General features: G+C 39.6%; 1 protein-coding gene across 2 annotated transcripts; it reads left to right on the plus strand.

The window, feature by feature from the left end:
* The first annotated feature begins 17,693 nt into the window (after positions 1-17,693).
* MEGF9 (multiple EGF like domains 9) lies at positions 17,694-104,264 on the plus strand. Of its 2 annotated transcripts, XR_010841880.1 has the most exons (7): positions 17,694-18,436; positions 60,697-60,898; positions 87,315-87,451; positions 96,505-96,648; positions 97,196-97,465; positions 99,535-100,121; positions 101,999-104,264. XR_010841880.1 is itself a non-coding variant. In XM_059071268.2 (6 exons), the coding sequence occupies exons 1-6, from the start codon at positions 17,872-17,874 to the stop codon at positions 99,984-99,986; spliced, it is 1,770 nt and encodes a 589-aa protein (XP_058927251.1). In that variant the 5' UTR covers positions 17,694-17,871; the 3' UTR covers positions 99,987-104,264. The 2 variants fall into 2 exon arrangements, 1 of the variants encoding a protein (XP_058927251.1); XM_059071268.2 differs by having other exon boundaries at positions 99,535-104,264.
* Positions 104,265-105,263: the final 999 nt, after the last annotated feature.

The raw sequence follows: 105,263 nt of genomic DNA on the forward strand, positions 1-105,263 counted from the left end.
TTCTGAATCTTGGGTAGCAAACGATCATTTTTCTGTCCCAAGCACCTAGTGCAGAATTGAGCAATTAGCAGTCATTAAAGTGATGTTTTACTTTTTGAAGAAAGGGAATAATAATTTTATATTGAATAACACTTAAAAGTTAGAAAGCATTTTCACAGGGATTATTTTATTTACCTTATCTAAGCACACAAATACCCATGAAAAAGAAGATGGGCTTTATTTCAGTTTTATTTAAATCTTTCTTGAGCTCTTCAGGTTTTCAGGTTTTCATCTATAGGCCTCCAGTCAGCTCTCTGTATCCGAGGATGGGAAACTTGTAGATTCTGAGAGCTAACTGTTTATCAAGGACAAGTCTTAGAGATGGTAAAAAGTAAATTGGGATTGGGATTGGCTGTTTTTCTTCATCCTTGGAGAAAATCCTAGTCATGGGGCCCAGTTCACACGGGGCAATGTCTCCCTGAATTCAGCCATTAACAAGAGGAAACTAGAACAGTAGACAGGTGGCCTTTCAAGGGCCTTTCAAAGGCACAGTGAGGAGGTTTAGAAAAAAGAAACAAAAAAAAGATAGACTTGTACAGTTTGCGTTTCTAATATTTTAATTGGACATTCCTTCACATATATTTTTCCATGTCTCGACTAGATTTATCTTTATCATTTTTAAGCTTCTCATAGTATTCCTTCAAGTGAATGGGCCAGAGTTTGTTCATGCGCCTGTCATTTGGTGCCTGGGTAGTTCTAACTTTCTGCTATTATATATATACTATCAACCTTTATTAAAACAAGATTTTAAATCAATCTTTGTAAGTATGCCCTTGGAATAAATTCCTGGAAGCAGACTCAGGAGGCAAAAGATAGGAATAGGGCTTCTTGGCTTTTCCTGAAGGTTAGATCATCCCGAAGGAAGATAAAACCAATGCGTGGAGGGCTTCCCTGGTGGCGCAGTGGTTGAGAATCCGCCTGCCGATGCAGGGGACACAGGTTCGTGCCCCGGTCCGGGAAGATCCCACATGCTGCGGAGCGGCTGGGCCCGTGAGCCGTGGCCGCTGGGCCTGCGCGTCCGGAGCCTGCGCCCCGCAATGGGAGAGGCCACAACAGTGAGAGGCCCGCGTACCACAAAAAAAAAAAAAAAAACCAATGCGTGGAGATTGCCCACATGTTCTTTCCAGTCTGAAATGGGGAAAAAAAAATGCAGAAGCAGTGCCAATGAGGTGACAGGGCAATTTGCTGAGCCAGGCAGAATTTTCTGGAAGGGGCTGGATTTCTCTTTTCTGTGGGAACATCCTCGACTGATATCCCGGTCCTTAGACCCTCAGTCTATCCAGGGCCACTCCACCTCCTCAACTACCTCTGCTGGAATTGTACCTTGGCAGTTAGCACAGAGCTGGGCGCTCTCTAGAATTTCCCGTGAATTCCCAAGAGAGAGTCAAATGCCTGTTTTGGGTGGGAGTCAATGTTTTACCAGCACAAGGCAACATGGTGGAGGGAGGACAGCACCCACCCTGGAGTCAGGAGCCCAAGCTCCAGGCAGGGCCTTGCCATCAACCTGTTGACTCAGCAAGCGCTCCCTCCCACCCCAACCTTGGAGTGCTGATGACTGAAATTACACAATTTCAGATGCATTTCTCTGGATCAGGACTTTGACTCTTGATAAAACACAGGAGAGGGCACAGTGCCATTTATACCCCAGGGTGAATGACTGTATCATCTCTGGCTCTGAGAACAGGCCTGATGGGGGAAGGAGGTGAAGAGTCCCAGTGCAGACCCTGAAAGCAAGAGAAAGGGCCGCAGGAAGCAGGAGAAGCTCAGAGTCCCAGCCTTTCACAAAATCTCTTAAAACCTAGGCTTCCTTCTCTACTGCCTCTGACCTGTGGGACTCCCCCAGGAGTGCAGTGCCCCCAGGGGAGTTGCAGACAAGGCCCCTCACGGTTGTTGGGCTTCAACAGAACCCCGGGAGAGATGTTTCCTGTTGGACTTGAGACTAGAACCACCGGTCCCAGTGGAGTTTTCCAGTGACCCCATCTCAGCCACATTGCGTGTGAGCACCTGGCCTTCACAGTTATCCTCACAATGATGCTGTGATTCCTGCTCTGTGGAGGCTCTGCTACTCTGGCAGTAGACTTGGCACCATGATTTAATCTTTAGCCAAGCCCAGTGCAATACGCTGTGGCTCAGACCACGATCACCTCTCAGATTTTCTCTCTTCCCTCGCTTCCCATCATTCACGATGTTCTATCCTGGCTTTTCTCTTCCTCAAATACACTAAGCTTGTTCCTGCCCCCAGAGACTTTGCATGCCGTGTTCCCCCTCGTTAGATCATCCCATGCTCACCTCCTTGTCCTCATTCAACCTTCAGTTCAGTGGGCACCTTTCCCAAGAGGTCATGCTGCCCCTTGGGTCCTTTTACTATCCCATTATCAGCCTATGTTTTCTTCATAGCACTGTCATTTCCTCAAATTATTTTAGTCATTTATTTAGCCACATACTGTCTGACTCCATAACTAGAACATCAGCTCCACAAGGGCAGGGTCAAAGGCTATTCTGTTCTCTGCTGAGAGCTGGCAAATACAGGGGAATCCGTCCAAGAATCCCAGGCAGAGCTGCCTCTGCTCTTTTTCATTCGGTTTTTCTCATTCTTCTCCTGAGTGGGATAAACCAGGGCAGAGAGCCCTGGCTGGACAGCATGCAGATCAGGGTTCCTGCCTAACTTGGTAGTTTCACTTATGGGGTGACTTGGGCCACCTCCTCTACCCAAGTCTGAAGAAGCAGCAGACTGGACCCATTGGGCAGAAGCTCATAGAGACAGACTTGAGGTGTGGATATAAATAGTACTTTTGAACAGAGCTGCCGGAGCCCAAAAGATCATGCTGCTTCTTACCTCAGCTAGCTTTACACCTGCTCCATCCCTCCGCGGCCCATTCCCGACCCTCTGTGTCCATGGGGCCTGCCTGCCTGCCAAGCTGCAAGCTCTCTGAGCTCACAGGTACTTAGAACTGGCCTCAGCACAGATGCTGGGGACTTTGCATTGCTGAGGGAACTAGATCAGATGATCTCTGTGAGCCATTTCATCTCCAGTTTCAGGGCCTTGGCAGAGAGGAGTTTCTGTGGCCTGCAGGGCCTTTGGGGAGTGACAGACTGGATTAAGATGCTAATTTTGTGCCAGGGTTAAAGTTCGGTGACCCACAGCGCCAGTGCACTGGTGAGTAACCACATCTGTCCCACCTGCTCTTTGCTTTGCACTGAAAAGCTGATCGACTGAATCCGGAGTGCAGCACCTCGAAAAAATATGAGTTCCAGACCTGGTTCTGTTGCCAAGTTACTGTGTGAGTTTGACTAAGTTCTCTCCCTCTCTGAGCCTTGGTGTGTATTTCTGGAAAAACGAGAATATTTGGATTAGACCTAGATGCGTTCTAAGGTCCTCTCTTGGAATCCTAACATTCCAGGAGGCTACCCAGCGAACCTCAGACCTGTGGCCAGGGCTCGTGCCAGGCTCCAATTCTTCAGCAGGACATCTTTCTTAGTGGGCAGCCTGGCAAGGAACCAAGACCCCCGACATCCGTCATCAGAAGCTCAAGTCTTCTCCGAGAGTCTGTGTTTAGTCACAGCGTTGGCTGGGCAGATGACATCGGCATGCAAGCTTCTCAGCGGACAGAGCCCGGGATGTCCATCAGGAAAGAGATGAGCTGAATCTGGTCCAGATTCACCCTGGAGGCTGTCCCACCAGCGTCCCTGACTGGGGTGCTCATCCAAGGAGCAGGAGAGGGAATTTAAAAAAAACTATTTTAAATTGATGTATAATTGATTTACAATGTTGTACTAATTTCTGCTATACAGCCAAAGTTATACAAATATATGTATATATATATATGTATAACTGAGTCAGTTATACATATATATATATATATATATATATATACATTCTTTTTTATAGTATTTTCTGTTATGGTTTATCCCAGGAGATTGGATATAGTCCCCTGTGCTATACAGTAGGACCTTGTTGTTTATCCATTCTAAATGTAATAGTTTGCAGATGCAAACCCCAAACTCCCAGTCCATCCCTCCCTTTCTCCCCCTCCCCCTTGGCAACCACAAGTCTGTTCTCTTTGCCTGTGAGTTTGTTTCTGTTTTTTAGAGAGGTTCATTTGTACCCTTTTTTTAGATTCCACTTATAGGTGATATCATATGGTATTTGTCTTTCTCTTTCTGACTCACCTCACTTAGTATGATCATCTCTAGTTGCATCCATGTTGCTACAGATGACATTATTTTGTTCTTTTTTATGGCTGAGTAGCATTCCATTGTATATATGCGCCACATCTTCTTTATCCATTCGTCTGTCCGTGGACATTTAGGTTGTCTCCATGTCTTGGCTATTGTGAATAGTGCTGCTATGAACATAGGGGTGCATGTATGTTTTTGAATTATAGTCTTGTCCAGGTATATGCCCAGGAGTGGGTTAGCTAGATCATATGGTAGGTCTGTTTTTAGTTTTCTGAGGAACCTCCGTACTGTTTTCCATAGTGGCTGCACCAACTTACATTTCTACCAACAGTGTAGGAGGTTCCCTTTTCTCCACACCAGGAGAGGGACTTTGTGCCTCTGTCACTGACAGTGTAGGGACTCCTTGGGTGGCCTTTATCCCAAGACCTCCCTGGGTGTGGCAGCCTCCCTGTGTTCTTGCACCTGAAGTGGAAAGGGGATGTTGTGAAAAGGAGACTTTTCATGATGCCCTGTGGTGATTTCATGATGTTTTATAGTTTCATTCTGCTTTCCTGAAATTCATCTGAATTAATCTTAGGCACAACCACTTTGGAAGAACAGGAAAGCCTAGTACTGGGTTCCTGGGACCATTCTCTGTCCTGAGCCAGCTCTTTCTTTCACCCTGTAGGGTTCTTATAAGCGTGAGAGGCTCAGAAAACCCAGTCGTTGAGTAAACATTTCCCAAGTATCTTCTCTGAGCTAACTCCAGGCTGGGAATTGGGGATTAAAAATGAACCATTACCTTTTTTTTTTTTTTTTTTTTTTTTTTTTTTTTTTTTTGTGGTATGCGGGCCTCTCACTGTTGTGGCCTCTCCCGTTGCGGGGCACAGGCTCCGGACGCGCAGGCCCAGCGGCCATGGCTCACGGGCCCAGCAGCTCCGCGGCATGTGGGATCTTCCCGGACCGGGGCGCGAACCCGTATCCCCTGCATCGGCAGGCGGATTCTCAACCACTGCGCCACCAGGGAAGCCCACCATTACCTTTTTAATGCTCTGTGTAATACACATACCTATGCAAACACAGGGGTTAGATTCTCAGAGGAAAAGACCTTTTTTTAAAAAAAATTTTTATTTATTAATTTATTTTTGGCTGTGTTCGGTCTTCGTTTCTGCGCGAGGGCTTTCTCTAGTTGCGGCCAGCGGGGCCCACTCTTCATCGCGGTGCGTGGGCCTCTCACTGTCGTGGCCTCTCGTTGCGGAGCACAGGCTCCAGACGCGCAGGCTCAGTAGTTGTGGCGCACGGGCTTAGTTGCTCTGTGACATGTGGGATCTTCCCAGACCAGGGCTCGAACCCATGTCTCCTGCATTGGAAGGCAGATTCTCAACCACTGCGCCATCAGGGAAGCCCAAGACTTTTCATAGTACATAAATCTTTCAGATCACCACTAAAGGAACTGATACACTGGTTTTATGAGACTATACCTCTCCTGTTTACAAAATAAATGAATCCTAAAATTTTAAAAATGAATCAGACATAGTCCATGCTCTCAGGGAGTTTGGATAAGTACTTTCACCCCACTGAGCCCCAGTCCTGCAAAACGGAGTGAATGTTCCCTGTCCAGGGTTCTTAGACTTCACAACAATTTGAATTTCAGATAAACAATGAATAATATTTTAGTATAGTTATGTCCCGTACAATATTTGTGATATACTTATGGTAAAAAAATTCTTCATGGTTTATCTGAAATTCATATTTGACTGGCATCTTGTATTTTATCTTGCAACCCTACCCCTGTCCAAACTGGTTCACGAATTTTATGAGGTACAAAAGGAATAATATGTGAATGAATAATGTATGAATGTACTTTACAGTTTACAAAATTCTACGTCAGCAAGACAGCATTGCATTGCATTGCTTTGATGGAAAAGGTTCTCTTGCAGGCCTGTGAATCTGTTGTCACTATGGAGATCCCAAGACATGAGGAGAAAGATCCCATGCTGCATGCAGATGAACACTTTTTACTCCAGGGCAGTGGACCCAAACCAGTCACACAGATGGAGCCTGGAGTAGCACATGCAAAAAAGCCCCGAGGGTTTGGTTTGCAGAAAACTCAAAACAAGACCCCCTAGGATGTAAAAGCATCTTCTGGCTGCATTCTCAGAAATATACTCTCTAAAATGCTGTCTGTGCTTCTCAGACCCACCCCTGGAAGATTAAAAAGGATAGGAATGGGCTGGATTTGGGCTAGGCGGGCTGCTGGAAACCAGCATCCTGGCAGGGACAGGAGGGATGAGAGGGGTTTAACTCAGAGATCTGTGGACTCAGGAGACATATGTCATAGGCTTCTCATCTAGCATGGGTCCTGCTTTCTGGAAGGTGCCACTCCCATCTGAGGTGTCATTTTTGCTTTGGTAAAGGGCTCCAAGCAGACATTCCTTCTTTGCCTAGTCAAGAAGCAGGGCACCAATAGCAATAGCAATTGTTCAGAATGTGAAGACTGGACAGGCCCTTGGAATCCCCACTCCTTCCTTCTGTCTTCCAGACGGGGAAACTGAAGACCAGGCTGAAAAGTGACTCACTTGAAACCATGTAATAAGTCAGGGGCAGAACTGGGGCTGAAACCCACACCTACTGCTTCCCAGCTCAGGGCAGGGTTCACTTCAGCCCATCCTCTCCTAAGGTCCCCTCTCTTTGGGCAGCCCCCCAGGCAGCCACAGTCCCCCAAGGCCAATAATCCAGAGACACTGGTGAGAAACCTTGGTCTCTCACACTGTTTAATCACAGTGGTGATGATCCGCTGGGGGACAGTACTTACTAGTTTGCAAAATACTTTCAGGTCATTTATCTCCCCTTCCAGCCACTTCTGCCTTCCTACGCCCTATACTTTCTGCACTTGTCAACCCCCTTAACATGCAGTGCTCTCCCAGGGTTAGAGGCAGTTTTTGTGGTGGAGGGAGCCTGACCTCTGGAGCCAAACTGCATGAGACTGAAGCCTGGTATGAGATGGTGTGGCCTTGGGCAAGTGACAGAACAGGGGTTAAGTGTGCCTCAGTCTCCTCATTCATGAAGTGGACATGATTATAATCGTATCTACCACACAGAGTTCTTATGTGAGGATTAAATAAGTTAACTTACACCTATTTTTTATAAGGGCTTTTTTTTTTTTTTTTTTGCTGTGTCACTTGGCTTGTGGGATCTTAGTTCCCTGACCAGGGATTGAACCCGGGCCCTCGGCAGTGAGAGTGTACAGTCCTAACAACTGGACCACCAGGGAATTCCCTTAACTTGCACTTACAACAGTTCCTAGCACATCGTTAGGGCTTTACAGATATCACCTACCATTACTATTATTGTTGTTTTTGTTGTTGCAATTTCAGAGCTCTGTTCCATGACCCCAGAGCCCTTCTCCTCCTCATTTCTGTTCTTCCTTCAAGACTGATCTCAAATTCCTCTCGCCTAGGAAGACCTCTTTGATCCTTTTCCCTTAGCAGAGTTAGATGTTCTCTAACATCTACTAAACTTATTTAAATGCAGGTATTTGCCTATTTTCCGGTCTCCCTCCCTGACTAAGCTATGGGCTTCGCCCCTATTTTTGTCCACAATACCAAGCATAGGGTCACGCAGATCTACGTGCTTCACTGATGATTGTGCAATGAGTGATCCTATTGATTTCCCCATCTAGGAATCATTCTTGTTTCCTTTCTTTCCCCCACCTCACACCCAACCCAATAGCAAGTCTTGACACCCCACATCTAAAATTGATCCTGAATCTCCTCTAGGCCCATGCAGGCCACCACCTTCTCACACCTGGACCACTCAGCCTTCTCACCGTGCTCCCGTCCTAGCCACCCTCTTGGATCAGAGGATCCACCTGCATCGCCTCCTGAAAATTCTCCCTGGACTTCAACCTGCTCTTAGAAGAAAATCCAACCTACTTACATGGCTACAGAGCTCTGCATTTCCAGCTCCCACCTTATTTCGTACCGCTTAATACGCTCTCCCTCAATATGCTTTGTCTGTTCTGGCCTCCTTTCAGACCCTTTCCCACCTCATGGCCTTGCACTTGCTGTTTCTCTTGTGGTTTTTGCAGAACCAGCTTCTTTTGATTTTGGATTGAATGCTACATCCTCAGAGATGCTTTCCTTGACCACCCTAAGGGAATGTTTCCCAGTTTCTCTGTGTCACAGCACCCTTTTATCTCCCTTGTAGTATTTATCATAAGCTGTAAATACCTTGCTTATTTACCTGTTTATATGTTAATTGGTTATCTCACTTGATATATTGTAAGCACCCTGAGTGCAAGGTACTCTCCCTTTTTTTGTGTTGCTCACTAGGGTATCTCTCGATCAGTGTTTAATACATTTCTGCTGATGAATGAATGAATAAATGAATGAATGGATTGAATCCTCCTAGCAGCACAATGAACAGACCAGGCATTATATGCTCACTTTACAGATGTCAAAACTGAAGCTTAGAGAGATGGATTCTTGCCCTAGTCACATAGACTGGAAGTAGCGTAGTCAGGCCCTAGATTATGAACTCTTCCCACTAGACTATTTCACCTTGAGGGGAGATAGACTCTGGGTTGGGAACTCAGCTTGGCTGATTCATAGACTGATTCCACAACATGAGACCAGATGGCAGAGATTCCCAAGTTCCTGTCTCTAAAGAGGTGCCTGTATGTGGCTAAGGATTACAATCAATTCCGAATTCCAGGCTGTATTGAGGCATCACACACACCTAATAAACACCCAATGTTCACAAGAAAAGTTCAGTGACTGCTTGAGGAAGAAAATCAAACCCACAGGCCTGAGAGCTGGCCTGATCTCCCAGGGTCCTCTTCAGAGCTGTTCTAACTTAGGCCTGATGGAATGGGAAAGATGTTGTTTCTAGTTCCTTTAGTTTCACGTGGCCTAATTTGGCAGATTTTTGCCATTCTTGAGGTCTCAAATGCTGCCTGAGATCAGACCTTGATTATTGTTATTATTTAAAATACTGCCTTGGCCATTGGTAAAGAGCTGACAGCAGGGTACCATTTCTTTGATTCCAGGAGGAAAGTTCCTGGTGAGGGAGCCTGGTGACATAAAAAGCCCTGGACCAGAAGCCAGAAGGGCAGTGATGTGGATGGGCAGGGCCTGGACTTCCCAGCCAGCAGACACTTTGTCCCTCGCTGGCCCTCAGCTGCCACCTTTGTGAGGAAAGATTTGGGTCTGTTGGTGGCCTGAGAGGCAGAGGGTTTGGATCTGACCCCGGCTCTGTCATTAATGTGCAGCATGGCATCTGGTCAAGGCCTTTTCCTTCTCTGGGTCTTGGTTTATCACTGGTCCAAGGACAGGTCTGGAGGGGCTAATTCCTGAGTCCTCTTCCAGCTCTGATATTTGCTCTTTCTGTGGCTTTTTCAGGAACCATTTTCTCCCCTCTAGGACTGGGTTTCCTTATCTTCCAGCCCTCAGAAGTCAGCATGAAATCAACATGGCTACCTTAAAATAATTCAACAGGGCTCCCCTGGTGGCGCAGTGGTTGAGAGTCCGCCTGCCGATGCAGGGGACGCGGGTTCGTGCCCCGGTCCGGGAGGATCCCACGTGCCGCGGAGCGGCTGGGCCCGTGAGCCATGGCCGCTGAGCCTGCGCGTCCGGAGCCTGTGCTCCGCAACGGGAGAGGCCACAACAGTGAGAGGCCCGCGTATCGCAAAAAAAAAAAAATAATTCAACAAAGAGCACCTTAGTCCCAAAGGCCTGGGTTTCTCAGGGACACCCGGGGAGTCAGGTGAGCACTCCTGCCACTCTCCTAGCCCTAGATACTAGGTACACATTCCAATGACAGGTACTCACTCCAGTGAAGGAGGCTCTTCAAGAGGGCCGAGGTCATGGGGAGTATGAATACTGGGCATTGACCTCCAAGGTCATTGTATTCTCCTGGCCTTTACCTACTATGTGAAAAGACAAGGTTTAGGAAAATCAGATACGTTCCAATGTCTTCTGAGTGTTTACTGTGGGGCAGGCTTTAGCTCAACCCTTTGTATACATTGCTTTGTTTGACCTCGACCTTTGAGATAGATATTAGGATCCTCATTCTACAGAGGAGGATGTTGAAACACGGAGCTAAAGTGACTTGTCCAAAGTTATACAGCTAGAAAGACCAGGACTGAGCCGAGCAGTCTTTTTTTTTTTTTTTTTTTTTAGATTTTATTTATTTATTTATTTATGGCTGTGTTGGGTCTTCCGTTGCTGTGCGTGGGCTTTCTCTTGTTGCAGCGAGTAGGGGCTCCTCTTTGTTGCGGTGCGAGGGCTTCTCATTGCGGGGGCTTCTCCTGTTGTGGAGCATAGGCTCTAGGCGTGCAGGTTTCAGTAGTTGTGGCACGTGGGCTTCAGTAGTTGTGGCTCGTGAGCTCTAGAGCGCAGCCTCAGTAGTTGTGGTGCACGGGCTTAGTTGCTCCTCGAGCCAGGCACTCTTTACTGCTGCACTAGTGTCTCTCCTAATAACAATAGCAATAAAAATTAAAGTGGAGGAAGTTCACTAAGCAGTTGTGGAAATCACTCTGGACTTGAGGACTAAAAACATGGCTATGAATCCTAGTTCTTCCATTTATTAGTTTGGTGACCTTGGGCAAGTCATTTGAACTCTTTAAGCAATAGTTTACTGACCCATAAAGCAGGGATAATCACTCCTACCTCACAGTATAAGATTAAAAGGGATAATGTGCATGAAGTGTTTTACATGGATGTCTGGCATATAATAAGTGCTCAGTAAATGTTAGTCACTATTACTATTATTACACTACTACTAATATTACTATTACTACTACTACTACTAATACCACCACGACCTTCTCTCCAGAGTGGTTGCAAAGCTCAAACAAGACAATGATTGGGAAAGCTTTGTGTGTTCTGCACCTGTCAGTAATCCCCTGTATTATAATTATAGCAACCTAAGGGAAAGAGTTATCTGTGAAGCTCTGACCCCATTCCTCCTCTAGATGGTTCAAATTCTTTGCTCTGCAGCCAGTGCTGATGACGAGTGAGGGTCTGATTTGGTGCCCGCTGTGAATGACGTCCTTCAGTGGATCTCCAAGAACTGCAGCAAACACTTTTCTGAACTTATTTTAGCATCAGAAGGACTTTGAAGCAGGATTTCAACATTTAGCTTCCTTGGGGAAGGCACTTTGCAGTTAATGTGAGTTTACAACTTAAAACTTTCTCTTCCTCATCATCTTGAGAAGAGATACCACGAAGGCAGATCCAGGATGTGGTTGGCAGATGTATCTCCAGATCCAAATGAGTTCTATTGTGGGTTATTTCTGATTATTTAAGTAATATGTGGTTACTGCAAAAAAAAAAAAAATTGAAAAATGTGAAAAGGTATGAAGGAGAAAAGAATGTAAATACCCATAATACAATCATTCAGAGACAGAGATTGTTAATGTTTTGGTATATTCCCTTTTAGTCTTTTATTTTATGTATATATAAAATGTTATATTCATATTACTATATAGTTAATACTATATATAATTAATAATATATTCATATTATATATAATTAATAATATATTCATATATTTATACTATGTAAAACAATATATGAATATATATTTGCATATTATTTTACATAATTGAGATCATAGTACAAATAACCATGTAACCTATTGTTTAATAAAACTATTTTTTATTGCAGTTTTTGTATCACAGCAAAATTGAGAAGGTATAGAGATTTCCCATCTATCCCCTGCCCCACACATGCATAACCTCCCTCACTATTAAGAGAGAGCGGTACACTTGTTAAACTTAATGAACCTACATTGACACATCATATTCACTCAGTCCATTATGGTTTGCTCTTGGTGTTGTACATTCTATGGGTTTGGAGAAATATACAACGACATGTATACATCATTATAATATCATTCAGAGTAGTTTTGTTTGCCCTAAAAATCCTCCTCCCCCCACCGCACCCTGGCAACCACTGAACTTTTAAATGTCTCCATAGTTTTGCCTTTTCCAGGATGTCATGTAGCTGGAGTCATACAGTATATGGACTTTTCAAATCGGCTTCTTTCACTCTGTAATACTCATTTAAGTTTCCTCCATGTCCTTTCATGGCTTGATAGCTCATTTCTTTTTAGTGCCGAATAATCTTCCATTGTCTGGATGTACCACAGTTTATCCATTCACCTGTCTTACTGAGAGACATCTTGGCTGCTTCCAAGTTTGGGCAGTTATGAATAAAGCTGCTGTAAACATCCTCCTACAGGTTTTGGTATGAACATAAGTGTTCAACTCCGTTGGGTAAATAGCAAAGAAAACAACTGCTGGATCATATGGTTAGAGTATGTTCAGTTTTGTAAGAAACCACCAAACTGTCTTCCAAAGTGGCTGTACCATTTTGCATTCCCGCCAACAGTGAGTGAGAATACTTCCTGCTCCACATCCTCTCCTGTATTTAGTGTTGTCAGAGGGTTGGATTTTGGCTATCCTCAGAGGTGTATAACCTATTTTTTCCACAATTTTATATTGCAAGCATTTCCTTCATGAATATCATTTTTTATAGATGTATAGTGTTCCAACATAGGGAGGGCATAACAGCACAAAGTATTTAACCTCTTCCTTACTGTTATCTGTTTATTTTTTTATGTTTTGGCCGAGCCACTTGGCTTGTGGGATCTTAGTTCCCAGATCAGGAATTGAACCCCGGGCCCTTGGCAGTGAGAGCGTGGAGTCCTAATCACTGGACCGCCAGGGAATTCCCTGTTATCTGTTTAGATTTTTCTAATTTTCATTATTATCCATAACACTCCAATGAACATTTTCATACATAAAGCTTTATTTACATCTAATTGTTTATTTCTCTTGAATGGATTCTTAAAAGTGGAAATAACGAGTCAGAGTACAAACAATATTAAGGCTTCCTGGAAAGGCTGTATCATTTTACATTCTCATCAATTATGTGAGGCATTCCCTTGCCAGCAACAAGTATTACCAGTTTTAAAAAATTCTTGCCAAATCAATAGGCTAAAAAAAATGGTAACTTATTGTCTCAGTTTGCAAATCTTTGATGACTTAAGTTGAATACACAGTGCTTTATGTGTCTTAGCCATTTGTATTTCTCTTTCTGTGACTCTGCTGAGCAGACTTCGCTAATAGTGGCCCCAATAACTAAAGTTGTCTGCAGATTATGCCAAACCTTGCATCTGGCCACATCTTATAGGAGCCCAGGCTCTGGCAGGATTAGAAATAGTCCATGACACAGACGTAGAGAATGGACTTGAGGACGTGGGGAGGGGAAGGGTAAGCTGGGACGAAGTGAGAGAGTAGCACTGACATATATACACTACCAAATGTAAAATAGCTAGCTAGTGGGAAGCAGCTGCATTGCATGGGGAGATCAGCTCAGTGCTTTGTGACCAGTGAGAGGGGTGGGATAGGGAGGGTGGGAGGGAGATGCAAGAGGGAGGGGATACAGGGATATATGTATACGTATAGCTGATTCACTTTGTTATACAGCAGAAACTAACACAACATTGTAAAGCAATTATACTCCAATGAAGATGTTACAAAAAAAAAAAAGAAACAGTCCATGTCAGTATTGCTGTTTCAATGAAACCAGAAAGGGGAAAGTATCTGTGTTTTATTGAAATCTGGAGATGAAGTTATTTTGCTGATTATATTATTATGCCTTCTTCCCTTACTCTCAAAGCTTCTCTTTTCTTAAATGCTGCTCTAGCAGGAGGGTTAAATTTGGTGTATACCTGTTCTTTCTTTGTGTTCATTGAGCTCCTACTATGTGCAAGGCATAGTAGCCATGTAAACGGCCTGCGGAGTCTGGAGAAGAGCCTGGATTTTGGAGCTGGGCAGATGTTGGGCGAGTCCCTTAACCTCTCAGAGGCTCCGTTTCTCCTTCTTTCAAGTACAGATGATAGTTAGTCCTCCCTTTGGGGAATAAATGGGTTACGAATGCAGAACTCCTGGAATGGTGTCTGCCACATCATAAGGCCTTGTTTAGGTCAACACACAATTCACTTCTCTGTATTTGCTACTGTGCTAGGTGCCGAAGATACAGAGAGGAATCAGCCCTCTCTGCCCCCTGCTGTTCTGCACCTCCTCACCACCCCCCATTAAGTCCAGAGGCCCTGGATGCCATGGATGGGTTGACAGCTCTCTTTAGAGCCCTGGGCCTTAGCTGCAATTCTGGAGCCACAGGAAAAGTACCAAACGACATTCTGTTACACAGAGAGTCATAGCTCTAATTTTTATTTTCTCTTTTCTTAAAACTATTTCATAAGCATTTTCCCTTTAGAGCAGAGTTGTTAAGGGTGCCAGTTAGAGCCAGCCAGCTTCAGTTTGATTTCTGGCTCTATCATTTACTAAGTGACCTTGGGCAAGTTGCTTAACCTCCCTGTGGCCTAGTTTCCTTAGCTGTAAAATAGGGATAATAATAGTACCTACTTCCTGGGGTTGTTCTGAGGATTAAACAAAAGAATTAATGTGTAGCTCTTAGTATAATGTCTAGCATGCAGTAAGAGCTCAATGGTGGATTATTAATATTCACTATAATGTCTTCATAGCCACCCTTACAATGACTTTATATGATTAAATTGAAGAGATTTAATAACAACTTTCTCTGATTTGGATATTTGGAGCATTTCCAATTTTTAAACACAAAAATAAAATATTATTCCTAAGAAACAAACAAAAACATTATCTTGCATTTTAGAGATAAAGGCAGAACAGGAAATTTAAGGATTAAATGTTGAGGGGATCAACGTTGATACACTTAAATCACCTTTCCAAAAAATTCAACATTTTCTATACTTATTACAGGGTAATTAACTCGTTTTAGAACCCATGGTGGGGGTGATCCCTGTCTGAGGCAGGGAGCTGGCCTGGATTACTTTGGCAAGACCTTCTAGTCTTTTCTCTGTGATTCTCCAGGCCAAGAAGCTGCATCAGTTTTTCTCTCCTAGTGCCATTGAATCTCTGATATAGCACAGCTTAGGGCCAACCCAGCATTTTTCAGCTATCACTTGGGATATCTGGTAGGGTGACTGTCAGGCCATGTCACCTGATGGGGAAGTTGTTTCTGGTTGTGGTCCTTAGGCCAACAAGACTCAAAGTTAGCACTGGTATAAATGAAACGAGCCTCCACAGATCGGACAACTTCTGTGTGCCAGGCTCTGTAAAAACATTCTCTTCAGGCCTCAGCTCAACTAAGTGAGACAGAATTCAATGGTCCCATTTTATAGATGAGGAAACTGAGGCTCAGAGCGGTGAAAGGTTTCTTTCAAGGTTGCACAGCTGGCAGAATCATGATCCAGATCTGTCTGACGCTAAAGATACAAGCTCTTCCCAGGGCACAACAGGATCTCTTTTCAATTTAATTCAATTTAACCAGCATGGGTCAATGCTCACACATATTACCCCTTGCTAAGCACTGAGAACAGAGAGAACAGCCTAATGGGAGAGACAGACACAGAAATCACAAGTTCTAGTATTCCCGCTGATGCAAGCCTGTGAGAAGTAATAAAATCACGTGGGCAGTTCTATTTATCCTGTTGTATGTATTTCTGAAAGCCATCCTTAATCCTTTTAGGAAGAGGCAGGGGAGGGATAGATTGATAGATCAGGGCTATAATCAATGAACAAACAAACGGCAGTGGGAAAATGGGGAGGGGGAGATTAATTCCCACTCAGAGATCCAGAAGAGTCTCTTAGAGGATATGGTATTTGGGTTGGGGTTTGACGGGCTAGAAAGATTCAGCAAAAGAATATGGGAAAGAGGCATGACCTGTCCCCTCCCTTCCCCAAGAGAAGTAAAAACAGAATCTTGATTTGTGCTTCCTAAATATTGGTCTGAAACCAGAATCTTGAATTCTGAATGGTTCTGAAACCAGAACCCATACACAGCCCTCCCAGTTTGCCCCCTCCCCCTTACATATATAGATGGACCTACCAAGACACACTCATAGGTACTCACAAATGCAAAAACACACAGAAAACACCCATCAGTACACATGCAGATACTTAAAACATACAATATGCAAAAATAGATACTAGCTCCCATACTCATAAGCTCATACAAATACACATAATACTCATACAAACAGACACACAAACATGTTTATGTTTTCATTACACAAGCACAAAACTATCCTCTCCCCACCCACTCCTCAAGCAGGTAAAGAAATGCATTTTTAATTCACATATACACGGGTTCGCATGCAAATCTCATCGCCCCGTTCTTGTTGGAGGCCGGTGACTAATGGGAAGCCATACACAAAGCAAGCATCACGCAGGGGAGGCCAGGAATGGGTTGGCGGTGGGGCTGGGATTAAGCCCTGTCAGATGACAAACGCGCCCTGCCCGGCTGCCACTAGAAGCTGCTGAGCCGAGGCTGCAGCTCCTGAGCGAGCTCTGAATCCTGGGCGATGGTGCGAGGCTGCGCACCGGAATTCCAGCTTTACACAGGGTTGAGTGTCACCCAGGGTCAAGCTCTGCTATCAGACCCACCCCAAGAGGCAGGCGACTTTAGGTACATGCAGGGCTGCGGCACGGGTCTTGTCCTAACAGTACACTTAGTAAGCATAAATTAGGGTTTATTGTGGGCCAGGCACTGCGTTAAGCCCTTTCAATTCATTACTTAATTCTCACATCAGCTCTGTAAGAGGCGGATGGGGGCGTTGTGGGTGTTAGCTCTCTATCCACCCCTTTTTAGAGGTGAGAACACTGCGTTCAGGCCACAAAACCACTCAGCAGGAAACTTGGAGCTGAGGTTCAACCCCATCCGATCCCACTCTCCCCGGCGTTTTAGGGTAAAGTGTGCATGTGAGCCTGTCTCCCCCACGCAGAAAGCTTGCCCCTCCGGCTCCTGATGGGTCTCTTAGAACCCCCGTCCTGCCAGGCACAGCGCCTGGCCCACTGCAGGTGCCTGATGACGGCGTGGGTCTTGGTTCGGTGAGGTCCTCAACAAGGACCTCAGTTTCCCCATCTCTGAAATGGGAATGCAGCGCAGACCTCGCAGGGCCGAGGACAGGTGCTCTCAGGCAGCAGAGGGAATGCTGGGGTCCACATCCTCGCTGCAGCCGCCCTCACCCATCGCTGGGGTTCCAGCTCCGTCTCCACCCGAGCCCGGGCGCGCCTCCGGCGCCCCATTGTTCAAGAGGGCGGGGAAGCTCCCGAGAGCGGACTCCGCGCTCCGGGTCGCGCTCGTCGCCCAGTGGAGCAGACGACTTGGCCCGGCTTCTGCCGCGCGGGGCGCGTCCTTTGTCTGCTCCGTGGCGCCCGGTGCCCTAGGCCCGCGCCCCACTCCTTGGGCAGACAAAGCCGGGGCTGCCGCTAGCCCGACCGGCTGGTGCTGTGCTCGCACCACCCTCCTCCCGCCTTAGCACCGCCCCCTCTCCTTGACGTCCTCTGATTGGCCCGCGGGGCCACAAAGAGGCCGGGAAGCGGGTGGGTCACGTGAGTTAGCGTGGCCTCCCATTGGTCGGGTTAGGCTGCCAATCGGGGAGGGCGGGCTGTCCTCGCACGGCCCGGTCTCTCCCTCCGAGCTGGGGCCCGCCCGCGGGGCCGGCCGCCTGTCAGAGGGAGGTGGCGATGGTGCGCCCAGTGGCGGTGGCGGCTGCGGCGGCTTCCCTGGTCCGAGTGCAGGGAGGAGAAGATGACTGACCGACCGACTGACTGAATGAATGAATGGCGAAGCCGAGCGCGCCATGAGGAGCCTGCCGAGCCTGGGCGGCCTCGCCCTGTTGTGCGCCGCCGCCGCCGCCGCCGCCGCCGCCTCAGCAACCTCAGCGGGGAATGTCACCGGTGGCGGCGGGGCCGTGGGGCAGGTGGACGCGTCGCCGGGCCCTGGGCTGGAGGGCGAGCCCAGTCACCCTTTCTCTACGGCCATGGCTCCCACGGCCCAGGCCCCGAGGACCGGACCCCCGCGCGCTACCGTCCACCGACCCCTGGCTGCGTCCTCTTCAGCCCAGCCCCTGGCGACCACCCCTTCTCGGGCCAGGGCCGGACCCTCTCCGACCACCTTTCGGGCGCCGCTCGGCCCCTCACCGATCACACCTCCTGCGGTGGAACGTACTTGGACCACCGCTCGGGCGACGACCAGACCCGCGCCGACCACCCTCTCGACGACCACTGGCCCGGCGCCGACCACTCCCCCGATCCCGACCTCCATTCTCCCCGGCGGCGGCAACAGCAGCAGCGTCCCGCCCACCCCACCTGCCACCGAGGCCCCCTCGCCGCCTCCCCCAGGTGAGTCTCAGCGCTTCCTCGCCCACCGGACCCTCCCAACGGCTGCCAGTGCCTTTCCCCAGCCTTGGCCTCTAGCGTTGGGCTCTTGGCTGGAATGGATCATTTCTTGCCCCAAAGGTTCCCCAGATTTCGACTTTCAAGGGGAGGTCCAAGCTCCAGCTAACCTGCCCCGCAGCCCCCAATCTGGAAAGTCTTTTGTCCCCCCCTTGGGCTGTGCTTCCTCGGGAGGGGGGCGGCTGCTGCGTGGAAAGGCATCGCACCTCCTTCCAAACAGGGCTCTCTGGCCTTTGTCAGACAGGCTGAATGGGCGCAAACTTTTGCGTTCGGTTCGCTCACCTTGCCTCTCCGTCTGGGTGATTTGGGGAAGTTTGAAAGCCAGCCCAGTACCTCCTGAAACCAACTGGTCAAAAACTGAGTCTAAGGGATTCCTCCTACAGCTCCACTTTCCTTGTTCATTTCTCCTTGTTTATATAAATATCAGATGTACATGTGACAGGTGGAAAAGATATTGAGAGGATTTTGTTTACAAACAGTAGTACAGACCACTTGAGGCCAAAAAAAAGACATTGTAATCCATGTTTTCCCTGCAAATAAATAGATTCAGTAGGTCATTTGGGGCAGGTGTGTATCTAGGTTGAGCACATTTATAAATTAGGTTAAATCCCTTCTTTGCACCATTTTTTTTTCTCTTCCTCAATTACAAGGTCAATAGGTTTGGACAAATAGACATTTTAAGCAGGGATGCCGGGTTTTTTTCCCCCTTAAGGGGAATGTTCAGTTTTGCTGATGCTGATAAAAGCCAATTTCTGTCTGAGTCCCCGTAGAAAATAAAGCTCTTCTTCCTGCTGATTGAAGTCTTCAAGCAAACTTAGAGACAACTTCTGTTCTTTCCCCCTTGAGATCTAAAGTGGGCCTGGAACTAAACAAATAAAACCTACCTTGTCAAGATGTTAGTCAAGAGTTTCTGAATTCCTTTGCTTTGAGTTGGGGTTTGATTTGTCCAAACCATTTTGTCTAGCTGTATTTATATTAATGGATCTCTGACCTAATTCTTAGACTCAGTGATTTACTGTGGAGTCAGGTATGGACTTTGGACCATAACTGAATTTGTAGAGAGTTTTCCCACATGATTATGAGCCTTAATACAGTCACATCTTGGATTAGAGCTTGGCATTGACATAGGAAGGAATGCAGATTATTCACCCATAAAAAGCCACGTTTGTATTTCTTCCAGCTTCAAGGGCTGTACTAACTAGCTGGATTTTGACTGTAACCTTTTTTGGCCTTCCTATAGAGAGACTGATATATTACTGAGAGGCAGGAAGCGTAGAGGTTGAGAGTATGGACTCTGGAGTCCATTCTTAGGTTTGAATCCTAGTTCTGCCCTTTATTAACTGTGTAATCTTGGGCAGGTCACTTAACCTCTCTTCATCTGAGAAATGAAGATAATAATAGTACTTAGCTCATAGGATTGTTGTGAAAATGAAATAACTTAGTACATTAATAAAGCTTAGAACAACCGTTCCCTGTGCAGAGTAAATAAGCACTGTGGGTGTGTGTGTTAGCTATCCTTATGACTAGGTCTTCTTTTTTTTTTTTTTTTTTGGTGGGATAGAAAGCATTTGAGAAACCTAGTAGAGACTTGTGATTTTTATTTGTTTTAGTAAAATATAATAGAAAAGGATGAATTAGATTTTCCAAAGTTCGAAGCACACCATGTGTTTATGTAGGAAGATTGCTTATTTTGAATGGTTAGTATATAATGTCTGTGTAATTGATGTTATTTTACCTTAATAATTTTTGTATTGTAATTTTTAAATCACATAGGTAACTTTTCCCTTTTTAAGTTGCTTTTTCATTGTGATAAAATATACATAACATAAAATTTACCATTTTAACCATTTTTAAGTGTACAGTTTAGTGGTATTAAGTACATTCACATTGTACAGCCATCACTACCATCCATCTTCAGGACTTTTTTATCTTCCCCAACTTAAACTCTGTATTCATTAAACAATAACTTCCCAACCCTATGGCCCTAATTCCTGGCAACAACCATTCTACTTCCTGTCTGGGTGAATTTGCCTACACTCCAGGTTCCTCATACGGGGGGGACTCATACAGCATTTGTCCGCAAAGGTAACCTTGCAAAAATTACAAAGAACCAGAAGTCCACAAAGGAAAGAGTGAGAGTCACCCCTTTACTGCCTTCCCAGCTCCAGTCAGTTCCTAAAGGTCACTACTGTTAGCAGTTTGAGCTTTTCTCAGACATTTTTCTAGGCATATATGAACATAAACACAGGGTTTTTAAAAACAGGTTTTAAAAACTCAAAATGAAATAATATATTAATTATATATGTTACATATATTATTAATATATGTAACATATAATATATTAATTATATATGGTTATAGCAAGTCGTAGAGTTTTGCGACTTGCTGTATCCACTTAACTATGTATCATGGACTGGTTTTTTCATGTCAGTACCTAAGGTCTACCTTATTTTTTTCAGCAGTTGCATTTTTCGTTGTAAATATATACCATAACTTATTTAACCAGTCCCTTGTTTGTGGACACTTAGATTGCTTCTGGGCTTCACTTTAAAAAGTACAGGGAAGCATGTGTTCTTGTTCAGTCCATCACGTATATATTATATTCTCTAATACTTTGGCTGGAGTTTTGTAGACTCCAAATCAATTTCAAGAGAAGTAAAGCTGGATTGAGTAATATTTGCCATCTGAGCTGTTCAAGGCTTTTAGTAACTTCCATGGACTACCATATATCTATGCCTATGGTGGTCTTTGAGCAACAGAAGTTTTAGAAGGATGTCCAATTTTTGTAGCTCTCCTGCGTTTAAAATTTTTCATAGCTTGTAGTTTTCTGTGAATTCACTATGGATTGCCCGTGTCTTGTTCTTAGAAGCTGAACTGCCTCTGTGGGCCTACTGATGGGCAATTTTAGCTTTACAGTAATGTAATCGAGTATGGCCTTTCTATCTGAGCATGGGTTCTAGTCTACTTCAAACAGTAAACGCATCTCTTTGACAGAAGGAAAACTTCTAACTGAATTTGAGAGACCTAGTTAGGTTGGCAAAGTTGGATTCTCTGGCATTTGGGAAGACGGGTACAGGGTGTTATTTTAATGTTCCTGTAAAGACTGAACACCATAGGTAATATAGTACATGTATGGATGGGTCTTCTAGCGGCTCTTTGAATTAATAAGAACTTTTTTCAGGGAGGTCTAGCTCAGAGCTCTTGCCTGCCCCTCAATTAGGGCTGTCTTTTGTTTGTAGGCACACTGATCTGCAAACTGAAACTAATTGCCCAGCAAGCAAGCATTTCCCTCCCACAGACCTGGCAAAACATTTGACTGATTGGTTGGCTGGGTAGGACATTTTAAGAAGGGTGAAGGCAGAAGCTGTGATACTAGAGAATAATAGTTATCAACAGTAAGAGACCAAAGAGATGACAAATGTTTGATTTTTAAAATTAGGGACCTTCAGGGCTAGATACTACTTTAGAAGCCACTGCATCCTAACGTGGCTCTACATTGCAAGAAACACTTCCATGGACTTAGCTGAAATATTTCTCACTGTGGTTAACACCAGCTGGTTCTGGCTCTGCCCTTTGGGGCCATACAGAACAAGTCAGCTCTCTCTGGGCCATGACAGTTCTTCAGGGATCTGTAGACAGTGATCATGTTCCCTCTGAGTCTGGACTAAATAACTTCAGCTCTCTCAACTGTTATGTGAAATGGTTTCAGATTCCCTTACTATCCTGGTTACCCCTTTTCTGGACTTTTTCAGTTTTTCTGTGTCTCTCCTGGAGTGTTGAGCACAGAGCTGAACGTATTGCTCCAGATGTGCTCTAACCAGCTCATAGTAGAGAGGGCGGTTACCTTGTTCTTTCTGGATGCTGTACTACTGTTGATGTAGTTAGTTCCTAATCACAGTAGCTTTTTTAGCAGCCACATTATGTAGTTGACTCATTGAGTCCATTAATATAGTTAAGTCTTCTTTTTTTCTTTTTAAAAACATGGAGTAGATGAGTCTTTCTTCATTCTGGACTTGGAACCTCCTTGTTATTTTCTTAAGTATAAACTGAGACATTTGCCAAGCATGTAAGATTTATTGTGTTAGATTCAACCCATCATTTTGGATCCTGAGTCTGTCAATGTACCCCACCCAGTTTATTCACATTCACCTACAGGGCGTTCCCATAGGCGGAGTCTAAGGACAAGTTAGGGCAGGTTGTTCTTACCTCATAGGGGAGAATACATTTATGGATGATAAAACAGTTTGGAAGGGAAGGAATAATGATTTAGATTAGTTCTCAAGGGTCTCTTCCAGCTGTAAAGTTCGGTGATGATTTGGTACACATGATTCAGGGCACATGAATGCCCCCGAAATGAGCCTTAATCATTTATTTGTGATCTAAGTTAAGAGAATAGGCTTTTTTTAAAGCAAGTCCTACAATTTAGTTTGAAAGCTCTGACTACTATGGCATGTAAATGAAACATTGTGAATGGATTTTATTTGAAAGGAGCATTCTGGGAATTCAGGGCCCTCCTACCTGTACTGGGAAATGTTTTCTTCATCCTAAAATTCTGTACAGCTAGGTTCAGGGTGTCATTTGCTTATGGTTATTTAAGAAGATACCATTCATTTTAAAGAAATAGAAATTGTTCAGGCTTCAAAGATAATGTATGTTCATAATCTTTTATCAAAAACCTGTGGGGCTGGGTGTTTCAGAATTTAGAATTTTTCAGATTTTAGGAAGTTAATAAATACACCCCAGTGAAGTCTAGAGCAGCATCCTGTAATCAAACACATGAAGATACTTGCAGCAAAATGCATGTATACTCACACTGAGTGGGTTTTAAAAAAAGCTATAAATAGCCTTGCATTTGTTCAGGTCAGGTTTTGCTGCCAAATGAATAACAGAAAAATTTTTGGTTTTTTGGATCTTCTGGTATTTACATCAGGTCTGAGGGACTGTGGACCACTGTAATAGTAATTGCAAACACATATAGTACTTACTATGCTACAGGTACTGTTCTAAGCGCCTTACATATGTTACCTTACTTAACCCTCACAACAGTTAGGTATAATCGAGTTAGGTACTATTACTATCTTCATTTTATAGATAAGGAAACTGAGACTCAGAGAAGCCCAGCTGTGGTGGAGCCTAGATTCAAACCCAACCTTTGTGGTTCCAGAATCCATATTATTGGCATTTAAAGAAATAGTTACATAGAAGATAAGGAAACCATTTTGCTAAAAATATTTGCCCTTGGATACTAGTCTGAAAATTTTTCACCTGTTCTTTGGCATTTACTCTCTTCATTCTCTTGTGTGCTATTTAGTCACCTCCTCAAAATTTCTGTTTTACAATGTTGAACAATTATAGCTCTAACTCTTCCTTTGATTAGGTTCTAATATGGTCTGTGATAGGGAGGATTGTCTGTAGTCTTTTTAGGGCTAGGCCCAGGGACTTCTCAAATTCACTATATCTTATTCCTGGCCTGAGTGCCTAGCTTTCTGCAGAAATTCCTTAGTCTGATTAGTTTCTGGAACAGCACAGTTAAACTCCAAAGCATTAGTTTCAAATCTACTGAATTATGTCCTCAGGAAGCCTTCTGGCTAGTTGAAAATTTACACATTGAAATAATCTAACTAGGTCTTTTTATCTTGATTTTTTTTAAAGTTCCATAAAATTAAAGTGAGCATTACTTTTCATCTCAGCATTTCTAAGCATGTATTTATTAACTTCCAGACATCTTGGCACCCTTATAAAAAGAATAGAAGAAAAGTATCATGGTGCTGTTTTTACTGATGGGTAAATTATGGGTGGAGAGATTACTGCTCTAGGGCACTTAATAGATCAGAAGAGAATAGAAATATAAGATCTGTTTGGCTGAAAGACAGTGTTAGATGATATTTTTAGTTAAAAATAGCTTTAATTCATGCTTTTTGCCTTGATCTTTATTTTTGTTTGTTTTCTTTAGATATAATATAAACATCTTTACTTTAATACTAATGTTGAGATTATGTTATAGGTATCTCTTCTTGGTCACTTAGTCTTTTTTCAAGTATGCGTTTTGGTTTATCTGTTTTTCACTAGAAACAACTACTCTAACTGCACTGGTAACTTTGAAGGGAGATATTTAAAAAATTGTCATGAAAAAGATAAAGATTATGTCTGGATACATATGTGTTTGAATCACAGTAAAGGTTTACTCAGTCTTTTTAACTGTATCTATTTAAGTACATGTGATAAATGTGTGTCAGAATAATCCCTCTAGTAATGCCACTGTTCCACAGATAAGTATTACTGTCTGAAAAATCTTTCCCTACTACTTTTTCTTCATTAAAATAAAATCTTCTGTTCTCCTTGCTCATTTTTTTTTTTTTAATTTAAGCTCCTCTGTATGTTCTTCTTACTCCTGTCTCTTATTCTTGGACCCATCCATTCTTTCATGTTCTTTAAGGAACCAAATTATCCTCTCTACTTAACAATTTCCCATTTGTCCTCCTTCAGTGCCTCCTCAAAGCCTAATTCTTCCAAGAAGTCTTTCCAGGGGAACAAAAGGTCCTTGAAGATGTTCTGGTAACAGGGTGCACAGGGTTGAACACTTTGCACTCAGAACAAAACCTGTCTTTCTTTGTGACTTTGACTTTTTCCCTGTGAATTTGTTTTTAAAGTCTATTTAATTTAGATTATTAAGCCCACTTGATAAGAAAATGTCATAGTTTACACAATATTCAGGATATGGTATTAATTCTTTCTTTTGGAAAAAAATGAAAGAAAAGATTTTCTTTTTGTTCTGGATCTTCTTTATTGTCCAGTTTTTGTTTTTGTTTTTTGTTTTTTTTCCTTCTCCTGAGGAACAATACAGAAAAAAAACTCATAACAGAAGTTATCTGCCTCCAAAAAAAAAAAAAAAATCCAGTACTTTGAATAGTAGCAAATTTCTTTTTCTATTTATGAATAATATGAGCTGTTTTTGTTCGGTAGGTGTATTTGGGCTAAATAACAATATAAAAGGTTTAATTTGGTTGAGAAGCAAATATTTGATCTTTTGAATGACAGAATTTCCCCTGTAGAAATCTAATTAAAGTTAATAGTGAACAGAGTGCTTCTAATAATTAACAAGTGTGCAGTGCTTTACGGTTTACAACGTGCTCTTAGAATCTCCGAGACTTTGGCATACATATTTTGTAGATTTCTACGTATTATATGAGTTAGTAAAACCCCAGATTCTGACCTCTTTTGGTACTTAATGTTGGTGAATATAGATGAAAACTTTATAGGTTTTTGGTGGGTTTCACATTTGGTATTTTGTATTTCAAACTGTTGTCTTGGGGAACTAAGATCCCACAAGCCGCATGGTGTGGCCAAAAAGAAAAAAAAAAAGAGAAATAAAACGGTTGTCTTTTCTTTTGCTTTTTATTTAATTTAATTTAATTTATTTATTTTTTTGGCTGCGTTGGGTCTTCGTTGCTGCGCGGGCTTTCTCTAGTTGCCGCCAGCGGGGGCTACTCTTCGCTGTGCGCAGGCTTCTCATTGCGGTGGCTCCTGTTGTTGCGGAGCATGGGCTCTAGGCCTGTGGGCTTCTGTAGTTGTGGAACGTGGGCTCAGTAGTTGTGGCTCACGGGTTCTAGAACGCAGGCTTGGTAGTTGTGGCGCATGGGCTTAGTTGCTCCATGGCATGCCGGATCTTCCCCGGCCAGGGATCGAATCCGTGTCCCCCGCATTGGCAGGTGGATTCTTAACCACTGTGCCACCAGTGAAGTCCCAAACTGTTGTCCTTTAAGTTTATTTTGTTGAATGTAAATTTTTGTCGGGTTTAGCTGCCCATATTTACGGGATGGAAAAATAGCATTTTGGGAAGAGGATTGCTTACTTTATATTTTTTTTCCTAAGTGCTATATGGGACTGAATGTTATGGAAAGAGCCCAGCAAGAATTGAAAGTAAATGGTGATGGAGGTAGCAACGCAAACTACAGAACTTGATTGGGAGAACTCATGTAAATTTCATTTCTTCAGATGGAAATACTATTTACTTCTTTCCTAGTGTAGGAATCTGTTTGGAATTATTTTAACATACTTGTTCTGTTGCCTCAAATCAGTGTGAGTAGCAAAGGAACTTGGTACTCTCTCACCTCTCATTACCAATCTAATATTTAACGCTCTGGGAGGAAAGGTAATTAATGTTAACTGAGCACCTATTATATGCCTAGTTACCTACCAGGATTTTTTTTTTACTTACCTCATGTTATTTAATTCTTATACAAAGCAGTAGTTAAATATTATTATCCTTACTTTATGGGTGGCAAATACTGAGGTTCAGAAAGAGAAAGCAGCTTCCTCAAACTGTCAGGCTTACGAAGTCCATGAGGGCAGGGACTTCTGTTTGTTCTGTTCACAACTGTATCCCCAGCGTTCAGCCCAAAATAGATTCTGAATAAAAATTTAAGATTGAATGAGTGAAGGAGAAGGAGTGGTTTGTAGCTACACCAGATGTGTAGTGTATTCTTGAGGAAAATAATGTAATCTCATGGCCTTTTCCTTAGTTTAGAAACGAACTTTTCTCCTTTTCTCCATTACTCATAGGAATAGTATGAGAACCTACTTAGGCAAGTGGAGTTCTTTGAGATCTAGCAAATTACATTAATTATTCATTTTTTGTTACATAACTTTGTCCCTTCTATTTTTCTTTTTTTTTCCTTCTGTTTTTCTTAAAGGAAGAACAGCAATATACAGATGTACATCTGATGCCTTTTGTAGAAAAAGTAGCTAAAGTTGGAAAAGCAGAGCCCTTGTATGTAAGACATGGGACCCTAATGTCTTTCACAGTTCTCTTACTGGTTCTGTAATCTTGGACAAGTCATTTTATCTGTAAAATGAGAGAGGCTAGATTTGTTGTTTCTAAACTGTATTATTTGGGAAGCCAGGGTTCCTTAGATGTGTTTGGGAGCCAGTATAGGGACTCAGGAGGCCAAGTGGGTCTACTTCCGGGCCCTCCACCCCCACCCTCACCTCACACCCCCGCATCACCGCCCACAGTTTAATCAGCTCCACACTCATCTAGTTTATATATTGGGTTTGTTGTTTTCAGTAGAGTTATTTGACATAGGAAGTTTTCGACTCTAAAATTCTATGATAAAGAAATTATGGTAATCTCTGAACTATTATGCATCTATTAAAATGCTTACCTTATGTTAAGTAGCAGTATACATAGGAGAGAAATACACCAAAATATTAAGTGGCTAAAGCTAAGTAATGGGATTATGGGTCTTTTTAATTTCCTTCTCTGTGTTTCTTTGGATTTTCCAAGTTTTTTTTTTTTTCAATGAATGTATCCAATTTTAATTTTACAGTCATAAATATAAATGAATAACATGAAAAAATGAATAAAAAGTTATGATAAGCTTGATAAGCCTCCACTTATAAGAGATCAACTCAGGTGATATTACCCCAGGCCACTTTCTAATTTCTGCGATTTGACTCACCAGTTTTGATCTACATCAGAGATATTTGCTTAGTCTCAGTCAGTAGTGGTTCTGAAGACAATACCCAAGAAAGGAAACTGTTCCTGACACCTGACAAATCAGGGTAGTGAAGACACATCTAAGATTTGATACCTTTAGGGAAGATTTAACTGAGATCTTAGCAGAGGCTGAAAACAGAGCTGATTCTTTATCCATTTCATTCTGTCTAGGGAATTTAAAGCATGAACTTAAAAGTTAATTAAAGTAGCTTTTTGAAATAGATCTTGTTTAAATTGTGCAGAATTTGAATTCATGACATTGTTCACAGCCTTTACCAATAGATGGTCTTTGGTTATCTCTTCCTTTAAAGATACAGAGCTCCCCAAAGTTTGGTTTCAGTCTATCAATATGTTTTGCAATTAGATCAGATGGGATTGCTTTTATACTGGTAATACAACAGCTGTTCTATATGATATCCTTGCCAGGGAGACAGCTAAGCTCTGAGGGAAGGGGAAATATATTCAGTTGGAAAAAGGAATGTATTCTGCCTAGTCACAGGGAAAATGATAAGGGGTAGGAATGTTTTCAATCTGGCTGGAGAACTTTAAATAACCTTTATTTAGTAAATTTTACACTCTTTAGAGAACTGATTTTGGAAACTTTTGTTTCAGTCTTGCATGCTTCCTAGAAACTGGCATATTACCAGGGATCTTATTTGATTTTTATTGTTTATTTTTTAAAATCTATAGTTTTTATTTGATGTATGTGAGCAAAAAGAAGAGGTTAGGAATAACACTGTTAGTTGTAAGAACATCATATTCTCTAGTTCCTTTTAATTTTAGAAATGGTCTTTAAAAGTGAAATTCCTTTAAACATATTCTAGGGAAAGTTGTCTCCTCTGAAGGAAATTGCATGAACCGAGTAGCTTTTAGGTTCTCTTCAGTCCTATCTGCTGTTTATAGGGATGAAATGGCAGTTTGGGAAGGGTTAACGGTAATAATGAGGGAAAAGATGGAATGCTTTGTATTCCAATGTATTTATCCTGTTTTATATCTGTATTGAGGCTTGATTAGAGTAAGGCATTGGGCTTTTTTTGCTGTAGATTACTCATTTGACTTCATATTCCTTATAACTCTACAGCGTGTTTTGATTACCTGTTCTATATGAACTGCTTTAACAAGGTAGCCCCACCATCCCTTGATGTTGTGTGGGTGAATGAATGGTTATAAAGTGTACCAAAACCACAAAGCAAGCTAGCTGTTGGGTATTTATTATTATACCAAATTGTTGGTGTATTGCCTACAAACCTATCCTGTTCAACTGGTTTTAGTTTTTAAGTTAGTTTGTTGCTTCAACTTGTCCACAAAGGCAGGGCTGAATGGTCCAGCTAATCAGTGGAATAGCAGTCAGAAGAAATAAATTCCAGTCTTTCTTTTCATTCACTTTGTAAGTTCTGGAGCACATTTTTTTTTTTTTTAATGGCTCTGTGACTTTGTTTCTCTAACTATAAAATGAGACCTGTTACATGCACAGACACAGGGCAAGTCACATAATATCCCTGGGCTTCTATACCGTTGTCAGTAACATGAGTATAATAGTACCAACCTAATAGGCTTCTTGAGTGTTGACCTAGAATTCAAACCCAGCTCTGGCTGACTTAAAAGTCTGTGTTTTGCTTTTTTTTTTCTTTTGACTAAACTGTGCTGCATTGCCAAAGCAGATGGGAGTAGCAGAAAATGAAATGAAGCATTCAGTGGTTACAGAGCACATTTTGCGTTCCATTTTTGTTGCCTTCCCTAGCTTCCCAGAGCCTCCACCAGCAAGCCCATACATTGTCCTTCTCAGCTCTTGTTCTGAATTACACAGTTTTGACTCAGGTTTGATTTCAGTAGCTGCTGTGAAAATCAAAATTAGATCTGAGAGTGTTTCTCAGAGGTAGATATGGGTGTGGAGTGGAGGTAGGGAGAGGAGATAATGGTAGAAATTAGATGAGGGTAAGCAGGTGGACTACATGTAAATGTAAAGCAGAACCGAACAGTAACTATGAGATTGTCTACTCAGCGCCAGAAGGATCGGGGCTAACAGAGACAATGTGATGCTTATTAGCATTTGGCAAGAAATACCACACACTGCAAAATGATAGTATTGATTGTTCTTGACTTGACAATAAAACCTTTCATCTTTAACTTAATATGGACTCTAGATGAAGATGCTGGTGCCAAACTACATGTTGTAAAAAGTGGCAGGTGATATTTGATTATACAAAAGTCATAGAAGAATCTCAGACTTGCAAATGTGATTCATACTTCTGCCAGTCACCCGCGGATGCATCCCCCCTCCCCATTTTATAAGCTTCCCTACTCATTGAAGGGCTAGTTGTCTCTCAGATCAGACAAGGAGAAGCTATTATTTCAAGTATAGAACCAACCTCTTCTGATCCAGTTGCAAACATAGTGACAGATGATAGACACAATGTTGGAGGATTTGATTTAGAATCAAACAGCTTCAGTTTGCATGGCATCAGGACTCAACAGTAACAATGTATAATAAATATATTATTACATCCTGCAAATGCACAAGTACTGTGGTCAAGTGGAACTATATAACTATAGCTGTGGAGAATACACATATAGCGCAAAACCTGGTCACATCAGTCTCCTAGTTAATAATTTAATACAATATTTATACTTTAAGATAATTCTCCTATGTGTTCACCATGAGTGACCCCAGTGCGTAATGCTCAAGTTTCCCAATGTAATTTAAAACTTCTCTGTGATCTGTCTCTGTCCTCATTTCTGTCATTTTAATTTATTTATTTATATTTTACGTCATATTTATTTATTTATTTAATTTTATTTTTGACTGTGTTGGGTCTTCGTTTCTGCGCGAGGGCTTTCTCTAGTTGCGGCCAGCGGGGTCCACTCTTCATCGCGGTGTGCGGGCCTCTCACTGTCGCGGCCTCTCCTGTTGCAGAGCACAGGCTCCAGACGCGCAGGCTCAGTAGTTGTGGTGCACGGGCTTAGTTGCTCCGTGGCAACTAAGATGTGGGATCTTCCCAGACTAGGGCTCCAACCCGTGTCCCCTGCATTGGCAGGCAGATTCTCAACCACTGCGCCACCAGGGAAGCCCTAGAGAGGCTCCTCTCTTAATCACTAAGCTAACTGGCCTCTCGTTTACTTTGCTTCTGCTCTTCCCTCAGCCTGGAATGCCCTTCTCTTCAGTTTTAATACAGGCCTTAAAACAGAAATGAATGCTTGTTGATTTAATCAGAAATGGACTTTACTAAAAGATTGTTAAAGAGTTCACAGAATCTCCAGGGGAACCAAGTTCAAGACATGGAGCTAGAGATAAGGCCCAGTCATACACAGAGAGGTGCACTGAATATGCCACTGCCATCACCACTGAGCATTAGATGCTCTAGTTTTGCACCATCAACATTCCTAACACTGGGTACTGGATGCAGTAGCAAGTACTACTGCCACTTGTCATACTGCAGCCATCACCCCCTCTGCCACCAGAGAAGGGCCTCATGCTCATTGCTTAGAATCATTCGTTTCTAATTACAGGCTAGGTGAGGGTGCTTGTGCTTACTGGGGCCTCAATCACTTGCTCATGCCCTGGATGTAGGGGAGGCAGGGAAAACAATAATCTGGCATTGTGAACCTTTGTGGTGGGATAGCAAGCCTTAAAAGATGGAGAATTTCCCAGAATACGAAGGAATTAGCAGGATGTCAAGAAGAATGACAGATGTCTACCATATCCCTTTCTTTTACCTGAGAAACTTATTTGTCCTTGAGAAACATCATCCATGCAGCCTCCCATACTGTTTTACCTTATATATTCTAATATTACTGTACATATTTTTTTTTTTTTTGGTGGTACGCGGGCCTCTCACTGCTGTGGCCTCTCCCATTGCGGAGCGCAGGCTCTGGACGCACAGGCTCAGCGGCCATGGCTCACGGGCCCAGCCGCTCCGCGGCATGTGGGATCCTCCCGGACCGGGGCACGAACCCGCGTCCCCTGCATCGGCAGGCGGATTCTCAACCACTGCGCCACCAGGGAAGCCCTGTACATATTTTTTGATTACTTGCTTTTTAAGGATTCTTGTTTTAAGTATTACTTGTTAATGTAACTGACTCCTCTATAACCTATTCTCAAGTAGCTCATAGGCTATGTCTTATTGATGTTTGTACTGTCTAACATCTACCTACCTAGGATAGTGTTCAGCATTCAGCACATAGTAAGTACTCAATAAAAAGTTGAACTGAATTGAGGCATAAATCCTCCCTGCCCACCACCACTAGAATGTTAAGTTCCACAAGGGCAGGGATGTTTGTATTTGTCTCTCTTTCTGTTTTGTTTTTTTTTTTTTAAACCACTGTCTCCCCAGCACCTAGATTAATTACTAACATGTGCTGGGACCTCAGCAAGTGTTTATAGAATAAATGAATACTCCTAAATAGTACATTCTTTATTTCTGGGAATGATGCTGTCAGAAAAACCTTTGAATGTGAATGGCAGATTCAAAGCACTATATCATAATTTCCAACTAGACCACATACAGTATGAAGCCAGAAACTGCCTTGTTCATCTCTAGTTACCTCTTCCTCCTATCCAGAAGCATAACCAGAAAAGGGCAGTTTGGAATTCTTTCCCAGACCTACCACCATAGTCACTAGCCACAAAAATGGCCTAAAGTACAATACCTGCTTGACATGAAATCTTTTTTGTCTCCTTTTGTATTGTTTTTTTTTTTTTTTTTTTTTTGGTGGTACGCAGGCCTCTCACTGCTGTGGCCTCTCCCTTTGAGGAGCACAAGCTCCAGACGCGCAGGCTCAGCGGCCATGGTTCACGGGCCCAGCTGCTCCACGGCATGTGGGATCTTCCCGGACCGGGGCACGAACCCATGTCCTCTGCATCCGCAGGCGGATTCTCAACCACTGCGCCACCAGGGAAGCCCTCTCCTTTTGTATAAGCAACTATGTCTTGATAGATGCAGTCTATTCTGGGAAGAAAAGGCTTTTAGGCAAACTGTCTTGTATGCTGTTTTAAAAACAGCATACAAGAATGCTGTTTCTTGTATTCTTTTAGGGTGGTAGCATTTCATTTTGAAGACATGAAGACCCATAATTGTGGAATGATTTATACATGGGTAGTGCAGTAGCAGAGATGTACTATATGTAGACCAGAGTTCTGTAGCTTTTAGAGGTTAGCTTTTTGGAGGGACACAAGCATAATTATGTCAAGCTGAAAGAGAACTTTTGTTCAAGCAAACTGAAGAATTATTGTTATGTGGTAACTATCAGCTCTGGAGCCAGGTTTGAATAATTTTTCTACCACTTACTTATTGTGTGACCTTAGGATGTGTCTCAATTTCCTCATCTGTAAAATGGGCATAATAATAGCATCTACCTCACAGGGTTATTACAAGGATTAAATGATAACATATGTGAAGTACTTAGACTGCCTGGCATAAGTAGGCCTTCTAAATATTAGCTGTTCTTTTCATTTTTATATTTTGAATACCCATTTACTTATTGGAATGCTACTCACAATCTTTTTAATTCTTCACTACCGCTAATCCTTTCCATTCTGAATTAGTAGTATTACCCCATTTTACAAAGAACCTGAGTTTGAGATGAGGGTAAGTTGTTTGCTCAATAGTCACAGAGCTTGGAAATACTAGTTAGCTGGAATTCAAACCAAGATCTCTCCTTTTTGGAAGCACTTTCTATCATGGCAAAATAGTATGCTAAAAGTAGATTGTGCTCTGTTATAGCCTTCTAACCCCTATTAGTTTTTTTTGTTTGTTTGTTTGATTGTTTTTTGGCTGCACCGCCTGGCATGCGGGATCTTAGTTCCCCCACCAGGGGTTGAACCTGTACCCCCTGTGGTGGAAGCATGGAGTCCTAACCGCTGGACCACCAGTGAAGTCCCCGTAACTCCTGTTGGTTTTAATGCCTCTTTTTTCCCCTGCCACCTTCACTCTCTTTCCTGACTTGTAGTCATTGTTTTTCTTTCCATACCGTAGGTCTGTGTACTGCCCTCTTTGGTGTTCTTCTTGATTCTTTTTGTAGTAGAAAGTATGTATTTTATTTGAAAGACCAAAGCATATCCTCACATACTACTATGACTGTTCATTTTAATTTCACTTTCATTTTTTTGTTAGCTTAATTGATCTGTACAGTGGATTGTTGCCAGAGAAGAAGACGTAGTGTTATGAGTCAGATGAGTAATTTTATACATTAGCCAGGGTGGTGTTTAAGGACAAATAGAATACGCCCAACTGAGGGCCACTTCAGCTGGTGCAACAGGTGAAACACAAGATTGTCAGAAATAGAGACAGTAACAAATAATGATACTGAGTTACTACAAAAGCTTTGCAGCCTAGTGAAGTACTTTTCTGTGCGTTAATCATTGTTTAACTTGTGCATTAAACTTCTATTGAGAAATTAGAAATGGACTCCAGACATTTGTTGCAAAAAAAAAAGTTTACTTAAACTTAGTTTGAGAGAATTCTTTTCCTTAGCATATGATCTTTCTTGTTAACAACAGTCATTTTAACAATTTATCAGAAAGTAAGCATTTCTCTTTGCTATATTTCTTTTGGTTGATAATCTCATATAATAGATCACTCATTTAGAAAATCAGTGATTAAGTAGTCTTCAGGGAATAAAGCCACAAGTGTCACAAGCTGTTACTTTGTACTTCCTTATTGCTTAACCAATCTGCAATGGTATCTTCCTCTTTTTCTTTGCTTCCTTTCTTTCCTCCCTCCCTCCCTCTCTCTCTCTCTCCCCCTTTCTTTTTTTCTTTCCTCCCTCCCTCCCTCCCTCTCTTTCTCTCTTTCTCTTCTTTCTTTCTTTCTTTTTTCTTTCTTTCTCTCTCTCTCTCTCTCTCTCTTCCTCCTTTCCCCTCCCTCCCTCCCTCCCTCCCTCCCTCCCTCCCTCCCTCCCTTCCTTCCTTCCTTCCTTCCTTCCTTCCTTCCTTCCTTCTTTCCTTTCACTGTTAATCAGACAAGATTTCAGATCCTTTTTCACTTGGTTTTTTTTGGGGGGGTAGGGGGGGGTCTCACCATGCTAAAACTGACCTTCACCTGTGTTTCACTAGATGATTCAGCTTAAGACTTTGCATTCACTTTTATTTAAGTAATAGGGAAAAGGGTATGCTTTTTTAACTTTTTTTTTTTTTTTTTTTTTTTTTTTTTTTGGTGGTACGCGGGCCTCTCACTGCTGTGGCACCTCCCGTTGCGGAGCACAGGCTCCGGACGCGCAGGCCCAGCGGCCATGGCTCACGGGCCCAGCCGCTCCGCGGCACGTGGGATCCTCCCGGACCGGGGCACGAACCCCTGTCCCCTGCATCGGCAGGCGGACTCTCAACCACTGCGCCACCAGGGAAGCCCGGGTATGCTTTTTTAAAAAATTAATTAATTTATTTATTTTTGGCTGAGTTGGGTCTTTGTTGCTGGGCACGGGCTTTCTCTAGTTGCTGTGAGCGGGGGCTACTCCTCGTTGCTGTGGCTTTTTTTTTTTTTTTTTTTTTTTTGCGGTACTCGGGCCTCTCATAGTTGTGGCCTCTCCCGCTCCGGACGCGCAGGCTCAGTGGCCATGGCTCATGGGCCCAGGCATGTGGGATCCTCCCGGACCAGAGCACGAACCCGTGTCCCCTGCATTGGCAGGCGGACTCTCCACTACTGCGCCACCAGGGAAGCCCAGCAGTGGCTTCTCTTGTTGAGGAGCACGGGCTCGAGGCACGGGGGCTTCGGTAGTTGTGTCTCGCGGGCTCTAGAGCGCAGGCTCAGTAGTTGAGACACACGGGCTTAGTTGCTCCGCAGCATGTGGGATCTTCCCGGACCAGGGCTCGAGCCCGTGTCCCCTGCATTGGCAGGCGGATTCTTAACCACTGCGCCACCGGGGAAGGCCAAAGGGTATGCTTTTGTCAATAAGTTTACATTGGGCTTTCTATGTAACAAAATAAGGTTCTTTCATTCATCTATCTGATCGTAGTTAATCACTTTCTATGCACCTACTGCTGGACTGGATAGATGCAACAGAGACACATGAGATGGTGTTTTCTGTCCTTGAGAGCATAGTGGAGGATAGAGAAAGTCAGACTACAGATGGATAAGTTCCACCATAGTGGTATGCATGTACTACAGGAGCAAATAGAGGACTCCTCACCCAGACTTTTGCGGGGGTGGGGACTGAAAGATGATGTCCTTTCTGCAGGAAGTTTTCTCTGAGCTGAGTCTTAAGAACAAATAGGAATTAGCCAAGCAGAGGAGGGAGAGGACACTCCAGGAAAAGGGAACTGCACATGAAAAGTATGGAGGTAAGAAAGCACATGCACAGCCTGTTCAGGGAACTGCAGTCCTGGGTGGCTCCAGTAGGAAAGGCGAGCATATGTGAGTGTGGAATGGGGAACGGTGTGAGCTGAGGCTGGAACAGCTGGCACTTGTCAAATCATGAAGTGCTTTATGTGTCATGCTCAGAAATTTATTCTAAAAGCAGCAAAGAGCTATAAGTCCTGAAGTGATATGGTAAGGTTTGAGTTTTAGATCAGTATGGAAACTGCAGGGTACTCCTAAAAGTGATGCCCAGCAAAGGTAATTAGAGGCCACGACTGCCCCTCTAAATCTTTCCCATCATTAATTTTGGATTAAAGGGTTTAAATGCTAAGATAATGTAATAATAGGAGGGGACATGAATTAGTTTTCTATTCTCTCTTATTAAGCAAACATTTGAAACCTATTTTGCTTGTTGGTATAACACACAGACCTAAATGACTGAAATTAGAGACTTGACAAATAAAGTCAGCAATTGGTGCTGGACCTCTTAATCGATCTGGTGTTAGATTGAACAAAACCAAGTACTTCCTGTGTGACAGGCACTGTGGAGCTGAGGATAAAATGGTGAATGACTTAGGCGTTTACAATCTGGTGGAGGGATAGACTTGTATACAAATGCTTTAGGATACTTATGTATTAGATTCCTTTACTTACATTTTCACTTTCTATCCTTATCTCAAACCTTCAAAGTATGGATGAGGAAATCCAGGATAAGAAAGAGATTTTTTTCTAGCTTTATTAAGACATGATTAATGTATAACATTGTCTAAGTTTAAGGCCAGAATATGATGATTCAGTGCACATTTATATTGCAAAATGTTTACCAGGATAAGGTGAGTTAACATATCCTTCACCTCACATAATTACCTTTTTATTGTTATTATGGTGAGAATTTTAAAGCTCTACTAAGAGAGGTATATATGTAATAATGAATGGTAGATAGCTACAATTCAATATTCCATCTACCCAGCTCCAGAGTGTTTCTTCCCCCCCATCGTATATTTAGCTTCCTCTGACAAGATAATGCATATATATTATTTTCAAGCCTGAAGTAGTTTTCTTCCCATATTTTCTTAACTCTTTCAAACACTACGCAAACCAGTTGAGCCTCAAAAGATCCAGTAATTGGTGATTAAAAGTGCGGGCTCTAAAGTCATATTGTCTGGATTCAAATCCCAGTTCCATCATTTAACCCCTCTAAGTCTGTCAGCCCACTTCATAGAGTTGTGAGTACTGTTATGAGATAATGTTAAAACAGTGGAAGCATAAGGAAAGAATTACCTAAATGTTAGCTGTTAAAATTGTCTTTGGAATAGCAACTCATCTTTTTCCAAACATTCAGGAAATTTTGTTAAAATGCATTTAAATCAACCTACCTTATTCAAATTAATCTTGGTGAAGAGCTTTTGCCTAGCATGCATGTTTGAAATCTGACCTCTGGTTCAGGGGATCAGTGAATGACCTTGGTATCACAAACACCTATGAAAATATGCCTGTGAAACTAGCATAAAGACACTCTAAACTTTTCTTTATTATAGAAAATTTTGAAAATAAACAAAAGTTGACAGAACAGTGTACTGATTTCTCTCATACCTATCACCCATCTGGACAACCATTCAGGCCAATTCTGCCTCATCCATACCCCATCCATTTACCCCTCTCCTATTTTATTTTGAAATAAATCCTATACATCATATCATTTTGTCTGTGAATATTTCAGAATGTGTTTCTAAAATATGTCTTCTCCTATTTTTCTTAAATAGCCAGAATACTGTTATCATATCTAAATGAAAAAATGAACAATTTCTTAATATCATCAAAATGCTTTCTTTATGATGAGGGGGAAAATCTTTCCTTTTTTTTTGGCCATGCCACATGGCTTGTGGGATCTTAGTTCCCCAACCAGGGCTAGAACCAGTGCCCCTTGCAGTGGAAGCACCGAGTGCTAACCACTGGACCGTCAGGGAATTCCCCTTTCTATTTTTGTTTTCTTTATTAACATTTAAAAAATAATTTTATTTATTTACTTAGGCTCCACTGGGTCTTAGTTTCGGCACGCAGGATCTTCGTTGCGGCATGCCGGATCTAGTTCCCCGACCAGGGATCAAACCTGGGCCCCCTGCATTGGGAACACAGTCTTACCCACTGTGTCACCAGGGAAGTCCCTCCCTTTTCCATTGTTCAAAGTTAATCTAGAGACTTGATCGATCAGTTTGGGGGAGTAGTAATGAAAATTGGTAGTCTTTATCATTTATCATTTCTGACATTGCTAAATACCTCATATAACCCAACTAAGGATGAAAACTAGCAATATGAGGACTCCTTGAATTGTTTGGGTAGAACTGGGTGCAGATTATTATCTAGTTTTTACGTGTGAGTAAACTGACTCAAAGAAATGGTTTGTCAGTGGTCATAAAACCTGCAAACAACTTGTGCTGAAATTTGTCATTTGAACCATGCTCATTCCATAAATATTTGAGTTCAAGAAACTTACTATTTATATTTCTTTTTAAATGTCTATGGCCCACATTATTTTTATAACAAGGATATTCTTCCCTTTGATCACCTAATTTCTTTTATCTTTTCTTATCTTAGAATTTTAAAGTACTTTCTCCCTCCTCTGTTCTATCCTAGTTTTTAGCTGGTGGAGTGACTTTAGGGCTAATACAGGGGAAACTTTGGTCTCCAGCAGAGGATCAGTTGCAACTCTGAAAACAACTCAAGCAAATGGTCTATTGATAGTAGAACATTTCATTATAAAAAGTTCTTTTCAAATTCCAGGATATTGGTTGCTTGGTCACTGAAGAGTCTGTGCTACCATTCACTAGCACCCTGGGTGTCTGAGCAGACCTGGTTAGGAATGTACTGCTCATTTTGAATGAGAAAAAAGGATAGTGAAGCTGTCTCAAACATTGCAACACTCAAGTCAAACATTTTACATCTGCTGTATAGGTGATATAAAACATTAGTCTTTTAGAGTATACCCTAACATAAAAATAACTTCCATTTTGAGTGGTGCCAATTTTGATTACAAAATACCCCAGTATACCAAGCTTTTTTATTTCTGTTCTTTAATTTTTAAGCCCTTGGACCTCATAATTTCCCCCAAATTTTATACACTGTCGAGTCAACGATTAACAGAAATGATAGTGCTGCTGAAATATGTCTTTGATATTGGTTCAGATATATATCTGGAATGTTTATTCCCCTGGGCTTTCCAGCTGAGGGAGCCCAGCATGAACTCCTACTTTGGAAAATATCTGAGTGGGCAGATTTGTTTGCCACATTGCCCTCATTGTCTGTCTTTGTTTATTCAGCTGAAAAGCTGTGCTTGTCTCTTATACAGTCAGGCGTGAATCTCAAGGTCTCAGAAGCTGTTAAAATAGGTAGAAAAATTGTTTTGGGAAGGGAAAGGATGAAAATTGTTATCAGATATTGACATGGTGTGCAATGAACGGCTCTCTTAGGGAAGAGCATAAGTTGATAACAACTTTAAGGTTGTTATCAAGCACAACTCTGATAACATTTTCATAGCCCTGCTTTATTAGGGTCTTTGCTTTAATGCAATTTTCCTGTCTTCTGGGTAAGAGACATTGATAATTCATTGGCACATATGATTTGTTTTTGCAACAATAGAAAAGTAGGTTTTTAGGACATGAGCATACCATCTGGCCCAGGTAACGATAAATTTTCTCTGATTATAATAGCGTGCATACGCTCTTGGCATTTACTTTTCTGGCTATCTTTGTCTCTCAACTGGATTATTTTATTTTAGCAGGCTGCTGAAAGGTCTCTTTGCCTTCATTCTTCCCCAGTCCATTCTTTACATGCAGTCAGTTGTATTTCTAAAATGAAGGTATGATCATGTTATGCTCTTTTGTATAAATCTCTTCCGTGGCTACCCAGTTGCCCTTAAGAAAGCCCTTAACCTGTCACCACTCCTGCCTCCTATTCTATGTCAGAGCTATAATGAACTTTTCTCAGTTCTCTGTGCCCTGTTTTACTTCCAGGTCATTACACAAACGTTGGCGTTTGGGATATTCTTCCTCTCTACTCTTAGCATGGCTAAACCTCCTCATTCTTTATGTCCCAGTCTAGATTTCTTCCTCTGGAAAGTCTTAATTAGGTGTTTCTCCCTGTGCAAACACGTACCATGTTTTCCGATAACATTGTGGCATATTTCCATATTAGTACTTATCACACTATATTGTTACTTTGTTTTTCTCTCTATTAGACCTTAAGCTGTATAAGGGCAGGAACCTTTTCTTTTTTTTCCACATTGTTATATCTTCAGCATCTAGAAATTACACTACTCATTTCTGGTACAAAACTAATATGTTGAATGATTGAATTAATAATCATGTGCATTGCCAAGAATCTTTAACAACATCAGAGAAAAATTACGATTCTCTGTTTTCACATTCTTTATATTTTTCTTCTCATCTTCTGGTTATATTCATTCATTAACTTATTTATTCATTTAATTATTCAACAGAACATTGCTTTGAACCTCTTCAACCTACATACCTTGCCCAGAAGCATGTGGAAAGTACATGTGTGTGCTTCCGTTGTCCATCCTATCGAAACTTGAACTCTTTAATACACACACATACAGTCCTTCCTCTCCCCGCCACAACCGCCATGTTTTGCTTCCTTGTATTCTTTCCCTCATTACTATTTAACTCTTCTAACATACTAGATATTTAACCTGTTTAAGTTACTTATTGTATGTCTCCCCCTGCTACGAGGTGAGGGCCATGAGGGCACGAATTTTGGTTTGTTTTATTTACTGCTGCATCCGCAACACCTAATACAATGTTTGGCACATGGTGAACCAATATATATATATTTGCTGAATGAATGAATACATTCATACCCTTAAATGTGCGTCTCTTTCTTCTTTACTCTTTCAGTGCCCCTGATTCAGTCCTGCTTCCAGTACTGTGCTGTTTATTTTTTCTGTCTTTCATTTTTGGGACTTTTACATTGAGTCCTGTTTTGAGGCCATAATCTTGGCTACCCCAGGCAAATCCTGTTTATCCATTTTATAGCCTCAGGTGACCATTACTCAACTTAAATCTGACTTCTGCATCTCCTAACCTGGTATCTGAAGCCCAAAGAGCCATGTATGTGTGTATTGGGGAGGGGTGAGTATACATTCAGAGATAAATCAGATGTGAAACTTGTTCTTCTAGAACCTAAATATGACAAGTAGATAAATAACTATAGTACAAGGTTGAGTAGGATAATATGAATAATGAGGAATATTAATCATTGGGGAGAAATGTATGTCTTGTATATCATATTATATTCAATACAATATTTCATATTGTGTGAAATATATCAAGCTTCCAGAAAAGCATAGAAAGTAATGTGGTAAGCATCCCCTGTATACCTACCTCTCAGCTTTGTAATATCTGAATTGTCTCCCACATTTGCTTCAGGGTTTTTTTGTTTTGTTTTGAATGAAAATACTAGATATGACTAAAGCCTCCAGTGTTCCTCTTTTATCCAATTTTCTTCTTTCCCTACTTAGATGTAACCACTATTCTGAATTTGGTTCTGTGTGTGCTCGTGCGTGTGCGCACACATGCATACACACACGTGCACAATATAGGGTTGTTTTAATGTTTTAAACTTTGCATAATGGCATCTTCCCATGCTTTTTTCACTCAACATTTTTATTTTGAGATTTATCTTTGCTGGTTTATGTAACTCTGGATTGTCTAAGTTGCTATATAGTTTACCACTATATGACTATACCGCAGTGTATCCATTTTATTATTGATAGCTATTTCAAATAATGCTTTTCTTTACTATTTCAAATAAAGCTGCAATGAACTTGCCCCTGTCTCTTTCTTCACAAATAGGAGGCTTTCTCTGGGGCAGTGCATTGCAGTTAATATGCATAGGAATCACCTGGCTATGTTGTTAAAATGCAGATTCTGTCTCAGTTGGTCCGAGGCGGGCCTGAGAACCTGCATTTCTCACAAGTTCCCAGGTGATGCAGATCCATGGATCACACTTTGAATTGCAAGGCAGTAGTAGGTTGTGGCACATCATTATCTTTCTAGATACTGCCACGCTGTTCTTTGACGATGTTGTACAGGTTTATATTTCCAACAGGAGTGTATGAGGGATTTGGTTGTCCCAGGAGTAGCCTCTTCTAGATAACTATTTAAATGTAATCTGCAGCCATTCTCTTCTTTTTTTTTTTTTAAATTAATTAATTTATTTATTGGCTGTGTTGGGTTTTCGTTTCTGTGCGAGGGCTTTCTCTCGTTGCGGCGAGCAGGGGCCACTCTTCATCGCGGTGCGCTAGCCTCTCTTGTTGCGGAGCACAGGCTCCAGACGCGCAGGCTCAGTAGTTGTGGTTCACGGGCCCAGCTGCTCCGCGGCATGTGGGATCTTCCCAGACCAGGGCTCGAACCCGTGTCCCCTGCGTTGGCAGGCAGATTCTCAACCACTGCGCCACCAGGGAAGCCCCCATTCTCTTCTTAAAATTAGAAAGATTTTTGGGTGGGAAAGCATGAAATAATAAGATTATTTCAGAGGATATTAACTTAACTTACTTAACTTAGCTTAACTACAATATTTCTTAGGAATTGATCTAATTATATAGATATATAGATTTTAATTAAATAATTTTCTAAAAATTCACTTGTTTCTTTTCAAATATTCCATTTTGCATTGTCAACTCAGACAGGGCTCAGGCTATAAGGTGAACTATCCCAGATGCTGAAAGGGAAGGAGAACTGTGCAGTCAGGCACCGTGCTACATTGTTTCATTTAATCCCCACATTTGTACAAGCTCACAGCTAAGTATTACAGCCAGTGTTTGTAGTCTAACCTGTCTGGCTTCAAGGTTTATATGGGAAATTAGTTTACTGCTCTTAGTTTAAGTTACCTGTAAAAAGGGAGTAGATCAGATAATTAGATCCTTAACTCCCAGCACTTAAGATTTCCTAGCTTCTTTGATAAATTAAGAAATGCATACACACATATTGTATGATGATAGCTTCTACCCACCTGTTTTTTCTGTTATAATTAAAAAGCACACATAAAATGTACCACTGTAACCATCTTTAAGTGTAGTTTCAGGAGTGTTAATTTACATTGTTGTGAAACAGATCTTCAGAACTTTTTCATTTTGCAAATTTAAAACTCTATACTCATTAAACAGAACTCTCCCTTTTCTCCTTATCCCTGGTAACTGCCATTCTACTGTTTCTCTGAATTTGACTCCTTTAGATACCTCTTATAAATGGAATCTTGTAGTATTTGTCTTTTTATGACTGATTTCATTTAACATAATGACTTTGTTTCATCCATGTTGTAGTATGTGACAGGATTTCCCTGCTTTTTAAGGCTGCATAATATTTTATGGTATGTATATCCCACATTTTGTTTATTCATTCACCTGTTGATGGACATTTGGGTTGCTTCCACATCTTGGCTATTATGAATAATGCTGATATGAACAGGGGTGGCAAATATCTTTTCAAGACCCTTCTTTCGCTTCTTTTGGATATATACCCAGAAGTGGGATTGCTGGATCATATGATAATTCTATTTTAAAATTTTGGGGGAGCTCTATGCTGTTTTCCATAGTGGTTGCACCATTTTACAATTCTACCAACAGTGTGGTGACATCTTTTCATGGCACAGTAAGTAGCGAATGGGATATGTGAAATCAGAAGTGAAGTAGGAAGAATAGGTAAATTCTACTGGTGTGAAGGTAAATTTCACTTTGCCAGCATCTCTTTCCCTTAGATATTTTAGCTAACATTGCTTGCTTCTCCAAGACTATTATTAATACTTTAGGAGTGGAGGAGGAAGCCAAATTATTTCTTTTCTTTTTCTTTTTTTTTTTTTTTTGGCTTATTATTGACCACTGGTCCCTGAAAATTTCTGAGACTGTTAACTTCCAGTAGTGCTTTAGCAATGATTAGGGAAAGTTTGAAAGTTGTGTTTTGTATTGTTTGCAAACTTGAACAAGATCTTTGACATCTTGGTGCTCCCAAATTCTTGTTAGAAAAAGAAGAAGAAGCCTCCCAATCCATGTTTTAGAACTGTGACTTCTGACCATTTCAGTTTTCTTTTGAGGATCCTGTGAGTGTATGCGTGTGTTTTCGGAAGGAGGGACAATTGGATTCCACTAATGGTATGTACAGGAAGAGCAGGAGTGAGCAGTGGAGTTGGAAGAGGAGTTTCTTCTCCGTTGTGCCCTTATTTTTGAATCTGAAGTGTTACCCAAATGCTTAGTCATGATGATAAGGCAAAGAACTTCACAGCTTGCAGTGTAGAACAATGCTGATACTGAATAAGTGTTTGATAATAGTGAAGTGTGACAGGAGAGTGGGAAGAATTTGTCAACATGTTTTGAGGAGTAAGAGGATTAGATAGGGAACACAAAGTAAGATAGCCCACATCCAGTTCCAAAAGAAAAAAGTACTTCTTTCAAGGGTCCTTTGGAATAACTTAAGGCTCAGCTATTTCACTTGGCTCTTAACTTCAAATCTTTTAAACTTTTAGCATTGCAGACAGGTATATTTTCCACTTTGCAGTATTTATTTATTCTGAAAGCAAGCCGACTTAATTTTACTTTATGACATACAGACAGATATCTGTATGTTTGCAGAAGCAATTTTTACTAGTGAGACTGTCTCAATTCAAATTTTCATGTTAGGCTGCTACGATATTTATCAGTAAATCTATCACCTCCAGTCTCTCCTCTCTAATCTTTCCTTCACACTGCTGCTAAGGATAATCTAATCCCAGCTGGGCTCCTTATGGCCATCTGACCTTGAGGAAATTTTTTTAATTTTTTTTATTTTTTATTTATTTATTTTTTTGTGGTATGCGGGCCTCTCACTGCTGTGGCCTCTCCCGTTGGGGAGCACAGGCTCTGGACGCGCAGGCTCAGCGGCCATGGCTCACGGGCCCAGCCGCTCCACGGCATGTGGGATCCTCCCAGACCGGGGCACGAACCCGTGTCCCCTGCATCGGCAGGCGGACTCCCAACCACTGCGCCACCAGGGAAGCCCTGATGAAATTATTTTTCTGTGCCTTCATTTCCTTATCCCCTGTATCACCTTATACCTACCTACCTTATTGATTCCTTGAAAGTTTTAAATGTCAGTGTATGTAGAGTACATGAAACAGTGCCTGGTATGTAAAAAGTAAATAAGTAACAAATAATGAATAGTAGTAGTAGATTGTTACTATTGTCATTATTATTGTTGCTATTTTGTCTTTGTTGTTGTTTTTACTTCTGAAGCCCAACGCCGGCCATATCATTACTCTGCTCAAGAATTTTTCATATTCCCTTTTGCTTATAGCAGACTTTTTGGGTACATCAGAATCACTTTGAAACTTGTAAAAAAATGCATATTCCTGAGTACCCTCTCCCCCAAATAGAGGTTTATATTCAGTAGGTCTAGGATGGGACCCAGGAGTCAGAATTTCAACGTGATCCCCAGGGGATTTTGAAGCAGGTGGTATTGTGACCTTATTTGGAGAATCATTCCATGTGGGATGAAGTGCAAACTCTTTAGTCTGGAGTTCAGGGCCCCAGTAAACCCTTTAGATATGTATTTTCTCCTATGTTCCTTCCTATTAGTCTATTGAAACCATAGTAAGATTTTCTCTCTACTCATGCTTCCCTGTATATACCAGGTATTTTCCCAGGATGGTATGGTGTAATTTTGTGATCACATATATATTTCTAGTAGTCCATAAACCATCTATTTAATAACATGTTTAAAAATTGGCTGGGGTGAATGTTAAACTATAATATGGGACCAACCTTCCCTTTTTTTAAAAAAATATATTTTATTTTATTTTATTTATTTATTTCTGGCTGCACTGGGTCTTTGTTGCTGTGTGCGGGCTTTCTGTAGTTGCGGCAGGCGGGGGCTACTCTTCGTTGCGGTGCGTGGGCTTCTCATTGCGGTGGCTTCTCTTGTTGCGGAGCATGGGCTCTAGGCACGCGGGCTTCAGTAGTTGTGGCACGTGGGCTCAGTAGTTGTGGCTTGCGGGCTCTAGAGTGCAGGCTCAGTAGCTGTGGTGCACGGGCCCAGTTGCTCCGCGGCATGTGGGGTCCTCCCGGACCAAGGCTCGAACCTGTGTCCCCTGCATTTTCAGGCGGACTCCAAACTACTGCGCCACCAGGGAAGCCCTAACCTTCCCTTTTTTGAAAATTAGGAAACAGTTCCTAGGTTACATCACTGGGTGCCTTAAGATAGTATTTTTAAATTGACCTTTCCTCTTGCTCTGTTTGCACTCCTTTTCTCTGAACTCATTTTTCAGGTATTATAATGAGCAAATAGTTCTAGCCTTTAAGTTGCTCAGCTATGCTCTGTAAATAGAGAGCGAATCTAAGTCCCAACCTCAGAAGCAATCAGCAGTACTTGAAGTTCTTTTATTTTTCTTACCTTTTCTGTTCTGTTGCTACAAAATTAAAGTATTAATGAAATTATTTAGGGTGATTTGAGTGCATTCTGAGATTGCTGATCCCTTTTAGTTCTCAATTCTTGCAATTTTTAGTAACATCTAAGAATGCTGCTTTGTTAAAAAGATTACTTATAATAAAATTGTAGGATGGGGAGGAGAAGGCCCTGTCATAGGTGTTTTCTTTGCCTTGTCTCCTATAATTTTTTAAAACATTCTTATAAGTTAGGTATCATTATCCCAATTTTATGAAAAGAGGTCACGAAATTTAAGATCATAGAGCTTATAAACAGTGGTTTCTGTATTTGAACCCAGGTCCCTTCACCTCATAGACTGATCTTTTTCTACTATGGCCTGGAACCAGATTTCACATGTTAATTCACTTTCTGTATTTGCTCCCCTCCCCGCTCCTTACCTCCCCTTAAACTCAAGGATACTGTAAAAATGCTGTAAATAAAAAAAGCTCACAGAAATTCAAAGTTTGATAGAGTAGTTATTCTTCCAAGCCATATGGGCAGTATTTGGTTAATTCTGTCAGTGCATTCTGAATCTGATGGTGGCCTGAAAGAATAAAAAGCACTTTCAAAAAGTAAGCAATTGACTCTTATTAAATGGCAAAATTAGGTTTTGTTTTTGTTTTTTTAAAGGCTTGAAAAATGCAAGCAAATGGGAAAATGTTGGCACATAAAGAAAAAATTTTTGTTTAGGTTCAGGTAGCAATTTGGCAGCTTAGCATAGTCCATATCCATAACCCTTGACTCCTAAATTACTACACTTCTTTTAGAGAGATACTGGAAATATTAATTAGCAATATTCTTTTAGCTATGAGAATGCATTTAAATAAACAGATCCCAAATACTAAATCATGAGCATGCATGTTTAACTTTGAGCAATATATTAGGACTCTCCAGCCCAAAGCATATACAAGGTGTTGTGAGTCGCCAGTTGAGAATTATTTTTGTAGCTGGAGCAACTGTTTCCCCCTACCATACTGTTTGGCAGTCGTTTGACTTGATGTTACTTTCTCACAAGGAAAACAGATTGAAAAAAAAAAATTTGCTTTTAACAATACTAGGTGGAATTTCTTTCTTCTACTACTACTACTATTATTACTGCTACTACTCCTTCTCCTTCTTCTTCCTCTTCTTTTTCTTCTTCTTTCTGTCTACCCTTCCTCCTTTTTTCCTTTCCCTCCTTCCCTCCTTTCTTTTCTTTCTTATTTCCCTTCTTTCTTATTTCCTTCCTCCCTCCCTCCTTCCTTCCTCCCTTCCTCCCTTCCTCCCTCCCTCCCTCCTTCCCTCCCTCCCTCCTTTCCTCCCTTCCTCCCTTCCTTCCTTCCTTCCTTCCTTCCTTCCTTCCTTCCTTCCTTCCTGCCCTCCCACCCCCCTTCTCTCCTCCCCTTCTTTACCAAGGAAGAAAACTCTGTGGTGAAGTGGAATGAGGAAGGGCATTGGAGTAAGATGAACCTGGGTTTGAATGCTGTCTCAACCACTTACTGTAACTCTGTGGCCTTGGGCAAGTACTTACCTTCTTTAAGTTCTAGTTTTCCTATTTATAAACAACCTTTGCAAGGTTGTTGTGAAGGTAAATGTTCATACAAGTAAAATATGTGACAAAGGCTGAGACATTGTAGGTAATATAGTAAGTGGTAACTACTTTTATTATAATTAATAATAAACCTAACCTAGGGATTAAGATAAGAAGTTATATGAAATGGCCTGCTCTTTTTTACCAACAAACTATTGTGGTTGAGGAAACTCAGAATTGTATCTGTTTTTAGCCAAGCAAAATATGACTTTCAATGGAAGACCTCATTCCACGTAGCTTAAAAATAGAGGCCTTACTCAAAAGAATCAAGGGAAAAACCATTAGAAATAATAAGAGACTTCATCAAAATAACTATGTATATATCCCAAGAAATCCAAGTTAATAAGTTTTACTAACTAAAACTAATTAGAACAGATAATGGGAAAAAAATCACAGTTCTAACCACTACTGCTACCACTACCACTAATGATAAAAAGTTTAGGAATAATCTCACCAAGATATGTGTGAAACTCATATAAATAAATAAATAAATATATATATATATGTTTTTTTTTGCGGTACGTGGGCCTCTCACTGTTGTGGCCTTTCCCGTTGTGGAGCACAGGCTCCACACGTGCAGGCTCAGTGGCCATGGCTCACTGGCCCAGCCGCTCTGCGGCATGTGGGATCTTCCAGGACCAGGGCATGAACCCATGTCCCCTGCATTGGCAGGCGGATTCTCAACCACTGCGCCACCAGAGAAGCCCCTAAATATATTTTTAATTATGAAATTTCACCGAGAGATTTAAAAGAAGACTGAATAAATGGAGAGGCATGCCAGTGCTCATAGATGGGAAAACTGAATATTGTAAAGCTATCAGTTAACACATTAACTTTTAGAATAAGTAGAATTACTGGAAAAATTACAGTAGGATCTTTTCTGGAGGAAATGTGGCAAACAGAGTTCAGATGAAAACATAAGTACTATGAACCACTGAAAGAAAATGTAAAGAAAAATAGCAGTGAAACATACTATAAAGCTGTAGTTATTAAAACCTTTTTTTTTTTTTTTTTTTTTTTTTTACTGTACTGGCACAAGAATAGATCAATTTCAAAATCAGAAACAGATTCTGATGTGAAAAAATATATTAATATATGTTATAAAAAGGACCATAGTTTATTTAACAATTAATTCACTGGTTGAAGGACATTTAGGTTGCTTCCAACTTTTAGTGATGATGAAACAAACTGCCGTAAACATTCACTTACACTGTTGTGTGAACATAAGTTTCATTTCTCTTGAGTAGATCCATATGAGTGGAATTGCTGGGTCATATGGGAGGTGTAAATTTAACCTTATAAGAAACTTGTTTTCCAGGTATTCCTCTCAGCAACATATAAGAGTTCTAGTTGCTCAGCATCTTTGTCACCTCTTGGTATTGCCAGTTTTTAAAAATTTAGCCAGTCTATTAGGTATTTAGTAGTATGTCATTATGGTTTTAATTTGCATTTTCCTAATGAAAGATGTTGAACATCTTTTCAAGTGCTTATTTGCCATACACACATCTTTGGTGAAGGGTCTATTCTGACCTTTTCCCCATTTTTAAATTACATTGTTTTCTTATTGAGTTTTGAGAGTTCTTTGTATATTCTTGATACAAGTCCTTTGACAGAAATGTGATTTGCAAATAATCTTTCAGTCAGTGACTGTGTTTTCATTCTCTCAGTAGTATTCCAAAGAGCAAAAGTTTTAAATTTATTTTAATAAAGTCCAATTTATAAATTTTTCTCTTATGGATTTTGCTTTTGGTGTGTATCTAAAAGTTCTTTGCCTGACCCAAGGTCAATCAGATTTTCTTTTATGTTTTCTTCTTGAGATGTTACAGTTTTACATTTTACTTTTAGGGCTATGATCTATTTTGACTTAAGTTTTTACATGGTGTGAGGTTAACTCAAGGTTCAGTTTTCTGCATATGGATGTCCAGCTGTTCCAACCCCATTTATTGAAAAAAGCTATTTTTTTAAAAAATTTTATTTATTTATTTATTTTTGGGTGCGTTGGGTCTTTGTTGCTGTGTGTGGGCTTTCTCTGGTTGTGGTGACTAGGAGCTACTCTTTGTTGTGGTGTGTGGGCTTCTCATTGCGGTGGCTTTTCTTGTTGTGGAGCACGGGCTCTAGGTGCGCGGGCTTCAGTAGTTGTGGCACGCGGGCTCAGTAGTTGTGGCTTGCAGGCTCTAGAGCACAGGCTCAGTAGTTGTGGCACGACTGAGCCACACTTAGTTGCTCTGTGGCATGTGGGATCTTCCTGGACCAGGGCTCGAACCCTTGTCCCTGCATTGGCAGGCAGATTCTTAACCACTGCGCCACCAGGGAAGCCCGAGAAAAGCTATGTTTTCTCCATTGAATTGCCTCTGTGCTTTGTCAAAAATTAGTTGATGATATTTGTGGAAGTCTATTCTTGGTCTCTCTATTCTATTCCGTTGATCTTTGTGTTTATTCTTTCACCGATAACACATTGTCTTGATTACTACAGCTTTAGATTGTCTTGAAATCAGTTATTGAGACTCCTCTAACTTTATTTCTCTTTGGCTATTCAAGTTTCAACCAAAAAATCCTGCTGATATTTTGATCAGGGTTCATCAGCTCTGTAGATCTAATTGTTATGGTATGTCTTTCCATTTATGTAGGTCTTTCCGGTTTCTTTCATCAGTGTTTTGCAGTTTTTAGCATAAAAACCATACACATACTATTTTACTTTATATCTAAGTATTTCATATAGAGAGATGGCAAGAATTATCCATATTTTACAGACTGAGACACTGAAACGCAGAACAGTTAGACTTACTGAAGGTCATGGAGATAGTTAATTAGCAGCATATTCTGGTTTTCAGGTGTCCTGGGTCTCTCTAGTGTTTTGTTTTGTTTTTTAAATTTAATTTTATTTACTTTTTTATACAGTAGGTTCTTATTAGTCGTACATTTTATACACATCAGTGTATACATGTCAATCCCAATCGCCCAGTTCATCACCCCACCCCCACCCCTGCCGCTTCCCCCCCTTGGTGTCCATACGCTTGTTCTCTACATCTGTGTCTCAATTTCTGCCCTGCAAACCGGTTCATCTGTACCATTTTTCTAGGTTCCACATATATGCGTTAATATACGATATTTGTTTTTCTTTTTCTGACTTACTTCACTCACTCTGTATGACAGTCTCTAGATCCATCCACGTCTCTACAAATGACCCAATTTTGTTCCTTTTTATGGCTGAGTAATATTCCATTGTATATATGTACCACATCTTCTTTATCCATTTGTCTGTTGATGGGCATTTACGTTGCTTCCTTGACCTGGCTATTGTAAATAGTGCTGCAATGAACATTGGGGTACACGTGTCTTTTTGAATTAGGGTTTTCTCTGGTTATATACCCAGTAGTGGGATTGCTGGGTCTGTCTAGTGTTTTTACTACTCGTTTTCATAGGCAGAAGCTTCTTCTTCTTTTTTTTTTTTTTAAACAGCTTTATTAGAGTATAATTGCTTTACAGTGATATGTCAGTTTCTGCTTTATAACAAAGTGAAAGCAGAAGCTTCTTATAGTGAAAAAACGTGTACTTTGGTGTTATTTAGTTTGAGTTCCAGTTTGTTCTCCTGTGCTGGTTGGTTGTATGATTTGTTTCATGTCTCTAAGACTCAATTTGCTCCTTCAAAGAACCTTCCTCACAGGATTGTGGTGAAGACTAAAGGAGGCCATATGTGTAAAGTTTCTAATGTGAAGTTTGATATACATACAGCACATGCTCAATAACTGGTAATATCATCTCTGTTACTATTTGTAGTAAAAGGTAGTGGTTACAGCCTTTCCCAGAACTTGCTGTCTTGTCTCATTAATTAGATGAATTGTCTTTGAATTGTGGAAAACTGGCAGTGAGCCAGGGACAAGCACTAAAAACATGGTCCTTAAAGCATGAGACAGAAATTTTTCAACAAAACCTATGTCATACTACACTTTTTTTTTTTCATATGTCTACAGTAAAGTAGAAGAAATGTTTTGCAATAGTGAATTGTGATTGGGAATTTTAATGGATATATTTTTATTTTAAAAGGTAAAGCTTTCTTTAAAAGTGGTGGCTTTAAAACTTTCCATATTTCTACAAAGCCTGGTTTAACTCAAAAACTCATCAACTTTAATATTTTTTCCCAGCTTTGCAAAGATTTGTGACCTTACACTGGCATAACATAAATGTGAAATATAATTTGAGTATCAGTGTTATGCTAGAGTAGGACCTTTTATAAAAATAAGAACTCTATGTTGATAATTCCTTTTCCCTAGAATGAGGCCTTTCTGAGATTCCTGTACTCTAAACCTACAAAGATGAAATATGGGCCTAATAAAAAGTACGTTTTGAAATAAATACCCCATACACTTAGGAAATCAAGTCTATAGTCAAGACAGTATAATTTGTTGTTGTTGTAATTTTCTGTTCTTTTGATGTGCAGGCAGAGGTTTGAATTAAGTATTCCTATTCTTGTTTCCAACAATTATTTTTCCTTTTCTTTTCAACTTGAAAATCAGGAGAGATGTTATTTTTGTAGATGCTATCCTAGGTTTGTGAAAAAGGATGAAGTTTTATGTTGGATAGATTCAAAGTTGTTTTCCTGGTCTTTGTTTAAATAGAGTAGGATTTTTATTTTATTTTATTCTTTTCGGTACACGGGCCTCTCACTGCTGTGGCCTCTCCCGTTGCGGAGCACAGGCTCCAGACGTGCAGGCTCAGCAGCCATGGCCCACAGGCCCAGCTGCTCCGCGGCATGTGGGATCCTCCTGGACCGGGGCACGAACCCATGTCCCCTGCATTGGCAGGCGGATTCTGAACCACTGCGCCACCAGGGAAGCCCTTGCTGTCTTAATTGTAACATTAGCTTTGAAAAAGACTGAGTTATTAGTTGGGTCCCATGTTGACTTTAGTGCCACAGTCCAGCTAAAATCGTTGCTTGTGGTACACCATGGCTTCCCTCTAGCAAAATTTAAGAATCTAGTCTAGTAAAACCTCATTGCTTTTTTAAAAAGTTTTTTTTTAATTTTAAAATTTATATCCAATAAAATTTACTCATTTGGTTCTCAGTTTTATCAGTTTTGACAAATGCACAATCAAGATACAAAACAATTTCATTACTCCCTCAAAATTCCCTTGAGCTTGTAATTAGCCCTTCCTCCTACCCCCAACCCCCCCACCCCCCCCACCCAATTCCTGGAAAACCCCTGATCTTTTCTCTGCTCTTATAGTTTTTGCCTTTTCCAGAACATCATGTAAGTGGAATCATATAATATATACCTTTTTGAGTCTGGCTTTCTTCATTTAGCATAATGCATTTGAGGTCCATCACATCCTTGCATGTCAATGCTTCCTTCCTTTTCATTGCTGAGTAGTATTCCATTGTAAGGAAGTACCACAGCCTATCCAGTTCACTAGTTGAAGGACATTTGGGTTGTTTCCAGATTTGGGTGATTATGAATATAGCTCTATAAACATTTTAATACAAGTTTTTGTGTGAACATAGGTTTTCATTTTCCTTTATAAATACCTAGGAATGGAATTGCTGAGTCATATGATGAAGGTATATTTAATTTATAAGAAACTATCAAACTATTTTCCAAAGTGTCTGTACTGTTTTGCATTCACAGCAATAGTTTTTGAAAGTTTCAATTCCTCTGCATCCTTCCCAGCAATCGATATTGTCATTTTTTTGGTTTTGTTTATTTAACTTGAGCCATTCTAATAGGTGGGTATTCATTGCCTCTTACTGTGCAATTTGCTCTTTGACTTCCATTCAGTAGATGCTGTTATAATGGTTGCATTGTGTGCGTAGAGAATACTTTTAAACATTAGAATACAGTTAATAGAGAGAGAGAAAAGAAGGAAAAGGAGAAAGTAGAGGAATAAGAGGTTATTCTTTGGGAAGTTGGGATGATGTGTTTTTTTCTTTGGCTTTAGGGTACAAAGCAGGAAGTGGTGACAATTGTACCAGTATGATGAGTGCCGCCATAACTCTTGTCACATGACCTTCGTTTGTAAAGCTCCCCAAATATCTTATATCCTGGAATCAGCTTATTCCCATCTAATGATTAGCCTGAGAAACTCAATTTCTCCATAATTATAAATGACCTCTACATAGTGCCTTACAAAATAATTATGTTTTCCTGAAGGAGATACTAAAGTGTATTTATTTTTTACTTAAGTGTATATTTTCAGGTAATTTTAAACTTACTAAACTTGAATTTTTAATGTTTTAAATTTTCATTATAAGATTAAGTACTGAGTCTTAATATATTTTATATACTTATCTTCTAGTTTTTGCTGCTTTGAGATTGAACAGAAGATGTCATCAATATTATAGTACATTGACTATGTCTTCTGAATATGGGGAAGAATGAAAAGTTTTAGAATAGCCAAAAGCAGTTTTTCTTTCTTTCTTTTTTTTTTTTGGTATTCTTAATAGATATATTTTTTGTATTCTTTCAATATCTGAAGATATTGAAAAGCAAGAGTGAAATGATTGTTGAAGGAATGGGGTCAGAGATTGAGTTTTGCAAAGGTATTTCCACAGTTTTGCAAGAGGCTATAGATAGAATTTCAGGCTATATTCCTGAATCAGATTCCTGTGAGTGCTATTTGCAAGTATTTTTTTCAGTATCTATGCTTAAGTGCAATACTTGTTTCGTAATCATTTTAGTTCAGCAACAGTGCTGCTATCAATGAACATTTCTTTATGAGATTTGCATCATGAATTGACTGAGGACACAATTTTTTTCACTTTCTTATTCAATCTTATTTAAATCTTTCACTCCTTTTATAGTTCTTTTTTATCTGCAAAAGGCTAACACACTATTGTATCAAACTGCCTTAGTCTTTAGACATCATAGTTAATTACAGCACTCAGAAAGGACTTCAGAAACACGCACAGAGAAACAAAGGACACATTAATTAGGCCATATTACTACAATTAATATTTTTCTAAAAACTCCCATTGAAGTAGCTGCAGATATCAAAACATAATTAAAATTCTGTAGATGATATAATGGACTTTTTACTGAGCTAAGGACATGAGTTGGTTAAAAGTTGAATGCAGAGAGAAGCCTACCAGGTGTATGAAAAGCCCGGAAAAGATCTTTAATATGTTCAAGGAGATAATCTCTTACCAGGACAGGTGTCTTTGCACAAAGAGGAGACTTACGAGACTTCTTAACAAAATTACTGTTTTTTTCTTTAGTGCTAAAATTTTCATCTTTTGGCTTTGGTAAGGATTGTTTGAAAAGTGCGGTGTTTAATTAATTAATTAATTTCTAATAAATTTTATTTGTTTATTTATTTATTTTTGGCGGCGTTGGGTCTTTGTTGCTGCGTGCGGGCTTTCTCTAGTTGCAGCGAGCAGGGGCTACTCTTCATTGCATTGCGTGGGCTTCTCACTGCGGTGGCTTCTCTTATTGCGGAGCACAGGCTCTAGGTGCGCAGGCTCCAGTAGTTGTGGCTCACGAGCTCTAGAGCATGGGCTCAGTAGTTGTGGTGCACAGTCTTAGTTGCTCCATGGCATGTGAGATCTTCCCAGAGGGCTTGAACCCGTGTCGCCTGCATTGAGGTAGATTCTTAACCACTGCACCACCAGGAAAGCCCTATATTTCTATTTTTAAACAGTTTGGCTCCAGATTTTAGTTTCTTATTCTTCTTCGGGGTTAAAGTCACTGTATTTCATTGTTCTTCAGAAGCCGAACAAAAAGAAGATGTCTCCCTGCTAATATATATGTTATTCTTCTCTATTTTTCTGTAGAGTTTTCCTAAGAATTATAGGGCACTGAAAGGAAACACACTACTCAAATGATGGCGAGCTTATTCCATATTTACTCATAGGCAACCAAATGAGCCCTTTGGCATTTCATTCAGACGTGTCTGTGATTAGCATTTTGTGTCCTCTTCATCTTGTTTCACTCCCATTAACATACACACTAGTGCCTTACCATCAGTCATGTCACAGACTCCTTTGTGCCGCCCTGGTGTCTAAGATTTTACTTCATTAAAAAGTCAGCACTTCATCTCTTGTCTTTGGCTATAGGTCCTTCCCACTGCTTTTATCGATTGACGTGTCTTTTCTTCTTTTTTCATATTGCCAGTCTCCTAGAAAATTGCATTGTTTCTGCATTAATTCCTATCTGGTTCCATATGAATGTCAAGAACTGTGAAGGCTCTGAGAGTTTACTTACAAGCTAATGAGTTATCCTGACACAATTTAACGCATGTTCATAGTCCTTTATATTTATTATTGTTGCTCATACTATTCATTTAATTTGGATCATTTCATTTGAGGTTAAACAGTGGGATAGGGCCTCAGATTCTGAGCTCCAAACCGAAAAGATGCATATGTTCCCTGGCACTTGGTATGCTTTACTTCAGCTTCCTTCCCTTTGGTTAATCTGGGGAGGAATGTTAATGTGATAGTGTATTTTTGTCTTGCTATATCAGGTGATAGAACTTCATCCTGGCGCAAGGGTGATCTTCTCTTCTCTTGCTGAAATATTTGCAATTCACCCCATCACTGTTAGGATGATTAGTACCAAGGGCATATAATCAATAAATGCTTTTTTTTTTCTCTCTGAAGCCATGTCCTATACCCTTTTGTTTTCATCGTTGTATTTGTAGGCACCCATGTTGGTAATGTATGGAGCCCAGCATATGAAGGATACGCTGTTCTTCTCTACCTGACCCACAGCTTAAATTCCTGAATGTCAGGACACTAATTCTATTTCACAGACATTGTCCAAAACTGACATGGTAATAAACCTAATCCCAGGCTTTCAGATCTCATCACAAAGCTGTGGCCTGTGAATCTGGCCATCTAAATTTTGTTTCTATTATTTTATTTGGAATCCCTTTCTTCCAGCTATTGTAGTAATTATTTCGGCACTCCAAACCACTTCCAGTTTATGTGTTGGGCCTGAGTGTTACAGGTACTGTATTATGCCTTTTACAGATGAGAAAAGGAAGGCACAAGGAGGTTAACTAACTTGCCTAAGGTCATAAAGTTAGTAAGTGATGGAGTTGGATTTAAACCTGTAGCTGTCTGCTTCTATAGTCTGTGCTCATATCTGCTTCACTTTACTGCCTCTTTAAATTACTGTCATATGAGGGTCATGGGTGGTAGTTGTTGTTATGGGTTCAAACAAGGGGCAATAGAATTAGAGTTTATGGAAGAGTACATTTCAGCTGATTCTTGAAATAAGGGACAGATTTAAATATGTGGCGAGGAGAGAACATTACAAGGAGCACAGAATGGGACTGAAAAGAGTATATTCAGGGGATAATGAAAAGGCTGAATCAGTTCTATAGAAATAATAAATAACCAACAAACTTGGTTACTACTGAAGTTTTATCCGTAATACTTGATTGAAAAAAATACTTAGTTTTAATCTCAAAGTTCTTAACAGTTTTACTAAAAATGTTATTCACGGGGACACTGATTCAGGTTTCAGATGGAAGCACACTAGTAAAGAAATAATAGAATAAAATTCTCAGTCTTTATTATAGAGTTTTTTAGTCCATTCATTTTTCTTGAGCTAATTCTGCCCACACCAGCACAATTTGCTTGGTTTAACTTGTGATGAAATTGGTCCAGCAGGAGGAATTGAATGTATGTTGGAATTCTGCCAGATTTTGGAAGAAAATGTTATTTTTAGCATTCTGGTCATTTTTGGTAGAGTGAAGGCCTTGCCATGAAGTTGTTATTGGCAGGTTTACAGACCACTAAACACGGCTTCCTTATTTACAAAAACCACACACACACACACACACACACACACACACACACACACAAACCCAGAAACTAGAAATAATGTAAAAACATGTAACTCTGTCACAGAAATGTCATGCTTATGTAGCTTAGTAAAAATAAGAATCCTGATTGAGATGGGAAGCTTCTTCCTTTCCTAAGTTTGGGGCTGAAGAAATCTCAACCCTCCTCTGGGTTTTGTAACTAATTCACCACTCAAGCTTAAAATATACATAAAATAAACAGATCACCTACATATTCATTCATTTGGTATATTTACAAATTAGAAGAGGTGTGAAGAGCAGGGAAATAAGCTGACACCAAAGGTTAGGAACTGAAGAAGTGTGGGCCAAGAGTTGGCCAAGTGAGAATATCTTTGTGGAATCCTTTGTTTGGACTTGTGTGCATAAGCTATTTGTGATGACATATAGAATTTTGAAGGTTAAATTCCTTGTCTACAACAGAGAAGCAAACTTCTTTATAGCTGTCTTTTTAAGACTCTGGATTTGCAGTTTATCCAGTATCTTTTTAAAAATCATCAACAGTTAAAGATTTTTTTTCAAGCAAACTTTTATCTATATGTATAATGTCATTTTATATATTGATAGTTCCTTACTTATTCAGAAGTATAATTTGTCATAGATTTCTCTGAGCTTTTTAAACCGAGGTCCATAGCTAGTTTGGAATGGGGACTATTCCTAAAATATGTACAAGGTTTTATCTGCAGTTGACTTTAACTACATGTTTCTGTATATGGTTAGAAAGTCCTATGTTGATACTTTGTCAAACTATGTTGAAAATACTTTCTTCTTAATAGAATGAGTATAAAGAATAGCAAAAAATAAATCCTAACTGACCTTTAAATGTATCTGCGTTAAAAAGCTAAAGCTGCTAACACATATATATGGAATCTAAATTAAAAAAAAATGGTTCTGATGAACCTAGGGGCAGGACACGAATAAAGACGCAGATGTAGAGAATGGCCTTGAGGACACCGGGGCGGTGGGGGGCGGTGGGGGGGAAGCTGGGACGAAGTGAGAGAGTGGCATGTACATATATACACTGCCAAGTGTAAGATAGCTAGTGGGAAGCAGCCGCATAGCGCAGGGAGATCAGCTCAGTGCTTTGTTACCACCTAGAGGGGTGGGATAGGGAGGGTGGGAGGGAGACGCAAGAGGGAGGGGATACAGGGATATATGTATACATATAGCTGATTCACTTTGTCATACAGCAGCAACTAACACAACACTGTAAAGCAATTGTACTCCAATAAAGATGTAAAAAACAAAAAAAAGCTAAAGCTGGGACTTCCTTGGTGGTCCAACGGTAAAGAATCCACCTTACAATGCAGGAGACACGAGTTCGAGCCCTGGTCTAGGGAGATCCCACACGCTGCGGAGTAACTAAGCCCACATGCCACAACTACTGAGCTCGCATGCCACAATGAGACAGCCCGCATGCCACAAACTACAGAGCCCACACGCCCTGGAGCCCACGAGCCACAACTAGAGAAGAGAAAACCCGCAGGACACAACTAGAGAGAAGCCCGGGTGCCGCCATGAGGAGCCCTGGAGCTGCAACGGAAGATCCCGCATGCCGCAACTAAGGCCCGATGCAGCCAAAAATAAATAAATAATAAAATAAATCTTTAAAAAACCCATGGAAATGATTTTTTTTAATAAAAAAGCTAAAGTCTACTACTTTTCTTTCAAAATACTGTTTGAGAGCGTCCCTGGTGGCGCAGTGGTTGAGAATCCGCCTGCCGATGCAGGGGACACGGTTCATGCCCTGGTCCAGGAAGATCCCAGATGCTGCAGAGCAGCTAGGCCCGTGAGCCATGGCCGCTGAGCCTGCGCGCCTGGAGCCTGTGCTCCGCAAAGGGAGAGGCCACAACAGTGGCCTCTCACAACAGTGAGAGGCCCGCGTACCGCATAAAAACAAAAAAACAAAATACTGTTTGAAATATCTAAAGAAAATGTTTATTTTCTAAATCTTTTAATTTGGGAAAGAGATTCAAATTGTGATTGGTTTTAACCCACTGATCAGGATGCCCCTGTAAACGTTCTCATCTGGGATTTATTGTTTGTCATTTCCTCACCTTAAAGTTTCAATTCTCCGTTAATTTCTTCCTGGGAAGAACATACTAGTTCATGATTCCAGCTGTAGCACAATCTTGTCTGACCTGTATAAGTTACCACAGTCAACCATCTGTACTTTTGCTGCTATACAGCGGGATTATTTATTATTTAACGTGTTGTCATTTCCAGCATATGCTCTCAGTGCCATGTAGATAAGCATAGGCCCTGCCTTTGGAGATTTCTAATCCAGAAAAACTAATAATATACAGACCCACACATTGGAGTATAGGTAAGAGGGCTAGAAGATGAAGAGTGCTGAAAAAGAAATTGATAATGTTAGTTTTATAATTAGTTTATGTACTTTCTGTATATAGTTCCCAATTTAAATAAACTAAATAGGATAGAAAGTGAATTTGAACTAGACTTAATTTTATCCACCCTTACAAAGTTGTCATCAATATTTATTAAGAAAAATAAAATAGAGCTCATTTTATTAGGAAAGCATTAAACCTTAGTTGATATCTCTTTCCCTCTTTTCTTTGCAGGCTATGTATGTAACTGCTCTGTGGTCGGAAGCTTGGATGTGAATCGCTGCAACCAGACCACAGGGCAGTGCGAGTGTCAGCCAGGTTATCAGGGTCTTCGCTGTGAAACCTGCAAGGAGGGTTTGTACCTGAATCATACTTCCAGGCTCTGTCTGCCATGTGACTGTAGTCCACGTGGAGCCCTCAGCATATTCTGCAACAGGTAAGCAGCAGAAGCTGAAGGTAAAATTAATTTTATTTTATCACACACACAAAAAAGGCCTCTGCTCTCAAGGACCAGACTGGTTTAAATAAAGGGGCCATAGATTTACAAAATATTTCACATATTTTTTATCATTTTGTGAATTATATTTAATGTCAAGATTTAAAAGCTTCTAATTTACTGATTTAGTTCTTCAAAAGCACCTCGGTAACCAATTTTGCCTTGTAATAGTTTCTCTAAATTTCATGGAAAAAAAGTATTGAGAAAGCAGTCTGCTTCCTGGAAGAATAACTTCCAGGCATTTCCAGTGAAAATGTCCTTGTTATGTTTATTAACATAACATTAGAGTTTCAGGAAACTTATTCTTTGGTTTATTTTTTCTCTTTCCAAAATTCTAAAGCTGTTTCTTTGCACATGTAAGGCTTAAACTTGGTAATATCCTAATGTCTTTAATTAGTGTGAAAAAGACTGGTTTCACTCTATGTACCAGTATATACATTTTGGGGGACCAAAACTGGATTAAGCAGAAATTGTCTGGAAATTACCTTTAAAATAGTAAATTATTTGTAGGTGACTTAATCTAGTAGAACAGTGCCCTGTAATCTAAGGATTTGCCTTCTACTCCACTGAAAGTGATTATCATTTGACCTTGTGTGAGGTACTTAGCTTTCTGTGGACCCCAAGTGAAAAAGCTGAAGAGGCAGTGTTATGTGATGAAAAGAACACAGCTTTAGGATCAATCTAACCTGGGTAGGGATCCAAGATTGGCTGCCACTTAGGAGCTTTGTGATTTCAGCAAGTTATTTCACTTCTGTGCGCCTCAGTTTCTTCCCAAGGTTGTTGTGAAGGTTAAATGAGTAGAATCTATGTAAAATACCCAGCACACATCACTCAATTGATTCTGGTTTCTTTCAATTTCAGAGGAATATTGTTGGCTTGATGAGGGAGTATTTTAAAATAATTTTTAGCTCCTTGGCAGAAAAGTTTCTTTATACTTAGCAGTAGATATTTTGGATGCTTTATAAATCATACAGTACAGGGACTTCCCTGGTGGTCCAGTGGTTAAGACTCCGCGCTTCCACTGCAGGGGGCCTGGGTTTGATCCCTAGTCGGGGAACTAAGATCCCACAAGCAGTGCGGCGCAGCCCCCCACAAAAAACTGTATTGTACAATACTTTATCATATTGTGCTTCTATTAAAAATATAGGGCTTCCCTGGTGGCGCAGTGGTTGAGAATCCGCCTGCCGATGCAGGAGACACGGGTTCGTGCCCTGGTCCGGGAAGATCCCACATGCCGCGGAGCAACTGAGCCCGTGAGCCATGGCCGCTAGGCCTGTGCGTCCGGAGCCTGTGCTCAGCAACAACGGGAGAGGCCACAACAGTGAGAGGCCCGCATACCGCAAAAAAAAAAAAAAAAAAAAAAAAAAAATATAGATGTGAACTTAAGAAGTTTATAATTTCAAATACAAATACAATTTCAAATAATCGATGTTTATGATGCTTGGTATTTTTAAATAGTTAACTGTCTAAATCCTCATAGCAACTCCTTTTATGTAGGTTATTAAATCACAAAGATAGTAAGTAGCAGAAAAGGAATTGCAAATTTGGTCTTCCAGTATTAAGTCCAGTATTCTTATCATCATGCCATATAGCTTCTATAATGAGAAAACTGATAATCACTTTGTTACTTGAGTTTGAGAATATAACGGTTGATTACCACTGCTCCCATTACTCCCCTAAAACATGCATACACAGTTATGTTCAGAAGGCCCATATTTCTTACAATTTTAAAAGATGAGATTTGCATAAGTTTGTTCATTCTAGTATCTAAAGGTATGTCCACTACTTTTTAAACTTTTTATTTATTTATTTATTTTTTTTGTGGTATGCGGGCCTCTCACTGTTGTGGCCTCTCCCGTTGCGGAGCACAGGCTCCGGACGCACAGGCTCAGTGGCCATGGCTCACGGGCCCAGCCGCTTCGCGGCATGTGGGATCTTCCCAGACCAGGACATGAACCCGTGTCCCCTGCATCAGCAGGCGGATTCTCAACCACTGCGCCACCAGGGAAGCCCCACTACTTTTTAAAAAAAATAATATTTATTTATTTATTTATTTGGCTGTGCTGGGTCTTAGTTGAGGCACTCGGGATATTTGTTGTGGCTTGCAGGCTCTTCATTGTGGTGTGAGGGCTCCTCTCTAGTTGCAGCGTGTGGGCTCCAGAGCATGTGGGCCCTGTAGTCGCGGCATGCAGGCTCTCTAGTTGTGGCACGTGGGCTCAGTAGTTGCTCCATGGCATGTGGGATCTTAGTTCCCCGACCAGGGATCGAACCCACGTCCCCTGCATTTGAAGGCGGATTTTTTTAGATTCCATATATACATGTTAGCATACAGTATTTGTTTTTCTCTTTTTGACTTACTGTCACTCTGTATGACAGACTCTAGGTCCATCTATCTCACTACAAATAGCTCAATTTTGTTTCTTTTTATGGCTAATATTCCATTGTATATATGTGCCACATCTTCTTTATCCATTCATCTGTCAGTGGACACTTAGGTTGCTTCCATGTCCTGGCTATTGTAAATAGAGCTTCATTGAACACTGTGGTACATGACTCTTTTGGAATTACGGTTTTCTCAAGGTATATACCCAGTAGAGCGATTGCTGGGTTGTATGCTAGTTCTATTTCTAGTTTTTTAAGGAACCTCCATATTGTTCTTCACAGTGGCTGTATCAATTTACATTCCCACCAACAGTGCAAGAGGGTTCCCTTTTCTCTACACCCTCTCCAGCATTTACTGTTTGAAGATTTTTTGATGATGGCCATTCTGACTGGTGTAAGGTGATACCTCATTGTAGCTTTGATTTGCATTTCTTTAATGATTAATGATGTTGAGCATCCTTTCATGTGTTTGTTGGCAATCTGTATATCTTCTTTGGAGAAATGTCTCTTTAGGTCTTCTGCCCATTTTTGGATTGGATTTTTTGTTTTTTTGATATTGAGCTGCATGAGCTGCTTATAAATTTTGGAGGTTAATCCTTTATCAATTACTTCATTTGCAAATATTTTTTCCCATTCTGAGGGTTGTCTTTTCATCTTGTTTATGTTTTCCTTTGCTGTGCAAAAGCTTTTAAGTTTCATTAAGTCCCATTTGTTTATTTTTATTTCCATTTCTCTAGGAGGTGGGTCAAAAAGGATCTTGCTGTGATTTATGTCATAGAGTGTTCTGCCTATGTATTCCTCTAAGAATTTTATAGTGTCTGGCCTTACATTTAGGTCTTTAATCCATTTTGAGTTTATTTTTGTGTATGGTGTTAGGGAGTGTTCTAATTTCATTCTTTTACATGTAGCTGTCCAGTTTTCCCAGCACCACTTACTGAAGAGGCTGTCTTTTCTCCTTTGTGTATTCTTGCCTCCTTTATCAAAAATAAGGTGACCATATGTGCATGGATTTATCTCTGGGCTTTCTATCCTGTTCCACTGATCTATGTTTCTGTGTTTGTGCCAGTTCCATGCTGTCTTGATTACTGTAGCTTTGTAGTGTAGTCTGAAGTCTGGGAACCTGATTCCTCCAGTTCCGTTTTTCATTCTCAAGATTGCTTTGGCTATTTGGGGTCTTTTGTGTTTCCATACAAATTGTAAGCACTGCATTTCTTACTACAAGAAAGGAAGTTAAATTGACATGAGACTTGAGGAACAGAAATGGGAAGTTGTGGAACTATGTACTTTGGCAAGAACATATGGGTGAACTCTGAGGAAACACCTCTGTGTTCTGCTCTGCTATAAATTATATGTGGGTAAGTTAAGGGAAAAAGGAAATTGTAAACAAGTAGTGTGATATGTAGCAGAAAGGAGGTGGAATCTGAAATTAGTACTTTGATTCCAGTCTTGATTTAGCCACTTACTAACTGTACAATCTTGATTAAGATATTTGACCTCTCTGAGCCTCAGTGTTTTCATCTGTAAAATAGGATTCATAAATGTAGCATGAAGAACTTTTGTGAGAATTAAATTGTGTGTGTGTATACCCACTTACATTGTAACTGGCACTTAGATTCGGCTCAGTGACCCCCCAGTAGTTGAGTCTGTTTTAAAATTTTTTTTAAATTTTATTTATTTATTATAAATTTATTTATTTTTATTTTTGGCTGCATTGGGTTTTTTGTTGCTGCACATGGGCTTTCTCTCTAGTTGCAGCAAGCGGGGCTACTCTTCATTGCAGTGCAAGGGCTTCTCATTGCGGTGGCTTCTCTTTGTTGCGGAGCACGGGCTCTAGGCGCATGGGCTTCGGTAGTTGTGGCATGTGGGCTCACTAGTTGTGGCTTACGGGCTCTAGAGCTCAGGCTCAGTAGTAGTGGCACATAAGCTTAGTTACTCCACGGCCTGTGGGATCTTCCTATACCAGAGCTTGAACTCGTGTCCCCTGCATTGGCAGGTGGATTCTTAACCACTGCACCAACAGAGAAGTCCCCTGTTTTTTTATTTAATGAGGAATAGAATTGGTGACTCATAAAAGAGGAGAATTAAGTCACCCAGTCTTGGGTATGAGTAGTAGGGGTTAGGATATCTGTTTCTGTTGGTAGGCTAAAGAAGAAATTTTTAACTGTAGAAGAAAAAAAAGTTCAGCTTATTTTCTTCCATTTTAAAGAAACCCATATATGCTTTTTAAAATTGGACATTTCATACTTTAGAATAATAACAGCTAAAATGAATTGAATGCATGCTAGGCACTATTCTAAGGCCTTTACATGTAGTGATTAATTTAATCCTCACAGCAACCATATCAGGAAGGCACTATTATTATTATTCTCATGTGTACAGGAAAAGAGTTGCAAGTTAGGTAATTTGCCTAATGATACAGCCAGTAAATAAGAGTTGGAATTGAAACATATGCAATCTGGATCTATAGCATATATTCCTATCCATTATGTTGGTATAGCCCCTCTCAAAATCTCAGCTATTGAGCAAAGTGAGTGAGTATTGTAAGAAACTTTGTTACTGTGGTGCCAACTACTTGATATTTTATAGGAATTTCTTCTGATTATATAGTTGGTGCTATGTGAATAACTCTTCTTGGGAAAGAGTAATCCCAGTTTTAGCTTAGTAGACATTGAGAACACTAGAGGAAGTTAATAAATATAGGCTAAATTTCTAAGTAGAGTAGTTTAGAGTAGGAAAAAAGCAGGAATAATTAGGAAAGGATTTCCAGAGGAGGTAGGAACTGAGTTGTGCCTTACAGGTTCTGATTTGGGAAGAGAGATGAGAAGAGAAAAAAACATGTGACTCCAAGAGAATTGCCCAAGTTCATACAATGAGATGAGAAATATGATCTCCTAACACATATGCAAATTCTCTTCTGTCATGACCTTCTTGTTCTTTTTTTTTAAAATGAAAGTAGAAATGTGGACTCACTTCTATCCAGATTCTCTGATACATCTACTGTCCATGCATGAATAGCTGGCTTTTTAAAAATTTATTTGCCTGTTCTTTTTTTTTTGCCTGTTCTTTATGCCCATATATTTCAGTGGGAGTTGCCCCAGTGAGGGTAGAATTTGGCTGCAGGAGCCAGATGTGGGTTGAGCAATGTCTTTGTGTGCAAACACAAGTTCCTTTATGTACTGACAGATGGCCACCCCTCACATCAACAGTGGTGTTCCAACCTGTTTAATTGGGAAGGATTTGGTCTACAATATCTATCTTTTCATTTTTGCTTTTGGAATGCATTTCTAATATTTTCCTGGTTCACATTTGGACATATGTCGAATAAATGAATAGAGAAATCAGATAGCGTTTTAAAATCTCAATAAAGCAGTATGCCTAGTGAGAGCCTGACTCTCTTAATATAGCCTTAGAATGTCATCAGGGTTGACTTATATGTAGGCAGTCATATACTGATTTGAGATTTTTTTAATGTATCCATAGTAGGTTAGTATACAAGGTGGTGCATCATTTAAAACTGTCTCTGTGAGACAACAAAGTTCTGTCATTGCGTTAATATCCTTTCCCATAAAACCTGTGGTTGCTGCTGTATAGTGTATGTTAAAATATTTACTACTTTGCATTTTAAATTATGGGAATATGCCCCAGGGCAGAGGGCAAAATTTTACTCATGAAATAAACTTAGGCTGAAATAAATGTCAAATAGAAAGATGACAAAATCGCCAAGACTTACATTCATATGGGGCTCTGAAAATCATCTGTTGTGTAATAAGAAGGAGTAACAGTTGCTTGTGTAAACTCTTACTTATTACTTTGCCTGTAATTCTGGGACATCAAGAAAAATTTGATCACTAGAAACAATTAAAACTTGAGGAAACCTTTGTCATTTTATTTACTTATTTCATTTAACAGACATTGCATTTGCCAACTATATGTCAAAAGATATTATTTCTGTGCTCAAGGAACTTGAAATGGAAAGATAGAAACACAAACATAATATGAGTATTTATAAAGTACACAGGAGATTCAGGAGGTCTTGAGAGAGAAAGTTGCATTTAAGTTGAAATTTGAAGGATGAGTAGAAGTTTGCATGAAAGAACAAGCTATGTTTTAGTAGACTGCAAGTGGCTCACTATTTCTTGATGGCAGGGAACACTTGACAGTGGTAGAGAGGAAAGGTTGAAAAGATGAGATTTTTATCTATTTGTTTACTGTTGTATCTCTAATACCTACAATAGTGCCTGGTACAAAGTAGACTCAGTAAATACTTGATGAATGAACACAATGAATGAATGGTTAAGAGTAAACAGGGCCAGACCACAAAGGGCCTGATATGCCATGTAAATTAGTTTGTCCATTGAAGAATACTCAGTAAGGAGTAACATTGGATTTGCTCGTTAGAACAATTACTCCATCAGAAGTCTGGTGGATAGAGAGTGAGCTCAGGCAGAGAGACCAGGGAGAAGGCAATCGTGTAACTCTCCAAGCAATAGAAATTAAAGGGCTGATCTAAGGCATTGACACTGGCATTGGCAATGGTGCTGGAGAGGAGGGAACCAGCATAAGGGAGAAAGTCTACAGAACTAGATGGTTGATTGTATTTATAGAGTAAGAGAGAGATAGATATGACTCCCATGTTTCACTCTGGCTCTGGCTCTGGCACAGGCACATGAGTGAAGATATATTCTATTAACTAGGTAAAGGATACAGGTGGATAAGCAAGTTGGAAGGAGATGATTATGATCTTAGGCTTCAACATGTTTATTTTCTATGGGACATTCAGATACTGGTGTCTGGTAGACAGTTGCACATGCATTGTGTGCCAAACTCAAGAAATCTTATAAACTAGCTAGCATATTCTTAGGAAAGGAAACTAGCATATTCTAAGGAAAACAAAACAAAGCCTCATAGCTTTAATTTTACTTAAAAATAACTTTATTCTATACCCCCGTTATTATTCTTGCAATTATACTACCAGTCTCTAGTTTAAATTACCTTTTTTTTTTTTTTTTGGTACACTCAGTATTTTTTTCCTTGAAGGTAGAATTTTGAAAGGTAGCTATCTTGGTCAGAAGCAGGTAACTGATCTCAGCCCTTATCCTATCGTGGTTCATTTGTTTCAGTAAATGTTTCTACAGTTCCAAATGGTTTATATCTTAGAAAATAAATCATGTAAAGTTCATGGTAAAACAGATTAGAATAAAATTTGAATGTTAATAAATAGCCAGACAGGGGCTTATTTAGAAAAGGCACTGAGTGCATTGAGGTTTAAATGTAAATAATACATGTCTGTTACAGTTTGGAAAGCTTTGTATGTTTTTCAGTGCACTCTGTCTTAAATCCTCCTTTCAATACAGAGCATGATCTGCCCTCCTGGTCTTCTAATTATTAACTAGATATTATCTGTAGTCGAATGAAAAAAACAAACAAAACACTTTTTCCTCCCAGCTATTGGTGACCTTTGTGAACATTAACGTAACATGTCACAGTGAATTGATGTAGTTGCTGTTGATCAAATGCGTAATTTTTCCTAAACCATATTGCGGAATCCTCTGCTTCTTTCACTTTATTAAGCCAGTTTTAGGTCAGTTTGGAATTTTAAAAGAAATCTTTTGAAGTTTTATTATTGATAATATTAAAAGATTATTTATTTTGCTTCTTCTGAAAAGCTCCCCCAAATCTGTAGTTATATATATGCTAATAGTACACATAATCAAGTTCATATAAATATAGTATTTGGTACCAAGGTATTTATTTGTTTAACAAATTATTTGCAGGATACTTTAATAGACCTTGCGGGAAATAAATAAGACAATGCAAAGACCAAAGGAGCTTCTGGTCTAGTAAGGTCATTAAGAAATACATATATATATAAAATACAAGGTAAAAACTGAGCCACATCATAAAATAGATAAAATGTTAAGGGGATTAAGAAACTAGGAGATATCACTTATAGCTGGAAAAATCAGAGATGATTTCATTGAGGAGATAGCTTTTGACCTCAGTTTGAAGGAAGGAAAGGATTTAGACATACCGAAGTACAAAAGGTGGAAAAGAACGTTACAGAATAGAAACAGCAAGATTAACATCTCAGAGATGTGCTTACACAGGATGTAAGGTGGAAGAGCAGTGGGGCAGAGGAGATAAATCTGGCAAGTCCTGCTGGGGTCAGGTCCCAGAGGGCCTTAAGGGCCAGACACATGATTTGGATTTTATTCACAAAGCAATTTTAAGCAGGTAAAAGATCAGCACTGTGTTCTAGCAGTAGTAGATTGGGTGAATATAAGTAGGGGGAGATCAGAGGCAGAATGAAAACTGTGAGATTGGAGAGACTGCGGAGAGAAAGGAGAATGGTGATCTGCTCCATGATAGTGTTTCTGTGCATAATTCTCTAGAAAGTTTATGATTTTTGCATTAATACATGCACACAAATCTAAAGGCAGTTTGTGTTTCTAAGTTGAATTTAGGGAAGTGCTTAGTCCCAGCATTCCTTCTTAGGCCCATACCGTCACTGTATGCCTACCGTTCTTCCTTTGTTGCAGGCTGCAGGAATTGAATCTGCTTTCCTATGCTTCAGTTGTTGCTACCACCCACTGTATCCCACGGGATTTTTATTCCCTCATAAGCCTTGCTGCTAAGTGTCAAGCCATGTCCCCATACTCATGTTCTTTCTGTGTTGCTAAAAGTAAATCCAGGGGCCCTTTACCTTTTAAGCATTTTAAAAACTATTCATCTTTATAGAGAGGCCTGTGGGGGTAGCAAACAATAGATATGGGGAAGTTGAAAGCTTATACAACTGATAAACTTTCCGCAAACGGGCTTCAAATATAGGCATACCTCTTTTATTTTACAATTAATTACTCTGACACTCATGTGCCTCAGTAGCATAAATCCAGTGCCCTCTTTTTGCATCAATCCATTCCCCAACAATTAATTACTAATTTTCCAGTAGCTCTAGGAGTCAATCCCCCTCTAATGCTGAGTATCAGGGGAACATGGTTCTGATCAGTTCACTGATCTTGTTGTTTCTTACTCTTATATTGAATTTTGGGGTTGAGGCCTGACCCTGAACAACCTGACAGATGATGCTTGCTCACTACTGAGATGATGCTTTTACTGGTCTAGAATCGTTGGCAGCAACGCTTCTTTGAGGTAGGATGAACCCACTCCCTTGGTTCCAAGTTCCTTCAATTATACTCTAAATTGGGGCTCGGAAGTTATAGAGATTTAGCAACTGGCTCCTTTAGTTTATACGTGCAGCTACATCCCAGTGTATAAGCCAGTTCCAAGAGTACTGGCTGAGGACATTTTGTAGAATCTTTTACCTAACAAACTGTAAATCTCCCTTCTTCCCCAATACAAAAGGTCTTGTTAAACCCTTCTCTCAGGACAGTGGGGCTCTTCACTCTAAACTTACTAAGGGAACCCTAACTTAAATGATTCTTTTTTAATTTTATTTTAATTTTTAGCATCTTTATTTGAGTATAATTGCTTTACAATGGTGTGTTAGTTTCTGCTTTGTAACAAAGTGAATCAGCTATACATATATCCCCATATCTCCTCCCTCTTGCATCTCCCTCCCACCCTCCCTATCCCACCCCTCTAGGTGGTCACAAAGCACTGAGCTGATCTCCCTGTGCTATGCGGCTGCTTTCCACTAGCTAGCTATTTTACATTTGGTAGTATATGTAAGTCCATGCCACTCTCTCACTTTGTCCCTGCTTACCCTTCCCCCTCCCCGTGTCCTCAAGTCCATTCTCTACGTCTGTGTCTTTATTCCTGTCCTGCCCCTAGGTTCTTCAGAACCTTTTTTTTTTTTTTTTAGATTCCATATATATGTGTCAGCATACGGTATTTGTTTTTCTCTTTCTGACTTACTTCACTCTGTATGACAGACTCTAGGTCCATCCACCTCACTACAAATAACTCAATTTCATTTCTTTTTATGGCTGAGTAATATTCCATTGTATATATGTGCCACATCTTTATCCATTCGTCTGTCGATGGACGCTCAGGTTGCTTCTGTGTCCTGACTATTGTAAATAGAGCTGCAATGAACATTGTGGTACATGACTCTTTTTGAATTATGTTTTTTTCAGGATATATGGCCAGTAGTGAGATTGCTGGGTCATATGGTAGTTCTATTTGTAGTTTTTTAAGGAACCTCCATACTGTTCTCCATAGTGGCTGTATCAATTAACATTCCCACCAACAGTGCAAGAGGGTTCCCTTTTCTCCACACCCTCTCCAGCATTTATTGTTTGTAGATTTTTTGATGATGGCCATTCTGACTGGTGTGAGGTGATACTTCATTGTAGTTTTGATTTGCATTTCTCTAATGATTAATGATGTTGAGCATTCTTTCATGTGTTTGTTGGCAATCTGTATATCTTCTTCCGAGAAATGTCTGTTTAGGTCTTCCGCCCATTTTTGGATTGGGTTGTTTGTTTTGTTGCTATTGAGTTGCATGAGCTGCTTATAAATTTTGGAGGTTAATCCTTTGTCAGTTGCTTCATTTGCAAATATTTTTTCCCATTCAGAGGGTTGTCTTTTGTCTTGTTTATGTTTTCCTTTGCTGTGCAAAAGCTTTTAAGTTTCATTTCCCATTTGTTTATTTTTGTTTTTATTTCCATTTCCCTAGGAGGTGGGTCAAAAAGGATCTTGCTGTGATTTATGTCATAGAGTGTTCTGCCTATGTTTTCCTCTAAGAGTTTTATAGTGTCTGGCCTTACATTTAGGTCTTTAATCCATTTTGAGTTTATTTTTGTGTGTGGTGTTAGGGAGTATTCTAATTTCATTCTTAAATGATTCTTTACCCAGTCAGTAGGATCTGCTTGAAGGTTATTTTCTATCTCTGCCTAAATGGCAAAGCAATTGCAAACTTCTCTTGCTAAAGAAGAAAATACCCACATATTTAATCTCTATTTAAACATCTCTCTGATAAGACATTTTACTACACTTAAAAAGTTTAAAAATCTTATAAACACGTAATATTTTTCTGGTCTGTAGTTTGACTTCCTTCTGAGATGAAAACAGCACACAACACAACTTGGCAAATACTACTAACGTTATTACTACCACCATCAACCCCAGAATGAACAGTATTAACATTTATTGATTATTTACTGTGTGCCAAGCTAAGTGCTTAAATATACTCTCTTGTAAGGATAAAATAACAACTAGTTGAAGTGGTATTATTCTCATTTTACAGGTGAAGAAACTGAGACTTGAGTAATTTGCCCCCCAGCAGACAACTAGTAAGTGGCAGAAACAGACTCAGACCAACACCTGTCTGACTATACTGCCTTCAGTAATTCCCGGAGTTTCTTAGTTGAGCAGCTGAACCTCTGCTTATTTTCCAAGTAAGCGTGGTAACCATCCTAGGTTTAGCTACCATATAGACAGATTCCTAGCATGAAAAATTATCCTTTGAGTGGTAAAGATAACATCATCAGTAAAAAGTCATGTGAGTATCCTGTACTCTCTGATATGGTGAAATGAGAAGGGCATGTTACCTCTGTGATATCTTTACCCCAAATTCCTAACTTCAGTCTAATCATGACAAAACATCAGACAAACTCAAATTGAGGAACATTTTACAAAATATCTGACCAGTACTTTTTAAAAGCTTCAAGGTAATAAAAGACAGAGAAAGACCAAGAAACTGTCAGATTGGAAGAGGCTAAGGAGATGAGTAAATGTAAGGTAATATCCTGGATTGGATCCTGGAACAGAAAAAGAACCTTAGTGTAAAAATTAGGAAAATCTGACAAAGTCTATAGTTTAGTTAGCAGCATTGTAGTGATGTTAATTTTCAGTTTTGATGAATATACCATGGTTACATGAGAAGTTAACAGGGGAAGTTGCATGAATGGTATACAAGAACCCTCTGTACAATCTTTACAACTTTTCTTTAAATCTAATATTATTTCAAAATAAAAAGTTAATAGAATTGTTATTTGGAACAGTCAGTCAAGGGAATATGGATAGCATTACTGTCTTATTATGAGGGCAGAATTGGTCCTGGTGACAATTTTTAGCCTTAGATCCACAAGAGGAATCAGGATAAGGAAATAAACTTACGTTGTTGTCATGGAGATCTGCCACTTTAGATGTATGACGTTGTGGTTAGAATATACGATCAAATTCGTAGCCTACTTTAATATTTTAAATATCTTCTTTCTCTAAAGTTTTAAGAGAAGAGCTTCTAAAATGTTAGTAGACTTAGGCTAAAATAGAAGGACGCTTGTTCCCACAGAGAAGGCTTTGTCTTCCCCTGTGTCCCTTGAAAGAAAATTAAATCAGCATGACTTTCTCCATCTCAGATGTTTTTTTCATAGCAAGAAATATGTTTCCTGTAGGGTAGAGAGAAATATGGGACTATTCATCTTTTTTTCTCCTTGGATTTGATTTCCACTTAAAATATCTAAATTTCTCAATCCCAGTTAGAGATTTGGGCTTGAAGTTTCTCAAGATTTCCTTTAAAAAGGAGCATAAGTGCTTCAGCCATGATTATTTTGACATTCAAAGTGGATAGGACTAGTTTTAAATTATTAATTTCATTATTATTAAAATCATTATTATGCTTTTTTATTTATTAAGATAATTCTCTGGTATGATATATTCCATTAGTTTCAATAATTTGGGATTTTCAAGCTTGCCCCTGTGTTTATAAATTCATTAGGTTTCCAGAGAATGTTAATAACTAATATCTGTAAAGTCACTTACAAGTAATAGTGTTCTTTTCTCCTGTACATTTTCTCATTTGATTCTAACAACAACCCTGAGAGGTAGGTAAAAATTGTTATCCACCAAATTACAGTTGAGAAGTAATATTTGAAAGGTTACATAATTATATAAGCCCAAAGTTGGATATCTATTACATACCAGAGTGAGAAGAGTCATCTCAAGGTCTTCTGACACCATATCCCATGTTCTTTCTGTTGCATTAAACTCCCATGGCTTGCAGTTCTGGGTGAGTATACTCCCTTGTGCTCGAGGTCAGGAGTTCTTAATCTAAGAGGGGGAAGCACATGAAATGTAATGGTCAATCTGTGCATTTTTCTGTGGAGAAGGTCTGCAACATTCAGTTGATTCTCAAAGAGATCTGAGATACCATCAGGTGTAAGAAGTTTTCTGAATACTATACAGGAAGGGCATAGATGTTCTTCTCACATTGCCAAAAGCAGTAATGAAAATATGGCTTATATTATCAGTACTGGAATCCCTTCGTCTCTTCTGCCAATTCCCAACACATACACTACAACCATCTCTTTAATTTTTATTTTTCCTGGTCTTGAGCTGATTCTTTTAAAAGTTCTACAGTTAAATAGAATGTCCAGCAAAACAGATACTATAGGTATTTGAAAGAAAGGTTTTTGCACGGAAATAGTTTTAGCTTTCTTGACTAAACTGTTTACCTAAGGAAGCTGCATAATTTAGCAGGAGGGTCAGAAGGAAACTAACAGCTAATGAACACTGTTGAACCTCTATGTTTGATGCTTTAGCCATATAACCTCTCTGACTTCTCAGAACAACTTAGCTATCTTGCTCTTAGAGGCTAAGTTACTTAGCAATATGGCATAACTAATAAGTGGCAGAGCTTAGATTTGAGACTAGGTCTGTCTGACTCCAAGGTTCTCTCCACTGTACCCTAAAATATAATGGGCAAGATTAGATATGGCAGCGGCTCAGTGTAAGTGAAGTTCTGGGTGTGGTTAGCATGATTCATCCACCTAGGAAGTGGCTCATGGAGACATAAATCTAGAAGTCAGATCTGGGCACAATGAAAATAAATATTGCATAGAAGGAGACAATTTGAAATAATGAGAGTATGTGTAGAGAATAATTTGAAAGGTAGGATTTAGCACATTAATGAATATCAAAGCTGAGTCCACCTGGCTTGCTGGAGCCTAAATGGCAGGCATTTGACATGCAGGAGATCTGAAAACAAGTGTCATGGACTTAGCCATTGAGGTGGGAAGTGGGGAGGCAGGGCAACTGGGACCAGGAGCCAGGCATTGAGAAGCTAGGGACAATAGTTGTAATTCAGTCATTGAGAATATAGGGGACTGAGGTCAAAGGAACCAGTAAGCAAATGGAACTTGATGACAGACATCACTGAGGTTGATTGCTGTGAAGTACCCTCTCCTTAGGTCAGAACTGATACCAAATAAAGGGTTCAGCACTAAGCCTAGAGGCGGAAATTAAGTCAGGGCTAAGAGCATTAAAAGTAGGGAGTGAGGGCTTCCCTGGTGGCGCAGTGGTTGAGAGTCCACCTGCCGATGCAAGGGACACGGGTTTGTGCCCCGGTCGGGGAGGATCCCACATGCCGCGGAGCGGCTGGGCCCGTGAGCCATGGCCGCTGAGCCTGCGCGTCCAGAGCTTGTGCTCTGCAATGGGAGAGGCCACAGCAGTGACAGGCCCGCGTACCACAAAAAAAAAAAAAAAAAGTAGGGAGTGAAATAAGAACAATGATATTTTTCCAGTTAATCTAGTGCAGTGGTTCTCCAAGTATGGTCTTCAGACCAGTATCAGCATAACCTAGGAATTAATTAGACATGAAAATTCTTGGGGCCAGCCCTAGACCTATCTGAATCAGAAATTCTGTGATAGGGCCGGGCAGTCAGTATTATAACAAGCTTTCCAGATGCATGCCTAAGTTTGAGCACCAGTGATCTAGTGGACAATGTTGCCCCCTAAAACCTAATGTCAACTTATATGCAGGAGAAAACCAAGAGGCATTCTAGCCTCTGTTCTTTGTTTATATAAGGATTATAAACATTAAAGAGGCCCTTTTAGCAGGGTTATAATAGAATATTGAAGTTAAGTAAAATAGCATTTTCTTTGAGGGCTAGTAATTTTATTTTTATCTGCTCTTCTTTGTCCTACTTTAAAGAACAAACCTAAGGGGGGCTTCCCTGGTGGCGCAATGGTTGGGAGACCGCCTGCCGATGCAGGGGACACGGGTTCGTGCCCTGGTCCAGGAAGATCCCACATGTCGCGGAGCGGCTGGGCCCATGAGCCATGGCCGCTGAGCCTGCGCATCCGGAGCCTGTGCTCCGCAGCGGGAGAGGCCACAGCAGTGAGAGGCCCGCGTACCGCAAAAAAAAAAAAAAAAAAAAGAACAAACCTAAGGGATCACTTGTCTTCCAAGGTTGATTGATGCATCATGGACCAGTCATTAAATGTCTCATTTTGCTCACCTAGAATAAATATCCTATTTCTGAGATTCTAAGAGGTTTATTTAAATGTGATATCAAGTATCAGGATTAGGTGCTTGGAAAATATTAAATGGACTAAATTGAAGACAAATAGTGCACTCAGAAGGCATCAGAGTTAATGAAGAAAGGTGCATAGATTTTGGAGCCAGATTACATAATCATTAAACAAAAAAGTTTGAGTGTCTTATCATGTGCCAGGCACTGTGCTAGGCCGTGGGAATACGGCAGTGGAAAAAAAACAGGTAAAACACCCTGATTTCATAGAGTTGACATTCTTTTGTTTTTTAAGAGCTGACATTCTTGATGGGGAGAGAGAGAATAAACAAGGAAATAAAATATATATTATGTTAAATAGTAAGAGATATTATAATTTTAGATAGTGTAGCTAGCCAAGGCCTTGTTGAGAATATGACATTTGAATAAATAACAAAAAGAAGTTAGGGAGCATGCCATGTGGATCCCCTAGGGAAAGGGTATTGCTAGTTGAGGGAACAGCAAGTACAGGGTTCCTGATGCAGGACTATGCCTAGCATATTTGAGCAAAAGCAGGGTGATTGTGGCTGAAGTGATGTGAGTTGGGAGAAGGGGTTAGGGGAGTACTAGGTAAAGCAAAATATATACACAGATACTCAAAATACTGTTCTTTCAATATATCTATATTTTCAAAATATTTTATGTGAAAAATGGGGGGGAGGGAAATAAAGCTATAGTAATTAAGACAGTGTGGTATTGGTTCAGGAATAGACAAACAGATAAATAGAACAAAAAAGAAAGCTCAGAAACAATCCATGATTGTGAAGACATTTGACATATGGCTTAGGGATAAAAGGATGGACTTTTCTGTGAATTGTACTAGAGCTTTGATTATCTGTAAGGAAGAAAATGAGATTGGACCTCTAACTTTCTTCATATGCAGAAATAAAGGTCAGGTGGATTAAAGACCTAAATGTGAAAGGCAAAACATAAAGCATCTTAATGACCTTGAGGTGGAGAAGGATTTCCTAAACAATAATGTTAATGTTATGACAGTACTTACATAGTCTTTACTATGTGTCAGGCACTGTACTCTATGCTTGACACATTAACTAAGTTAATCGGCACAACAAACCTATAAGAGAGGTACTATTATTTTCTCCATTTTATAAGTGAGGAAACTGAGGCACGGAGAGTTTAAATGATTTACTTAAGGTCATCTGGCTAGTAGGTGATAAAACCAGGATTTGAATCCAGGTGGTTAAGCTCCAGAGTTCATATCTTAACACCTCATTAAACTATGAAACTTATGAAAAGAGTGGAAAGACAAGCCACAAACTGAGAGAAGATAATTGTAGCACATTATACTGATAAAGGCTTGTTTTTCCAGGAATACATAAAGAATGTGTACAAATCAATGTCAGAAATGCTTGGGCAGACTCTTCATAGAAGAGGAAGCTTAAATGGCTAATAAACATGAAAACATGTTCCATCTCATTAATAATCAGGAGAATGCAATTAAAACCAGAACGTGATACCACTTCAAGCTGCCAAATTGCCCCAAATTTAAAAAGCCGATGACATCAAGCATTGGTGAGGATACAGGGCAATGAGACCACTATTCCACTAGTAATGGGAGTGGAAATTGTTGCTGCCACTTTGGAAAACAGTTAGGCATTGCCTAGTAAAGTTGATCATGCACAAACTATTACCTTGCCGTTCCATTCCTTGGTAAATACCCTAGAGAAAAGCATGCTCATGTGTACCAGAAGGGACATACAAGAAGGTTCACAGAAGCCTTTGGTATCCATAATAACAAATGAAAACAGCCCAAATGTCTAGAAGAATGAATAAATACATAGGGTTATAGTCATATGATGAAATATACAGCAGAGAAAAATGAATGACTACAGCTATACACATTTACAGTGATGAATTTCAAAAATGTAATATTCTACTGAGCAATAAAATAGTGAATCGAACTATACATAATTATTTTTATTAATGAAGTTTAAGAGCAGGCAAAACTATATATTATTTAGTAATACATACAGAGATGGTAAAACTCTTAAAAAGCTAAAGAATGATTAAAACTTAGTTGCTTCTGGGGCAAGAGAAAGGGTGCAGTTGAGGAGGGCCGCTTAAGGGGCTTCAAATGTCTCACTAGTGGGTATCAAAGTTTTGAGTTTATTGTTCTTTAAATAACTCAAAGATGATTGTATTGTCTTTAAATTTGTCTACTTCTGTTTTTTTCAAAAATAAATTTATTTATTTTATTTATTTATTTTTGGCTGCTTTGGGTCTGTTTCTGCACGTGGGCTTTCTCTAGTTGCAACGAGCAGGGGCTACTCTTCGTTGCAGTGCATGGGCTTCTCATTGCAGTGGCTTCTCTTGTTGAGGAGCACAGACTCTAGGCATGTGGGCTTCAGTAGTTGTGTCTCGCGGGCTCTAGAGTGCAGGCTCAGTACTTGTGGCGCACAGGCTTAGTTGCTCTGTGGCATGTAACGTCTTCCCGGGCCAGGGCTCAAACCCGTGTCCCCTGCATTGGCAGGCAGATTCTTAACCACTGCACCACCAGGGAAGCCCTAAATTTGTCTACTTTTGAAAGAATATTTCATAATTTAAAAATGAAGACTGAAAAACTTTTGCAAAATTATATCAAAAAAGTTGGTAGGGGGAAAAAGAAAGCTTTGCAAGGAAACTGGCTGTTATGGGGCATTTGCAAATAGTGCTAGATACAGGTAGGAAACAAGAGCTCCTAAGTCTTGTAATTGTATTGAGACAGATCGGAAGCAATGTCTTATTTCTTTGGCAATTGTTTTAAAGTCTCATTCAACTGAGGAGATATTTAAATGACTGACGACTGAGCCAGGAGAAGATCAACATAAAAAGCTTCTTCTAGGAGTTTTGCAAGTCTATAGAGATGAGCACATTAAATCCTTCTGAATTGCTTTCATTATGTACATAGAGGTAATCTGTAATATAGAAGAGAGAGAAGAAAACATTGTATTAGTAGGCAGGAGACCTAGGCTCTGATTCTGATTACTCTCTGGCTGTGTGACCTCGAAAACTGAGTCGTTCACATTGCTGATTTTCTAACAATTGGGGATATTGACAATATTAGTATTTTACCATATATGGAGCTACTAATATTCAGAAGATACTTAAATATGTAAATTTAGCCAATGATTACAATCTTTTGAAACAGGGCTTATTATTCTTATTTTTCAGATGTGGAAACTTAACCTGCCCAATAATCAAACAGCAAGAAAGTGACAAAACTGAAACTAATGAATGTCATATTGTAAGGACAAAATTAAGTAATGTGTAGATAAATATTGCTCTATGCACTTTATTTATAACCCCATAGTAGGAATTCAGAAAATGTTAATATTGCCCCCTGACCACTCCACCCCCTACAGGGTTCAGAACACAAAGGCTTAGTTAGGACTTGGGTATAAAGGACTTGGTCCTTAGTACTGCTGATATCAACATTTTGAGTTAAACAGGTTTTTGTTCACTCATCTGGAAACTAAGCCACCACTTATGCTGTCATTTCTGTGAGAAAATGAGTTCTAAATTCTAAGCTCTGCAAGTTAATTTTTAGAACTCAGCGTGAAAACAAATTAAGTATTAATAATTGTCGTTTTACTAAGCAAACCTTTTACAATGGTTACTAAAGAATACAAATGTCGGGCTTCCCTGGTGGCGCGGTGCTTAAAAATCCGCCTGCCGATGCAGGGGACACGGGTTCGTGCCCCGGTCCGGGAAGATCCCACATGCCGCGGAGTGGCTGGGCCCGTGAGCCATGGCCGCTGAGCCTGCGCATCCCGAGCCTGTGCTCCGCAACGGGAGAGGCCACGACAGTGAGAGGCCCACGTACCGCAAAAAAACAAAAACAAAAAAAACCAAAGAATACAAATGTTATGAGAAGCATCATCTTTTCAAGAAGATGATACTGGGACTTCATGCTTTTTCTGTTTTCAAAATGACTTCTGAAATGCAGAAATCACTATCAAATAATGGAGTAATTGTGTGGGTTTGCGAATTCTTATGGCTATATTTCTTCCATTAAAAAAAAAAAAAGTGAAGGAAGTAAGAAATAACTTTCGTAGTTTAAGTTTGCCTCCCAAGTTCTGGCTCTGGAAATATGCTACTTTTATTTTTTTTTACCATTAAGTTTTACTTCTGGCTTTTCAAATAAACTTTTAAATTTGATTTTTGTAAGACCAGCTATCAGAAAATATTTTTACATTTAGGCAGTGCCCTTTTTGAGTATTAATAATTTCTGTTCAAATATGAATTTCCTCTAAACGTATTTTAGACTCGAAAAAACAAGGAATGTTTAGCACAATAGCCCAATGTTTTCCACAATAAAGCTATCTTCTTTTTTCCTCCAGAAAAGGAACTTTGCTCATTGCATAATGGTCTTTTCCATGATGGTAGAAAGACAGAGGAACACTAAATGCAAATAGTCTTTTGCCAAAATGTCTGATTATTGAGTTTGTTTCACAAAAAGGAGAAACTATTTTTCTCATTACCTTTACAAACCATGAGCCAAACATGATATTAAGGATTGTTAATAACTTTTCATGTTGTTTATTTTCCCATGTAAAAGCTTTTTCTGGTTAGAAAAACTTTTGCTATCTGACTTTTAATATTATTTTTAATATATTGGGAGAGCTTGCAATCAGCAATTTTCTAATTTGACTCTGTTTTAACTAGTAGTTTAAGTCTCTTCCTAAACTAAATTGCTTTTAGTTATTAAAAGAGGCAGAAGAAGAAAATTGATACATTTAATTATCTCTCTTTTTCTGTTTCTTGTTCTTTCCATGTCAGAGTGACAACATGTAAGCTGTCTGAGGAAGAAGGAAGGAGGAAAAGCAAGGCTTCTGAATAAATTAATTTCCCCTAATTAGAACTATGTACCTTTGTAGTTACTCTGTGACTGTTTGAATTAAAATTGATAACATTATATATAAAGGTATGCCATGCACATAATTTATACCTTGTAAATCTTAGGAAGAAAATAGACAATGTTTTTGATAATGTAAAACATGTCAAGACATTTGGAAATTTAGAAAAAAGTTAAATCAATTAGCTAGTTGGTACAAAAGCGTATTAGTTCTACTGGCTTTGGTCCCACCTAATGTAGGATTTTGCTGATTCTTTTTCCCTTCTCAATTTTTAAATTTTCTTTCCAAAAACTGTTTCTACCATGTGTTCATAATGTGCTCTCTTTTCCTAGCCACATTTTTGCTCCAAACTAGTAATTACCCCATAAATTCTTGCCATTTTTCTAGGTTTGTTAACAGAATTTTAAAAGTAAATAATCTTGTCTGTTTTTGCCTAGTAGAGATTCTAACTCATTCTCTTTACAATTCACAGAAAAAAATTAAAGATCTAGGACCATTGTCATCATTTTCATAGTTCTTTCATTTTTTGAGTACTGATTATGTGCCAGACACTGTGCTAAGTACCCTGCATATGATCTTTAATCCTCACAAGAATTTTACAAAGTTTGGTATAATTATCTTCATTTTACAAATGAGAATACTGAGTCCAAGATAGAATAAGAACTTAGTCTCAGCTAGTTACTAGCAGAGCTGGAATTTGAACCAAGCTCTCTATGTCTCCTCAGGCTATGAATTTTCCATAGACCCTGATACCTCCCTTCCTGTGTTCTACCCTTCCTACCCTAGTAAAATAATGGAAATTCTGAAGATCTCCACCCACTCATCTTAAAACAGAACCTTTAAAATGATATTTTGGTTAGTACTTGTATGACATAAATATGTACAATATCTTGAGATGACACACCATGGAACTTCCTTTTGAAAAACGAATAACTTCATGTCAGAAAATACATTCTTTGTTTACGTTTTATGAGAGAATTTTTCAAGTGTTTAAACCTTGTAATAGTTCACACCTGTCAGTGTGATAAATTCTATAACTAAGCACTGACACCATAAGAAAATCTGATAATTCTGTCTGGGATAATTTAAGAATGTATAATATATGTTTAGTTGTACTTAGTGTAGCTTAGTTCCACAACGTTTGTGCTTCCTTTATAGATAATTCCATATTCTTCTTTCTGATATAATTATCCATACTTCATTAGTTCTTTACTAGCAACTAACTCATGTCTATAAAAAGTGATGCCAGATGAGGAAATTCTATCTTAAATTCTTTGTTAGTTGATCTCAGTAGTATAGATTTCTGACTTTTCAAAATCCAGCTCTGTGCCCTTATTCTCCAGATATGAAGATGTGAGTCTTTGGTTCTTTCATTTTAAACCTATGGATAAGCATAAGTGGTCTGTTAACAGGCCTTTTTTTTCTTTTCTTTTTTTATAAAATTTCATTGCATTTATATCATTGACCTTTGCTTCAAAAAGCATTCAGCGGTCTTTAACAGAGGGAGACCATGAAAAGCGGTGTTGTAAAGGCTTTATTCTATAAAAGAAGTCACACAGGGACAGCTTTATATTTGCTGAGTGATTTAATGCTTATACATGCAGACATTGGCCATGGGCCATGAGTAACATGATGGAAAAGCACTACTAGTTGCAGGCTCACAACCAAACTTCCCCACTCCATTCTATATTTTTTTAAAAGAGAGAAAAAACACCTCCTTTCTTGTTGTTTTAAAATCTACCCAGGAAAAGTGATGCATGGTATCTAGACTAGTCAACCACATTATCAAGATTCATAAAGCCACTTTTTTTTGTTGTTGTTCTCACTGTTGTGGCCTCTCCCGTTGCGGAGCACAGGCTCCGGACGCACAGGCTCAGCGGCCATGGCTCACGGGCCCAGCTGCTCCGCGGCATGTGGGACCCTCCCGGACCGGGGCACGAACCCGTGTCCCCTGCATCGGCAGGCGGACTCTCAACCACTGCACCACCAGGGAAGCCCCCCCCCCCCCGCTTTTTTTTTAAATGAAGAACTAAGGAGCATATTCTCCAGGGAGAAAGATGCCTGCTTAAATCAGTCTTCTGAGTGCCTAGAGCAGAACTATGAAGGGAAAGGTCACTTACAGGAATAGCAACTACTTTGGGAACACTATATTATGGTTATGAGATATTATTAGGTGATTATTAGGTGATTAGGTATTCCAAGGCAATACCTTTTTCTTATAGATGGTGGATTGGGCAGACACTGTCATTAAAAGTAACTGTTGGGCTTCCCTGGTGGCGCAGTGGTTGAGAATCCGCCTGCCGATGCAGGAGACACGGGTTCGTGCCCTGGTCCGGGAAGATCCCACATACCGCGGAGCGGCTGGGCCCGTGAGCCATGGCCGCTAGGCCTGCGCGTCCAGAGCCTGTGCTCCGCAATGGGAGAGGCCACAACAGTGAGAGGCCCGCATACCGCAAAAAAAAAAAAAAAAGTAACTGTTTATTCTTTTGTATACCAAATAACCTAATGTCTATAGAGAAATGGGGAGCAAGCATATTTTGATTAACATTTTTAAAGCCTTGGAAATTGGCTAAGGCCAGTCTCCAAAAGGTACATTATATCCTTTATAGTTTTCTGACAGTATAGTGAGACTTAAGTTGACTGATTCCTTCTTGTTGAGTCATAAGATAATCCTGAACTTCATATTTGACGAATACAGGTTTACTATGCTAGATCTTTAAATACCTTGGGGTATTCTGGTGTAAGACTGCGTATATGTATGCAGGTGGGCTTTTGGGGTTTTTTTTTTTTCAGTTGTTTTCTTTTTTGCAAAGTTACTTGAGAGACTTGGAAATGTACATTTCTGTTGCATTTTTAAAGAGAATAATCATCTTCTATAGTATGATTGATACAAACTTTAAGTTTTAACTAAACATCAAAATATCTGGGCTTGTGTCTCTGAGAACCTTGGACTTTGTTAGGCTGCAGTCTCTTCATGCAGAAAGAACTCTCAGCTTTTGTTAAGGAAGACCTGAAACTTACTGGCAGTGAGAAAAGAGACTGGGATTTATTCTGGGCAAGGCAGAAACAGCTCACTGGGGTCAGAACCTAAATAAATGGTGAATTTTGGTGCTTGGAATCTGCAGAATAAAGCTTAATACGCAAGTGGGTATCAGATTATTTGGCAGTCAGATTTCCTGTACAGATATAGAGTTAAACTGAGGAAAGGGTTGGTAGCAGAGTGGGAAAGTCTGGCTTTGTATAAATAAACCTGCCTTTACTAGGTGTGGACAGTAACTTTAACCCTCTGAATTCCCTCAGTAGTAAAATGAGGGTTATGACCGCCACCTTGTAGAGTTATTTTGAGGATTAGAGAGAATATATATTTATTGACATAGACCCTCAATAAATGATGACATTGTTTTTATCATCATCACTCCTGCTTTCAGATGCTTCCATTTTACATTTTCTGTAAAATTATTTGTAAATCAAGAAATTACGTAACCAAGTATATGACAGCTTTAAGATAGAAATACAGCATTTGATAGGTGATTTCTCAGATATAAGGCTTTAAGATATGTTAAGTATTTATTATTTACATAAACCTGGCTTTCTTTCCTTTCTGGAATGGTTTTGAGTTATGCCTTAAAAATATACCATGTAGAACTGTTTTTCTACTCCTTTTTGGCATACCCTGGGATATTGCAAAGAACCATGGTAAGTGGGAGAGAGAAGTAAACTTCAACTCTAGCTGCTTAAAATAGTTTTTTAGGATAGAAGGCAGAAGCGTCATTATTTAGCCCAGGGCATGCTGATAAACAGAGAGGCACATCTCAAATTTAAAAAATAATTCTCAGGTTTGTATGCTGCCAAGTAGAATACACACAGCTGAAAATTGCTTTACTTCCATTCTACAAAGTTCATCCCAAAGTTCCAATAACTCAAATTTAAAACTTCTATTTTTATTACAGAAATAGGAATATGGGAAGCAGTAGGGGATTACTTTAACTGACATGCGTAAGAGCTGTGTAAGTATTAATAATTTTAGCTTAGTCTTCTGAACGAAAATGAACAACCCCATAGGGGCTCCTTATTAGGAGCTTAGTCTCTAAAATAATTATATTGAAAAGCAGTTCTACCTTATATTGTCTCCCATCCAATATGACTGGTGCCAAAATTTTACTGAGATGAAGTCTAAAAACTTGATGTCCAGAATGAGCATATAAAGAAAGGTTGAAAAAGGGAAAGTACTTTAGCTGTTTTGAGAACTCTAGTAATTAGTATAGTCTTTCATCTTTCTTTTTCCCTTCCAGTGCTTAACTCTAAAACTCAGTTTGTGTATTGAGCATTATTTGTTAAGCATATATTAAGTGCCTGCAGCAAACCAGGAACTATACTAGAATCTGAGCATACCAAGATGGCTAAGATACGGTCCCTGAACTCAGCAAACTTACCGAGTAAGATGTATGACATGAAAATAGTTAGAGTACACTATTCCTAGGCTCGTGCTAAGTCTTGAAGATAACCTTTTAAAAAACTGCATGATATGGCCTTTGCCTCAGGTCTTTACCAATCTAACTAGAGAAACAAGAGTTACATATATGAAAGAATATAGAAAAGTCCATAAGTAGCAATAAAATGTATGGTATAGAGTGTGTTATGTCAGGAGGCCAAAAGATCTCTGTCAACCAGTCAGGGAAGAGTTTCATGGGAAAAGATGAGCCTGAAAGCAGGAAAAAATTTCGAGAGGTGTGAAGAGGAAAGATATTCAAAGAGGGGTGACTATAGAGTAAATAAGAGAAAATTTGAAAGAAAATTTGACCGAAATTGGTGATATATTGGATTTGAGGGAATAATTGGAAGAGCATGGGTAGAGAGAGAAGAGGTGAAAATTACAACAAAGATGTAAGTTTCACTGATTAGAGAGAGATGATGTCACTGATGTAATTGACATCTAAGAAAACAGGTTAATAGGAAGAGATGGGATTCTAAATAAAATATTTTTCTTACTTTAGATTTTTAGTCTTCTTTTTGGGTTGACAATCTAGAATTTTTATATGGATTTAATTCAGAAACCAATAGAGGTCCCCATTGTAGTTATATTTACTTAGTTGTGAATTCCAGTTAATTATCAGAAATATTTTAATACAGCATTGACCTAAAGTAGAAAAATCAGGTCGAGTTTCCAGCACATTCATTAAGGTCCTGGCCTTCATACTCTTCAGCCAAAAGCTAGATTGCATGAGGGCTGGGTGGTGTTTCTTCTCCAGATTGGGCAGTGTGGATGCTGAGGGAACTGTGGAATGATTCAGGAATGAGATGTAGCAGTAGTGCCAGTTCTGTGCCCCAGTGCTTTTAGTAAATAAAGATTTTGAAGGACCAGGGACTTATACTCTCCATGGTTCCTTTATCATCTATTTTAAACTACCCAAGTGCAGAGGATTAAATTGTCAAAAATGATTAGTGTTAGTACTATGCTAATTGAATTAATATAGTCATGAAGCTGCTCAACTTCCAATTCAAAATAAAAATCACTCAGGGGCTTCCCTGGTGGCGCAGTGGTTGAGAATCTGCCTGCCGATGCAGGAAACACGGGTTCGTGCCCTGGTCCGGGAAGATCCCACATGCCGCGGAGCAACTAAGCCCGTGAGCCATGGCCGCTGAGCCTGTGCGTCCGGAGCCTGTGCTCCGCAACGGGAGAGGCCACAACAGTGAGAGGCCCGCATACCGCAAAAAAAAAAAAAAAAAAAAAAATCACTCAGTACATCTAGTGACTAGAATCTGGTTGAAACTATTTCTACATTAAGATTATCTATGATGGGATATTAGGCAACAAAACTTCCAAACGTATTTACTTTTGTTCATTGTCTTTGCTTTTATTTGCAGTTCTGGGAAATGTCAGTGCAAAGTGGGTGTCACCGGCTCTTCATGTGATAGATGCCAAGATGGATATTATGACTTTAATAACGGCTGCTTGCCCTGCCAGTGCAATAATCGGTCTGCCAGTTGTGATGCCCTCACAGGTACACACTTTCCTTACCTTTTTATATAATTAGTCCGCTGTTCTTTTCACTTTGAAGTCCTTCATCCATGAGTTGATTTTCCCAAATAGTTTGTAAGGGTCTTTCTCTTCTAAGTAGGTTGTTAATAGGTCATAGCAAGCCAAACTCCTGCTATAACAACTTTAAAAAGATATATAAATTTCAAAAATCATATTGGTTGGAGATCCATGGAAGAAAGGAAAATTATATGAACTAAAATTCCAGAGAGGGTATTCCTAAGTAAGCTGATGATCAACCAGCCTTTTTCCTTTCAAGGGACATTGCTGATTCTGGGCACAGACTAAGGAGCAGGCTTGGTCCAAGTAAAAGAATTCTTCTTGAGGAAAGAGATACAAGAAGAGCTTCTGGCAGTCATTTGGGGCTCGCGTGATGAATTGGAAACTAGAGGAGCCCTAAACACAAGGCCAATTTTCCCACAGGACATAAGCTGACTGTGCAGGAGATGGAAGGCTGTCCCAAAAGGTAGAAAGAAATTCCTCAGTCTTGTGGTGCTTAAGAGACAAAATCTCTTTAGAAAGAGAGGACCTGCTACAACATACAACCCTCTCTCTCTCAAGACATTGCCAGATTCAAAGGTGTGTGGAGTGGGACTTAGGCTCACATTACTTAAGGGAAGTACTAATCTGTTGCAGTCTTTCAGAACTGAGGAAACACATGCCTGCTAGGTTTTCAGTCAAAAGCCTTAAGAGGGTCATGACCAAGAAGTAGTGATGAACCATAGGTGAACTGATTCATACTAAAATTGCAGTCCATCCTCAGCCTATCTCAATTTCTGATTGAATTGAGGTGATCCTCTCATTATGTCTGTATAACAGAGGAAAGGGGAATCATCTGTGGTTCTTTGTACATTGTGTCTGGCAATCAAAACACTAGACAATGCTCAGGTAGGAAAATGTGACCAATAATAAAGAGAAAAACAATGGAAGCAGACCCACAGATGACCCAAGTGTTAGAGGTAGCATAAAATGACTTTAAAATAACTAAAATTAGGGCTTCCCTGGTAGCGCAGTGGTTGAGAATCCGCCTGCCGATGCAGGGGACACGGGTTCGTACCCTCGTCTGGGAAGATCCCACGTGCCGCGGAGCGGCTGGGCCCGTGAGCCATGGCCGCTGAGCCTGCGCATCCGGAGCCTGTGCTCCGCAACGGGAGAGGCCACAACAGTGAGAGGCCCACGTACCACAAAAAAAAAAAATAAATAAATAAAATAAAATGAAATAAAATAAATAAAATTAATATTTTAAGAAAACAGAGGAAAAAACAGACAAAATAGGTGAAAAGAGGCAAAATTTCAAGAGATTTGGAATCTATAAAAAATAATCAAAAGAATAATCTAGAACTGAAAAATATGTCTGAAATTAATACCTCATTGCATGGACTTAACAGCAGTATACAGCACATACTGTGAAGACAAGGTTATATACCATAGTATACAGTGAAGACTAGGTTAGTAGATTTAAATACAGCTCAATTTGAAATATCCAAACTGCAGCATGAAGGAAAAAAATGCAATGGAAAGAACAGAGCAGGAAAGACACGTGGGAAATAGCCAAAAGGTCTCACATAAATGTACTTGAAGGCTCAGAATGAAAGGGGAGAGATATTGGGACAGAAGCAAATATCTAAAGAGATAATGTCCAAGAGTTTTCCAAATTAATGAAAGATATCACCCACAGATTCAAACAGCTCAGCAAACCGTAGGCAGTATAAAAACAAAGAAAACCACATCTAGGCTTACTTAGTTAAACTATTTAAAACTAAAGACAATGAACTTTTCTGCTCTTCAGTTTTCCTAAATGTAAGGATTAGACATACTTCCTTGGAAATCTTTTATTCCCCAACAAAAAAAATCAGAACATACTAGTCTGACAAGTACAAGTGTTTTTATGAGACCAAGGTAGCAGAATATTTGAAAAGAAAGTACCCTGGGAAAATGTGTTGAAATCTTATTCTTCATTCTAATCCTGTAGTCTGTGGTGAAACAAATTGATTTAGAAGAAATTATGTTTTTTTGTTTTTTTGTTTGTTTGTTTTGGGGTTTTTTTTGCGGTACTTGGGCCTCTCACTGTTGTGGCCTCTCCCGTTGTGGAGCACAGGCTCCGGATGGGCAGGCTCAGCGGCCATGGCTCACGGGCCCAGTGGCTCCGCAGCATGTGGGATCTTCCCGGACCGGGGCACGAACCTGTGTCCCCTGCATTGGCAGGTGGACTCTCAACCACTGCGCCACCAGGGAAGCCCCTGTTTTTTCTTTCAGTTATGTGATCTGGTGCCTGCCTACTTGCCAGTTCGATTTTGTGCTATTCTTTTTCTTTACTGTTTGTGATCCAGTCATATTGGCTTCTACTCCTGAAACGTGTTATGTTCCCCTGTCCCAAGATTCTCATACATGATCTTTCCTCTGCCTAGAATGGTCTTTCTAATATACCTGTACCCCCACCCCTGGCCCCTTTGCCTTATTAAACCATATCCTTCCTTCAGGCCTTCAGTTAAAAGTGACTTCATTAGAAAGCAGTTCATGCTCCAGGCTAAATGATAATTCCCAATTATACACTCTCATATACACTTGTATTTTTTTCATAGCACATATCACAGTTTGTAATTTTATATATATATATATATATATATATATATATAAATTTTTTTTTTTTTTCGGTACGCGGGCCTCTCACTGTTGTGGCCTCTCCTGTTGCGGAGCACAGGCTCCGGACACGCAGGCTCAGCGGCCATGGCTCACGGGCCCAGCTGCTTCGCGGCATGTGGGATCTTCCCGGACCAGGGCACGAACCCGTGTCCCCTGCATCGGCAGGCGGACTCTCAACCACTGCGCCACCAGGGAAGCCCTGTAATTATATATTTATTTGTGTTTATGAGTCGTATATGGTTTATTCAGTACATTGTAAGTTTCATACCAGTTTTTTTCACTATTTTATACAATATTTAGCAAAGACATTTGCACATAGTAAGTATTTGCTAAATTTTTGTTGAATAAACGAATAAATGAATGGAGAAACTTACAGAGCAAAGATGAGTTTCAATCCTGGATAACGACAGAAGTGCTTCATCATGCTGAGTTGATTTAAATTGCTCCCTAGGTCGTTTATGGTACCAGGAAGCAGTCTACATTGCTGGTTGTCATTTCTAATTTTCCTTGCAGCAGCGAGGTAGCTTTCTTTAGTGTCACGTAAATCCCAACCTGTTTTTGCTCAGGAGATAATTTAAGGCAAAAGAAATCCTTTTCATGGTTATGATTTCTAAAGTAGCTAATAATAAGAAATAAATGGTTTCTCTGTTTGGAAATACAATAAAAGTGGACTCTAATGTGAAAGAGTGCAAATACTTAATATAAAACTGCCAGGTTAATATAAAATCAGTCTTTCCTTTTGTCTCAAACTTTGAAAAGATTTTTTTTCAACAGTGTTGTGATACGGTTGCCCTCTGGTGGCCACTTACTGTGTTTTTTGCAGTTCTTATTTCCCCCACCTGCCTAGTCTTTATCTACACCTTGTGTTTTAGATTGAAGTAGATTTTTAAACTAACCTTTTCATGATACAATATATTGAGAAAAATATTTTGGAAAGCAGTATGTCTTAAAAATATTTCCCTGATCCAGTAATTCTGTTTCCAGGAATCAATTCTTAGGAAATAATTTGAAATTCATGAAAAGCTTTATGTTCAAAGATTCTCACCACAGTGGCAGTTATAATTCTAAAAAATAAGACAACTCTATTTCTAACAGCAGGGAATGAAACAAATTATGTTATCTAGGCAATACATGATAAGAGCACAGAAAGTGAAATCTTGGCTTACCTTGTACAAATTACTTAGCTTTGTTTTTTCACTTAGAAATTTGGGATTATAACAGTAACTGCCTAATGGGATGTTGTGAAGATTCAGTGCAATATGTTTATACAGTGCCTGGTTAATTACAAGCAGTCAGTAAATGGCAACTATTATTATGTTGCCATGAAAATGTTTTAAAGAATGAAATATAACAACATGAGAGAGTGAAAGAAGCAGGGTATATACAATGACATGTGCCATATGTTTAGACTATTTAAAAAGCAAAACCTAAACTTCTCTATATAAGGAGAGATGCAAGAAAAAGTATTCAAAATTTTAATAACAGATTTCTTTGGGTGATTTTTATCTTGTTTCTATTCTGCTGTATTTTTCTAGATTTTCTTTATTAAACACATACTTCCCTTAAAATGGAGGAGGGAGGGACTGTCATTTTTAAGCTAAAACTTTATGTTCACATAGTGTACTTCTTTTTAAGAATTTAAGGCGACTTCATGTCTTCATAGTGTCTCACGGTGAGTACCTTGACTTGTCAGTAGCTTGACTGAGTTGACCACTCCGTCATCCTTCATTCCTCAGTGACTGTCTTCACTTGAAGATATCACACTTTCCTGGTTTTTTGGGTTTTTTTTCCCCTCCTCAGTCAGCTCTGCTAGATCTTCTTATTTTCACCTATAAGCACTGGAGTGCCTCAGAGGTTTGTTTGTCTTGACACATTTGTCTTCTGCATTTATACTCTCCCTAAATGAGCTCATTCAGTCCCTTGGATTTAATTTAAATGCCATCTACAAATGAGCTAATTACCAGATTTACATTTCTCCCTTGATCTCCACACTCAAAGATCTAACAGTGCACTTGACATCTTCCTTTGAATGCTCTAAGTCAGGGATCCCCAACCCCCGGGCAGTGGACCAGTACCAGTCCCCCGCCTGTTAGGAACCAGGCCGCACAGCAGGAGGTGAGCGGCGGAGGAGCAGTGAAGCTTCGTTCCCCATCGCTCACATCACCGCCTGAACCATGCCCCCACCCCCCACCCCCATCCATGGCAAAATTGTCTTCCATGAAACCAGTCCCCGGTGCCAGAAGGTTGGGGACCGCTGCTCTAAGTGGCAAGGTAGCCTTAACACATCCAAAGCAACTCTTTATTTTACTATATAAGCTAAGCCCGCTTTACTCTTAGTGTTCTTCATTTTGGTGACTGGCGCTGTAGGAGTCACATTTGCTTCTTTTCCTTCTGCAGATCCAGTCCGTCAGCAAGTCTGTCAGCCTGATGTTCAACATGGCCTTCGTTGCTATCGTCCTTGTCTAAGCAACTGTCATCTCTTTGAACTACTTTGACATGCTCTCATCTTACCGTTCTGCCTTCTCTTTTGTCCTCTCATCCTCTGACCCCCAACCTACCACAGTCCAGTCTCACATAACAACCAGGGTGATCTCTTGAAAATGTAAAACCAGATCATGTCGTTCCCATGCTCAGACACTCCAAAGTCTTCCTATCCCTCTTGGAATAAAATTCAAACTTCCTTCCATGACATTTTTTTGGCCTCTGCCTTTCTCTCTGACCTTATCTTCTGTTACCCTCTCCCTGTTTGCTTAGGCTGGCCTTCTTTCTGTTTAACAGCTTGAAGTTTGTCTTCTGTTGCATAGAGAAGCTTAGGCATTTCTTTTCATAACAAAGTACCTTGCTGCATTTCTGACAGGTTTATATGTAAACTAGAGGTAACGAAATAAATAAGGAAAAGGCTTTTTACAGGTGGCGATTTATGCTTTCAAAGCTTTGTCACTGAATTTGGTTGGAAAAGAACCCTACATTCTTTTCTTTGACCAGTTATTTTCTTGGTTACCCCCACCAGATTTTTTTGATGCTTAGCCAAGGAGCATGAGATCATCTTCAGGAAACACTTATTCTTTTTTTTGGATTCGCTCCTTTGGCCATCTTTCAGCAAAGAAAATGTGAATTTTAAGGCAGAATTGTTATATTTGGGAGGTTCCAGGCAGAGCATAATGAACAAAGTTACACTTCAGCTAATTTTTATATGTCATTTATCATAAAAGAAAGATTCTCAAATTTCAGATTTTAAAGCGAACTTAGATCTCATCTAGTTCAGCTTTCCTAGTTTGTAGAGGAGAAATTTGAAGCATTATATCCTATGGAATATTTGCATATACCCTCTGAAATGTTTACATTACATTAAATCATTGGGCAAGGAATTATCCCATTTTACATATTAAAAAAGTGAAACTCAGAGAAGCTATTTGCTGAAGGTCACATAGCTGTAAGAGGTTCAGCTGAGAATGGAACTCATATCTGACATGAAATACATACCATTTTTCTTATGTAATGTTGCCTCCCAAAGAGGAGTTGTAAGCTGTTAGAAAAGCAAATTCATATTATTAGTTCCTGCTCTATACGGACTTTAAAAGTTATATCTTTATTTTTATTGTAAAAATCAATCTTCAATTTTGTACATGAAATGTTTTAAAATTGCTTGAGCTTTTGAAATATTTTACAATATGCATTTGATACATTTTACAATGTATTAATTTTGTAATCAGAAAAAAATTAAGATAGTAAAAATAAAAGTGATAAGTGCATACTAGAGACAATTTAAAAATTAGAGGGAAAAAAACACTTAAAGGGTTATTGCCCCTCACAACTATTGTTAGCATTCTGGTGTATTTATGTCTTATCCATCTTTAATTTATTAATTTTCTTTTTCTATAGCTGTGTTCTAGGTGCATGCTATTTTTAAAGCAATGTAGAGTGATGAGTTTTTAAAAACTGATGAGTTTTATTGTTATACTTGTTTCCTCCTTTACTTTTCAGATAACATATTTACCATGTAGGCTTATTTTTTCTTATTGATTTCTCATTGCGGCTTGTGGCATAAAACAAATTGAAATAAGAAATTCTTCTGGAAAAAAATATTAAATATTCTAATATAAATGATTTAGGAGAGTGAAGCTGTATTGTGATAAGCACAACGCCAGACGTTTGAAGGTCTTACCTAGAATAGTAGAAAGCCCCAAAATAATAAGCATGTAGGTCCAGTAACATTGTAGGAGCAAAGTATTAAAAGTATATATATATATATATATATATATATATATATATATATATATATATATATACTGTTTTTTAATAAGACCTTTTCTTGCCACATTGCAAATGGCATGTTATTGGAATGCATCCTTATTCTGTTTCAGAACTATTAATTTTTGAGATATTTTTATATTAAAGTTTAGGACATTATCAGAAATTTTTCTTGAAAATTATTTCCATTGGACATTTTTAATAGAGGGAGAGCAGGTAGACAGATTTTATACATAAAGCAGGTTTTGACTTTTCCAACCTGCAGAACACTTTGACATTTATTTTATTTTTAGAGCTGAAATCTACAGTTTCCTAGTATGCATTTTTCAGCTATTTTTATTGTCACAATGATACATAGCTAAAGAGGGATCAGATATAAGAAGATCTGCGAAGAAATTAGTACCTTAATTGTTTATCAACGTATGAGGATATACTACTTTGTTATATATATGAAATACATCATTAATACTATCAGGCCTTAAAAAATTATATGATTAAAAGTGATACTTACATGCAAATTTGATTTAATTCAGAGTTAAGTGTTCATATAATAAACTTTAAAAAATGTCTTTCTGAATAAGTTCATGAAGTTTCAAGGAACTTTGCTATAATCACATAAGAATTGAGATTTGAGATGTATGTTAATAATTTTCATTCTTTTGGTTTTTCAAATCTTGTTCCAGTTGTCAGACCATTTTATTCCACAGCCTCATTCTCACTCCCCTTTTTTGTAAATATTTCACTAGTAAGGAAAAAAAATCAAATAAAATTACTTATGAGACTTTTGCTCTGAACTGTATTTAGCTTATCATGTAAAAATTTCATTGTCTTCCTAGATTTCTTTGTAGAGTGTACTCACTTATTTCTGTAATAGGAGTTCTGAGTGTCCCTTTGAATCTTTGTGAAATGTAAATTACCCTACACATTTTTGTTTCCTGTTTGCAGATGTTATGCTGCTTCAGTGCCTGTAGAATGTCCTTACTAGTAGGGAACCAAAGGAGTATTATTAAGAAACATATAACTTTGCTTGCCTCCTTCCTTTTCATTTTCTTTATTGTTTTCATTTTTATTTTGAATTTTTAAATATAAAACCATATGGAGAGGGACATCCCTGGTGGTCCAGTGGTTAAGACTTTGCCTTCCAATGCAGTGGGGGGTGTGGTTTTGATCCATGGTTGGCGAGCTAAGATCTCATATGGCTTGGGGCCAAAAAACCAAAAACATAAAAAACAGAAGCAATATTTTAACAAATTCAATAAAGACTTTGAAAATGGTCCACATAAAAAAAAATCTTAAAAAAATATGGAGAATAATATAACAAAGAATTAATAAATATTAACACTTTGGTATTTTGCGTAATATTTATACATATTTGTAGTTATATATTTGAAATAGAAAATTTCAAATAGAGCTGGAATTCTTCCTCTTTGTTTTCTTCCCTGCTCTCGTTTTTCTCCCTCCCTCTACAGAGACAAACAGAGCATATAACTTGCCTATACCCTCTCAGTCTGGATTTAGTTTTCACTGCATATGTATGTATCCATCTGCCTAGAGTATTATGTATCCATTTGCTTAGTATTGTTTAGTGTGGTTTTTAAAATTTTTATTTCAATCAATCAATTTTTACAAAATAAGTAAGTACTCTCCTTCTTTATGTATCATTCTACAATTTGCTTTTTTCAACCCACATTGTTTTTAGGATTTATGTGTGTTCATACATATGGTGTAGTTCACTAATTTAACTAGAGTTTCCCAACTATTAAAATAATACAATTTATCTATTTCTTTTAATAGGTCTTTAGGTTGTTTTTATTTTTTCTTTGCAAATTGTTGGCCTGCTTTTGGTATGTAGTCAGTCAATCAACAAGGGCTTATTGGGACTCTAGTCATGTACCTAGCCTTTCCCTAAAGAGTTTACAATCTAGTAGGGGACACAGAACTGATAGGCCTGTTTAGTATAGAAATAAGATGGGGTAGAAACGGAACTCTGTGCAATCTCTGTTGGATAACTTTTTCTGGTTAACTCTTAAGGTTTTTTGGTTGCAGGTATGGCTATGATTTATTTAAAGTTACTGTGCTTTCAGAGTAAATCTTTAACTTCTTGAAATGATTTGCTTCTTTTAGGTGCTTGTTTAAATTGCCAGGATAATAGCAGAGGGGATCATTGTGAAGAATGCAAAGAAGGATTTTATCAGAGTCCTGATGCCACTAAAGAATGTCTTCGCTGCCCTTGTTCAGCAGTGACATCTACAGGCAGTTGTATCATAAGTAAGGCCTTTCCCTAAATCTTCATTTTTAGAGGAAAAATCAGTGAATCAATTATCAATAGGTAGAAAGTGTGTTGATAAAGTTCTAGATGCTGTAGGTGAAAGGGAGTTATAAAAACAGTATAGGTTTTCCTTTCTAGGAATTTGCAGTCAAATCCAAATACATATGTGAAATGAGACATGAGGGAGGGATGAGGAAGTTTTTGTTAAAACTGTATTTTGTTCCATCTGACATGACAAAAGAGGAAGGAATAAAAAAATTTTGAGTGCCTATCCATCTCAATTACTCAGATTCTTTATGTAAGCACACTTCTTTCCTTCTCTACCTAAATAGATTTTCTGGGTGGCCCTATCATTCTCAAAACAAACTGGACAATTAATAAATAAGGTGTAAATTATTAGTTTGAATTCCATGTGTTTCTTAAGTTTGAGAGGAGATAGTAGTCAGGGTGTGTAAACTGTTTTGGTGGGAGGACTAGTAGTAGTTTTGCATTTTCAATTGTAGCTTGAAATTTTACTAAATTATTTTGATGTTCTCTCTCTTTCAGAACTGGGTGAATTGGAACCTGAATGTGTCCGGTGTAAAGATGGTTACATGGGCCAGAACTGCAATGAATGTGACAATGGCTATTACAATTCTGACAGCATCTGTATGGAGTGCCAGTGTCATGGCCACGTGGACCCAGTTAAAACTCCAAAGATTTGTAAGCCTGAGAGTGGTGAGTGCATCAACTGCCTCCATAACACCACTGGGTTTTGGTGTGAGAACTGCCTAGAAGGTTACGTTCAAGACCTCAAGGGAAATTGCATCAAGAAAGGTAAAACTTCACCTAAGGTTGTAAATTTAATATTTAAACCTAGCAGTGAAAATTTCAGTACAGCTACTTTTAGCTTTGTAAAAGCTTCCAATCCTACCAGAGTAGTTTTCTGGAAATAGATTTTGATAGATATTTGCCTAAAGAGATTTGCTTCTATTCCTGTTGCTCTCCTGAGACTCTAGAGTCAACTCTAGAAATCTGAGGACCAAGGCAAAGTCATTGCAGTGTTCTCACATTTTCTCTTCATCTGTTTTTTAAAAAATATTTTTAAAGTCCTATCATTTCTTTTATCCTTTGCTTCCTGTATTCTCATCACTTCCAGTGATCATCAAAGGTCTTTTTAAGTAGAAACCTATATCTGGTTAGAAGTTCCAGCTGAGAAACAAGGGTTTATTCTAACTTCTGTCCTAACTTTGGACTTACGTTTTCCCAGGTGTGATGGAGGAAATAGTAACCTCAATTTTTAAAACAAAAAGTTATTCATATGGCAAAAATGTTTCTTTCAGGGAAGTTCAGTAAGGGTTTAGATAAAAATTAATGATTATAAATTTAGGATGAATTAGGGATATTCAGGCTTTATTAGGTCATAGAGATTAGGCCATACTCTTCTATAAACCATTCTTTGATATTCTGACAGATGCTGAATACTGGGCTGATAGGCAGTTGGTCTGTGGCAAGGATTATCCTTCTGCCATTTTCTTGATATCCTTATTCTGCTGTTATCAAGGCTAAAAAGCTCAAATTGAACCCTATCATTAGCCTGGAGGTCCTGTCACTCAATTCTCTTTCCCACTAGAGGCATACCTTGTCCATACTTAGCTGACAGGACTGTGATGATTTTTCTTATTAGTTATTAGGAAATGTAAAACATGCCTCTTTTTAAGATAGATTGATGTGTCTGACTTTAGTGATGAATTGTAATGATAATAGTAATCATTTTGTTGAGTGTCTACTATGTGCCAAGCACTGTAAACATTAAATGTGATAATGTTATATAGTTCATTATCTAATTTAATCCTTCCCAAGAACTCTGCAGAGTAGATATCATTATTCCCATTTTATTGATGAGGAACCTCAGTTTTAAAAAGATTAACTGGGCTTCCCTGGTGGCGCAGCGGTTGGGAGTCTGCCTGCTAATGCAGGGGACACAGGTTTGAGCCCTCGTCTGGGAGGATCCCACATGCCGCGGAGCGACTGGGCCCGTGAGCCACAACTACTGAGCCTGCGCTTCTGGAGCCTGTGCTCCGCAACAGGAGAGGCCCGCGCACCGTGATGAAGAGTGACCCCCGCTTGCCACAACTAGAGAAAGCCCTCGCACAGAAACGAAGACCCAACACAGCCAAAAATAAATAAATAAACAAATGTGGGGTTTAAAAAAAAAAAAGATTAACTGACTTATTTATTGCCACACAGTTCTACTTGATTCCAAAGCTTTTGGTATTTCTACTGAGCTATGCTGCATTAAAAGTACAAAGTATAGTACCTTAGTTATAAAATAGCTATAATCTACATAAAGGAAGAATCACTGCACTTGCAATGGCTGTTTTCTGTCTCGGATGATATCAACTTTGGATATTTAAATTGTGTTTTTCAGAAGTAACTAGAAATAGAATTTTTCCTATTTTGTTTTTGCCTCCATTGAAGAGAATTTTACCTTTATGAAATGCCATCAGACATGTTGAACTTACCTTAGTTCAAATGATTATTATCACTTTTAACCAAGTGATTTAATAGTCTCTAGTGACATATTTACTACCTTTTCAGGAATTTGTATGAATCTCTTCAGGAGTACAGAAGGTTGGAAAACTCCAACATTAGAATTTTCCCAAAGATTTTAGTGTAGATATTATGCATTTTGGATAACAGCCATGGATGTAATAATCTAGCTTTCTAGACCCTGATTCTTTTCATTATATTTCTTAAAGAGTTATTTTTAACTTGCATTACCTTAAAGCAGAGTATCATGTCAACATCCCATATCAATTTCCACTCCCATGTGTATTTCTTTTATGGTTTCTTAAAACAAGATATTTTGTCTTTTACATTTCATTCTCTGTTTTTATTTTCAGAAGTTATTGTTCCAACACCTGAAGGTTCTACCATTTTGGTTTCCAATGCCTCTTTGACCACATCAGTGCCCCCCCCTGTTATAAATAGTACATTTACCCCTACAACCCTGCAGACTATCTTTTCAGTAAGCTCTGCTGAAAATAGCACATCAGCTTTAGCTGATGTATCATGGACCCAGTTTAACATCATCATTTTGACAGTCATCATCATCGTGGTGGTGCTGCTGATGGGTTTTGTGGGGGCCGTATATATGTACCGGGAGTACCAAAACCGGAAACTCAACGCCCCCTTTTGGACCATTGAGCTGAAAGAAGACAATATCAGTTTCAGCAGCTACCATGACAGCATTCCCAATGCAGATGTGTCAGGATTGTTGGAAGATGATGGCAACGAAGTGGCTCCCAATGGGCAGCTGACCCTGACGACACCGATACATAACTATAAAGCCTAAGGCGCTAGAGCTCTTCTCCTGGACTGTGAGACCACAGTGCTTGCCAAAACAGCAGCAGCCCCTGGGCCACACAAAGCCTGGGTAGAGTCACTGAGATGAGAAAGCAAAGGCATATAGTGCATCTGAAATTTTCAGGTACAAATTTATAATGTACTTAGCCTGTTACTCTTAGATTTCCCATGAAGATCTGAAGCAGTCATTGACAATAAGGACTTGAAGTAAAGTATATTTTTGTACCAAACCACATGGGAGTATAGAAAGGCGGAACCACATAGTGCAGCCCAAATCCACTTTGACCTCCAAATAGACTCCTGGGGAAGTGTTTATCAGACCAGCGGAAACAGGATGACGGATGTGGAGGGGGAGAGGACTGCCAGAAGACTTCATCTCCATTCCTGAAACACATTTTTTTAAAGGAGGGGGTCGGGGTGATATTCATTGAGGAAAAGCTGATGTTTGGGCTGTATCACAATAAACAACCTTGATTATTTCCAGAATAGGGGCAGAAAAGTCCCAAGAAGATCTTTAGAAGGGTTTGATTTTTCCTTCCAGAATTCTTGCTCGATGATAAGAGTAAAGCACAGGATAAGCTTCTAATGGTAGAGAGAGGAAGGCAACATCTGGGAGCAGGAAGCTGATGGTCCTCCTTAGGGTCTCAGTGTAAATGATAAATTGTCTAAAAATAAGGAAGATTCCTGCCTCTAGAGAAATAAGGTGTATATAGTTAATGTAGAATATCTGGTCAGCATTGTATTTGTATCTGTTTGTAAAAAAAAATCATGTCATATTTTATCATCTAGAATTTATTTGTACAGCAGTTAATGGAGTTGTAAAAAGAAAATATGGGGTTAAAATACTGTAAAATAGATGGCAATATTGCTAGAGCTGGGACTCTGGTGAGCATCAGTCATTTTTAGTCCCTCTTTGGACACTGTTGAAATTTATAAGAGGTTGGATGTTTCCAATTTTTCTTTCCCTTTTCAATCTAAGAGTAGAGTTCTATGGTCTTGGCTTCCTATAGATTCAAGCAATAGATTTTGAAGACAGTGTTTGTTAAGCTGGGACACAGGCTGCACTCTCCAAACTACTCACCTAATTAGACACTAGCCTCTATATATTTTACATAGATTAATGTAGAATATATTCTCAGTAAAGAATTTTTTTAATGTAAAACATAGTCTTCCAAAGGAATTATAAATATTTTAGTTTCAAAAGAAAAGCCATCATATTACTTGGGATCCCCTGTGAAATATCATGCCTGTGAAATATTTATATTCTCCCCCCACCCCAAAATACTTCCTACATTTGAATGTAGCCTGTCACTCACATGCCATGAAGTGTGTACCATCTCTCTGCAGTGCTACAGTTCTTGTATCTTCTTCTTGTCTGGTTAGAGGGTAGCTCTGTAGTTGAGTGGCTATAGTTAGTCCTTGCTTTTAGACGCAGTTTTTTCTTAGAGGCCATCTCTACCTTTGCTCTCAACTAATTATGATATTGACAGATTGTAGATTAAGCAAGCCAGGAAAAGCAGCCAGAAGTCAAATATAGATATTTATTAGGAAGGAGAGCAAACTGTCAAGGGGTTAGGAAAAAAAAACAAAGATTAGACCCAGGAAATCCAAGTTGATAACTTTGCCTGACTTCCCCAGAGGAAAACCTGGAATTTGGCCACCCTCTGTAGTTGTTCTCAGGGTTTGGACATGATGCTCTGGAGGGTGCACAGCCGGTAATCTACTTCTGTGAACCGTAGGTGCTCCGAATATTTGGCCATGGTTCGTGAAAGTGGAGATTACATTACATTAAAATTAGTTACTATTTCTATAGCCCTTTGCAGTTTGCAAAGCATCTTTCTATATGTGTGTCCTTTGTTCCTCACCATAGGCCCCTGAGGAAGTAATTGTTGTTCCCATTTTATAGGTGAGGTTAAATGTCTTGTTCAAAGCTATATAATATGTCATTATTAGGCTTGGAATCAGGACTCCTAACTCTGCAGCACATGTTCTTTCAACCAGATGCTCGTGCGGAAATTGCCCAGCCATGAACACGAGAAGGCTGGGAGGAAGAGCCCATCTGTGGACGTTTCTAATTTTTCTAAGTACAAGGTACAATCCAGGGCCATCCAGCCATGACGGACTTTGTGGAAAGACCACAGGAGGATTACTCTCTGAAGCCAGTATTGGTGATAAGAAAATTAAAATACCGGTTTGTGCTTCATTAAAGTGAACTAATCCTTCCAAGCAGGGAAAGAAAACCTGATTTCCCCAGCAGCTGCCACGTATGCGTGTATAGACTGTGCAGTGCATAGTTCCAAGGAATTGTGTAAAGTGACATAGCTGCCTTTCCCCCAGATTACTACCCCCTCAAGCCAGGGATTGAGGATGGTGAGAAATAAGCGTTTGTTAAACAGAAATTAACCGAATAGAGAAAGAAAGAGTTTGTTGGGGTCTAAGAGCCAAAGCCAAATAGTCCGGATTCTGGCCATGTAGAGATTCCATGAAACACACTTTAAAAGATATTGCAAAAACTGAATCACAAAGAATGTTTACCTTTAAATATTTATGAACAGCTCCTAGGCCATGTTCTCAATTTGTCCTGATGGAAAAAATTAAGGTCTTAAAATCTGTTTTAAATAATATTCTTTAGTGTCCCATGCTTCTGCTGGTGGAAATAATTTTGCTCTAAAATGAAATCAATCATGAAGTGATCTACCACCAAAATCAGCCTAGGAAACCAGTATGGAATGCATTGCACGATAGCCATTTCTCTAAAGGCGTGATCCCCACGAACTATGGCACTTAGCACCAGGACCCCATACGTCCTTGAGAAAGACTAATGTTGGAAGAATTCTTGTCTAAGGATTAGGAATGTGTTTATTTTCAAATGAGATAAGACTAGTATGAATCTTATTGATGAATGACAGATACTGCTATTAAGTGATACTTTTATCTTCATTAATTCGTTTCAGTAAGCCCTTCCGCATTTCTGACAGATGCCTTCCGTAGTGTTGTTAAGTATGTCTGTCCTCCCGTACTTTCCCCTCCCTCCCTCCCTCCCTCCCTCCCAGAGGTCTCTTCTAATGGTATTTCTCCAGTTATAGAGAAAAATGATAATAAAAACTAAACCTCATTTATACTAAGGTCCTATGGACCTAGTGTGTTACTCTTAGGGATACCTGAATTTTAAGAGAGGAGAACAGAGTGGACGTGGAATGGGAGGAGAGAGATTTGTGGGGAGAGGATTTGTGGAAGCATCAAATTATATGTCTACTCTCTAGCGCCAATATTCCCAGAAAATTGACCATTACAGCAATACTCACTGACCCACTAGTTCATTTTGGTCAGCTGAGTGCCTTGAGGACACTTAGTCCTTCTTGTGCTGTTTTGGAACCAGAGAGCTGAAGCAACAGTATTCTTCCTGGCAGCCTCAGTTTGGACTGGGTTGTTAAATCATTCACCTTGGTCCTGTATTTGCTGTAGCACATATGATGAACATAGCCCCACTTATAATGAACATTCCCTGGTTCTTATACTTTGAGGTATGTGGGAAGGAGTTGAATTTATATATCTCAAGGAAAGCTCTCTGACAGGAATGTCAGAGAAGTAAAAAGCAACCCAGTGTAATCTGTTAGAGCAAAGAAAGCATTTCTGGCCTCATCCACAAAGAACCTTCGGTCTCTTATGATCATCTTGATAGGAATTTGGAAGCGAAAATGAGTTTGGTGTGTGCAGGGGAGTAACGGAAGGTTAATGCAAGTTTTCCCTTCAGCCCTGAGCCAGTGACTATGCCAAGGGGAGAAGCGGGAAGAACACACTGATTGAGCGGAAGAAGTCAAATGACATCACGTGGACTAGAAGGTTCTGGATCATCACAATGTCAGTGGTTGAATGATACTTTTTCAAAGGCCATTGGGAACCTTTCTTACTTACCATGCATACGCAGTAACTGAACCAGCAGCCCTAGAACGTGAGCCCAGGCTTTAGGTCTGCACTAGTCCAAGAGCTAACTGATTTACAGTGACGTTTTCATGCTAGGCACAGGCACTCTGTACTACGTTAAATTTCAGCCCAAGCAATTGGGGAGTGTTTCTGAAACATTAAACTTGTATTTATGTCACTAAAATTCTAACACAAATTTTAAAAACATGTCTCATGCATATGCTGTACTAGGCTTCATGATGCATTTCTAAATTTGTGTATGATTTGAATATATGAAAGAATTTATACAAGAGTGTTATTTAAAATTATTAAAAAATAAATGTATATAATTTGTACCTATTGTAGATTTGTTGTTTTACTTTTTTATGTGGTCAGAGTTTTTGGAAGTCTTTTAATATATGTCACAGATCACTTATTTTCAAACCACTTCATGAAAGTCTTTGAACCCTTCATTTACTGAACATGCTTTCTGTTTTAAGAAGTTCCTTTAAAGAATGTTTTCCACTTAGGAAAAGAAATGCCACACGAAGAAGATTACCCCCTCTCAGAATAAAACAAAACACCCTGAGAAAAAAGCATACTTTAACATATATTCTTGTGTGTGCTTTTACTTGTCTCCGATGAGATCCATTGGGTTTTCCATGAAAATATTACAGAAAAAATTTGCTCCTTTTGGATTTCTTTTTCATGCATGTAAAAAATGTCCTTTCTTTAGAATATGAAGGGAACCATGTTCTATGTGTTTGTTAGATAACCTGTAATGAGAGTACCGCTTTTTACTCTTTTGAGGTACCCTTGGAGATCCTCTATTTTGACAAAGTTCAAAGGATGCCATCTAGAGATCCAAGGGGTACCCTGAAAAAGAAGAAAAAATAAGTCAGGCCTTTGTTTGTCCTGAGAGCTTTATAAACTTCAGTTGGTTTATTCAGCTTCAGCTGGTTGATATTTGAACTTTAAAATCCTGTTTTTGGGGCTTCCCTGGTGGCGCAGTGGTTGAGAGTCCGCCTGCCAATGCAGGGGACACGGGTTCGAACCCTGGTCCGGGAGGATCCATCATGCCGCGGAGCAACTAAGCCCGTGCGCCACAACTACTGAGCCTGCGCTCTAAAGCCCGCGAGCCGCAACTACTGAGCCTGTGTGCTACAACTAACTGAGCCTGTGCTCTAGAGCCCGTGCTCTGCAACAAGAGAAGCCACCTCAGGGAGAAGCCCGTGCACCGCAAGAGTAGCCCCCGCTCTCCACAGCTAGAGAAAGCCTGCACACGGCAACAAAGACCCAATGCTGCCAAAAATAAATAAATAAATTTAAAAAAGAAGAAGGATACACATGTTGTTGAACACTG

Source organism: Kogia breviceps, chromosome 8, assembly GCF_026419965.1.
Source record: "Kogia breviceps isolate mKogBre1 chromosome 8, mKogBre1 haplotype 1, whole genome shotgun sequence".
Taxonomy (NCBI): Eukaryota; Metazoa; Chordata; class Mammalia; order Artiodactyla; family Physeteridae; genus Kogia; species Kogia breviceps.

Excerpts from the sequence above, each read along its gene's own strand:
- MEGF9 (XM_059071268.2), top strand. The coding sequence starts at position 17,872 with ATGAATGGCGAAGCCGAGCGCGCCATGAGGAGCCTGCCGAGCCTGGGC. Across the intron at positions 18,437-60,696 it reads CCCCTCGCCGCCTCCCCCAG|GCTATGTATGTAACTGCTCT; the intron begins GTGAGTCTCAGC and ends TTTTCTTTGCAG. Across the intron at positions 96,649-97,195 it reads TACAGGCAGTTGTATCATAA|AACTGGGTGAATTGGAACCT; the intron begins GTAAGGCCTTTC and ends TCTCTCTTTCAG.